The sequence below is a fragment of the Leucopleurus acutus genome (assembly GCF_964270905.1).
Source record: "Leucopleurus acutus genome assembly, chromosome: 11".
NCBI classification, from domain to species: Eukaryota; Metazoa; Chordata; class Mammalia; order Artiodactyla; family Delphinidae; genus Leucopleurus; species Leucopleurus acutus.
In genome coordinates, this window is record NC_139152.1 from 6915638 (window position 1) to 7033091 (window position 117454).

Here is a 117454-nt window from a genome sequence, read left to right on the forward strand (position 1 = left end):
AGAAGATCCCCAAGTGCAGCAACTAAGACCCAGCACAACGTAAATAAATAAATAAACAAACAAACAAATAAAATATTTAAATAAACAAATGGTGAAAGGACAGCCCACAGAATGGGAGAAAATATTTGCAAATGAAAATATTTATATCTGATACAGTACTGGTATCTAGAATATACAAAGAACCCTTCCAACTCAGTAATAAAAAAAATGAATAACCCAATTTGAAAATGGGCAAAGGGTCTAAACTGACATTTCTCAAAAGAAGACACACAAATGGCCAAAAAGCACAAGAAAAGATGCTCCACATCATTAACCGTCAAGGAAGTACAAATCAAAGCCACAATGAGACACTACTTTATAACCACTAGGATGGCTACAATCAAAGAGACAGGTAGTACCAAATGTTGATGAGGATTAAACCTTCATACACTGCTCGTGAACATGCAACATAATGCAGCCAATTTGGAAAAGAGCCTGTAGTTTTTCGAACAGTTAAACACAGAGTTACCACGTGACCCAGCAATTCCACTCCTAGGTATTTAACCAAGAGAAATGAAAATGCCCACACAGAACCTAATACACGAATGTTCATAGCAGCATCATTCAGAATCGCCAAAAAGTAGAAACAGCCCAAATGTCCACCAACTGATAAATGGATAAATATAGTGTGGAATAGCCATACAATGGAATACTATTCAGCAATAAGAGAAGTGGAGTGCTAATACTTGCTACAACGTGGGGAAATCTTGTACCTACACTAAGATGAAGAAACCAGTCACAAAGGATCCCATGTTGTATGATTCTGTTTAGATGAAATATCCAAAACAGGCAAGAATCTACAGGGACAGAAAGTGGCTTAGTGGTTGCCTAGAACTGGGAGGAAGGGGGAACTGATGGTGGCAGCTAAGGGGCAGGGGGTTCATTTTAGGGTAATGTTAAAAATGTTCTAAAGTTGATTGTGGTATTGGATGCACAACTCTGCGAATATATTAAAAGCCATTGAATTGGGTGAATTGTATGTGGATTGTATCTCAATAAAGATACCAAGAGGTTTTTTTAAATATAAGAAACATAAGTTATACCACAGTACACCATTTGGCTCAGTAGTAAACAATATTTAATAGTCCTAATAATGTAAACACTGTCTACTGATTTAAGGCAAAATGCTGATATAACTATAATGAAGAGGCGTGAGGGATAGGGGCTATAAGAAAGGAGGACATTGGGGCGTGTAAATCCAGCTTCTTAACAAAGTAACTAGTAAGGGCCACCAGCTCCCTCTTCCAAAATCACACGTGAAGAATCCATGGAAGCTATAGGGAATCATGAATCTCAAGAATCAACAAAGACAAAGGCATAAGAATACCTTGGGGAGACTGAAGGCTCTAGTTATGTGTTCGGTTGCATCCTCCAAAAGTTTTTATGTTTAAGTCCTAACACTCAGACCTCAGAATGTGACCTTATTTGGACACAGGTTCGTTGCAGATGTAATTAGTTGAGATGAGGTCATATTGTTGTAGGGTGGGCCCCTACTCCAGTATGACTGGTGTCCTTATACAATGGGAAAATTTGGAGAGACACACACACAGGGAGAACGCCTTGTTAACATCAAGGCAGAGATTGGGCTGATATGTCTATAAGCCAGGGAACACCAAAGATAGCCAGCAAACCACCAGAGGCTAGGAGAGAGGCATGGAACAAATTCTGCCTGACAGCCCTGGTGAGGCCTAGTCTCAGACTTCTAACCTTCAGAACCGTGAGTTCATACATTTCTGTTGTTTATGCTACCCAACTTACCGTACTTACGGCAGCCCCAGAAAACTAACACAGCTATCTTGAACCAGCACATGTGTTAGATTCCCAAAACAAACAACAAGTATCATACATAGATATTACACATACATGTGATGAAAATACCAAAAGGGACTTGCAAGTGTGCTAAAGTGTTTGACTTGTTATGAATACTGATAAGTTTAAGAAACCAACAGGAGTAAACAAATATGAGTGTTTCTTAAAGCATGAATCACCCTGAAGACAAAAATAGAACATTGTTTTTCTGGAGGACCTCAGGTACAGAAGGTGGAGTTAACTGCTACTCATCAATTCATGACACATGATCTCCACTTATGCATAGAAAGATTTCATTTCATTTTATAATTCCATTTTTCCTTATTCCCCTCCCCAGCCATAGAGAACACTATAAATTGTTTGATATTTATAATTTTGTGTTTTTGCAAAATGTGTAGTGTCTCCTGCACGTGTTTTTATTTTTATTTATTTACTTATTTTTAATGGATTGATTTTTAAAAATTAATTAATTAATTATTATTTTTGGCTGTGTTGGGTCTTCGTTTCTGTGCGAGGGCTTTCTCTAGTTGTGGCGAGTGGGGGCCACTCTTCATCGCGGTGCGCGGGCCTCTCACTGTCATGGCCTCTCGTGCTGCAGAGCACAGGCTCCAGATGCACAGGCTCCAGATGCGCAGGCTCAGTGGTTGTGGCTCACGGGTCCAGTTGCTCTGCGGCATGTGGGATCTTCCCAGACCAGGGCTCGAACCCATGTCCCCTGCACTGGCAGGCAGATTCTCAACTACTGCGCCACCAGGGAAGCCCCAAATGGATTGATTTTTTTTAAATTATATTTATTTGGTTGTACTCAGTCTTAGTTGCGGCAGGCGGGCTCCTTACTTGTGGCCCATGAGCTTCTTAGTTGTGGCATGCGGGCTCCTTAGTTGTGGCATGCAAACTCTTAGTTGTGGCGTGCATGTGGAACCTAGTTCCCTGAACAGGGATCAAACCCAGGCCCCCTGCATTGGGAGCACGGAGTCTTAACCACTGTACCACCAGGGAAGTCCCGCATGTATTTTTAATTTACATAAATGATATCATGTTTTAAATCTCATTGTTTTTTCACTCAGCATGAATTTTTAAAGATGAAATTCATATAATTTGTAAATGATCAGTTTGCTCTTTCCTTCCAATCCTCGCATGCATTTAATTCCTTCCCTCCTTCCTTCCTTTCTCCCTCCCTCCCTTCCTTCCTTTCCCCCTTTCTTTCCTTCTTTGTTTTTACAACACTGACTAGTACCTTCAGTACTAAGTTAAAGTGCAACAGTAATAGTGGGCATTCTTGCCTTGTTGCTGATCTTAAGGGAATATATATCCACTAAATATCTGTTGTTGATCTCTAGTATGTCACCTTTACCAAATTAAGGAAATTTCCTTCTGTTCCCAGGGTTTTATTTTTTAATTATAAATAGCTGAATTACTTAAATTCTCTTTTCTGTATCAACTAAGATCATCACAGAGGACTAAACCTTCACCCTTCATAACAGGAAGCTAATAGATGTCTCAAGCTGATAAGCCATGAAGAGCAGGAGGGCATATTATTTCCAATTACGATGACAAATACTAGAATAGTTCAAAGAAGTGAAAGTCTTTCATTCTGGGAAGCTAGTTTGGAGGGTAGACTGGGGTTAGGCAGGGGATTGCTCTTTTTGTCATATAACTTTCCCTTCTTTTTGATTAACTATATGCATGTATTACTTTGATTTTTTAAAAAATAAAGCTTAATTTAGAAATAAATCTTCAAGTCTCCCAACCCACTTTTTTAAGTGAGATAAAATTCATGCACCATATGAATCCACTCATTCAGTATATACCTAAGTGATTTTTAGTATATTCACAAGGTTGTGCAATCATTACCACTAATTCCAGAACATTTACATCAACCCCAAAAGAAACCCTGTACCTGTTAGTAGTCCTCTCCCGTCCCTCACCCCTTACCCCATCCCTCACCCCTTACCCCATCCCCTAGCAACAACTAATCTACTTTCTCTGTCTGTGAATTTGCCTATTCTGGACATTTCCTGTAAGTGGAATCATACAATACGTAGCCTTTATGACTGGTTTCTCTCCTCTGCCATAGTGTTTTCAAGGTTCATCCATGTTGTAGCAGTACCTCATTCTATTTTATGGCTGAGTAATGTTCCATTGTATGAATAGACCACACTTTGTTTATCCGTTCATCAGTTGATGGACATTTGGGTTGTTTCTTCTTTTTGGCTATTCGGAATAATGCTGCTATGAGCATTTGTGCACAAATTTTTGTGTGAATATGTTTTCAATTCTCTTGGGTATATGTATACCTAGGAGTGGAATTGCTGGGTCATATGGTAACTCTCTATGTAACTTTCTGTGGAACTGCCAAACAGTTTTCCCAAGTGTCTGCATCCTTTTACTAAAGGTTCAGTCTTAATGGTTCTCTAGAGTCGTCTTTGTGATCTGACTCTTGCCTCCATCTCCTGCCCTCTTTATCGCGCACCAACAAATACCGTTTACAGCTTTCCCATACACACCATGCTGTTTCTCACCTCTGGACCTTTGTTTCTGTTTCATCTGCCTGGAAAGCCTGCTAGCCTCCACTCTTTAAGATATCTCAGTAATGGCCTCCTCCAGAAAGCCTTCCCTGCCCCCACTCCTGCTCCCCCAGGATACGCGTCCCTCCTCTCTGAACCTACACAGTAGGTAATTAACAAGCTTTAAATGCCATGATATTTTTATAATTATGTTTCTTTTTTTTTTTTTTTTTTTTTGCGGTACGTGGGTCTCTCACTGTTGTGGCCTCCCTCGTTGCGGAGCACAGGCTCCGGATGCGCAGGCTCAGCGGCCATGGCTCACGGGCCCAGCCGCTCCGCGGCATGTGGGATCTTCCCGGACCGGGGCACGAACCCGTGTTCCCTGCATCGGCAGGCGGACTCTCAACCACTGCGCCACCAGGGAAGCCCTCTTTGCTATTTTTTTAATTGAAGTGTAGTTGATTTACAATGTTGTGTTGATTTCTGCTGTACAGCAAAGTGATTCAGTTATACACATATACACATCCTTTTTTTATATTCTTTTCCATTGTGGTTTATCCCAGGAGATTGAAAATAGTTCCCTGTGCTATACAGTAGGACCCTGTTGTTTATCCATTCTAAATGTAATAGTTTGTACCTACTAACCCCAAACTCCCAGTCCATCCCTCTCCCTCCCCCCTCCCCTTATAAGTATGCTTCTTTGTCTACCTCCTGCATTACGTGGAATTCTTTAAATGCAGGAGTTGTATCTTTTTTTCTTTGTATCCCTGGAACCTACTGGTGACCTTCAGTAAATGGCTGTTGAATGGATTACTTCTACAGATATTTACCAAGGGCCTATTAAGAGCCAGTACACAAAGAGACCAGATATTAGACTACTACAGTGAACAGACATGTGCAAGACAGTTCCTGCCCTCAATGGGAATGAGGCCTAGTCCGTGGGGAAGGTGGACAAAGAGATACATAAAACCAAGCAAGATCGAAAAGCAAAAATATGAGTTCAGAGGCCCAGACATCTCAAAGCAAATGGACCTTGGCAAGTATTCCCTTGTCTTCTTCCACTTTCCCAAAGCCGTGGTATTTGACCCCGATTTAGAATCCCTTATGGAGCTTTTAAAAATATGAATGCTTGGAACACCAGCTCAGGTTGATTTCATTGGTCTGGGTTCTAATCTTTTTTTTTCTCTCTCTTTTTTTTTTTTATGTTATGAAACCTGGATTTGGGTCCACTTACCCAATACACAGCAAAGCCAATCTACTGACACCAGGTTGTGGTGAAGGAAAGTAAAGCATTTATTGCAAGGCCAAGCAAGAAGAATGGGTAGCTTAAGCTCAAAAGGCCAGAACTCCCCGAACTCCCCAATGGCTTTTAGGGAAGGGTTTTTAAAGACGGTGTGAGGGAGTCACAGAGTGCATGATCAGCTCATATACTTCCTTCTGATTGGTTGGTGGTGAGGTAACAGGGTGATGTTTCAGGAATCTCAATCATCAACTTCTGGTTCCAGCCAGTCTGGGGTCTATGTGCCTGTGGTCAGCGTGTAGTTAACTTCTTACACCTGGTGGGGGTTTAGTATCTGCAAAACAGCTCAAGGATACGGCTCAGGATATTATTTATAACCCTCAGGGAGGAACTAAAGGTCCTTGATTTTGTTTTAAGGCTATTTATTTTGTCTTGCTTGACTGTTTCCCTTTGTTTCTGCATTTTCTCACTCCTCTGATTAAATTTGCTCTTTGGAACTTGGGGAAGGCCTAGGAGGCTAAAGATGTTCTACAAACAAGAGGCAGGGGACACAAGTGGTGGTGGGGTGTCAGTCCCCAGGAAGGCCCCACGGGGTCCCGCTGGGTTTCAAGCTCTGACAAGAATTCTAACATGTTGCCAGGATTGAACAGCACTCGTCTGCAGGGGAAAAAATAAATTTAAGCTCTTCATCCTGGCTGGCATTCAAGACTCCTAGTTATTTGGCACTAGATTTCCTATCCAAACTTATTTCCTACTATCAGAGAAAGCCTACTGTGTGTTAATGATCACTAACTAGTCCTATGGACTTGTGTAATTCCCACCTGAATTATTTGAATTATTTCATATTCTGAATTATTTCACATTCTGAATTATTTCATATCCTTCAAAGCTCCTCCCTATAGATATTACTGTCCATATTTAACAAGGATTTCCCATTTCCATCAGCTGAAATTTTCCAAGATTCAGTTCAAATGTCATCTCTTCAACAAATAACTTTTCTGATCTCCCCCCAGCCAAAAAAGAACTAATTTTCCTATGCAATTATCATATCCAAATTTATATTGTTTACATATTGTATCTCTTAAGTAGACTGAAAGCTACTGAGAGTCAGGAACCAACCCTGACTTAGTGATTTATGTCCCTCCAAATAACACTGCACATAATGGTTCAGTGTTTATTGAATAAAAATATTACACACTGTTTCACACCAAAACCAAGATTGTTCTGTCCTTGAAAACATGATCTTATAAATCTTCACAGCAGGAAGATTCAATGCTCGTTGAATTAAATGGTCATTTTCCTCTTTACCAAGAACCACACATCCTACTAAAACATGTACTCATATTCTTTGGGGCACCTTGCACTTTGCAGAATCTCAAATATTTGATTTTCTCTTCTCCAGTCCCACCAAATCATGTAAAGTATCCCAGAGCCATTCATACTTCACACCAACCTCTCCATTCTCATATCCAGCTCCTTTCCAGCCATCCCTTTAAAAATTCACTCCCTTTGAGTCCTGACACTCTCATATATACATTTACATGAGACCCAGGATCATAATGTATGGTCATGTATACCCATCAATCCACTTCTCCAAAATCTACTTTTCAGTTAATCTAACACATACTTTATTAGCTTCACTTCTATTGAGCCTTCCAAAAGATAAAGTCCCAACAAAGACACAAAATGTTACTAAGGTAGATTGCCTACAAATATGTCTGTGGACACTTCCTCACATCCCTGTAATTGCACGCACGTTCTCTGATCCAAAAATGGAGTACATTTCCACATAGCCTTGAATCTGCGCTGGCCTATGACTTACTTTGACTGGTAGAATGCAGCACAAGTGACAACATGTCACTCCTTGGCCTATGTCTATCAAACCTTGCAACTTCCATTTTTGCCCTCTGGAGTCAAGCCTCCATGTAAAGAAGTTTAGGTTAGCTAGACTACTGAATAACGAAATCACGTGGAAAAAAATCTCAGCCACTCCAATTGAGGCACCAGACATGTGAGTGAAGACATCTTGGACATTCTTGCTTCAACCAAGCTCCCAGCTGAATGCAACCACATGGTTGACCCCCGCCAACACCAAATGGAGCATAACCGCCCTGCTGAGCCCAGATAACCCAGAGAATATGAGTTCATAATTTGTTGTTTTCAGTCACTAAGTTTGGGGATGGAGTATTATGTAACAATAGATAATCGAAACGGATACTTTTAAAGGATTTGGATCAAATAAGAGACCTAATCACCCTAATTCATTTACCTTCAAATCTCAGTTTATATCTATAACTAATTCACTTTCTTTAGTTTGCAATACTTTTATTGAAAAGTTAATTTAAAAAACCTATTTCCATTCATTTCTTCAGGTTTTTCTAATTCTTGGCAACTACACACACTCCAGAGGAGTGTCATTACCATTTACATTGCCAAACTCTGTACTGTTTTACATGCATAATTTCATTTATTCTTCACATAACCCTATGAGGAAAGTATTGTATTGTTCTTAATTGACAGGCTAAAAAAACTAAGGCTCAGAAATTACCTACTTTGCCTAGGGTCAAATAGAGTGGTATAGCTTGAGTTTAAACCCAGACCTGTCTGACTCCAAAGGACATTTTTAATCAACAGTCTACACTATACTAGAGACTCATAATCAACTTAAAAAACCCTCCCAAGAAACACAAATAGCACTTTTAACCCACATAAAAGATTTCTTTAAAATCAATATGTCAAATACTTTCCTTTTGCCCCTTTCTTTCTTTTTTTTTTTTTTTGCCATGCCTTGTGGCATGCGGGATCTCAGTTCCCCAACCAGGGATCGAATCTGTGCCCCTTGCATTGGGACCGCAGAGTCTTAACCACTAGACCACCAGGGAAGCCCCTCAAATACTTTCCCTACTTCACTCTGCAAATATTTATTGAGAGCCTTACATAGGCTAGGCTCTGGAGACACTGAATTTAACTCTAATCAATACACAATTCTAAAATTGTAGCAACATTTTTCTCCTCTCAGTTGAGTAATGTCAAACTTATTTAACTTGATCTATGGCCAAGCAAATTATTAAAAGATGAAAAAGCAGACAGTGTCATTATAGCTAGACCTACCCAGCCATCTCCCAACACATTCTATATTCCCTCACCATGCACCACGGATCACTCTTCTCTTCCCCACTTGAAATGTTCTACTTCTTTCTCTGCTTACTGAAATCCAACCTCTTCTATGAAGCCTCTTCTGATTAGGCCAAACACATTCTCTTATCTAGGTTATTTATCACCCACATCAGTGGTTTCCAAACACAGCTAATTAAAATCACCTGGCTTTTAAAATTAGAACTACTTAAAATTAGAGGAGTCATACTTTGAAAAAGCAAAAGCAAAAGCCTGGAACAATCTAAATGTCTATCAAAATGGAACTGGTTAAATCATTATGGTATATAAGGTGAGGATATAAAACCATACCTACGTTACATTAAGTGAAAATGTAACTTAGTGTGCATGGAACCCTACTTTTTTTTATAAAGAAGACAGATAGATAGATAAGCTTGTACATGCACAGTATATATCCAGAAAGATTAAAAAGAATCTCATAAGAGTGGGTGCCTCAAGGAGCACAAAAAGCAAGCTGTGAGAAAACTTTTCATCTCATTACTCTTTCTTTTGGGTGCATTCAGTCTTTGTTGCCGCGCAGGCTTTCTCTAGTTATGGCAAGTGGGGGCTACTCTTTGTTGCTGTGTGCAGGCTTCTCGTTGTGGTGGCTTCTCTTGTTGCGGAGCACGGGCTCTAGGCACGCGGGCTTCAGTAGTTGTGGTCCGCGGGCTCTAAAGCGCAGGCTCAGTAGTTGTGGTGCACAGGCTTAGCTGCTCCACAGCATGTGGGATCCTCCCAGACCAGGGCTCAAACCCGTGTCCCCTGTATTGGCAGGTGGATTCTTAACCACTGTGCCACCAGGGAAGTCCCTGATTACTCTTAATTTGAAATGTCTATATATCCTATATGGATGTCCATATGTCCTATACGGATGGATACATTTTTTTTAAATTATTAAAAAAAAAAAACCCACCGACATAGACCCACAAGCCTCAGCTCAGCTCTACAGATCACAAATCTTTGGGGGCAGGGACTAGACTTTCTAAATTGTTAAACTACCCAGAGATTCTGATGATCAATCAGGCTTAGGAACCACTCAAGCAAACCACTCATATGGTACTTAATGCCTCATAATAAAGTGTACATGTGAGACTATAACTTTATACACATAACTAGAAAACCATGGGGGGAGGATATATTACATTTTGGCTTTCCTACAGTTCTCAGCTCAGAAAACGTACTCAATAAATATTTTTTGACAAGATTAGTGCAGAAGTATAATTCCATTTTTCTATTATACTTCATTTCAGTGCGGAAGGGTTTTAAAAAATACATTTAACATGATGGCACTGTGGGGCAGTTTAAAATTACCACTTTCAATACATGAAGGGCCAAACATCAACAGATGCCAACAATAATTCTTTAGTTTTTAAACACCATAGGTATGGCTAGACTGCAAAGGGCAAGCGATGAAGTCCAAACCTAAGACTATAAGACTTAGGGATGAGTTCCACTTCCTAGTCGCATGAATGAGTAAAAGTAGCATCTAGAGGAAAATAAAGATGTGGATAACAGATTTCAAAGAAGTCCCATTTTATTCCTGAGAGCATACAAATCCCTTTCCTCATAAGGAAAAGTACTTTCCCTTTCTCTTGGGTGATAGATACACCTCTTCCACAGTTCCAAGCATTCTCTTCTACCGGTACTTTCCACGTCGGTTAAAGCATTTGTAGAGATAGCTGATGCGTTTGTTCAGGTTGTGCAGGTCATCAATGAACATCCGATTTCCAACCATTCTCTTCTTTCGGATACAACGCTGCAATTCATTCCCCTTCCAGCCTCGAAGCCATATGGGGCCCTTGATCAGTTCTTTGGGGTGCTTTTCAAAGTTTCCTGTGTAATGTGAAAGAAGGTATTAGTTCCAAGAGGAGAGAACCCAGCCTCCACCAGCTAAGCCTTCAACACGGTTGCATCTCCCTAGCAGCACCTAGAGACAAAACACATTACGCTAGAGTAACAAGAGCACAGGCTCTGGAGCAAGACTGCTTGGGGTTCAAATTCTGGACCTGCTATTTACTAGCTTTGGAAAAACTACTTAACCTCCCTGTGCCTCAGATTCCTCACCTGCAAAGTGAAAAGGTTATGAGGATTAAATGTGTTAATGCATGCGGGGCACACAGAACAGTGCCGAACACAACGTAAATAGCCACGTGTTTGTTCTTACTATTGAAGGAGGTACCATTTCTACACAGGTGAAAAAAGATAATCATTACGGCATCACTGCCGCTCTGAAATTCTGCACTACCGCGTCGAGTCTTACCCAGGATCCCGATGTTGTCATATACCCCGAACATGGCCCTCTTCTCGTTCCAACGATCAACCACTTTGCGGGGCGGGAGGGTGACCCTCACATGGAACAATCTGGGAACACCTAGGGATGGGGAAGAAAAGGAATGAATCTGAGCCGCTTACTTTGAAGTAGTTCTCGGGGCGTCCTTCTGCATCAGCCACTTACCCAGAGAGAAGCTTCTGCAGGCCAGCGGCACCTGGCCCCATAGGCTCCTGCCTGCCACCCAAGAGAGGCTGCCTGCCACCCAAGAGAGGCTCCCTGCCATTGCTCTCATCTCTCCCCTACAACAGCCCACCTCACAAGCACAGGAGGGAGGGCCAGACGTGGCCTTCAAGGAGAGAACAAGAACCGTCCCCGCCTGGCTCACAAGGATACTACGCGCACGCAGCCATCCTGGGCTTTACGCAGGCAGCTCCGGGCGAGACCCAGCCTGGCCCCGCCTTCCCCAGCCACGAGCCCCGCCCTCCAGGTTCCGTTGCAGAAGGTCTTTGACGCCCCGCCCAGCCGAGGCGCTTCCGGTCTGCCCGCCGGAAGGTTTGGAGCTCCGGAAGAGCTGAGGGACTCGTCTCGTTGCCTAGGGCCCCCCCAAAGCTGAAGGTCAAACAAATTCACCCTTTCCTGTTTCCGTGGGCGTCCCTCAACTGAGGGAGAGGAAGGTCCAGAACCTGGAAGCCAGAGCTTCCTTTCTCTGTGCCCCACAGCAGTTTTGCGCTGTAGCTGTTTTTATTTCCCCTATTCGACAGGGGAGGAAATCTGAGGCTGAGGGAGTGAAGTGACCTGCTGGACGTCATAAGGCAGAGGACATGGCGGAACCTGGACTAGAGCCTAAGCCTTCTAACTGCCGGCCTGAACTTGCCTCCTGTCTTGTCTTGGGGGTGACGGAGTGGGTCACTGTCCCAGGGGCACGGCCACTGCCCAGCTACAAACGCGGCATCTCCGGCAGGCACCGCCAGAGCTTCCTCTCCACCGACCGCGAAAAAAGAAGACCCTGTGGGGAACGAGGCGGCCGCGAGACTACGGCGTGGGGGGGTGGGGGGGGGAGCAGGAATCTAGGCCCGCCCTCCTCGGGCCTTCCGGCTCCTGCGCTCTGATTGGCCGGTGTCTGCAGCGAGCGTCGCGATTGGCTCCCTTGCGGCCGTTGAGATTTGAACTGCACTTTTGTGGCTTTGCCCGCGCGGCGCCCGGCTCGGAGGCGGGGTTTTGCCTCCGCCAGGCGGGTATTGGTCGGTCTCTCTACCCACGGGGGTGCCGCGTCGCAGATTGGTGCGTCTTGTGCCCTCCTTGGTTTTTCCTTCGTTTCAGCCCTACATCCCGAGTTGGAGGAACGGCTGGCGAAGTGCTCTTGTAAGGTGCGGTGTTGAGGGGGAGCGGGGAAGAAGAGGCCGGGAAAATCGGCCACCGGGCTGTAGGACGCGGTATTGGGCTGGGAGGTCTAGTGGGTGTGTCCTTGTGGTACGACGTGGTAGAAACAGTAAGTCTCACAGATCCGCAGTGGAATTTGGGCAAATCGCTTAACCTTTCTTAGTCTCAGTTTCCTCATCTGTAAATGGAGCTATATTACCATGCACTTCATGAGATTGGCATTTGGAGACTTAGATCAGATAGGACGTTCAAATAGCCGAATAGAACCTGGCACAGAGTAAACAAATAGTTAATATTCACGTTCTCTCATTCTGGAGACAGGAAGCCCATTAGCCCATACTGGATCACCGTTCTGACCTCAGATGAGACAGTGTCTATATACTTAAGAAGTTTTGCCTATAAAAACAGAAATAACAATGCTAACTTAACGCATCGATATGCCACTTTACAGTTCTTTAAATACTTTAATACCCCTTGACTCATTTGATCCTGAGAAATTTTGTAAAGTAATTAGAGATCAGTAATCCTGCTTGACAGATGGGGCTCAGGGGGTTAAGTGACATGGCCAAGTGTCAGAGTCACAACTAGAATTAGATTCTAGTCCAGGCTTAATCTCACACGCTCTAAGATAATGTTATTAGCTTGATGTAAGACTAAAAAGTGTTATGTATTGGAGGAGGGGAATAATAGAGCCAGATTAAAAAGACGACCCTTAGATATAGACCCTGATGTGTTTGCTGTTTGGCTTCTAGCCCTGTGAGCCACTGGGGGAAAGATGTCTCCCCAACTGTATGAGTTCCATCTGCCCTTATCCCCAGAGGAGTTGTTGAAAAGTGGAGGGGTGAATCAGTATGTCGTGCAAGAGGTACTGTCCATCAGACATCTTCCATCGCACCTTAAAGGTAAGACTCCGTAGCTGCCACTGTGCCTAGCACTTCAGAACAACCACCCACATGTGATTATATTGTGTCTGTCTGTTCCACTACACCACTAAGCTCCATGGGGGCACGGAACATGTCTTTCCTATTCCTTACTGTTTTCTCCCTAGCGTTGCATTACACGAAGAGTATGTTCATTGACCACCTTCTCTAGGTTATTCAATAAACAGTCTTGGTGTGTATGGTTAGTCTTCGGGGAGAATTTTATTTTAGATCCTGACTTCTTACCATATGCCAAAATAAAGTACTGGTGGTTTTAAGAGTTGTAGGAGAAGATAGCTCCTAGAATGTCTGGGACTTGACCTGACCTGTTTCAGGTAATACTTTTTTAGAGTCTAGATCACATTTCCAAGAGTGCAATAATGGAAAAAAGCATATGTGCACAGTTGCAACACTGTACAATATATGTACAGTGCAGCTGCCCATTGAAACCTAGAGATGACCGAGAACAATTCATGCATTATCAACAAGACCCCATCCATAATGTCACTGTACTTCTTGGAAGGGTCTTGTGTCAGTTAGATTGCTTTGGAGAGTTATAGAGAGTAGAGATTAAGGCTGTGGAGCCAGGCTGCCCGGATTTGAATCCTGCCTCCACTACTCTGACCTTGGACAGTTACTGATTCTCTCTGTGCCTTGGTTTCCTCATCTGGATAGTAACCTACTTTGTTTGTTATCTCCTACAACAAGTAAGGTTCATTAATTATCAGGCACTTTGATAATATAATTTCAGCTTGTTTCTTCTTGGCCTTCCCATCATTGTTGCCAGATGACAGCTCCTTGCTCTGATGTGCAGAAGTAGAAGAAGGGATTTTTCTAACTTGTGCTTTTTCTTCTTTCTTGTTTTAAAACTACCAGAAGTCTTATAACAGACTTAGCCAGAATTGGATCAGGTGCCTATTTCCCTAACTACTGGTAGGGGAAATGGAATTATCCAGATTGACTAAATTGATCAAGATCATTACCTAGGCTTCCCTAAACCCGAACATATCACCATTTGGTAAGCAAGGAAGAGAACAGAGTGTGGAGTTGACTGATGGGTGTCCACAGAGAGACCATTCTCTCCATATTGTGCATCACCAGTGGCACAAGCTGCACACTCTAGCAAACTGCTCTTCAGCTGCTTTATGCATCACTTTGTTACATGAGTGCTCGTTCCTTTTAAGAGTCCTTTTTAGGGCTTCCCTGGTGGCGCAGTGGTTGGGAGTCCGCCTGCCGACGCAGGGGACACGCATTCGTGCCCCGGTCCGGGAAGATCCCACATGCCGCGGAGCGGCTGGGCCCGTGAGCCATGGCCGCTGAGCCTGCGCGTCCGGAGCCTGTGCTCCACAACGGGAGAGGCCACAGCAGTGAGAGGTCCACGTACCGCAAAAAAAAAAAAAAAAAAAAAAGAGTCCTTTTTATAACAATTGCATTGCTTTTGGTATTTAGAACCCTAAATACAAGTTCTACTATAAATACACAAGATCAGGTCATTTACTTTGTTCAAGTATTTACTGGTGTTATGCTATGTGCCAGGCAGTGTTCTAGGCACTGGGGATACAACAGTAAATAAAGCAGCCAAGGTGACAAAGTTCTTTCTCTCAAGGCTTTCAACAAGTAATAAATAAATATGGAGTATGTCAGATGGTTGTAAATGCCAAGGAGAAAAATAAAGCAAGATAAAAAAGATTACGGTGAGCCAGGTTATGGACTAGCATTTTATGTTGGATGATCAGAGAAGGCTTGCTGATAGATGACATATGAGCAGAGACCATACAAGTGAGGAAGTTACCTATGCAGATTCTCAAGGAAGGGCATTCTAAGCAGACAGGAAAGCCAGTGCTGAGGCCCTGAGGTGGGGAAGTGTCAATGTGGTTGGAGGGGAGAACTCTAGGAAAAGAGAGGTCAGGTGGGAAGTGGTACAGATTATTCTAGAGTCTTGCTCTTCAGAGTGGTCTTCAGACCAGGAGCGTTAATTAGTATCATGATTTAGGAGCTTATTAGAAATGCAGGAGGAAGACCTATCCTCAAACTACTGAATCAGAAATCCATTTCTTAAGAAGATCCCCAGGTAATTCGTATGTACATTTCAGTTGGAGAAGCACTGATCTAGGGTGTTGTGGGTCATGGTAAAGACTTTAGCTTCAGAGAGAGTGAGCTTGAAAGCCATTGTGTTTTGAGCACAGGAGTGACATGGTCTGACATTTAAAAAGTATATCTGCTGTGTTGAGCAGGGACTGTAAGGGGGAAGGGAAGAAGCAGGGGACTAATTAAGAGGCTAATATAATAATACCAGGCAGCTTACCTGGGGTGATAGCGGTGGAGGTGATCATAAAAGGTTAGATCCTGAGTGAATTTTGAAAGTAGAGCCAACAGGATTGTTGATGGACTGGATTGGACTTACAGGGTTCGAGAAAGAAGAATTGAGGATGATTATAAATAAGGCTTTTTGACTTGAGCAACTAGAAGAATGGAGTTGTCATTTATTGAGATGGGTAGAGTATGAGAGGAGCACGTTTAGACTGTTGGTTATATGATTGTGGAGTTCAGGGGAGAGGTTCCAGCTAACGATACACATTTGGGATTTAATATTCAGCATGTAGAGAGTGTTTAAAGCTGTGAGATTGGAGTAAGTATTGATGGAGAAGAAAAGCAGTTTCAAGACATAAGACCTAAGACAGTCCAACATTTAGAGGCTGGGAAAATGAGAGAGAACCAGTAGAAGAAACTAAGGACTAGTTGTTGAGGCAGAAAGTGAGCAAAGACGCTAAATTAAGAGAAGTTTCAAAAGGGAAAGGAGAGATCAGCTACACATTTAATTGCTGGACTTAGCAATGTGGCAATGGCTGGTAACCTTGAACACTATTTCAGAGCTGTGGGAATGAAGCCTGATTGGAATAGTTTATGAGAAAATGGGAAGAGAGAGGTTAGAGATGATGAGTTTAGATAACCCTTTCTTGTTGTTTTGCTTTAAGGAGTAGCAGAGAAATAGGGCGTAGCTGGAGGGGGAGGCAGAGTCAAGGGAGGACTTTTTTTCTTTTTAAGATGGGCAACATCACATGTGTATGTGCTGAATGGGAATAATCAGAGAGGGGGAAAGCTGACGCTACAGAGGGAGAGTCAATGAGTGTTGGGAGCAGTATCCTTTAAGGAGTCAGAGTAAGCGATCTGGTGCTGGGGGAGGAGGTGGGTTATTAGAGCATGGACACTTTATCCACAGCAGCAAAAAAAAAGGCAGAGCTTAGGGCACAGGTGCAGGTCGTGCTGATAAATACAGACCTTGGCGCAGTTGGAGTTTCTCTTCTGCCTGATTCAGTTTTCTCAGTGAGATAGGAAGTGATGCCTTTAACTGAAGGGGAGTTGGGGGAAAATGATCTTGATGTTATGAACAGAGGAAAGGTGTGAAATAATTGCCTAGAAGAAAGCAAATAGGCCTGGGAACTTGTTATAGGCTTACTAAGAAATACTAAGGGCCTACTTGAGGTCATCAAGTGAGAATAGTTGGTATGGTTTTATGTTTTTTTGAGCCACTTTTATTTGTGTAGTTACATGAATGGAGTAATCAGTCAGTGGGATATAATCCAGATTTACAAGGGGAGTAAATGTGTTAATAATTAGTGGAAAAAATTAGAAATATCATAATGTCTAATGATAGAGGAACAGTAAGTTAATTGAGGTACATTCAGTGGAATGTTATGCAGTCATTAAAGACAAAGGTTTTTTTAATATCCTTATTGTAATATTAAGTTTTAAAAAACGGAACAGAGAGTTGAATATGTGACATGACCTCAACAATAGAAATAGTATGCATAGAAAATAAACTGAAAAAAATTAGCCAGATGTTAACAGTGTTTATTTCTTTCTCATTTTCATTTTACCGTATTTTCCAGATTACAGAAGGAGGTTTGTAAGAGTGGGAGATAGCTTTCAAGTACTGAGTTACATTATGTGCTAAGTATTGTCCTGACTGTTTCATGTGGATTATCTCACTTAATCTTTACCAAAAAGTTCTGAAAAGCCCTATGAGGTATGATCTGTTATTATTCCCAGTTTACAAAAGAGGAAACTGAGACTTGGTAAGCTAAGTAGCTTAGCCTAGTAAATGTTCAAGCCACATGTAAACCTAAGCAGGGTGACTAGACTAGATCAGCAGGTGATGCTTCGGAGAAGTAAAGAGGGATGTGAATGGAGAGAATCATTGGATGTAATAAAAAATAGGTAATGGGTAATCTTTGAGAGAATAGCTGTTAGATTGGTAAATCTCAGAAACTAGGTTTCAGGGAATTGAGAAAGATTACACAAAATTTTAAAGGGATATGAGAGCAAAGTCATAAATGAAAGGCACTGATCGTTTTTGGTTTGTTTGTTTTAAAGAAGTAGGGGCCTAAGCACATTGTCAGGAAAAGAGCATTCCCTAGAGAGGATGAAGCCAGAGGTGAAAGAAAGGAGACAAGTCTTTGGGGCAGTGAGACAGCTTAGCTTCAGAACAGAAAATCTTTTCACTTGAGACTGAAGCAAAGAATGGGAAGGTGTTGGCAGAATGACTTGTTGACAGAGAGGCAGGATTACATGAGGGAGCTTTGGGTCTCATTCTTTTTGGTAAAGTAGAAAGCAGTCATCTGCTAAAAGAAGAGAGGCAAAGCATAAGAAGAGGTATAAAGAAAGGGGGAAACATGCTATGGGTATAGCGCTAGGGAGTCAGTAGGAATTGGAGAAATAAAATAGTTTGTTAAGCATCGCAGAGGACCAGGTTGTAGTTGGACAGCATAACACTGCAATATGATGAATCAGGTCAGTGAGCCAGCAGTGATAATGTAGTACAAGGTTCAAGCTTTGCTTTCTAGGCAAACCCACTTCTTACTGCAGAAAAGAAGAATTTGGTGGAATTCTTTCCCTCCACATCCACAGAAAGAACTAGATATACACCTTGGTTCAAAAGTTAACTCCTGGGATTTCCCTGGTGGCGCAGTGGTTAAGAATCCACCTGACAATGCAGGCGACACAGGTTCGAGCCCTGGTCCGGGAAGATCCCACATGCCGCGGAGCAACTAAGCCTGTGCGTCACAACTACTGAGCCTGTGCTCTAGAGGCCACACATCACAACTACTGAAGCCCCCCTGCCCTAGAGCTCACGCACCGCAACTACTGAGCCCATGCACCACAACTACTGAAGCCCACGCACTCTAGGACCCACGTACCACAACTACTGAGCCTGCATGCTGCAGTTACTGAGCCCACGTGCTACAGCTACTGAGCCCATGCTCCTAGAGCCTCTGCTCCACAACAAGAGAAGCCAACAATGAGGAGCCCGCACACCACAATGAAGAGTGGCCCCCACTCACTGCAGTTAGAAAAAGCCCGCACGCAGCAACAAAGACCCAACGCAGCCAGGAAAAAAAAAAATTAACTCCCATACTGCCTTGCTACTCTTGCATGTTGTAAGTCATAATTAGCTGCTCCTCCCTTTTTTTTTTTTTTTTTTTTTTCTTTTTGCGGTACACGGGCCTCTCACTGCTCTGGCCTCTCCTGTTGCAGAGCACAGGCTCCGGACGCACAGGCTCAGCGGCCATGGCTCACGGGCCCAGCCGCTCCGCGGCATGTGGGATCTTCCCGGACCGGGGCACGAACCCGTTTCCCCTGCATCAGCAGGCGGATTCTCAACCACTGCGCCACCAGGGAAGCTCTGCTACTCCCTTTTATACTGAAGTTTTTATATAGAAGCAGTACAGTGAAGATGAAAAGAGCACTGAGTTTGAGAGTCAAAAGATGCTGGGTTTTCAGGGAGCTCCCTGGTGGCCTAGTGGTTAGGATTTCAGGCTTTCACTGCTGTGGCCCAGGTTCAGTCCCTGGTCGGGGAACTGCAGCCCCCCCAAAAAAAAAACAAATGCTGGATTTTTTAAATGTAATAGAAATACAGATGTCCCCCAGCTTACGACGGTCCAACTTATGATTTTTCAGCTTTATGATGGTGCAAAAGCAATATGTATTCAGTAGAAACCATGTTTCGAATGTTGAATTTTTATCTCTTCCTGGGTTAGCAGCATGTAGTAGGATACTCTTCTCATGATGCTGGGCAGCAAGCGCAGCTCCCAACCCACACACTTAGAGCCATCCTGTACCCAGACAGCCATTCTGCTTTTCACTTTCAGTACAGTGTTCAATAAATTACGAGAAATATTCAACACTTTATTATAAAATAGGCTTTGTAGTAGATGATTTTGCCCAACTGTAGGCTAATGTATGCTTAAGGTAGGCTAGGCTAAGCTATGATATTCAGTGGGTTAGGTGTATTAAATTTTTGAGTTACAGTGTTTTCAACTTACAGGGGATTTTTCAAGATGTAACCCCATCATAAATCAAGGAAAATCTGTGGTAACATGAACCTAAGTGTGTTACAGATGTTTGACCTAATCGCACTAAAGGATTGCAGGAGAACATAACTAACAAGCAACCAGGAGACCCAGTATTTTGGGTCTTTTGTTTGGCTGCGCTGTGTGGCATGCGGCGTCTTGCCCGACCAGGGATCGAACCCGCGCACCCTGCGGCAGAAGTGCGGAGTCTTAACCACTGGACTGCCAGGGAAGTCCAGCATTTTGACTGTAAACTCTATATGAAAGAACTTTACACGATTAGCGTAAGGTAGTTAGTAAATTTATTTTTTAAAGGGGTGTGGGTTAGCAATTCTGAAACTGTATTATGTGTATACTAGGATCAAGCAAATATATAAGTGAATTTATGTTTTTAATATATACACAGATAAAAATATAGGGGTGTGTCCATTTATACCTACATATATGTATATCCTGCTTTTCTCTACTGACAGGGCCTAAAAGCTCTAACAGCAGTGATTTTAACTAGGGCCTAGAACTTGGTTTCTACATACCATTCTCTCATAAAAGAAACCAGGACTCCAGTGAGAATGGTTGATTCCAGGACTGAGCCAAGGAAGGTACAAGACGAGCCTGGAACATCTTGTGGTACAAGAAAGTAAGAGAACAAGAGTGAAGGGAGCATGTCAGAGACACAGGCCAAGTTGAAGGAGCTCCCAGTGGTCAAGTATGGGACAGTCTGAGCAACAAAATTAATAATAAGAAGAATGATTAAAACACAGAATAAAAGAAACGTTCATGAGCCCATTCTGTTATAAACAAATAATTGGATACATAAATGAAGGGAAAGTAACAGCTCATCTTAGCCTGGCATTCCCATTAAGTAAGCATAAAAGGAATGATAGAAACAGACAAATCACCATTTAGTAAAAGTAATAATTGTGGCAGGCAAGAATCATCCATAGATGCTTAAATAAGTGGGCAGAATGTGGTGAGAAACAGGATTTTCAAAGTATCTCCCCACAAGATACTTACTGGTTGCAAAGGGGAAAATAGTAACTTTGTAGCGGAGACACCCAGGCAAACACTACCAACTGATCAAAGTTAATATCGCTATAGTAATAAGACATTGACATCACCTCCTTCTGGGTTTGATGCATCTGGAAGGACCCATCCTCCCTTTCTCAGTGATCTAGCCAAAAGTGCATGACCTCAATCTAATCATGAGAAAATAGCAGACAAACCCAAAGTGAGGAACATTCTACAGAATAACTGGCAAATACACTTCAAGTGTCAAGATCATGAAAGACAAAGATTGGAGGAGACTAAGGAGGTATGACAAATCAATGCGTTGTGGTATCCTAGGTTGGCTCCTGGTCTGGGAAAAGGACAAAAATAGAACAGCTGGCAAAATTCAAGTAAGATCTGTAGATTAGTTAATAACATTGAATTAATGTTCATTTCTTGGTTTAGAATAGATCCTTGTACTATGGTTATATAAGATGTTACCATTATCTGGGTGAAAAATACAAGAACTCTGTACTGTTTTTGCTACTTTTGTAATTTCAAAATTGAAAAAAAAAGATCCTGAGTTTATGTTCATTACTCAGTTGGACAAGTCACATAATTTATTTTCCCATAAAATAGGCACAGTACTGTTTGCTTCATCTAGTTCAGAGATGTGGTAATAAAACTCAAGTAAGGCTTTAATTGTAAAACAGGACAAAGCGTCAGATGTTATAATACTAGATTACATTGAAATGAAGTGTCTACTTTTGTGATTCTACCAAGAAAAGCAATTAACTCCATTTTCTGCCATGAGTAGAACTTACCAAAAAGGCCTGTCCCCGGGCTTCCCTGGTGGCGCAGTGGTTGAGAGTCCGCCTGCCGATGCAGGGGACATGGGTTCGTGCCCCGGTCCGGGAGGATCCCACATGCCGTGGAGCGGCTGGGCCCGTGAGCCATGGCCGCTGGGCCTGCGCGTCCGGAGCCTGTGCTCCGCAACGGGAGAGGCCACAGCAGTGAGAGGCCCGCGTACAGCAAAAAAAAAAAAAGGCCTGTCCCTCTGTATTGATCAGTTTCTTTCATCTTTATAGCATTTCAGGCTGCCTTTCGAGCTCAGGGGCCCCTGGCTATGCTGGAGCATTTTGATACCATCTACAGCATTCTGCAGTAAGTACCCTCTGATACTTTAAAAAGAACTGGTGGCTCTTTGCCCTAACTTTGCATGTTAGTCCTGAAATTCCAATTTATAGTTCACTGATAAATGGTTCTGGGTGCTGACATTTCTACTCATGAGCATTTACCCCAGCTTGCCACCATATTTATTCAGTCGAGTAGTTCCACGTGTTTTTTTGTTTTAAGTATTAGATTCCTCAGGTTTGATCTGATCTATTAGAATGGGCTCTGCAGGTTCCTGTCTCACCCCCCGCACTTTCTTTCCCTCATAGTCACTTTCGAAGTATAGACCCTGGCCTCAAGGAAGATACTCTGGAATTCCTGATAAAAGGTGTTTATGGGATAAAAGGTGTTTATGGGTCGGGGGTGGGGGATGGAAGGTGTGTGTTGCTGTTTGTTTGTTTACTGTTTCCTGCCACATGATGATATCAAGGCTGTGGTGATTCAGTTGGTTTGGCTAAGCCCGGGGACCTCTGACCTATAGGTCTGTAATCTTGGTGGGCAATACAGAGTTATGTGTGTTCACTGTAAGGGCAGACCAACAATAAATTCTTCCCACTCTTGAACTGCCTCTCTTCAATAGAGGCAGTTCTTCCTGTTGCCAGAGAGAAATTGGGGTAACTGGAGTGAGAGAGTAGGGATAGGGCATGTTCAGGATATCAGGGTCAGGGGTCCCAGAGGACTTAGCTTGTGTTGTAGCCACTGAGAGATGAAACACAGATCTTTGGTAATCTGATGGCTGCAAGTCCTAGGGGTTTTGAAGTTGGGTTGTATGAGGAAAGTGAATGAAACTGACTCCAGATCCTGCCCCTCGCAGTGGTATCTCGCCACACCCAGGAACTTCCCGCCATCTTGGATGATGCAACTTTGAGTGGGTCCGACAGAAACGCACACCTAAATGCCCTCAAGATGAACTGCTATGCTCTGATATGCCTCTTGGAATCCTTTGAGACCATGGCCAGCCAGAAAAGCCTCATGGACCTGGCCCTTGGTGGGAAGGTAATTTGTTGTTCCTGGCTCACTTAATATGGGATCTGGGGAGATACGGGAATTGGTGGGAAAGATGGAATTCAGTGATTCTGAGAATCTTTTCCTTTCTGCCCTTGACCCATGTTTAAGGTTTATGAGGAGGTACTCAAAAGTATCACAATGTATCTTTTGCTGACAAGCAGCTCTTTTATATTTTGGAACTTGTAATACTTCCGTCTTACCTTCTACCTTGTCTCAATACTGGATAGTTTGGGCACTCAGACTAGCAGATCATGATCCTTTCAGCTTCCTTATTTTTTCTTAAGTATATCCTTTTTTAGGGTAGGAAAGCCCGGGCCAAGGCAACCCATGGCTTTGACTGGGAAGAAGAGAGGCAACCGATTCTTCAGCTTTTAACACAGCTGCTCCAGTTGGACATCCGTCACCTGTGGAGTCACTCAGTAATCGAAGAGGAGTTTGTCAGGTGGGTAGTTGATTGCTATAGATGATATTGGCTGTGAGGAATGAGGGCTCTGTTGCTAGATATGCTCTCTCTCTATATATATATATTTATGTATGTATGTATGTATGAATGAACGACTGCGTGGGGTCTTTGTTGCTGTGCGCGGGCTTTCTTCAGTTGCGGCGAGCAGGGGCTACTCTTCGTTGCAGTGCATGGGCTTCTCATTATGGTGGCTTCTCTTGCTGCGGAGCACGGGCTCTAGGCATATGGGCTTCAGTAGTTCTGGTGTGTGGGCTCTGTAGTTGTAGTGCGTGGGCTCTAGAGCGCAGGCTCAGTAGTTGTGGCACACGGGCTTAGTTGCTCCGCAGCATGTGCGATCTTCCCGGACCAGGGATCGAACCCGTGTCCCCTTCATTGGCAGGTGGATTCTTAACCACTGCACCACTGGGGAAGCCCTAGATATGCTTTTTGTTTTGTTTTGTTTTGTTGTTTTTCAATTTTTTAACTTTTTATTTTGAGATAATCTCAGATTTACAGAAAAGTTGCAAGAATAGTACAAAGAATCCTCTATACCCTTCAGACTCCTCAAATGTTAACATTTTACCACATTTGCTTTACTAGATATGCCTTTTAAATACTTCATTTCATCCCTCAGTTCTGTCTGTAATACACAGAAGTATTCCCATTACGTTGAATTGTTCAGAAGTAGATAATGAAGATTAGAAACTGCGTTGAATTTCTCATCTTTAATGCCATTTATTCATTCATGAAACAGTATTTACTGAGAATCTCCTAGGTGCATGGCTGGTGTCATTAAAGTCACTGAAAACCAGCGTTTCTGCCCTCTTAGAGTTTATATTTTAGATCAGAAGACAATTTTTTAAATAAGTAAAAATATATAGTACGTCTTATAGTTTATTACTGTGGAGAAAGATAGTGGAGGGAGTGGGAAGTTTGATGGGAAAGTGTTGTAATCTTTATCAGCTGTTCTAGCAAGACCTCTTTGAGATGGTGATATTTGAGCAAAGCCCTCGAGAAGGTAATGAGAGCCATGAGGATATTTGGAGGGAGAGCAAGGGCAAGGGCAGGAAACAGCAAGGACAGGGGAGGGAGTGTGTTGAGCACATATAAGTAATAGCGCTGAGGCCAGAGCTGGCAGCTGAGACAGGGTGAGGGGTAGGCTGTGAGGTCGGGGCAACAGGGAGCCAATTGCAGATCCTCATAGGCCGTCACGGTTTGGCATTTATCAGAGTGAGATGGGGCCCCTCGGGTTCCAAGCAGGGCAGTGAGGTGGTCTGGCTTGTCTTCAACAAGGTCATCCTGGCTGTTGTGTTGAAACAGACTCTGGAGGGAAAGGAGGAAAGCGGGAGACCAGTAAGGAGGCTGTGGCGGTCACTTGGGCAAGAGATGACAGTTGCTTAGGCCCGAGAGGGCGCTGGAGATGGGGAGAAGCGCATGCAGTCTGCACTTGTTCTTTAAGGAGAGCCTACGGGGTGAGCTGACAGATGCGTGAGGTTTGAGGGCGGGTGTGGTCGAGGGTGACTCACCCAGGGTTTTCGCCTGAGCATTTGGAAGAATGTAGCTGCCAGTAACTGAAATAATGGGGAAGGCTGTGGGAGCGTGTTTGGGGGGACAGTAGAAGTTCTGCTTTGGACATAGAAAGCTGGAGGTGCCTATTAGACATCCAAATAGTGTCAGATTTGGTTGTGGAATGTACAAAGCTGGAGGAAGACAGGAGAGCGGTCTAAGCTAGAGCACACATTTGGGAATATAATGTATTTATATAAATGGTATTTGTAGCCATGCGACTGAATGAGATCAGTAAGCATAGCTAGAAGAGGGCAGAAATCCAAGGACTGTACCTTGGGGCCCTCCAGCATCAGGAGAGTGAGATGAGGAGAAAGAACCAGCTGAAGAAACTGAGAAGGGAGTCTGGCCTCCTGGTACCAAATGAGGCATGTTTCAAGGAGAAAGAACTGATCAGTTGTGTCAGATGCAGCTGAAAGGTCAACTAAGATGAGGACTGCGTTGGCCATTTAACAATGAGAAGTCAGTGGTGACTTTGTCCTGTCTTTTATCATATATTCAGCTTCTGTAGACATTATAACTGGTTGAAAGTTGGTAATCCAGAAGGAGGAAGTACCTATCTTCCTCCTTTGGGGGTCAGCAAAGCAAAGCAACTTGGTGTGGAAGGCAATAGAATAAAGAAAACTAGAAGGCCCTGACTGGGGCAACAGAGATGGAATGAATGAGGCAAGACCAATGTAGTTGAGTCCAGACCGCTGATGTCACCATCTCTACTCTTCCTTTCTCAGTTTGGTTACTGGCTGCTGCTACCGCCTCCTGGAGAACCCCACCATTAGTCACCAGAAGAACCGCTCCACCCGGGAAGCCATAACACACCTGCTTGGTGTCGCCTTGACACGTTATAACCATATGCTGAGTAAGTTAGCCCTCTGCTTTGCCCCACCCTTTTCATCTTGCCCATGGTTTCTCACGTGTAGCACTTCCACAGGTGCCACTGTGAAGATCATCCAGATGCTGCAGCACTTTGAACACCTGGCATCTGTACTGGTGGCGGCTGTGAGTCTGTGGGCAACTGATTATGGGATGAAGAGCATAGTAGGAGAGATTGTAAGGTGACCCTTCCTTCTCTAATTTCTAATTCTCATTTCCCTCAGGGAGAGTATAAAGATTGGAAATTGCTTCTCTGTGTAACATTAGATTCCTTCAGATATTAGATGCCAACTTTACCTTCCCTTACTGGGACCTGAGTAATTAAGTTATGCTGCTATGACTGTGTTTATTCCCCTGTGTAGAGAGATTGGACAGAAGTGTCCCCAGGAGTTGAGTCGGGACCCTTCAGGGGCCAAGGGCTTTGCCGCCTTCCTGACAGAACTAGCGGAGCGTGTCCCGGCCACCCTGATGTCCAGTGTGTGCATTCTACTAGATCATCTGGATGGAGAGGTAGGCGGTCCCCTGGGGATCTCAGGGTTTTCTAGGGGTTTTAAGTGCATTGTTGAAAGGCTGTTTCTTAACAAGAAGGAAGCTTTCACTGAAGTCAAGTTGTCTAGGCTAATCACTGTGGCAGTTCCTTCCTATAGAGAAGCAGATGAAGTTTATTGAATTAAATAAAGAGCCACTTATTAATCCTATTTCAGTATCACACTGGTTTCACCCAGGTCTGGAAGGGGAGAGTCTAGTGAGAGTGACTCAGCTGTGGTTCTGGTTCCCACCCATTCCTCAGGATGAAGCCCCTTCCTGCCCACCTGGTTCTCAGATCCACCCACATCATCTGTCTTATCCCTCAGTGTTAGCCTGACTGCTTCCCAAGCTGATGCTGGCACTCCTCGGTGAATGTCAGGAACAAAGTCTGCTTGTTCATCTAATGTACTATAACTTTTTATGCAAGATCCCATTCTCAGGCTCTTGGCCTGGCAAAAACCCCAAACACTGTTCTCCATGATTCTGTAATGGACATGGTTGGCACCAGGGCTGATTTCTGTTTCCCTGTAAGTAAAATGTGGGAAGGGAAGTGTGAGAGAAAGGCGGTGTCTATTAGTAAGGATCAAAGGCTTTGAGGCCTCAGATGAAAGGTAGTAATTCATGCTTTTCAAACATGTGTTGGTGGATGGATGTGATTTCATATTCAGCTGCCACCATGGTTACCTGGGTGAGCCTTGTGGGGAAAAACTGCTCTGGGCTCTTGTTTATTTTGTCCCTACATTCTCCTGACCAGACAAGGCCCTTCTGGGATTCAGCTTTTTCTAGTGACCTCAGGAGTCAATGAATACCTGCTGGGCAGTTGACCAGAGAAAGTCAGAGCTAAGAAAAGCAAGCTTAACCTTGCCTAAAGGCCTTACCCCTTCTTTATGCCTGGATGAGCACAAGAGTTTAGGAAAACGACAGTCAGTATGGGGGTGCAGAGGCTCATACCAGCCTCATATCCCTCTCAGAATTACATGATGCGCAATGCCGTGCTGGCGGCCATGGCGGAGATGGTGCTGCAGGTTCTGAATGGGGATCAGCTGGAGGCGGCAGCCCGAGACACCCGAGACCAGTTCTTGGACACCTTGCAGGCCCACGGCCACGACGTCAGCTCCTTTGTGCGGAGCCGTGTTTTGCAACTCTTTACCCGAATCGTCCAGCAGAAGGTGAGTGTCCTTTGACGTGATAAAGATACACGGTACCCCTCTATGTACAGGCCGAAGAAAAGGAATCCAGGGTCAAAAGAAGAGTAGCTATGTCAAAGAAGAGTCTAGAATTCAGGATTCTACTACCAGTAATAAAGGTCTTCCTCTATCAAGGACAAGGATTCTGGGCTCCATTTAAGGACCATAGTATGTCTTAACCACTACAGACAGTCCTCTTGAGCTATTCACATCCCGTAGAAAAGTTTCCTTAGAATGAGTGGCTAGCTCATGTAGAGTGTACTTCACGATCATCTTGAGCAGAATGGAAGGTGTGGGGCGGGATCTGATCCTGTCTTTCTGTTCCACATAGGCTCTGCCCCTGACACGTTTCCAGGCAGTGGTGGCCTTAGCAGTGGGGCGTCTGGCAGACAAGTCGGTGCTGGTTTGTAAAAATGCCATCCAGCTCCTTGCCAGTTTTCTCGCCAATAATCCCTTTTCCTGCAAGGTAAGTAGTCTGGGCCCACCCAAAAGAGAAGGAATTAAATGGAAATAGCAGTGAAATTCCATGACTCAGTGACCCTGATGTTCATTTTTACCTTGGTAGCTTAGTGATACTGACCTTGCCGGACCGCTGCAGAAGGAAACCCAGAAATTACAAGAGATGAGGGCCCAGAGGCGAGCTGCAGCTGCTTGTGAGTAGTTGCTGCGGGGGAGGTCTCACCCCAGACATTCTTCTCCTTGCAGCCGGAAACTCAGTGCAAGAGTCTAAGTGAGACTTTCTCATTCAGCCGCAGTGCTGGACCCAGGGGAGGAGTGGGAAGCCATGCTGCCAGAGTTGAAGGCTACCCTGCAGCAGCTGCTGAAGCTTCCCCAGGAAGGAGAGGGGATGCCCGAGGAGGTTGCCGAAACAGAGACAGCAGAAGAGGTGGAAGGACGCATCCGTCGATTGCTAGCCAAAGCTAGTTACAAGTATGTGAAAGAATGGGATATTCTCTCATGACCTGTCAGGTTTAGAGTTAACTTTTGAGACACAATATTTTTTTTTAATTGAAGTATAGTTGATTTACAGTGTTGTGCTAATTTCTGCTTTACAGCAAAGTGACTGTTAATACACATATGTACATTCTTTAACAATGTTTTTTTTAAATGAACTGCACTTAGGGTATGCTGCCATCAGATGGTGGTAGGTGTTTTCATTGCAGTAATAGTCTGAACACCAGATATATGCCAAAGGCAAAGTCTACAATTAAGCATGCTTTTCTGCTTTTACAAATGTTTAAAAAAACTACTAAAACAACTAGACATAAATCGTGTTATAATTAAATATGACCAAAGTCCTGCTTCATTTGAAGAAGACGACCTATAAGTATAATCCTATTTCTATAAAGTAAGTTACTTAAACTTTCTGGGTCTCAGTTTCATTATTTATTTAAAAATAGTTGATTAGGTCATAAGATCTCTAGTGGCTTTTTAATTCCAAAATGTGTGAGCTGATAAATAATAACAAACGTGCTCAATCGTACCTTAATTTTTAAATCAACCTGGTATGAATCCTGATCTTAGAGGAAAGATTTTTGTGACTAGAACTTGAGAGCACCTTGGCAACAAAAGCGTTAGAGCTGTCCACAGGTATTCTTAAACCTCAGCCACAAGTCATTAGTTTACTTCCTACCTAACTAGGCTGCTCAGAAAGGCTGAAGAGAGGGTGGCTAGTTGGCTAATTCCCTACGTCTCTCTGGTGTCTCTCTTTGCTGAAGCGTAAAAGGCAGCCTGCTCTGCCTCCAAGCGTGCTAGTGATGAGTTAGGAAAAGGCTCCTTCTCATGTTAAAGATGCCCCTCCTCCCTCAGCAGTCCTCGGCGGCCAGTGCTGGGCGGAGTTCTTAACAGCTGAGGTTCTGGCTGCCAGTTACAAATTTAAACGTGTTAGAACGTAACTTTTTAACAGTTTAATAGCAGAGTTTGGGGGGATTTTTTTGGTTTTTTTTTAAGCAGGAAGCTACTTTTTCGTAATTAGACAATATATTCACATCGTACAGTATTTAAAATTTGAACAAGGACGTGCCATGAAAAATCCCTTCCAAACCTGCTTTCCAGCCAGTTAGTTCCCTTCCCATAGCGAGCCTCCTTCTAGAGATAATATGTAGTCACACAGTCAAACATGTCTACATTTTTCCCCCTTTTTATACAAGTGACAGAATTCTCTACCAGTAGGTCTAGGTTCTTGATGGAATCATGACACAGGCTCCCTGACACAAGGCTGCAGTGACACTCTTATGGGTGCCTGATTGGTGACAGGTGATGTTCTGTCAGGCAGGCCATCATTCTCACTCAAGAAGCCATAGGCCACTTCCAGGAATCTGAACCCTTCTGTCATATGGACCCAGAGGAGTCAGAGAAGACTGCGTTCTTGAATCTCTTAGGAACTATCTTCAAAGGTAAATTCCTTTTCCTTCTTCAGTCAGCAAACAAGACACTTCAACTGTATTTATAGACCATTTACTTTCTGTCAGACACTGGCCTGGCTGGCAACCTGGTGCTGAAAGAGGCCAGAGGGGAGTTAGTGGTGCTTCTGCTCTGGAATGGAAGCAGCCTACGGGCCTAAGATTTAGTCACAGGGTATAAAAGGTTATTTCCAAACTGTAGAGGACTTGAGGAATCTTTTTTGAGAAATGAACCAACATATTTTAGAATAAATTCTAAATTTATACTTTCCTAGTGGGAATTCCCCAGTGGTCCAGTGGTTAGGACTCTGCATTTCCATTGCAGGGGTCACAGGTTCGATCCTTGGTCAGGGAACTAAGATCCCGCAAGTAGCGCAGCACGGCAAAAAAAAAAAAAAGCTTTCCTATTGTAGAAACAAATATTCAGCGATGTTCAGAGCTGTTGGGTTACCCCGTATACCCTTGAATGAAAACCATTCTGTAATTCTTTAACTCTAGGCCCAGCAGCTCCCACACAGGAGAATAATCCCCAGGGGGCTGTGGGGAACTTGGGCCCAGGAGAGACTGGCTGCAAAGACAAGCCCAGTGTGTCAGAGCCTGAGAAATGCAGGGAAAACGATGAGCTGGTGAAGCAGGAGATGCTGGTGCAGTATCTGCAGGATGCCTACAGCTTCTCTCTGAAGATCACAGAGGCCATTGGCATCATAAGCAAGATGATGTATGAACACACAACTACAGGTACGCCGGCATCCCCTCTGCAAGGACTGGGGTCTTGGAGTTGGAAGAACCAGTCTTGTCCATATTTTATTGATGTCTGTCCGCTCTTTTGAAAGGCCCGGATTCTTTCTTCAATTTGCTTTGTGTAGCCCTGCGGAGTGTGCATATAGTATTTCACAGGGCATTTAGGGGAGTTGGCATCCTCAGGGAAAAAGGAGGAAGGCCTCCACTCGCATGTTGCTACATTAAGAAAGTTTCCGCCTTTAAGTATTGGGGGAGTTTTGCCAAGCAGATAGGTGACATTTGTGTCTGTCCTCTCAGTGGTACAGGAGGTGATTGAATTCTTTGTGATGGTATTCCAATTTGGGGTACCCCAGGCCCTGTTCGGGGTGCGCCGCATGCTGCCTCTCATCTGGTCGAAGGAGCCTGGTGTCCGGGAAGCTGTGCTGAACGCCTACCGCCAACTTTACCTCAAACCTAAGGGGGACTCTGCCAGGTAGATGGGCTGTGTTTCGCCTCCTGAAGGAGTTGGGGGGAGTGGGCACCCTTCTTCTAGAGGCGTTCTAGCTCCGGAGGCACCGGGTCTGTACTGGGCTTGGGCTGGGGCTGAACTTACAGTGAAACCCGTCCTAAGCAGTTATTTGCTTTGTTTCTGTTTTCCTTTTTATTGGAGTATAGTTGATGTGCACAATATTAAATGTTATAAGTGTGCAATATAGTAATTCACTATTTTTCAAAGTTATACTCCATTTATAATTATAAAATATTCCCCATGTACAGTATATCCTTGTAGCTTCCTTTATACATAACAGTTTGTACCTCTTAGTCTCCTGCCCCTGTATTGTCCCTCCCCCTTCCCTCTCCCCACTGTTGACCGCTAGTTTGTTCTCTATATCTATGAGTCTAAAGCAGTTATTTATTATTTGACACTGTGGTGGGATTGCCTAATAACCTGTTTGCCAGGTTCAGCTTCTTGGTCTTTTAATGACCCCTGATCTCTGCTGTTCCCACAGAGCCAAGGCCCAGACTTTGATTCACAATCTCTCTTTGCTGCTAGTGGATGCCTCAGTTGGGACCATTCAGTGTCTTGAGGAAATTGTAAGTCTCCTCACTTTGACTTACTCATTCAGCAAGTATTAGTGAGTGATTACTATGTGTTCAGCAACTTACTCAGCCCTGCAAAGAAGTATGAGATTATTCGCTTTCAAGTCTAGTTGGCAACCCAAAACACAAAACATTTCTAGAGCAATGCAGCAGATTGCTCAGTGGCCCAGGCAATGATTATAGTAGTGATAGTAATATAATAATAATAACACATTATGCCAGGTACTGTGTTTAGCACTTTGCTCATATTAATTTGCTAATCCTCACAACAGCCCTAGGAGGTTATGCTATTATCAGCATTTTACAATGAGAAAGCTGAGGCACAGAGGTCTTAAAGAAGTTGGCTAATTTCAGCTACTTAGGAGCAAAGGTTGAGATTCAAACTCGGGCATAAGAGTTCCAGAAAACATACTCTTACCTGGTATGTTATATTGACGAGTAGAGTGGGAAAGGGAGCAGTGTGAGGTGGAATACTCGAGGGAAAAGCTTCCTGAAGGTGGCAGGACTTAATTTGGGCCTTGATGAGTAGGATTTAGAGAATTAAAGAAAGGAGGGAGTTAAAGAGAAATGAAAACATTTCAGACAGAAAGCCACAAAAGAGCACTGCCTATGTTGTAGAAAGAAGACGATTGTGTTCTGGCTCAAAACTGTCATCTGGAAAAGATAGGAAGCTGGAAATGTGGGTTGGAACTAAATCGGGAAGATCCCGGGATGCCTTTCAAGAGTCTAGGACCTGAACCTTGTCAGCCAGGGACTCCAGCATTTTAGTGAGGCAGAGCTGCTTTGAAGGGTTCGGATTATGGGACAGAAGGCAGAGGTGGTGCTGCGCACCAGCGTCCACTGGGAGGAGCGTCACCGCGGGAAAGAAGAGCCTGCTGGTGGCACTTGGCCCGAGATCTTGTAGAGTGGCTGCTGGCCAGGAGCCCATGCAGCGGGCAAAGGAGAGCTATCTCTGCATGGTGAGCAGAGCTGTGGCATGATGAAACAGACGTCTGGGGAGGTCACAGCATACAGGTTGGTTGGAGCAGAGGCTAGGGACAGGGATGTCCCTGGAGGCTGCTGTAGATGTGCAGTGACAGGGGTCTAGACTTTGGGGGTGGGAGGAAAACCTGGAGAATTGCACTTTAATGGAAGATAAATTTTAAAAGGAAGAATAGGTCGGACTAAGTGACTGATAAATAAAATATTAGGTGACTGTGAAGTTTGAAGCATATGTGACTGTTGGTGTTGGTGCCGTTGACAAAATGAAAAGGCAAGAAAGGACGATGGCATCCATTTCAGACATGTTGAGCTAGTGGTTACAGCAAGAAAACCTACTAGAAATCTCCAGAATGTAGTCCAAACTGTAGATCCACAGGAACTCGAGGTCAGTTTCAGTGTGTCATCTTCATGAACGTAGATTTGAAGGCATGAAAGCAGAAAAGTAACAGAGGTGGAAGTGCCTCTCCAGACCCCACTTTACATTTCGAGCCTCCTCCTTCCTCTCCCACTCCTCAACATTGCCTTTACTTACTCAGGTTCTCGATATTCTCTTCAGAGCAGGTGGACCAAGCATCAGGGGAATTGTTATTTTTTGGCCTGAGCCCTTTTTCTTTTCTCTTCAGCTCTGTGAGTTTGTGCAGAAGGATGAATTGAAACCAGCAGTGACCCAAGTGCTGTGGGAGCGGGCAGCGAAGAAGGTGCCCTGCTCTGCTCTGGAGCGCTGTTCTTCTGTCATGCTTCTCGGGATGATGGCACGGTGAGGCTCAGATCCAGACAGGCGGTAGGACGAGAGAGGAAGGGAAGGTTCTCTTAAGACTGCTTCAGTGGGGCTTCCCTGGTAGTGCAGTGGTTGAGAATCTGCCTGCTAATGCAGGGGACATGGGTTTGAGCCCTGGTCTGGGAGGATCCCACATGCCGCGGAGCGGCTGGGCCCGTGAGCCATGGCTGCTGAGCCTGTGCGTCCGGAGCCTGTGCTCTGCAACAAGAGAGGCCGCGATAGTGAGAGGCCTGCGCACTGCGATGAAGAGTGACCCCCGCTTGCCACAACTAGAGAAAGCCCTCGCACAGAAACGAAGACCCAACACAGCAAAAACAAATAAATTAATTAATAAACTCCTACCCCCAACATCTTCTTTTAAAAAAAAAAAAAAAAGACTGCTTCAGTAATAGCAGTTAGGCCCAGCTGAGCTCTGTGCACGCATCAGCCACCTAAATGGAGAATAAAACAGTGGCCGTACCAGTCTACCCCCAGGCAGCAGAAACAGTGGGGTCAACAGAGCAAGAGGGATGCCAAGGGGCCAGCCCTATGCCAGAGCCTCTCTGTAGCGCTCCAAGGCTCTCGAAGCCCTGAGTTGGGTGCTGGTTCCTACCCCCTTGGTGTTGTCCCCCACGCAGAGGGGTCCGTGAGTGGCTTTAACTCTATGGCTTCCTTCTCCTAGAGGAAAACCAGAAATTGTAGGAAGCAACTTAGACACACTGGTGAGCATAGGGCTGGATGAGAAGCTTCCACAGGACTACAGGTTGGCCCAACAGGTGTGCCGTGCCATTGCCAACATCTCTGACAGGAGGAAGGTACGTGGGGTGGGTACGTCCAAACTAAGGAGAGTGGGCATTCTCCTGTCCACCGTCAACACACACCCGCGTTGTCTTCCCTGCTTTCGACAGCCTTCTCTGGGCAAACGTCACCCTCCCTTCCGGCTGCCTCAGGAACACTGCTTGTTTGAGCGACTGCAGGAGACGGTCACGAAAGGTGAGCTACCATGAAGGGCCTCGGGCAGAATTGGGCCTTTGTCTGCAGTGGCAACTTCTCCCTTCTGCTGCGCAGGCGTTGTCTGCCCAGACCCACTCTGGATCCCATTCAAGGAGGCGGCAGTGACCCTCATTTACCAGCTGGCAGAGGGCCCCGAGGTGATCTGTGCCCGGATGCTGCAGGGCTGTGCAAAGCAGGCCCTGGAGAAGCTGGGAGAGAAAAGCACCCCCCAGGAGGCCACGAGTAAGTAGGCAAGAGGGTCGGTGGGCCCGCGGGCAGCAGCCAGCTTCTGCTGCCATCCCTGCCGGCCGGGAGCCACTGACACTACCACTTCCTACAACCACTCCCGATCCCCTCAACCCCCGCTGTCCCTTTCTGTCACTCAGGCCGGGCCCGTCACTGCTACCACACCCTCCACCCCCAGCTCCTGCCTCTTCACTGGGGTGTAGAGCGTGTGAGCAAGGGGGCCATCAGTATGGCGGGGGCCTGTGAGACTTGATTGTCTTTTTCTCCGTGCTTTCCCGCTCCCCCTCCTGCAGAGGACACGCCTGTGCTCCCCACTTTCCTGTTGATGAACCTGCTGTCCCTGGCCGGGGATGTGGCTCTGCAGCAGCTGGTGCATCTGGAGCAGGCAGTGAGTGGAGAGCTCTGTCGGCGCCGAGTTCTTCGGGAAGAACAGGAGCATAAGACGAAAGAGCCAAAGGAGAAGGTGAGTGGCACGCCTGCGCATTTGGGTTCGGGTCCCAGGCGTTTCCCAGATTTGCTTCCGGCCCTCGGGTCCTTCACATTTCCTTCTGGGGATCTCCGCTTCTCTCCTGTTAAATGAGCTGATGGAGACTGCCTCCTTGCTGCAACTACTCTGGAAATGATTAGTGAGAACAAAGATGGATCACCCAGGAAGGAGAGTGGACCTTGGCATAAGACACAGGCTGTGCCCTAGGCAGTGTTTGTTAGTTAGCACTCTCCCAGGCCTTTCCGGCAGCCTTGGTGACTGGGCGTGGCACCTGATGGGACCCTGTGTTCTCTCCACTAGAGGCAGTGATGTCTGGCAGACAGATGATTGACAGAGCCCTGCAGCAGTGAGATAAAGTCTGCCCTTCTCTGTGACCTTGAACCATTGTCTGGCAGGCTCCGTCTGTTTACTGTGTCTAGGAAGTTATGTGCTTCTGAGGAGGGATTCAGAAGAGATGTGGGTTGCTTTGGCAACTTGAACACAAGCGGACCTAGTTCTTTTCCGGTTTAATTCAAGAGTCCTTCTTTGGATACACGTGACAAGCCTGTGACTGGTTTTGCAGAATTTGCCTTTCCCCAGATCCATTTGTGCGAAATGAAGGGTAGGCTGGAATCAAAACGGTCTGCTCACCCATGACCTGGCTGCTCTCCCATCAGAATCCAAGCTCTGAGGCCACCATGGAGGAGGAGATGGGGCTGGTTGGGGCTACAGCTGATGACACTGAGGCAGAACTCATCCGCGGCATCTGTGAGCTGGAGCTGCTAGATGGTGAGAAGAATTGCTGAGTGGCCCTCTCCCTGGCTAGGTAGGCTGTCCCAAACCTAGAGTTGTTCCTTCACCAGGCAAACAGACACTGGCTGCCTTTGTTCCACTTCTGCTTAAAGTCTGCAACAACCCTGGTCTCTATAGCAACCCAGAGCTCTCTGCAGCTGCTTCACTTGCCCTCGGCAAGTTCTGCATGATCAGGTAGGCCTTGGGGTGGGCATCACCTTCTCCAGGAGGATGGGGGATGGTATGGTTTCCCTGATGATCCTCTCTTTGCCCCTAGTGCCACTTTCTGTGACTCCCAGCTTCGTCTTCTGTTCACCATGCTAGAAAAGTCTTCACTCCCCATCGTTCGATCTAACCTCATGATTGCTACTGGGGATCTGGCCATCCGCTTCCCCAACCTGGTGGACCCCTGGACACCTCATCTGTATGCTCGGTGAGGGACACCTCACAGCACCTTCGCCGTCCCTGCCAGCCCTGGAGGCTGTGGTGAAGTCAGTGTGAGAATCCCCAAAACTGTGCCCTGGTCTTTAATGTTCCCTTGAACATCTGTGCAGGCCCTGGCTGAGTGTGGCCCCAAAGGGATTGATGCTTCTTCTCTAAAGCCTTGGTTACAGCCTTGGCCTCTTTCCCCAAACCCAGCTTTCAACTCTAAACATCCTCTAACTGCTTCTAGAATGGCACTAGGAAGAGGCCATAGAGTCCTATTGAGGGCCTGTCTGCCAGCGTCAGCTTTAGCCCATGGTCTTGGTCCTAATGACTCGGATTTCATTCTTAGTCTCCGGGACCCTGCTCAGCAAGTGCGGAAAACAGCCGGGCTGGTGATGACCCACCTGATCCTGAAGGACATGGTGAAGGTGAAGGGGCAGGTGAGCGAGATGGCCGTGCTGCTCATCGACCCTGCCCCTCAGATCGCTGCCCTGGCCAAGAACTTCTTCAACGAGCTCTCCCACAAGGTGAGAGGTGGGGGGCAGCTTAGAGCTTGCTGCCGGGGGAACATGCAGGTCACCTCATCTCTTTGATATGACTCTCTCTCTCTCACAGGGCAATGCGATCTATAACCTCCTTCCAGATATCATCAGCCGCCTGTCAGCCCCTGAGGGAGGAGTGGAGGAGGAGCCTTTCCACACCATCATGAAGTAGAGTTCCCTGGGCCTTGGGGCACGTTTTCCATTGTAGAGCAGCCTTAGGAATCAGACAAACCTGTATGTGATTTCTGGCTCTGCTACTCTTTAGCCTGTGGACTTCAGCAATAACCACCTCTCTGTGCCTGTTCCTCCTGTGTAAAATGAGGCCAGAAATAGTTCCCCTTTATTAGTTCTTGAAAAGATTCAATAAGGCAAAAGTCCTGACACTGGACAGCAGCCGCTTTTGTTATAAATTGCGTCACAGTGAAATTCCTCAGGAGGGTGGGGTGGGCCCTTCCCTGAGGCGTGAGAGAGGGCAGGAGGTACAGGCCCGGGCATGGGCTGCGGCAGAGAAGAGCCTGCTACGGAGTCAGGAGGATGACAGAAGGCTGGTGCTGGGGAGGGTACGGGGTTGGTGTTGGCAGTGGGTGGGTTCGGAGCTGCCCCCAGAGACGGCACATCCGCATCTCCCCTCCTGCAGGCAGCTCCTTTCCTACATCACCAAGGACAAGCAGACCGAGAGCCTGGTGGAGAAGCTGTGTCAGCGGTTCCGCACGGCCCAGTACGCTGCCTGCCTTGAGGGCTCTTTGTGGCGAGAGGGAAAGAGCCCTCCCACCCAGGGGCCTCCCCGGGGCTGTGGGAGGCTGATGAGGAAGGAGGCCTTTCCCTCCTGGGTCCCACTGCTCCTCACAGAGCCATCCCGCCCGCAGGACCGAGCGCCAGTACCGGGACCTGGCCTACTGCGTGTCACAGCTGCCCCTCACAGAGCGGGGTCTCCGCAAGATGCTGGAAAACTTTGACTGCTTTGGAGATAAACTGTCAGACGAGTCCATCTTCAGCGCCTTTTTGTCCGCTGTGGGCAAGTTGCGGCGTGGAGCCAAGCCCGAGGGCAAGGTGAGCAGGTGCCCGCCACATTCCAGCCGCAGTTCATTCCGCTGTTCTGAGGCTCTGGATTTCTGACTTAGCCCCAGCTGATTGCAACCAAGTAACCAGAGTGACCTGAGACCAGATCTTTCTGTCTCCAATTCCTGATTCTTTGTTTCTCTTTTTTCTTTTCTTTAGTAGACTTTACTGAGGGCAGTTTCAGGTTCAAAGCAAAATTGAGTAAAATATAGAGTTCCCCCATGTGCCCCCTGCCCCCAGGCAGGCATAGCCTCACAGCCTCCCCGGTTACCCGCATCCCCGCCAGAGGCTAGAGCAGGACATCCATGAACCTGCCTGGACACATCACCATCGCCCAGAGAGCGTGGTTTCCGGGAGGGTTCACTCTCGGTGATGTGCGCGCTGAGGGTTTAGAATGTATTGTGACCTGTGCCCACTGCTGTGCGACATTCAGAGTAGATTCCCTGCTCTGAGCATCCTCTGCTCCCCTGTTCACCCCACCTCCCCGAAGCCCTGGCAGCCACTGGTCTTTTTACTGTTGCCACAGCTTCGCCTTTCGCAGGGTGTCACATCATCGCACCCACACGGTATATGCTTTTCTCAGTTGTGTTCTTTCATCCAGTGATATGCGTTTAAGGTTCCTCCATGTCTTTTCACGGACTTGTTTCTTTTTTTTTTTTTTTGGCTGCGTTGGGTCTTCGTTGCTGTGCGTGGGCTTTCTCTAGTTGCGGCGCGCGGGGGCTGCTCTTTGTTGCAGTGCGTGGGCTTCTCATTGCGGTGGCTTCTTTTGTTGGGGAGCCTGGGCTCTAGGTGTGCGGGCTTCAGTAGTTGTGGCTCACAGGCTCTAGAGTGCAGACTCAGTAGTTGTGGCACATGGACTTAGTTGCTCTGCGGCATGTGGGATCTTCCCGGACCAGGGCTTGAACCTTGTCCCCTGCATTGGCAGGCAGATTCTTTTTTTTTTTTTTTTTTTTTTTTGCGGTACACGGGCCTCTCACTGTTGTGGCCTCTCCCGTTGCGGACGCACAGGCTCAGCGGCCATGGCTCACGGGCCCAGCCATTCCACGGCATGTGGGATCTTCCCGGACCAGGGCATGAAGCCGTGTCCCCTGCATCGGCAGGTGGACTCTCAACCACTGCGCCACCAGGGTAGCCCCCAGGCAGATTCTTAACCACTGCACCACCAGGGAAGCCCCAACTTGTTTCTTTTTAATCATAGAAATAACTATATTTCCAGGCCTGCTTTTCACCTCTTTTTGCCTCCAGGCTGTAATAGATGAATTCGAGCAGAAGCTTCGGGCCTGTCACACCAGAGGTTTGGATGCAATAGAGGAACTTGAGATTGGCCAAGCGGGTAGCCAGAGAGCCCCATCAGCCAGGAAACAGCCTGCTGGTACGTGAGGCAGCCCCTCGCGGGACAGACCAGGCGGGGCCCTCCTCTCAGATAGAGGTTCCTTTTGTCTTTCCTTTTTGGACTCATGCCTCTGCCTTTTCTAGTCTCTAGACACCGGCGTCTGGCTTCTGCAGCGTCACACAGTGACTTTGTCACACCTGAGCCCCGCCGTACTACCCGATGGCATCCAGACACCCAGCGGCAAGTTTCAAGAAAGAAACTCAGAATCGTCTTCTCAAGTGATGAGTCCAGCGAGGAAGGTACGGTGCTTCCTTCCACACCCAGCCCAGAAGAAGCACAGCTCGGGGGGGCGGGGGGGAGGCTGGCTTTGATGGGGTCCTGCTGCATAGGCCCCCTGCCCCCAAGGTCCTCTTCCTCCCTATGCAGTGTGGTCTGGGACTGTCCCATTTGTTCTCTGAGACCTATGTTTCACCATCTTTGTGACTCAGCTTTTTCTTATTCCCCCAATTCTTTGAATAGAACCGTTAGCAGAGATGACAGAAGATGAGACACCCAAGAAAACCACCCCCATCCGCCGCCGAGCATCTGCTCACAGGCACAGGTCCTAGGGGCAGCCTGCTGTGCTGGTGTCTTGTGGAGTGACCTTGAATTCCGTTCCCCTTGTAAAATACTTGTTTGCCTGTCTCCTTGTTTTTTTAATGCATAAATGATCTTTGTAACAGACGGCTTTGCTCTTAAACTAGCCTAACTGAACTGAGTTGAGCTGCTTTCCTTGGAATATACATTTGCCAGTTTCCTAGTTTTCCAATGAATAAACGTTTTTATATACTTTTAGAGGTTTTTCCTAAGCTCATCTTTGTTTCACCTTTCTTGTTAGCCCAGAGGCAGGCAGCAGATAGAGGGTTATTGATCCAGAAGATGATGAGCCCAGGAGTCTGGGGCCCGTCCAGCATCTGCTGAGTTTCACACCCCCTCAGTGCCTCATCTTGCCCTCTCGACCTCCCCATCCTGCACGCGTGGCAGGATTGCTCCGCTGTGCAGAATTAGGCAGCGTCTAGACTCCAGATCCGCACTTCTCAATCTGGGGGCAATTTTGCCCTGCAGGGGACAGTTGGCAACATCTAGAGACTATTTTTGTGGTCACAACCCAGCGGGGAGGGGTGCTACCAGCAGCTAGGGGGCTGAGGCCAGGGATGTTGCTAAATATCCTACAATGCACAGGACAGATCCCACCACAGAAAATGCTCCGGCCCAAAATGTCAGTGAAGCTGAAGTTGAGAAACCCTCCTCTCCAGCAAGGGCTGGCTTCTGTCCTGCCCTCACCCCGACTCGTGCCCCTGACCCCATCTCTAAAGACAGGTGACTGACCTGGCCAGGCTGATGGGAGATCAGGTCATGATTCCCCGTCAGCTCTAGACAGTGTCTCTGGGGACTGTCTCCCAGGGATTCCTCACCACGTTACAGGGTCTGCAGCAAGTCAGCCCCTCAGATGCAGGCCCCGTCCACCCCCTCCTACTCCCCAGTTCCTCTCTGCTGAATCACCTGAACTGGAGGCAGTGAGGCTGCTGTCATGGCTACAGTGGTGTCTTTGCTGTCATGACAACAGCACACTGCATCAGTCAGTCGTGCTCTCGGAGCACTGAGCTCCCTTTTCAGCAAAGGACAGTAATGAGAAATGACAAGCACGCGGCAAAGGGGGACGTGCTTTGGGTAGCACAGGAGGGTGGAGGGGCTCCTAAGGCCCTTGTCAGGGAAGGCGCTGCTGTCCTGGTGGAGCCTGAGGAGGTGGCGTCTCCCCTCCACTTACCCAGCAGACCCCTCAGTGCGGCGCTTCCCGCCTCCCCCACCATTAGCTGCCCCGTGGCCCTGCTCTTCCTGCTCCTGCAGAAGTCTGGCCATGGGCCATGCAGATGGCTGCCAGCCACAGCCAGCCTTGGGTCTGGGGCCCCAAGAGGGAGGGCAGTCCCAGAAAGGCAAGGGACGGGCTGGAGTCGGGTGCAGGGCAGTGCTCTCTGCCTTTTAAGCAAAGGTTGTCACCCGTGCGGGGCTAAACTTAGCCACAGGCTTTTCAGCTGGAAAAGGGGGCTGGTCTCAGGTTACGCTGGGCCAGCAAAGAGGCCCCAATTCTGTCCCCCAGCACCTGCTGATGGGCAATGTCCATCCCACCCCACCCCCCTCTAAATCCTCAACCCTTCAAGTCCTCAGAACCAGCCCTTCCTCCATCCTCAGCCTACAAACCCAGCACAGTGCCAGCTTCTGACTGACGGGTCTTGGAGAGGAATGGATCCCTTCCTCCACATCACGTGTGGGAAGGGGCTGGGGGCCTGTTCCCACCATATGCCCAAGACCTCCCAATATTTTCCCTCTTCTGGACTCCTCACCCTGCCCCCAACATCCCCTGGACGCAGCCAGTGAAGGGGAGGCCCTGGCTGCAGGGCTGGCCTGCACGTCCCAGGATGGGGAGGGACTTCCGCCCTAGCGTCCTGCTCTCGGCCCAGGGCTGGACGGGCTGGACAGGGTGAAAGAGGCATTGTCTCCCAGCCCGGGCAGCACAGCCCTCAGGCTTCCCAGGAGTGAATTTGTGGGAGGCCTCCTGCCCTCTACCGGGCCAGCCCCCAGCAGCGATGCTATCCCGCCCCGGGGCCCCAGCCCGGGCCTAGGGGAGAGCAGCTGGTGCGCACAGGGCCTGGTTTGTCTGCCTCGATTCTCAGGTCTCCAGGCTGCCTGCGCCGCAGGACATCGTGACCTTCAGTGCAGACCCCTCCCCCTCATGCCTCCTCCGGAGCCTCCTTCCTCTCCAGGCCCCCACAGCCCAGGGCCCAGCCCCGGCCCCCGGCCCAGAATCCGGGCCGTTGGAGGGGGGGAGGGGGAGGGGGAAGGAGGACTGGGCAGGGTCCTGCGGGAGGTCCCTCCCGAGCCTTTTCCTCTGCTGTTCCAGTGTCACTACCGAAGAGCCTCGAGAAGTTCCTCAGCCTTCCCGCCTCTCAGCCTTTGAAAGTAGGGGAGCGGGGGCGGGAAGGAGGAGGAAGGGGGACCCTGCAGCCGCGAGCCGTCCCTGGCTCCGGGTCCAATTCCCTATCTAACCGGCTCCCCAAGTTCTCCCGTTACATCCGTGCAGCATCCCTCAGTTCTCACCAGGGCCCACGGCCCCGAGTCCACAGAATCCCGCAGTAACCCCCCGCCCCCAATCCCCGCCAAGCACCATCACCGGTCCCCTCCTCCTTTGGGCCAGTCTCGGTCCCCTCCCCCTCTCCCTCAGCCCACACGCACGGTGCCTGCACATTTGAAGAACCAGGCTGGTCCAAAAGAAGCGGGGGGCCGACTACTCGCGACTTTACGGGCGCACGTAGCTCATGCCTCCGCACCCGGGGGCTGGGACTGGGCTAGGCGGGCCTGCGTCACCACGCCCCCGCCCCTCCCCCTGCCCTATAAATTCCGGCTGCAGCCTTCCTCTGCGCTCTCTGCTCCTACCCGTTCGACAGGCAGCCGTGTGTTGTGTGCAGTGCCAGGTAAAGCCTGGCGGAGAGGATCCACAAAGGGCTCGGGGATGGCCCCGAAAGGGACAAGGGGTGTGCGCGGGCCGGGGGTGCGGCTGAGGAGGCCGGGGTCCGGGTCGCGGGGCCCCCGCATTGCAGGGGCGGGAGGAAGGACGTGCGGAAGCGCAGGTCCGGGATGGAGGCCTGGGGGAGGGGCGGGGAGGGCAGCGCCGGACTCCAACCGCTTCGCCGCGCGTTCTAATGCTCACCTCCCTCTGTCTGCAGCTGCGTCCTGGAGACAAGATGGTGAAGGTCGGAGTGAACGGGTGAGTTGCGGGGTGGCGCGGGGTGGGACAGTAAGTCCTGCGCTCCCCACCGAATTGCGTCTGTGGGTCTTGCCCTACCGGGTCTCTGCCAGCGCGTGGGGGACCTGGATGGGGGTGGTCGTACCGCCCCCCAAGGAGAGCTCAAGGTCGGTGCTCAGACCTGGAGGAGGCCCTCGCAAGGCCTCGTGTCCCCCATCCCCGGCTGTTGCGCCTCCTGTTAACTCCGCCTCTGCGGAGCCTTCCACTCCGCCTGCGGCAGATACACGGGAGTCTCCGATTCTTGATGTGGACCCATCCTCTAATCTTCCAGTTCGGGCCCTTTCTTTCATTTCGCGCCCTTGGCGGTCACGTGCTGGGGAGGAGCCGGTCCCCCACCTGCAGCCCGTGCCCCCGGCCGGGCGCAGCCCCGGGATGCAGGAGGCACAGCTGCGCGCAGAACCAGCTGGGGGCGGGGGGGGGGGGGCTGTTGGTCATCTGCGGTAACCAGCCGCCATGTTGCAACTAGGAAGGAAATGAATGAACCGCCCGTTAGGAAACCTTCCTTAGCCCTTCAGCCTTCCTCCTTCCTTGCCTATAACTGACCCTCCTACCCCTGTCTCGTGGGGTGGAGTCGCCTTTATCCCTTAAGCCAGGTGAGGCCAGGCTTTCCCGTTCTTGTTCAACTAGACCTCAACTCTGACCATCCCTTAACCCGCTAGCCACATTTCCCCCCAGGGATGATAGGACGCTTTTCCTAGATGGTTATCTGATGAATCAAAAACGTGAGTTTATGGGGGTGGTCTTGTGTTGTGTTGGGGTTTTTTTCCTTTCCTTTTTCCGTAGAGGTGTGGTAGCCGTGGCTTGGCGCCATGCTGTGGGAGCTGAGTCATGGGTACTTAGAAATTTTCCACCACAAAATGGCTCCCGGAGCTGCAGCCCCTGTCTTCACAGCGGCTCTCCTCGAAGCTTATTTCTTCCATCCATGCGTAGAGGTGACCCAACCCTAAGGGCCAGGCTGTAAAGGTCACCAGGAGGGATTAGGTGTCTGTGAGCCTCAGGCATCCTGCCCTTCTCCCCATCCCGTCTTCCAGAAACCAGATCCCCACTCCACCCTAAGCTGGGGTTAAATATAGCTGCCTGACCTTTCTGCAGCTGGGGTCCTGGGCTTCTGCTCTTTTCCACCTCCTCCCCCTGCCCTCCCCACACCCAAACGTCTGTTGCTCCCACTCCTGGTTTTTGGGAAAGAGCTAGGAAGGACAGGTACTAAGCAAATCAGAGTGCTGGGATTAGGGGTTGAGAAACCATTCCTTTTCCCTCTTTCCCTTTTGTAGGAGGGCCTTGGGGAAGGGGTGGGTTTCCCCTGGCCAGTTCACTTCTGACCTTTGCTCTTGCCCTTTGAGCTTGGTGATGCTGAGTGTACAGGTCTTTGCTCTCTAGAGGGTGTAGCCCGAAGCTGGGCCAGGCAGGAACAAGCATTTACAGTCAGATGAGTGCCATGTGCCTGTCACGTGCCCAGACTGTAGGGGGCAGCAGCAGCGCACCACCCTACCCTGTCGCTCCTCAACAGATTTCAGATGGGTGGGCAAGTCTTTGAGCCTAATCACCTCTTGGGCAGGATGTGAACCTTCACTTTGTGGCCGTGCTGGGAAGCCAGGCTGGCCTGGCAGAGTTGCTTAGGAAGGTGAAGTGAGCTCTCCTGGGACTTTTCTGGTGGTAGCAAAGTGGCATCCTCTTCCCTCTGAAAGAGGGTGAGTGGGCCTGGGGCTGCTTGCATACCCAGGAGGACTCTCTCCTCCCTTCTCATGCCTTCTCACCTGTTGTCCCCCTCAGATTTGGCCGTATTGGGCGCCTGGTCACCAGGGCTGCTTTTAACTCTGGCAAAGTGGACATTGTCGCCATCAATGACCCCTTCATTGACCTTCACTACATGGTGAGTGCCACCCGTGCCGGTGGCGGGGAGCAGAGCCCGGCTGAGGCGCGGCCCCCTGATGCCCTCCCTCGTCCCCCCAGGTCTACATGTTCCAGTATGATTCCACCCACGGCAAGTTCCATGGCACAGTCAAGGCTGAGAACGGGAAGCTTGTCGTCAATGGAAAGGCCATCACCATCTTCCAGGAGTAAGTGTGGGAGACGGAACAGGAAGAAGTTTGCCTTGGAGGAGGTACTGGAATGGGGTGACCTCCTTGGGTCCGTGGCAGCCCACGGCCCTGAGCTTTGTCCTGTCTTCCCTTGTAGGCGAGATCCCGCCAACATCAAATGGGGTGATGCTGGCGCTGAGTATGTGGTGGAGTCCACCGGCGTCTTCACCACCATGGAGAAGGCCGGGGTGAGCCACAGGGAGGCGGGAGAGGAGGGGACCCCGGGCTTTGGTGTGCCAGGAAGATTGGGTGGGGCGGACCTAGGCCGGGAAGGGGGAGCCTGGGTTTGTAAGTGCTCCTCTGCTGCAGGCTCACTTGAAGGGTGGAGCCAAGAGGGTCATCATCTCTGCCCCTTCCGCCGATGCCCCCATGTTCGTCATGGGCGTGAACCATGAGAAGTATGACAACCACCTCAAGATCGTCAGGTGAGCATGCGGAGAAGTGGGCAGATCGCGCTGCGTGTTACGCGATGGGCGTGCCCCTGACCTGCCTCCCTCTTTCCAGCAATGCCTCCTGCACCACCAACTGCTTGGCCCCCCTGGCCAAGGTCATCCATGACCACTTCGGCATCGTGGAGGGACTCATGGTATGAGTGATGCGGGGCGTGCCAGGACACATTCAGTCCACACCCAGGGTGGGACCCTTCTCCCTCCCAGAGCATGGCCCTGGGCTGTGGGGCTGAGGGGCATCCGGGGTTCCAAGGGATCTGCTCAGGTCACTTACTTCTTCCCCGGGGAGGGGGGAGGGGGGAGGGGTGGCATGGTGAGCACTAGGCAGGGCCTTCACGCCCCCTCCTGTCTCCAGACGACGGTCCACGCCATCACTGCCACCCAGAAGACCGTGGATGGCCCCTCTGGGAAGCTGTGGCGTGATGGCCGAGGCGCTGCCCAGAACATCATCCCTGCTTCCACTGGCGCGGCCAAGGCTGTGGGCAAGGTCATCCCTGAGCTGAACGGGTGAGACTCGCTGCTGCTTTTCTGCCCTGGGGACCTGGGGACCCGGGGACCCGGGACGCCTGGTGCCGACTCTGCTTCCTTGTGTCTACAGGAAGCTCACCGGCATGGCTTTCCGCGTCCCCACCCCCAACGTGTCTGTCGTGGATCTGACCTGCCGCCTGGAGAAACCTGTAAGTTCCGGCTGGAGCAGCCTTGGTGGGCTGGGGCTTGCAAGACTGGAGCTTGAATGACCGCCTGTGTTTACGTCCTCAGGCCAAATACGAGGACATCAAGAAGGTGGTGAAGCAAGCCTCCGAAGGGCCCCTCAAGGGCATCCTGGGCTACACTGAGGACCAGGTACCGACGGGTCAGGGAACTTGGTGTCCACGTGGCCCCAGTGAGCAAGACTGGGTTCTATTCTTGGCCCTCTCCCTCCCTAGGTTGTCTCCTGTGACTTCAACAGTGACACCCACTCTTCTACCTTCGATGCTGGGGCTGGCATCGCCCTCAACGACCACTTTGTCAAGCTCATTTCCTGGTGTGTGGCTGGGGTGGTGTGGGAGTTGGTGCGCCAGAGTGGGACTGAGTCTGCTGCCCCCTGGTGGCCGACTCGGGGAAAACAACTCCCTCTTCTTCCAGGTACGACAATGAATTTGGCTACAGCAACAGGGTGGTGGACCTCATGGTCCACATGGCCTCCAAGGAGTAAGAGTCCCTGGACCACCAGCCCCAGCAGGAACACAAGAGGAAGAGAGAGGTCCTCCGCTGCTGGGGAGTCCTTGCCCCAACTCCGTCCTCCAACACACTTGAGAATCTCCCGACCTCCATGCGGTTTCCATCCCAGACCCCCTGAGGAAGGGGAGGAGGGGCTTAGGGAGCCCTACCTTGTCATGTACCATCAATAAAGTACACTGCACCCAGGCTACTGTTCTGTCTTGCTCCAGGGTCTAGGATAAAGGGGACGGGAGCTGGGCTGGGGCCAAGGAGAACTACATCTTGCTGAGACCACCCAACCAGGCAGGAGCCCCGCCCCAGGGCAGACACTGCTCCCCTGAAGAGCCACATGTCCTCAGGTCACCTTGATTCCTCTCTGGGGCCTTTGGGTGCCACGGGGACTCGCTTTGCTCCAGGTGGCTGTGGCTGGGCCCAGGAATGGCCTGGCTCCACGTATCCAGATGCCATTCTGTCTGCAGCTCCCAGAGGGTGACACTGGCACAGGAAGTCAGGGCAGAGTGTGCCTGGCCTCTGGCCAGTTGGCTGACCTCTGCAGCAGCATGGAGCACGGCCAGCCTGCCGGGTGCAGACCCCAGCTCTGCCCAGTGGCTGCAAGTCTCAGTGCCCTGGTGATCACCAGCACTGCAGCTGGGTGGGTGCCCTAGTGTCACCGGAGGGGTTACAGTAGGCTGGTCCATGGGAAGGGTGGGGATGGCTGTGCTCCCATGTCATCTGTCACCTGTGGATGCACGTGGCTTTAGCGGTAGAAGCACAGAGCTGGTGCCAGGAACCAGGGCTGAGGCCGTGGCCATGCCACTTGAGGCCCCCTTACTTTGGGCAGGTTACTTACAATCTCTGCACCTGCCTTGCACCTGCATGTTTTTAAAGTGGTCACTAGCGCACTCCGCGCAGAGGACTGTATAACCACCACCAGACCAGAAAGTGCTGGAAACAGTGACACAGACGTGTTCAATAAACAGTCGCCAGTTTCATTGTCATTAGATTCCACACAAACATCGGCTCAGCCCAGCCCGCCTCAGGCGGCGACGACAAGGGACCTTCGGTCTCGTAGCCCCAGTTCACCAAGCTTTTCCGAGTCCAGGACATCTCACTCAGCCGGTTGGTCTCAGGGTGTGACAGACACGGAGGAGGCACACCTGCAGCTGATGCTTGAAGAAACTGGGACCCTGAGGGCACATGCGCCCATACATGCTCGTGTGCACACACACGCCCCCCCCCCCCCCACACACACACAGCTTCACCTTTCTCTCACCGGGCGGTGACTGGGAAACAAGCAGGGGCTTCTGTCTCCCTCCACGACACTGACGCCGCACCCAGTCAGACCCAGAAGCTGCTGGCACCGGACGCACTAGGGCCCCTGTGACGCGCGGCACCTCCACCAGGGAAGGCTCACAGCCACGTCACTGCTGTCGGCCGGCACGGCCGTGAGCACTCGGACAACAGGGAGGACAGAGCGCCCTGCCCAGGCCCGCTCCCTCCGCTTGTGACACGGAGGGAAGCCCTCTCTGGTGCACGAGCCACAGAACGCCCAGCCTAATCCCCCTCATACCAGTGCCCACGCCAGTTAGCACCAGTACAGAATCAAGACGGCCAGCTGGCTCGAGGCCACAGGGACGGCAGGAAGGACGATCCATCACGTTCCTTACTCGGTGGGGAGGTGAGGGGCCACGAGCGCTCTGGCAGCGTGTTAAAGATGGGAAGTAGCATTCACCCACGCATGAAGGCAGGAGAGCCGCTGTGCAGGGGGTCGGGCCAAGCCTCGCTCCAGACACCCCAGACCCCTAGAGAGGCCAAGGACCAAGCGGGGAGGCTGGGGAGGAGCGCCCCGTGGCTGGGGCCAGGCTCCGTGCTGCAGGACAAACGCGTTCCCTTCTGGGAACCACCCAGCCCCCTGCCTCGGTGAGTCCCAGCGGGCCGAGGAGGCCCCTATCTCACGGCGCCGTCGGATGAGACATCGCGATCGGAGTCCTCAGCCTCGCTTGGTGGCGGCGGGGGCGGCAGGTCGCTGAGCGGGGCCGCAGTGAAAGCAGGAGACTTTCTAGAAAAGAGCGTCAGCTGTAACCTCGGGGCGGGTCAGCTGTAACCTCGGGGCGGGAGGAGTCCTGACAAGGCCGGCACGCCCGCCACCCCTGGCCTGATCCCCTGGCAGGCAGCATCTCAGGCAGGGCAGGAGGACCACAGGGCAAGGGCGGATGCAGGGCAAGGGAGGGGGGAAGGGGGTAAGAAACAGTCCCCACTTTAACTTGGGGACCCGGAGAGGCTGAGTTCAGAAGTATCTGAGGTCACAGTATGAGACGCCGCCAGAGCTGGAGGGCACCGGCTCTGTGGCCCCAGCTTCACGTCTATGAAGTAGTTTTGCGATTTTTAAAAACTTACGCAGGGTCAAAGGCACAAATTGTGGCGCTGACTTTAGATAAAAGTCTGCCCCTTGTGCTCCCTGTCAGTCTTTAGCTGCCTTTCTAACCAGGGGAACCGCATCGGGAGGTTTCGGCAGTCCAACCACGGATGGACAACTGCCGAGGGGGAGGGAGCTGCCGGGCTGGGGCGAGCAGACCAGGCGACCTCCAACGGGCAGCCCCATGGCAAGACGGGCCTGAGTCACTGCCGGAGGGTCTCAGGGCTCCCCAGTGAGGGGCGCCGGGTACTGTCCCCTCCCGCCTGTGCCCAGGGGGCCCTTACCGGTCCCCGGACTGGGTGATGAGCCGGCGGCAGGTCTCCATCTGCACGTCCAGGCCCCGCTTCATGCTGCACATCTCCATGTACTCGTGCAGGTGCCGGTTCATGTCATTCTTGGCCGTGGCCAGCTCCAGCTGTGGCGGGGGCAGGGCAGGGCCGCCGGGTCAGCAGGGCCTGTCCCCCGCCCCCGGGAGGCTAACTGCCAAGCACCCCGGGCGGGGCACAGGCAGCCGTAGTGGAAGTGAAAGACTCAGATTTTAAACTAAACCAGCTCAAGGCAGAAGGTGCCCGATACCCCATCACTCCTTCTAGTTTCCCCGGGAGTCTCTCCCACAGAGGCTTTCACTAAGGGATCTGCTCTGGGCCTGCACTCTCGGAACAGACTCCCAACGAGAGCCGTGAGGAAGGGATGTTCCTAAGTGCGCGGGCGGCACGTGGGGATGACCCTGCCCCTTCCCGGGGCCCCCCCGGGGCCTGCTCCAGTCCTCACTCCCCACACAGCGCTGTCCCCCCAGCCTGTCCCCCTCTGCAAGCTGGGAGCTCCTGGCAGGGCTGGCCACGGGGCCTACTCATCCCTGCGTGCACACCCCACACCTCGACGGCAGAGTCATTAGTTAACTTCAAGCAGCGTCCACGAGACTCATGGCCCAGAGGCCGGCTGGGCCCTATTGAAAGGCACTCTGCTCTCTTACCACCTACTTCCTCTCATTGCTTTCCTCACTTGTAAGTCCTTTTCAGAGATGAATGGAAGGAGTGCCTGCCTCGCTGAATGTCTGACGGGCTCTGAGATGTAGCCCGACTCAAGATACGTCATGCGTGACATGACGTGTGGCCCAGAGTCGAGGGCACGCAGTCTCCCTCCCAGACCCCGCCTCTGCGCCACAGGCTCAGAGGTAGAGCTGAGAGCCAGGCGCAGAGGCGGTGAAAGATCTGGCCACAGACTGTGCTGCCTCCCTCTGTTCTGGGCACAAGGGGAGGCAGAGAAACTGCTCGGAGGTGACGTGCTTGACTGCTTCAGAGCAAAGAGAAAGGGCGGGAAGCCACCTGTGAACGGTCTGAACTGGGCAGAGAGGATGGGAAACTCGGAGAGAAAAGAAAATAGTCACAGAGCCAGACACAGAGACGGCAGCCCAGGTGGATCAGAAGCCCTAGTGAGCACGGCTCAAACTACAGCCTTGGTTCCAGAGCTGGGATCCCAGCCGGGGCCCAGCAGCAAGAGCATGTGCAGGGGCAGGACGCACTGACTGTTCAGTCCAGGAGCGAAATACGGTGCCGCCAGCTCTTGTCCAGACTGGCTGCCACCTACACCCCAATCCCTGCACCTCAGGAGAGCCCCCCGGTATTAAAGAGGAGGGGTGGGCTCTGGAGCCCATCGCTCAGCGGGGCAGGGAACAAGGGAACGAACCAAACATATTCCAGCAGAATACGAGGCTAGGATGGCCACCAGTCTCTACACATTCAGAGCAGGGCTGCAGGAAGGAGACGACCCCAAAAGCCACACTGCAAACCCCGTGCACGCTGGCAGCGGGGCAGGGCGGAGGGGTGAGGCTGGGAGCAGATGGAGGGGAAGGGGTGGGGGAAAGAATTCCCGCCCACCCTCCACCTGGGCCTTGGTCTCACCATCCAGTGGTGGAAATGGTCCTTGCCTCCATCCCAGGGCCCCTGAGAGATCAAAGGTCACTGAGTTGAAGGGACCTCAGGTGTCCCATTTGGATGTCCAGGAGCAACACTGCAGCCACCACCACCGTGTCCGCCCCGCTGACACCTCCCATCATGCCATTCTAGGCGTAGGGAGGAGGAGGACAATGGGATGGTGTAAACGGGAGAGCGGAGTGCAGTTCCCCCTCCCAGCTCCTCAGCTCGTGGCGCACAGCTGGCTGTGCCTTTCTTTTCTTTTTTTTTTGGCCACATGGCATGCGGGACTTGGGGGGGGATCGAACTGGGGGCGAACCCACGCCCCCTGCAGTGGAAGTGTGGAGTCTTAACCATGTGACTGCCAAGGAAGTCCCCAGCAGTGCCTTTAAAAGTGAGCACCTGTCTGCCCGGGCAAAAAAAATGAAAGCAGGTTTTGCTGAAAGGAGCAGGGCCGGCTAATGTGCGCTGGGGGAACGAGGATGTAGGAAAATAATTCCTCAACTTCCACTGCCGCTGTGAGGGCAGTGGGCTCGGAGAGAGGCCCCCAGCCTCATCCCCAAGTCAGAGTGCATGGCAAGGACCCTCTCACGCTCGCTCGGGCAGGAGGGCTCACGAGAATCGCACGCGCACGCAAGCCTCGTCTCACAGGCCCTCCTCCCAGGTGCCACAAATCCTTCCCGCCGCCCCTAGAGGCCTAGAGTTTAAGTTGAAGCACCAGTTCCACTCGCATCTCTAGAAGGTTCCTCAAGGCTAGGGAATAAGAATGGAGATTTCCCCATTGGCTCAAAGGTTGAGCCGCGACAGCAGCAAAGTTCAAGTCCATCCGAGTGGACTTCACCACAGCACTAACAATAATAACAGCAATGATGATAAAGCAACGACCATATGCTGTGCTGACGACGAGACAGACGCTGCCCCACGCTCTGCCTGGGCCTTACTTCACTTGACCTTCAAACAACCCTGAGGGAGGTATTAGTAAGAACCCCACTTTATAAATAAAGAAGCATGCTCAGAGAAAAGAGGCCTGTTAACAGTTAGAGTGGAAGTAAGTGACAGAGCTGAGGTTTGAACCCACATCTGTCGGCCTCCCTCCCCAGCCTGAGGTCTTAAGGACCCACCGGAGGTGCTACAGTGGGGAGATCACTCCACCCCCGTCAGGAAGAAATGGGGAGGCCCTGGTGTCTGGGGTCCCGCAGGGGTGAGGCCATTGCACCTGCGACCCACCGGGAGCCTGGGCCCCTCGGCTTCAGCGCACGGCCTTACCTCTATCTGGTCAATGGTTTCCTGATATTCTTTCTCCCGGGTTTTGAACAGGGACTCAGTATCTTTAATCACCTTCTCCAAACTGTCTTCCGGCTGCTGGAGAGGAAAGGGAAGCAGGGGGAGGCCAGATGGGAGGGGTGGGACGGGGCACCACAGGGCAAGGCGAGGGAGAGAGTGAGTCAGGTTAAAGGAAGCCGGAGAGAGAGGGGACGAGGACAAAGGACCAGGGAGAAGCAGGTGACGGAGGGTGGCCACAAAGGGAAGACAGAGCACGGCGTGGACGGTGGGCGGGGAGGAGACGGCCTGGCGCCCGGAGAGGAGGAGCCGGGACCCTGCGGCCGGGAGGGCGGTTACCTCTCCCGGGGCCTCCGCAGCAGCCAAGGCATAGCCCGAGAAGTCCTCCCAGAGCAGCAGGGTCTCCTCGGTCTCCTCCCAAGTCAGGCTGTCACAGTCGTCCTCAAAATCATACTCCCTCCTAGAGACAGGGAGCCCCGGCGTCAGGGCGGGCGGCAGGGAGGGGCTGCTGGGCGGGGCTCCGGCCTCGGGGGCGGGGCGGCGAGGGGCCTGCGGGACTCACAGCTGGTTCAGCATGCGCTGCATCTCCTCGTTGATGCTGAGGGCCGTGCTCTCCTCCTCGTCCCCGTCGGGGTGGCAGGGCCCGTCACTCTCTGACAGGGAGGTGTCCTCCTCGACGGCAGCCTTGCGCTCCCGCTTCCGCCCCCCCATGGACGGGACCTTAATGGGAGACAAGTGCAGAGACTACAGAGACGAGGCCGGGTGCATGAGGAGAAGGGCGTGGGCGCCGGCAGGGGAGGGAAGCATGGACCAGCGGGAAGGGGGGGCAGACAGAGAGAAGACACAGTTACAAGACGGAACAGAAACACCAGCGTCACCGAGACAGGCAGACAGACACAGATGGGGACGGGGCTGCAGACTAGGAGGAAGACAGACAAGAAACAGAGAAAACAGAGCAGTAAGATAAGGGGGAAATGGCTGGCCTCGACCACAGTAAGATGTGCATAATGGCCCAGAGGATTTCTTATCTAAAAAAAGTCTTCTAGTGAAATGACTGAACTGAGAGGAAACTTTCAGGCTGCAAGGAGGAGGGAGACACGGAGTTGACAAAGCAGAACCTGAGTCACACATCCAGATCTGGAAGCCAGAGGGCAAAGGGAGAGAGAGAACTGGAGGCAGAAGAATGAGAGAGGGGGAGAGAACAGGTGGGGGGGGGGGAGAGAACAGGTGGGGGGGGGAGAGAACAGGTGGGGGGGAGAGAGAACAGGTGGGGGGGAGAGAGAGCAGGTGGGGGGAGGGAGAGAACAGGTGGGGGGAGAGAACAGGTGGGGGGAGAGAGAACAGGTGGAGGGCGAGAGAACAGGTGGGGGGAGAACAGGTGGGGGGGAGAACGGGGGGGAGAAGTGGGGGGGAGAGAGAAGGGGAGAGGAATAGAAGGGGAGAGGGAGAGAGAAGGGGGGAGAGGGATAGAAGGGGAAGAGGGATAGAAGGGGGGAGAGGGAGAGAGAAGGGGGAGAGAGGGAGAGAGAAGGGGGAGAGGGAGAGAGAAGGGGGAGAGGGAGAGAGAAGGGGAGGAGAGGGACAGAAGGGGGGAGAGGGCGAGAGAAGGGCAGAGAGGGCGAGAGAAGGGCGGAGAGGGAGAGAGAAGGGGGAGAGGGATAGAAGGGGGAGAGGGAGAGAGAAGGGGGAGAGGGAGAGAGAAGGGGGGAGAGGGAGAGAGAAGGGGGAGAGGGAGAGAGAAGGGGGAGAGGGAGAGAGAAGTGGGGAGAGGGAGAGAGAAGTGGGGAGAGGGATAGAAGGGGGAGAGGGAGAGAGAAGGGGGGAGAGGAAGAGAGAATGGGGAGAGGGATAGAAGGGGGTAGAGGGAGGGAGAAGCGGGGAGAGGGAAGGAGGGGTGGGAGATTAAGAAGGGAGCAGAGCAGCCGGATAGAGGGGAGGGGTCTGCGCTGAGAGCCCTGCGGGTCAGGAGGCCTGGGGAGCTGAGAAATGGGCCAGGGACGCAGGAAGCTTGCGTGAGAGCAGAACTAACCAGCTTCTTCTGTGGAGGAAGCAAGAGAAGATGAAAGGCAGAGAGGCGAGGAGGCAGACGGGAGAGAGAGGGGAGGGGAGAGACGGCGTTAGAGACCGCTCCAAATTCCTCTCCAGAGGTTGTCCCTCACCCCCAGCCTCGTCCCGCCAGGGCCCGGCTGCCGCGCTAAGCTCTCCGAGAAGGGGCCGGGCCCAGCTCCCGCGGAGGACCGGGCTCTCGCGGCCCCGCGCCCCCCTACAGAGCTCGGGCGCGGACACCAGGCGGTGGGACGGGGCGGGGGCCGGACCCAGGCGCCCCTCGCCCTCACCTGGAACATCTTGATCATGTCCTCGCAGTTGCGCTGCTGGGCCAAGTCACAGAGCTTGGCGGTGATGTCGATGCGGCGGCAGATGTCCATGTCCACCTTCATGGCCTTCTCCTGGATCTTCGTGTCCAGGTCGGACAGGTTCTGTGCGGGGAGCACGGAGGGCGGTGAGGGGGTCCTCAGGGCCCGGCAATGTCCCCTCATCCTCCCAGACACACGGCCCCTCCCAGCAGAAGGCACCTCTTTTCCTGGGTGCCCCTCCAGCACTCTGCCCAGGACAGCTGGCTCCCCGGCCAGACGGGGCGCCCGAAGGGCACGGCCCAGTGGCTGGGACATGCAGGGGGCTCCCTCCTGGAACTCAGGCTACAAGAGACACCGACTGGCTGACCACCAGGGGCTACGAGAGTGGAGAAGTATCGCAATGGTGACATCAGCTGACACTGAACTAGCACCGCTGTCCTAACTCAGTGCATCACAACCTTCGAACCAGACTGCAAAGTGCGTGCTTTACGATCCCACTCCACAGACCCAGATACGAAGGCAGAGAGGGTCAGGACTTCACCCAGGGCCACACTGTGAGCAAACCACCCTGAGGAACAATGGAGGCCACGGGGACTTCCGCTGTCTCTTCTTCTCCGGAGTTAGGGGTGGGCAAGCGGAAAAGAAATGGAAGCACATATGCTGGGGGGAGGGTCAGTGAATTGGGTGCAACTAAAAAGGCCGGCTCCCTGGCCTCAGGCAGCCTCGCCCCGGCGGGTAGGGACGAGGGGTGACGCGGCGGCACTCACGTTGCTCATGAGCCCCTTGAAGACCACCAGCTCGGCCTTCAGCTGCTCCACCTTCAGGGCCAGCTCCTCCTGGCAGGCGTCAGCCTCCTGGGCCTCCTACGGTCGGGAGAAACCCGGCGTGAGCCGCACTGCCTGCGGGCAGCGGGCAGGGGAAGGTGGGACGAGGCGGGGCAGGGCAGCCCTCACCTCCTGGAGCTCGTTCACGCGCTCCTGCAGCTGCAGCCTCACCACGTACTCCTCTTCCCACCTGCAGACAGCGAAGGGCCAGCGCCTGGGTGCGGGGTCCTCCCGCCTCCGCTCTCCGCCCCCCGCCCGTCTGGCTCAGGCTCAGGCCCCGGCCCCGGGTCTGCTTCCCCAGACGGGAGGAGCCGGGCAGAAACGTGTGGCTCCAGGCTCCCCGCCAGCTCCCAGCTCACCAGCTGCCTTCCCGGAACCTCCGGCCTCGCACCATTTAAGAGCAACTGCGGCTGCTCTGGTCCCTCGCAGGGCCCAGCCCGACCAGCTGTCCGGCTGGCCTCGTCCCCCTCCTTCTGCCCACACCACCCGGCCCGGTCTCCCACCTCCAGTCCTCAGATCCGGGCTCCCGCCTGCTGCCTGCACCAGAACAGAGCTCGTCTAGCCCGCTGCCCTGCCTCCTGTGGTACCATTAATCCTGTAAAAGCAGCTGCAGGACACATACGGCATCAGCAAAGGTGGTCAGGAGCCTGCTAGGAGATGCTTGAAGTCCATCCCCACAAGCTCCAGAAACTGCCCACCCAGAGGCCCCGGGTGAGCCGCAGAGAGGGGCCAGGGTGCGGGCAGGAGCCTGGGATCACTGAGCACCCACACCCTGAGGGAGAGGGAAACCGTGGTGGGTAAGAACTAGCGGCAGGACCTCCTGGGCCCCCGCATGCAGAGCCTAAGACCACGAGGAGGCTAGAAGGCGCTCCTGGCCAAGGCTGGGAGCTGGCCGGCGCGTCCCCCTCCTCCTCACACAGGCAGGAGGGCAGCGGCGGGGGCAACACCCCTGCTTAGGATTGATTTCAGGGCCCCGCAAGGTTGGCTGGAACAGCGGGACTCCTCAGACCCCACTGACATAGCCCAGCACTTCTCCCCCATCCTGGAAAGGCTTCCTCCAGGCTGAGAAAGGAGGGCAACTGCACCAGGGGAGAAACCTCAACGCCAGGAAGGTGGTTAGGAAGCAGCACGGAGAACACACTCCGCAGGCCCAGGATTTGGTCTTCCCCTCCCCTCCCCTCCATCTCTGTTCCCAGGTGCCTCTCAGCTCTCTTCCCCGGGCTCCTCCTCCAGGCCCATCTCTCCTAGCCCTCCCGTTCCTCCGCACTGCAGTGTTCCTAATAATAACTCCTCGACCTCACCGTGGCCGCCCCTCCTGGCGGCTGGGCTGGGCCGGGAGAAAGCAGCCCAGCTCCCCTCCCGTCTTCCTGGCTCCCCACCCAGCCCCTCCCCTCGCTCTGGCATTCTCATTCAGACAGTTGGGGCCAGCGAGGTGCCCCAGCAGTGTCAGGTTATGTATTTTCTTAAAGAAGACATTTATCTTTCTGGGCCTTGGTTTCTTCGTCTACAGCGTGAGGGCAGGGGATGCAGTGCCCTGATGCCCCTGGGGTCCATGCATCCCTGGAGGAAGCAAGCGAGACAGACAAGGGGACCAAAACCCTGGGGAAGATGCATCAGGGAGGGCAGGACAGTGAACTCAACTGTTCCAGGTAGAAACTTAAGGAAGTTAGGTATGGCTTAAGATTAATAAAATCTCAAACAAACAAACAAAAAATCTGAAAATAAACCATCTGGAAGCTCACTAGAATTCTATTTGTACTCCAGCCAGACATTCCCACGAATGGGTTCGTTTTGACCTCTATTTAAATCTGGTCTCCCTCGCAAGGTTCTTTAAACATGGGTAGACGTCGAGCAATTTCCATGTATTCTACATTGAGCAAACATCTTTCTTCCAAATAAACGGTCTCCCTGAGTGAAGTGAGGAAGCAGGGGCCACTCCTATGTCGGAAAAACTGAGACCAGGAAAAAGAGAGCCACCCAAGGTCGCACAAGGCAGGGGAGCTGAACCCAGAACCAGGAGGCCTCAGCTCCTTCCCAGTTTAGTGCTCATACTATGCCCACGTCTTCCAGGCTACAGACGGGAGCTAGCTTTGCTATAAAGAGAAGAGACCAAGGGCAGGGGATCTGGGGTGGAAGAATGAGTTGACTACCAGTATCACGTACCACCCACGTCTGGCTGTGAGGCCCTCTGCACAGCGGAGTGCTGCAGAGCTATGAGCTCATCAGCCCCCGAGGAATAACCCTTTGCTGCCCTGGACAGCTGGACCAAGGACAAATACTCTTCCGGTTAGAAACAGAACACCCCCACGACAGCAGTTGTTCCTGTGGTTATGGATGTATTCCAGAACTGTCCATGTTCCACTGCTGATGGCGTTAATTAACTCCTGCAGTGGCTGGGGCAGGATGGTTCTGGGTGGCATCTGAATGATGGTTTTAGGATAACTGAGACTCCCAAAGACACTTCAGTCATGGACTACAACCAAGGAAGGAAGCCAGCCAGCATGAGGACAGGACTCCACCTCAGCAAGCCTGCTGATCTGTGATCTGCTAGACTCTGGCGGGTTACAGATCCCTGAAGTTCGCCCCCGACCCCCAACCCGACCCAGCAGGCATTTGCCTGAGCATTCAGCCAATCCCCACCAGACACAAATCTCTGCTCCACTGGGCTGCAAGGGTAATTCCCAGGCCTGCCCACAAGGGGTCAGAGTAGCTCATTAAGAGGTTAAACCTGAAGGCTAAGCCTCTTTCCGACCTGTCACCTCCTCCGTCTTCAACCATGGCGTCCCAGGCACAGTGTACGAAGTGCTGGCTGTGCTCAGGCTGCTGTCCTAACAGCATGGTTATCAGCCGTCTAGGGGATCCACCTGGATGCAGCCAGCACTCCTGCGTCGCATCCCCTCCCCTGGCGCCTTGTGCTACCCCGCAGAGCTCCCTGCAGTAAACCAACTCCTCATCTTCAGAGCCAGCCGGCCTGCCCCAGCTGCCTTGTGTCAAAGGTGTGGTGTGTCCATGTTCCCAGCCTTCTCCTACTCGGGTCCTTGCTGCCCTCTTCACACTTCCTCCGCCTTCAGCTCTGCACTTTCAGATCCCCCAGCTTCCGAGGCTAGCCCTGGGCCAACTACATAGGCCCTTCCCCTTTCCCTAGGGAATTCCCTTTACTCCTTCTTCCCGCCTCCCTCCTTTTCTGACCCACTCCCAGAAATGCCCTAAGGTCCCCACAGCATTCTGGTTTGGATGGAACCAGAGCAGCCGTGCTGCTCCCTCGGACGCCGTTTTGGGAAACGCTGGGCAGAGGCAGGATGACCTACTGCAAGGTGCAGCCCCTCTCCAACCCCCTTCTCATTTCCCTTCGACTCCCAAATTAAAACTACAACCTTTGCCTCTAACTTTTGATCAGTAATGTGGAGCCTATATCACAAAGTCGCTCCGAGGGCTGAGACTGGGGGATTAAGCAGTAGCCCGGATGTGGCCTCTCCGACCCATGTCCCTTTTACACATCACAAAACCCCCAGTTAACACAGTCCTCCAAACACTGCAGCCTAGATGAAAAACAAGTGTTCCCCGCAGTATTCGGCTCCTAGACGCCTCCTTCCGGTCACGAGTCTCGACTTCTGCATTCTCTAGGGACTCTAGTCTCCGGTATCCAATTCCTTCTGTGGACTTCCAAGCTCCTCCTTACACAGCAGGAACTTTACTCATACTGACTCCTCCCTGATTCTTGGGCCCCAGCTGCTCTCGGCTCCTGTACGCACACCTAGCCCCGGCCCCAGTGTGGCGTGAGCTGAGCCCCCTCCCCACCTTCCCGATCCCTACCTCCGCTTGTACTCGTCCCGCTCGCGCTTCACTTTAGCCAGCACGTTGTAGAGAGCGCGGATCTCGGGGGTGATGGTGTCGATCTGGACGCCCACCCCGTCGGGGTGCACCCACGACAGGCCAGGCCCTTGCACCAAAGTGGGCTCCAGTCCCGGCCCGAGCCGGCGGGCGTGAGAGAAGGACCAGATGGTGCCGGGCATGAAGCGGGCCGACGAGGAGGAGGCAGAGGAGGCGGAGGTGGAGGTGGAGGGAGCCGGGTGGCAGGCCGCGGAGGGCGCGAGGGGGCCTGCCGGCGAGCGCGCGGGCGAGCCCAGCACCCGCGCCGACGGGGTGCAGACGGCAGCCGGCCGGGCGCCCAGGGGCAGCCCCAGGGGTCTGACGGGGCTGACGAAGCCGGTCTGCACGGCCTGGTCTCGGCGAGCCAGGCCCCGCCGGCCCTGCTTACCCTCCTCCAGAGCCTGCTGCAGCTGCTTCTCCAGCAGCCGGTTGCGGCGCTCCAACTCGTGCACCTTGGCCAGGAAGCAGCGGAAGCGGAGGTTCAGGGTCTTGAGCACGTTGATGTTGGAGCCCAGGTCGTTGCGGAGCGCCATGGCGGCGGGGGGCGCCGGGCCCGGCCCGGGCGGCGAGTAGGAAGCCGAGCCGGCCCGGGCGAGCGGCGCCGGGGGCACGTCCCCGCCGCCGGCCAAGTGGTCGCTTCCCACGGGGTCCCCCAGCGGCCCGGCCAGGCCTTGCTGCTCCTGCTGGAGGAGGAAGAGGTTGGGGCCGAATAACGGATTCATGGCTGCGCCTTCTGCCGGGAGATGGAGACCCGTGCAGGAGCAGGGCTGGAGGGCGAGGGAGGAGAGCCAATGAGGCGCCAGGGGGACGAGGGGCAGCCAATCAGACGGCTCGGCGGAAGGGGCAGAGGTCAGCGGGGCGGAGGAGGCCAGGGAGGAGGCCAATGAAAGGCTCATTCGGAAGCTGGCACCTGGACCGACCTTTCCGGGTCTGAGGTTGAGCCCTGAGCCGACCGGACCCCGACCCATGCCCAGAATCCAGCCAGCGTGGCAGGACATAAAACCCAGGTCCTCCAGTACTCCATGGTTCTGGTGGCACGAAATTCACCTTCCCTACACCCCAATTGCCCTCCTCTCCCCTGAATCCAAACACCCAGGCTCTGACTCCATGACTCTCCTTCCCTGGGTCCCTGGGAACTGACCTTATTTCTCAGTATACCACACTGTCCGCTCTCTTCAGGGGTTCCCCGTCCCACCTTCCCACCTCTACCCTTCAAGCAGCAAAGCCAGTACCTAGTCCCCTCAAAAAAACACACAGCAGCCAGAGATTGTAAAATGTGTATTAAATTTCACATCCCCAGTGGGGAAGCCATCCTCACAGAGGTAAGAGTTCCAACCCAGTAACAATGGCAATGAGCCACCCCAGTATAGTTCAACCATCCATCGGAGACAGCAGGGGCTGGCGGCCGCCTCTGGACAGAGATTTTCTCCTCTTTGCTGGTGGGGGCCGGCTGTGACCCCCCCGGTGGGGGGACATGACTGGAGTCTTAGGTCCCTTGGGGGTACCATTCTGTTTCTGGAAGGCAGCTTTCTTGAGAGGCTGCTCTGGCACCCGCTGTTTAACCTCCTCAGCCCCTGTGGTGTTCCCCAGGGGCTGACCACGGTCCTCAGGCTTGAGAGTGGCCTGCGTCTTGGAGAGGGACGGCACAGCAGGTGTTTCCGTGCAGGTGCCCTTAGGAGGAGCGTGCCGCTTCCGGAAGGCAGCTTTCTTGGAGGACTGCAGTTCGGGTGACTGCTGCTGTAGCTTCCCGGCTACCTTTGGTTCCCTGACCCCTGCTGCTTTTTCAGCTGGCTGACTGCTACCCTGCAGCTTAGAGGAAGCTTGGGCCTTTGTGACAGAACACACAGTGGACACTTCTGAGTCTGTCCCTCTGGAGACACCATTCTGCTTCTGGAAGGAAGCCTTCTTGGGATGTTTCCGTTTCTGCAGCCGCTGCTTTGCTTGACCAGCCACTCTGGCCTTCTTGGCAGGCTGCCTGCTGCTCTCAGGCTGGGGGGTCACCTGCCCTTTCAGGTGGGGCAAGTCTAGGTTTGTAAGGGTGGATATCACAGAATTTCCTGAGGTTAAAATTAAACAGATGGTTTGAGAAAACAGGCCTCATCACTGGGTCTTGATCATTAGTGGAGGAGGTAGGTAGAGGTATTAAAATAAGGAAACTGCCGGGGTACTATCTCTTGGCCAAGTGTTCCACACAATTGGGACGGTGCCTAAGAGCAGATTACCTGGCTTCATATTACTTAATATCACCTGGTCTTTACGCAAGTCATATTTGAACCCTGTATTAAAGAGAAGGCATCACTACCCATCCCCATCCTTGGGCCTAAAGGTTTTCAGAGGAAGCTGTGCCCCCTTGAGGCCAGCAGGTAACAAGACACTCTAAGGAGGAGGCGAACCCTGAAAAAACCTGAAGCACTGGGCTTTTCTTTTAATCAGAAAAGATATTTTTTTCATGCAGAGTTTGACGAGAGGCAGGAAAATAAGAATGCACACAGAGCAACTAGAAAAAGCTAGTCTTCATTAGCGAAGACATATTAAATATGTATCCACAGTTACAGCAAAGAAAACGCAAGAAATTTTGCTACTCCTTAAAGAGGTTTTTGTTCTGTTAACATTCAGATGTGACTTTTGTTAAGAGGCATTGTTTATGAAGAGGAAAAAAAATCAACTCAATAAGTCATGTTGTTTGTGTCCAGAGAAGCCCGCCTCTCCCTCTTCCAACTCAGCTCAGGGTGGCATCCCAGCAGGCAGAGCCCTCAGGCTTGTTTCAGAAAACCCCACCCTTCCCCTTGAGATCAAGGCCAGACTCCTCAAGATGGCTGAGGAAACGATCTGCAATTAGTGTGATGGGCTCAGAGAACGGACAGTTCTGAGGAGTCGCGTGCCAACCCAATGCTGACAAGGCTGGACTGGCAGAGGTCTATTACCAGTAAGGCAACCCTCGGCCAAGAAACCACACTCGCACTGGGAATGCGTTTAGTGCCGACCAACTGCAGCCATTTGGCAGGATCAAGGGAAAGACCCCACCCACGTGAACCCCGTAACGCACCGAATGGGGCCCAGGCTTGGGAACAACTAACTAGCTGGGATGAAAGGGGTCTCTCACCCAAGCGTGCAAAGGCCAGGAGAGGGAGGCCGAGATCCGCCCTTCCCCGCAGTCACACCAGAAAGCCTCCTGAAGCTATGGTAGAAAGAGCAAAGGTGGAGAGGAGAGGTACGAAGAGCACACTGCTTACCTGTTTGGGACTGGGGGATAGAATTGGAGAATTTCTTGAACTTGGCAATAAAGAAACCGTCCACGTTGTGGGTGTGAGGGTAGAAGCGGCGGGTGGAGCGCAGGGTAGGGTGGAAGCGCCTTTCCCGGAAGCGGGTGAAGCCCTCCTGGCCGAAGTCCAGGCCCGTGGGCACCAGCCGCACGTTCCTTTTTCTCAGGGCGTAGTCTACCACCCACTCGTTCTCTTCCACCTGACGTGTGGGGGAGACAGAGACGGAAGGGAAAGCGGAGCTGGAGCCGAGGGGGTGCTGGGGGGCGCCGGCGCCAGCCCTGCCCCCTCTCGCCCCACGACAGGCCTCACCATGATGGAGCAGGTGCAGTAGACGAGGTAGCCCCCCGTCTTGGAGGTGGCGCTGACAGAGTCGATAGCGCTCAGGAGCAGCTCCTTCTGAAGGTGAGCGCAGCGCAAGATGTCCTTCTCATCCTGTCCCAGGACGGAGAGACCCACAGCGCTGGACTTTCTAAAGGTAGCCTCAGGAGACGTGAGCTGCTGACTGCCCACCTCCCACTCCGCTTCGCCAGGCCCCCTTCCCCGAGACTTTTCAGCGGGTCCCCCAACCCCTGCACCTTGTTCGTCTTCACTGCTGGGTCCTTGGAGATGATACCGGTGCCACTGCAGGGGGCATCCAGCAGGACTCGGTCAAAGCCCCCCACCACCTGGGGAAAAAGGTAGGCTAAGTGGATGTTTTCGGCAACCTGAACCATACCGATTATTTCCTAAGGGCAGGTCTCAATATCCTGAGGTCGGGAAGGGAGCAGGTGAGACGCCCCAGGAGAGACACACAGCGGGGAGCCCCACCTTGGGAAACTGGCGCCCGTCATAGTGGCTGATGACGGTGTTGGTGACTCCCAGCCGGTGCAGGTTGCCCACGACGCTCCTGAGCCGCTCGGCGTTGGCGTCATTGGCGAGGATCACACCTGTGTTCTTCATGAGCTGGGCTGAAGGGAGGAGGGCACAGTGCTCACCGGCAGCTCCTGTGCCTCCACACCTGCCGGCCACCCTCTAGCCCAAGACTCTGCCTGTGAAGTCTCACCCCTTCCCCAAATAAGCTGCAACCCCACCGGCTACCCGGTCCGCACCGGCCCTGTGATGAGCGAGCCCGCCAGGATGACTTTTCTGTTACTGAACGCCCTTCTGATCCTTCAGACTAAGTTACTTCTTCCAAGGGATAACAGTTTAATAAAATGGTTACGACTAATTGTACGTAGCGGTTACTGTGCCAGGGACTTGCATATGCGCACCTCAACCCTCAGGACCCACGCATAACGTAACAGCCAACACGAGCACCATCACCTCGCCGTTCCACAGGTGCCCAAGGTCACGTGGGCAGTAAGAGGCCCTCGTGGGGCTGGAGCTGGGCCGCCCCCAGAACCTGTGCTGCTGCCCACTCTGCTGACGGCCTGTGCAACCCCACCTCCTTTCATAAGCAGAGAGCCAGCCGAAGCCTAGCCCCGCCGGCCCTTCTCATACCTATGTAGCTGGTCTTTCCTCCAGGGGCACAACACATGTCCAGGATCCGCTCATGTTCCTGGGGTGCCAAGGCCATGACGGGCAACATGCTGGAGGCCCCCTGCAGCATGTAGTGCCCAGCCAGGTACTCGGGAGTGGCACCTGTGGATGAGGACCCGCCTGTGACATGCTGGGACGAGGGCAGGGGCGGAAGGGCTCCGGGGCGGGGAACACTTACCAATGGGCACCGAAGAATCATATACCACCAGTCCAGTCTTCGACCACTTGCCCAGGGGATCCAGGTTAACCCCACGATTGATCAGCGCCTGAAAATAAGATGGATGAAAGTGTTAAAACCGCGGAAGCTACTACACCCAGTAGGGGACTGGAAACGTGACACCCTGGTCCTGGCAGGAGGCCCGTGGCACCACGACCCCTGGAGCTTAGTCAGGACACAATCATCACAGGCGCACGGAACAGTCTGTCCCATCCCGTCCCGTGGTCTCCTCTTCCTTAGCCTCAGGTTCTAACTCAAGGTCTGAATTCCATCCCAATGGAGCACGCTGCCAGCTCCTGTTCTTTCATCTCCTGGAAATGGACCCCGACTTTCCAAGAGCCTCAGCCCCCTTGCCATCCTAAAACTTAGCGTTATTGGTTATAGCAACGTTAAAGATAACTATCGAGTTACCTTCCAGGAGAGATAACAGAAGACAGACACCAGGAGACAGACAACACACAAGGCCACACCACTGCCTCTGGCACCAGGGTTTTAACCTGGGGCCCCTGAACCCCTGGAAACCAGGAGCTTAAAACACTGCTTGTGTGTGTGTGTCACGTCTTTTCCTGGGGATAGGGATCACAGCCTCACCAGCTTCTCAATCATCTACGAGGCAGACAACCCCCTCCCACTTCTCTGTGAGGCGGCACTTTCATCGTGATGCGGATGTCTCAGCCCTGTCACAGGGAGCAGAGGCTGAAGGGACGAGCTCCCCAATCGACAGAGGTCCTCAGCCCTGCCAGACAGACCCAGCGTGACACCAGGCCTAGGTCTGCCTCCTGGGACCATGCCTGTACCAAGAAATGCCTAGGTACTAAGACCCCCCACGCCCAGTGGGGTGGGACGGGGGTGGGGGGCGGGTGTCTCTGGGATTCAGTGCCTCCCTGAGACAAGCAAACCTCAGGGCCCACCCCTCACCTGAGCGAGGTCCCGGCGCCGGGTCTTCAAGGTATTGGTCCTGAGGGTGATGGGCCGAGGCACCTCATTGGCTTCCAAAAACTCCACCAGCTGGGACAGAGCATGGCAGGGAGCAGGTCAGGCTGGCCTAGGAGCGCAGCCAGAAAAGCAGAGAGCAAGGGGGCTGGCTGCCTTCTTACACAGTGTAAGAGAAGAGAGAGTGAGGAAAGAAAAGCATGAAGGGCATCAGAATGGCAAGTCGGTACCTCAGACAGAGGGAAGAGGTCCATAAGCTTGCCAAGGAGGAAGTCTCCATAGGAGTAGTAAGTGGCCAGATCCTTCCGAAGCCGCTGCAGGTATTCAGAACGAGACCGACCTTCCTCCCGCTGAGTCCCAAAATCGCGCAGCACTCCCACTATGTCTTGGATGCGCTTGTGAACTCGCTGTAAGTCTGGAACCTGGGCATGTGGACCTGTTAAGGAACTGGTTTCCTGGGGCCTGGAAATGCCTTCTCCCCAGCATCCCCCTCCGGCTCCCCCTGCCCCAGAAGGATATCCTGCTCCATCTCCCCAGCAGGGGGCAGCACAAAAGTCTCCTCCTCGTTCGCGTTGATCTGCAGGTCCCCTTCCATCTCATCATCCTCTTTGGGGTCTGACTCAGGGGACACTTTCTCCTCTTCCTCCTCTTCGTAGGTCTCCTCCTCACTCCAGTGGCCCCTATAAACAGGTCCAAGAACAGAGTGGTTCACAGATCAAAGCAGACACCGCCTCCTTCGTCACATTTTCCTTCATCCCAGCCACTGCCTACTCTCCACCCTGTTTCCAAAACTCACCCAGCAACAGCCTCCTGGGCCTTCTGCTTCCGAGCAGCCCTTTCAATGGGCAGCAACTGAATAAAGAGACAAGAGGCTGGTGATGCAAAGCTTGCCCTTCCACCAGCCCACGAAATACTTCCTACCTCTGTTTTTTTCCTAAATACAAACATAACTCTTGCTCCCAGAAAGAAATTTAGACCCTGAAGAAGTGAATATAAGATTGGCAAAATATCTACCGTTACTGAAGTGAAATGATGGATTGAAAGAGCGGGACGGACGGACGGACACACACACACACACACACACACACACACACACTTTTTCACACAGTTAAAATCATGATTCATTTTCGAGTCTGTTTCTCGCCTTTTCTCATTCACAGATCACAAGCATTTTCACAGACGTAATGGCCAAACGTTAATTTAGCATACGAATGAACCACAGTTCACTTAAGCCTATTAGGCATTTTGGAAGTTTCCAGAGTTTGGGCATTATGGTCCACATGGTGCCTGGAAATCGCAAAACAGTAGCTCTGCAGAGAGAAGGGGAGTTGGGGGAGAGGGGCGAAAGAGGGAACTTCCTTTTTATTCCATACGACTCGATTATGCTTGAATTTTCCTAGTAACACACTCACATACTTAAACTGTATAATACATGATAACTTCTTATACTTCGGCAAGTAAACCTCTGTCTACATTCTGGATCACCTTCCTAAGGTGGAATTACTAAGTGAAAAGGAAAAACCTTTTTAAGGTTCTCAGATACCAAATGCTTTAAAAAAAAAAAAAAAAAAAAAGTGTGCATTTCAAGTCCCAGCAGTGGGGCCATACAAGTGTCCGCCTTACCACGTCCTCACCAGCACTGAGCATCGTTATATTTTAAAGTGCTCTATCCTGCGGCTCTTTTAAACTTGCACATGCGCTGAGAGGAGGTAAGGTGCTACGAAAAGTGATGGAACACTAAAATCCCTTTTCTCCACTCAGGCTTATCCTTGTCACCGAGAGATAGTCTCAAGGATCTGGAAAGACTCTAAAAGGCAAGGACAGCTTTCTGAAGACCCAGAGAGATAAAGCTCACCTCTGCACCGTCATCCTCATCTTCGTCCTCTGAGCTGGAGTCAGCTCCATAGTCATCTACCATATCAGCGTCACTGTCCTCGGAGCCCCAGAGGTCCCCCTGGTTCGCCACACCACCCTCTTCAGAGTCTTCCTCCTCTTCTTCCTCGTTACTGCTGTGGGTTGGTGCTGGGCGCTTCTTGCCTCGAGCACTGTTAAATAAGGACGGGGCTCCCTTCTTACTGGGTGCCTGGACAGCTCCTGCAGAGATCCCAGAGGGTTTGAAGAATCCTGGACTGATGGCAGCCACACACTGATGGAGCCTCTGTACTTTCTACCCCCAAGAACGTCCTCTGGCTGTTCCTTTCACTTCAGAAATACTCAACAAGCCCCTCCCTACCCAGGACCCAGAGGACTCCTCATGTGGCACCCAGCTCCTATGTCCACTGACCTGATAGCTTTCCAGGCAATGGTTTGGCCCCAGGGGACTTATTCATCTCAGGGGCTTCAGCAGAGCCCAACCTCCTCCTGGCTGCCCTGAAAACATAAAAGGAGTGAGGAAATGGAACACGCCTCTAGGCTCTGCCACTTCCCAGTGCAGGGAAACCTGACAGTCCCCAACAGCTCTTTCCATCAGCATGATCACATGGGAGCAGTGCCTAAAGATGAGTGGGACCAGTTTAACCTGGGTAACGTAAGTCTAGACATGCACACTCACCTCTTTCGGGCACGACTGGACAACCTCTTGAAATTTTCATCACCACCTGTTTAAAAAAAATTTTTTTTTAAACAGGCAGAACAGGAGGTTACAGGGGAAATGAAAAAGCAACGGGAAAGGAAATAAAAGGGGAGAGAATTAGAACACTACTTAGAGGCAGTAGATGATAACTCACTCCACTGTGCTCTACCGGGAGCTGGATAAGAGATGTAGAGGAGATGATTTCCACCTGGCTGTTCACCAGCCAAATCCAAACAGGGCCTCCCTCCAGACTGATTTCAACTAACAGCATCATCATCATTCTGGTAACACAGATTCAAAACTTTCTTCTCCCCTTTCTTTTACTCTCAACTCATCAGTTACCAACCACGATAGATATTACCTTTACAACTGCTGCTGTTCGTATATTCTCCAAGAAACAGAAAATTTAAATCTCAGCTCTGTCATTTAATAACTATTTACAGGTTAACCTTTCAGCACCCATTTCCTTAGCAGGGTCTCTCTCACAGGACACTGAGAATGAGAGGATACAATGTGTCCAAAGGCTTCGGTATAGTGTTTAGCATTTGCCAACACCTCAGTAAACTGCATCTTTTATATGATGTTCAACACAAACTGCTTGCCCACTCTTCCCTCCCACCCAGTCTTCCATGCAGTAGACTACTAACCATGCAGGAACCAGATCTGTGCTTTCCCATCTCCATGCCCTCAACAATGCAGTTCACAGTGACTGGACTATCCCCTTCCAACTTCCACTTGCTAAAATGTCACCCATTTTTCAAAACCCAACTGCTTCACAAAATCTTTTCAAACAAAATCTTCTCAAACTCTCTAACTCCGTGGGATCCCCCTTCCTCTGAACTCCCGCAGTGTTAAACCACACCTCTCCTTGCATGAGTACTTGTGTCCCAGTCGCATCTTCCCTAAGTTCTAAACGCTAATGAGAGTACTTCATTCCTACTTATTTCCTAGTAACTCACTAAAAGAAAATTCCGCTTGAACAGAAAACGAACACACAAAATGACTAAAAAAACGGAAGGGTTGCGCTACAGATAAAAGAATAGCGCAAAAGCTGGAGAATCGGGAGAGGGAGCACGCCAGACCCCTACCTGCAGGCAAGAATTTGGCAAGTTCGGTCTCGGCACCTTTCTGTTTCCGGGCCTTTCGGCCCGGCCCGCGCTTCTCCTTCTTCGTAGGGTCCAATTTACGCCCCATGGTACTGGGGAAAACAAAACGGGAGACAGTAGAAGAGCGCGTATTGTAAAGGAAAGGCAGAACGCAGACGAAGCGAAATGGAGCGGGAGAGGGTATCGCCTCCACCAGAACCTCGACTCAACAGCCCCTCGAGGCCTGGCCAAACCTCCACTCCACGCTGAGCCCCGGGCCCTGGGTCCCACGCCCTAGGTACCGCGTACCCCCACCCTCCCCACGCCCCAGTCCAGGCCAGCGCCTCACCCTTCCTTCCCCAAATTCCTCCAGACGCGCCCGAAGCCTCGGCTCACCTGGAAGCCAATCCAGCCCCGAGACGGGATTCGGAAGCAGGCGCGGAGCTCCACGTGCGGCCCAGGACAAGCGCTCCGACGCCGCACCACGAAAACGTCTTACGCAGGCGCCCTGCGTGCCTGCCGAGGCCCCGCCTCTTCCGGTCTTCCGGTCCGCCGCGGAAGCCGGAACGTTTGCTTACCCGGCCCGCGCGGGGCTGGGGGGTCGTGCGGCCGGGCACGATTCTCGGGCGGACCGCTCTGCTTTCCCCCCGGCCGGAGAAGGTGGTGCACCCAAGGCGTTTTCGGCTTCCCCGCCCTCCCCTCCGGGCATGGGCCTTTCGCCTCACTGCAGATTTGTCGGAAATACTGTACCCGAAAGCAGCCCCTTCCCCTCGAACGGAGGCGCCAGAGCCGGGCCCTCCTCCGCCCGACGTCGCCTCAAGATCGGGGGACCCCACGCCTGCGACGCGGAAACCCTCTTCCTTGACCCCAGACCCCGCGCTCCCCCTCAGATAACGGTCCTCTCTGCCCAGGTTCCCGTCTTGGAGGTCGGGAGGAAGGCATCTCGCGTCCTGACTTCATTCACGCAAGTTAACAGAAAAACCGACTTCAGCCTTTCTTCAAATAGACAGCAAGGTGGTGCTTAGCTGTTAAAACTCTTCCAGCCCTTCGTTGGTTTTGTTTTCCCAACTCTGCGAGGAAGACCCCTTCATTTTATACGCGCGACGTCCACAGCCCGGAGAAGTCTGCTTCCGCACCCTCGCGGATCCAGGAGGCCGCGGTGTGGGCTGTGAACCCGGCGGCTCCGGTGGCCCCGCTGTGCACAGGTGGGCTTGTCAGCACACAGCACGTGCACAGTGGGAACTCGGCTCTTTCGTGAAATCTCAGGCCACAAGGAAACCCTTCGTCTCCAAACACACGTCCCAAAGCTCCCATACAGAAACATTCATCCACCTGCACCTACACCCACACTGAACGAGAGCACTAAAATACAAGGAAAATTTTATTTTCAATTTTCGTCAAGAAATTTGCTGTGGTTTTTTATGCTTTTGGTTCTTTTTTTTTTTTTTTTTTTCCACTTTATTTAATTCTAGCCACTCAGGGGCTGGAGCCGCTGGGTTCCTGGTATTAAAAAGATGCCAACAGAGGTAGCTGTGTCTCACCCAGGGGCCCGGCCCACTGTGAATACCCCCCAAAAAAGGAGAAAAAACACAAAATAAACCAACAAAATAAAACCAAAAGGAGGAAGAAATTCTGATCATTTTCTTCAAGCCTGTTGGGAACCCGCAACAGTTTGTGTGTAACAGACGTTACAGTGGGGAGAAGCCAGGGCCCGGAAGGCCAGCCCGCCAGCTCCCCGCAGATGGCGCCGGCGCTACTGCTGCATGTCTCTCCAGCAGGAAGGGCACCACTGCCCCTCACTCCCTCCCCTCCCCCAGTGCTCAGCGGGGCTGTTCCTCTACAACTTGGAAGATGGGGCAGAAGGAAGGAGAGGGTCTCTCAGGCCCCCAGGGGAGAAGCTGGGCAAGGGAAAGTGAGGAAGGTCACTGCTCAGCGGTGGAGGTGGTATCATCAATCTGGATCTTCACTGCTGCTGGGCTACCTATAGGAAGAGAAAGCCAAGGGAGTCAGAATTCCAGACTCCAGGAACCCACCTGATCCCAAGGGAACTCACTGGTAAGCCAGCCCCACCTGCCCAGTATGTAAAGCTAGGGACAGACAGCAGAGTTAAAGTTCTAGAATGGCTCTGTTGGAAGAGCTGGCCAGACGAAAATGGTCCTATACCTGCTGTGGAGGTGGTTCAGGTGCCCGGTTTGCCAGGCGACTGAGAATATTACGCTCTGACATCTGTAGCCTCACAGCAACTGGGGGAATTCGGGCAATAGTAGCTGGGAGTCGAGTCACATCGGCTTTCATGTCACTCAGCAGTTCTTCTAGCTGTTTCAGAACTGCAGGGGCAAGAAAAAGAGGCGGTGAGCCATGGTAGTCAAGACCGAGGTCCATCTTTCCCATTAAGTGGACCCCCCACACACACCCATTACTTCTCAATGACCAAGTGACTGATGTGCCGGAGTACTGTCTTTTGTCACTGAGTCACCTGACCTGGCTCCACCACACTCAAATTCCTGTCCCTCATATTCCAGTTCCAATTGTCCATGATTCTGTGCTTTCTAAAGCCAACTGTCCCTTGATCCCTATTGTCTCTATTTCCTCCACTTCTTCAATAGCTATTCCTATTGTTTCCTCTTCTCACTATCTTTCCTCTGCACCTTTGGAGCTGTCTCCCTCTTCCTTTATAACAGCTTTCTTTTCCTCATTTCACCCTCCATCCCCCTTACAATGTCTTAACTTTAATTAAAAACAGAATGTTGAAAGCAGTCTAGAATTTGACAAGATCTTAAATCACCTTGTTACCTCTAAACTATCCCAGATCACACTATATTATTCTGCTTTGCTTTCCACCTCCAAGAACTGGAATACATTCAAGAGTTAAAAAGCAAAGAACTACTGTCCTTGACCGTCTCTAAGATGTTAGCTTCCTAAGAAGGAACGCAAGGATCCCCAGCACACCCTAAGCTCCCAGACAAAGAAAGGGGCTCCAAAAAAGGCTCAGACCTGAGAAGTAGGTGTGTGTCGGGGAGGGGCAGAGGAGGAAGGAGGCCAAGTCCACAGGAGGCAGGGGAGCCACTGGCTACCTTTGTGCAGGACCGCATTTGCTGGCTTGTTTCCCGCCATCGACTCCTTGGACAGGTGCTGATGACTCTCTGCCAAACACTCCACCTCAGCAAAGCGGGTGTTCAGGGCCATGGAAGGGTGAGAGGGGTCCTCTGACATGTTCAGGTAAGCCGCCCGACGCAGCTGCTCCTCAATCACCAGGGCTTGTTCTAAGAGCTGGACAAGAGAGCAACAGGAGATGACAGCTGGACTGACCCTCACTCTGCTCATTTCTCGTGGGCCTCTCAGAACCCACACCTGGCCAGTTCAACATTCCATTGCCTTTTTCACCCCACTTTGAAGGTCTGTGTTTTTAAAGCTCTTTACCCTTTATTGATTCACTCTTATACAAAAATGATAAATCCTCAATTTAGAAAATACAGAATGTATAAAGAATTAAAATCACAATTGCACCTCCGAGAGCTACTGTTAACATTTTGAGGTTTTCTGTTACGTTTTTTACAAAATTAAGATTCTATATACGTATTTATATTGTATCAACTCAGAGTTACATAGTAAGGCTCTTCCCTTGTTATTAGCTGCTCTTTATAAAAGATGACTTTTTTTCCCCCATTCTTTTTCAAATTCTTTTCCCGTTTAGGTTATTACAGAATACAGATGACTTAATGGTTGCATGGCAGTCCATCTACCCTATCAAGTTGTTTTACTCTCTAAAATTATTCCTGTTGTTTCTTTTCTTTCATCTCTATATCTCACTCCCATTCCTTTCCTTCCTCAATAGGCAACCCTTCTAATATACCTACTGTGTGTCTTTTTGTGGGTTTTCTTGAAGACAGTATTGTTTCATGTGCACATTTCTCATTTACAGAATGTTTTTCTGTACATTATAAAATGCTTTTTCATTTCCCCACTACATACCTTTTTTAAAGGTCCATTTATGTTACAAAACGTGTATTTTGTTGCTGCCAACTGTTTCTTAATGCTCGGTGATGTGAATCCACATTTTACCTACCCACACTCCAATGTCAAACATCTAGGTTGCCTCCAGGCTCCACCACCAAAAATCATAATGCAACGAACACTTGCACATGTCACCTGATGGAGCTGTGTAAAACGGCCTTTGAAATACATTTCAAGGGACAGAATGTTGATTCATGACTTACGAGACTTATTTTACTCAAGTATCCACTGGTTCTTAAAAAGAATGAATCCACTAGGGGTCAGGAAAAAGGACAGTATGAGAATGGACTGTTGTTTCTTCCAGAAGACCTGGCTCCATTCAGGCCTAACTTATCCCCAAACAGACCAAGCACCTCCTTTCAATCTGTATACCACCCTGTCTCCTTCACCAACTCCCCTCCCTCTTGCCCCAAACTATGAGCTTTCTCCAGGATCAGCATTCTCCCAAGCGCTCTCTCCCCTCCTGGCATCAGCCAGTACCTCTATGCAAATGAGTTGGTGCTTTTCAAACATGCATCTCAAGCACTGATTGTTCTGATCCCACTCGTGCGTGGTTGATCACTTTGATCCCACTTGTTTAACGGTGGTGGGAGTACTGGGAGGATATTTACTTGTGAAAAACACCAAATGACTTGTCTAAAATTGAACTTAACTTTTTTCTACAAACTGCTCCCTCTCCTCACTTCCCTGATCTGCCAATAGTAATTTAACTTTCTCAGTGACTCAGACTCAAAACTTCAGTTATTTTTGGAGTCTCACTCCTTTGTATCTCAAATTCAATAAAGTAACTCAGGGGTCAGCAAACTATGGCCTGTGGGCCGAATCTGGGCCACTGCCTGTTTTTGGATGGCCCAAGAGCTAAGAATGGGTTCTTCATTTTTAAATTGTTGAAAAAAAATCAAAATAATAGTTTATAAAGCTTCATAAAAATTATAGGAAGTTCAAAGTTTAGTGTCGATAAATAAAGTTTTACTGGAACATATTCATACTTATCACCTATGGCTGCTTGCCCACTATGACAGAGCTGAGTGTCAGTGTCTCACAAAGCTTGAATTACTCTGGCCCCTTAATAGAAAAAGTTTGCTGACCCCTACAGTAAATCAGTAAATCCTGTAAATTCCTTGGTGTTTCATTCCCTTTATCTTTTTTTTAAAATTTTTTTAGTATTTATTTGGCTGCACCGGGTCTTAGTTGCAGCACGCTGGATCTTAGTTGTGGCACGGGGGATCTAGTTCCCTGACCAGGGATCAAACCCGGGCCCCCTGCACTGGGAGTGCAGTCTTAACCACTGGACCGCCAGGGAGGTCCCTCGTTCCCTTTATCTTATCCTTCTCATTTTCCACAACCAGCATCACAGACGAGCCCTTACTACCTCATGACTATATGATAGTTCTGTAATCTCATGAATGTTCTGTTTCAGTTTCCCTTGGTTGTATCAAAACCCTTCACAAACCCTCCATGGCTGCCCATGAACTATAAGGTAAAGTCCAAACTCTCTTATCTGGTGCCAAAAACCTACCTACCGACCTCCAGCCTTACTTCTCTCTCCAACGTACCTCCCACCATCACCAACCCAAGTGTCTTCTACACCCCACCTGGACTATTTGCTGTTTCCAAACACCATAAGCTCTACAGGCTCTGTCTTTGCCTAACCTAATTCTTTGGATCAAAGGGCCTTCCGTTTCCATCCGGCAATCTCTATTACATTCACCAAAACTTCATTCCAATGCCATCTTCTCCCTGGAGCATTTGTGAGCTCTCCCCACTCCCCACATTCCCTCTGGAGAACTTAAGATCTTAAGGATTTAGCAGTCTCCCTCGCAACACACAGAATGACATTCATTTGACCACACATCTGCCTCTACGTTAAACTGAGAGCTCCTTGAGAACAGGCACCAGGCCTGTCCCTGGCCCACCCATTCCCTAGCACATGATATTGGAAGGTTTATTAGTGTACATTTCTTATTCCCCCAATTATACTCAGCGTTAAGATCCACGTGTCTCATCTCCATGGTATCCCATTATGATGGTCTGCACACAAGGTGCCCTTAATATGCATTTGCTGAATTCCTGAGGAAAACTCCCCTTCAGTCCTGGGCGTATCAGCCCTAGTGATTCTGAAAATGGAGCTCTACACCTTTGCGTCTACCCCACCCTTCATCCACACAGACCCAGAAAAAAGTACCACCAGCCCACTGGCAGCCCTGCCTCCTCAGAGATCCAATTCAGTCCCACCTCTGTATCTTTCCTGAACACTCCAGCCTACCGTGTTCCCCCAGCACACCCACTGCACTGGTCTGTGTCATGCATCAGGCACAGTCATCTTCAGCCCTTAACCAACTGGTTAACCTTCAGGTCTGTATGTGTTGATCTCTAATATTGAAGATACTTGGGAGCAAAGCCTTTCACAGAATACAAAGCGAAGTGCACAGGAGAACACAATAATCAACGTGGCTGAATGAGCAGACTCCCTCCTTTAGTCCCTTCTGCACTTTAAAGGCTGCCACGTCAACGCTGTATTCCTCCTCGTCCTGCTCACCTTGAACCTTCGGGCTAGAAACTTATTCTTGATCTCTAAGAAATTGCCACGGTTCATTTCACCCTTGAAAGGCTCATTGAGGATAGCATAGCGTGGGTCATTCTGGATGTCCTGCCACCGGGCATAGCCATGGCTATTGGAAAATTAATTGCTCAGGAAAAACGAAACAAGGAAATTAAGAACTTCAAACTGTGGACCCTCAGAAACCTTCACTAAGGAGCTCAGCCCCAACTCAGGCAAAGGATACTTTATGATGCCAGCCAGGAGCCAGTAGTCATGCCGTCGGTGCCAGATCTCATAAGTCTTCTTGGTGACTGTGGCTGCCCGCTCCTCATTCTGCCAGAGGGAGTGCAACTCTGAAGAGGAATTTAGGGAAGGTTGGGGAGAAAAAGAAAGGCGAACATCTGTGAGAATCCAAAAAGCTATTTATTCCTGATTCCCAGATACCAACTTAATATGCCTCTGGCTTTCTAACATGGACCCCAGAGGAGTGTGCAGTCAGCCTGGCATTCTCTCTAGGAGAGGTAAAGTCTCTGTACCCTGGTTTCTGACAAGAACCCTGGTTTCACCTCGAATCCATCTAACCCCAGTGGGCCCCTCTTTTTCATACCAGTAAAACCGCCATCTGCAATGTTGAACATGAAACGCTGTTTAATATTTTTCTTCTGCTTCTCATCATTCAGGTCCTTGGGGGTCTCTCCATTCTGAAGCATCACCTCTTTTTTCTCTTCTTCTTCTTTCTTCTCCTCTACAGGACATGCAGAAGAAAAATGTCAGCTCCAGACAGAAGCCAGCACCATAGCCCTTACCCGTACATAGCACCATACGCTACAAGATACCCATCCACCTCCACCCTTTCTCCACAGAAGTGTTCTTAAACCCAGGAACAGGTGCCACTGGCCCACTGACAGCCACATGTGGGGAGAGGTGGAGTCTTTTAGCTTGGGATAAAATGATTATATGGGTATGGATGGGGGAACCTGGGGGTGGAGGGGTGTCCAAGAGATAAAGTCCTTCCTTTCAGCTTTAGAGTCCTTTTAAAAGCACAGTCAGCTTCTCCAAACACCCACCTTTGTCCTCCACCACAATGGGAATCAGATCGACTGCTGACTTCTCCTCCACCTTCTCCACATCAGCAATACCTGGGAGAACAGATGGCACTGAGAGCCTGTCTAAGGAAGTGTATTCTCTGTTCTACACTATATCCTGAACCTAAATCGTGATGAAAGTCATAAACGATGTCTTGAGAGAGAAAAAGCCCACAGTTTAAAATCAAGGGTACAAGATTCTTCAGTGTGTCACTTCCTCTGGACTTCCCTCCAGCCGGGCTGCAAGCCCAAGGGCAACTGTGGTTCACAGGGATCTGTAGTGTGTGAAAATGTACATACCTTTGGGATCTGTCTCCATTGGTTCCTCTGTTCTCTCCTTGACCTCTGCCTTTTCCACTTTCTCCTCTCCCTCGGGAGGCTCAACAAGGACTTTTTCATCCTCTGAGGCAGGGGCAGGGGGCTGTGTACACTTCAAAGGAAAGAAGAAAGAAGCTGAAGCAGACAGGCCAGCACCCAAGAGGAAGAACAGGCTTATCCACCTGCCTTTGGTGTGGCATCCAGTCACCCCCATCTCTTACCTCAACAGTGGCTTCAGGGGCTGCAGATTTCACTTCCTTTTCTCCTTCTGCACTGTCTTCTTCTTTGAGGCTATTTTCCTCTATTTTTATCCCATCCTCTGCACACCAATAATAGACATTCATTAGGAAGAAGGTCCCAGATCAGAGAGAAGGTCACACCTTCTCAGTTTGTCTCATCTTAACTGTCCTCTCGTGCCTTTAAGAGCCAGCCCTATTCTTAGGACAGCCCTCCTAAACTGAGAGGGAGTTTGCTGTGTGTCCTGCCAGATTCCCCTGTTAGAACTGAGTACAGGGAAACAGAAAAAGCAAAGGCCAGGACGAGAAGAAAAGGATAGAAAACAACAGTCCAGGCAGACTTACCAGCAGGTGGGGCAGGTGCAGGAGTATTGGGTTGTGTGTCCCCTGGAGTGGAGGGTGTGGGAGTCTTTGGGGAAGGTGACCCTGGCTGTGACATTTTCTTGTTTTCCTCTACTTCCGCAAGTTCCGGCATGCTCCAGCGCCCATTAACATGTTCAAACTCCTGAACCTGCAGCAATGGGACAAGATGCTGAAGACCCAATTCCATCTAGGTTCCTTTCCTGCTGGCTCTCCAGTTTCCCCTAGAAACCCCTGAACGATGGAGGGAGGTTCAGGGCTCACCTTCTTGCGAATCAAGGACATGACACCAATCCTAGTAAGGACGTGCTGGCGAGACAGGCCTTCTCGGGGTACACCATCAGCAAATGTCTCGGCCCCGTCTGCTCCCGGCTCACATAAATGCCGCATAAAAAGAGAGACGTAAGCCCTGTAGCAAACAAATAGAGAGATGGGTCAAACAGCAATCATGCCAACTCCTAGATCAGATTCTTTCCCACCCGCAGCCAGGCATCAACTATGGCTCCATCTGAGGTAAAGCCCACCATCGTGCTGAAAGCTGGTCTCCAGACCCCACACCATGTCCCAGGTCCTCTTCCAGGGAAGCGAGGAGTACAAGGAACCCTATTACTAACAGCTTCCCTTGCCAACGTCAGCAGAGGAGACAGCCGATGTCCTGCACAGCCTGCACTAGCACTGTGGAGTGACCAGAGACTAAGAGCCCTTGCTCTACATCAGTCATCCCCAGCCCTCAACTCACTTGAACTCCTTCTCTGACTTGCCTCGCAGGTCTCTCACAAGCCACTGGGTGGTGAAAGCGTCCTGAGGCGGCATCCCGTACCGCATGATCGCATTCAGAAAGGCTTTGCGCTGACGGGCATTAAAGCCAAGAACCTGGGGGCAGAAGGAACCTAGGTGAGAAGAGGAGTAGACCTTACTCCACCAAAGACCCGACAGCAGCACTCACCCAGCCTTCCCTAGAACGGAACGGTACTTACTTCAATATTCCCACCAACACGGGCCAACAGAGGAGGCAATGGCTTATCTTTATCATTCCGCAGGCCCTTGCGACTGGGCCTGCGGGGAGCTGCGAGAAGAAAAGGATGCGTGAGCGACACCGATAGGGATGTTAGACAAGGCAGTATTTTAAAAATCCAGCAGAAAGGCATAGCCCTCACCTTCTGAACGTTCATCAAAGTCTTCATCACCTTCCTCTGAGGCCACTGAATAATCGGACTGGTTGTCGGACTGGTCGTCCTGCCAATCTGGAGGGAGAGAGGGCAGATGAGCGGGGCCCACTGCTCTAGTGGAACGGCCCATGGGTTGGGGGCGGGGCCGGCCACACACACCTCGGTCCTCCTGGGAGCCATCATTGTAGTTGACCTGTTTACGGATTCTTTTTCCTTTGCCCAGATTGCGGGCCAGATCTTCTTGCTGCTGCTCATAATGGTGCCGCAGCAATTTCTCCCAGTAGTCAGGATCCACACTTTCTTCCTGTTTTATGATTTCCCGTTCTACCTCCTCTTCCTCCTGGGACAGAGGGAGGGCCAGGACTCAGGGGTGCTGAAGTCGGCACCACCAGCTACCCCTGGTCCTCATAGTCCCCTTTCTGCTATAGCTCCTTCTTATGACTGGACTCTGAAATACTTGGTGAGCCTGCTTGGACCTAAGAGCTTAAAAGAAATTTAATTGACAAGACATGGTTGGTTCCTCGTGGTTATGTTTAGATTAGCAGTCAAAATAACTAAAGAAAAATATAGGATGGAGTTGTTATCACAAGAGAAGAATGAAGAGACAGTATGTTTTCTTTTAACTCCTTTTACTGATGCATATACAGTTGCGAGACAGTAAAATGAAGAAAAGTGAGGTTACAGCCTTAGCAAGGTAGAATGGAGAAGCTTCTGAAATACTGCAGAAGATTTTCCCAGGAGATGAAGTAGAAGGGCCATAAGCCCTTTCTGTTCTGCATAAACTTCATAAAAGTTTACCAACTGTGAAAAAAAATTATATATATCCTCTTATATCCCAATAATGTTTATGCTCCTTTGAAAGTCTTACCTTTTTTTCAGATCGTTCAGGACGACGAATTCCAAATCCCTTACATTAGAATTAAGCTGCTGCTAACAGCATAATACTAGAAACAACCTAAACATCCATCATTATGGAACTTGAATAAATTATGGGGGGTGAAAAGGGTGAAGAGAGTCAAAAGGTATAAACTTCCAGTTATAAAATAAATAAGTCATGGTGACTTTATGTTTAGCATAGTAACTATAGTTAATACCATACTGCATATTTGAAAGTTGCTAAAAGAGCAGCCCTCAAAAGTTCTCATAGGAAAAAAAAATGTATATGTATGGTGACAGATATTAACTAAACTTATCGAGGTGACCATTTCACAAAATATACAAATATCAAATCATTATGTTGTACACCTGAAACTAATATAATGGCATATGTCAATTATATCTCAATTTTTTAAAGTAAATAAATTATGGTACTTCCAAACAAGGACATATTATGCAGCGAATAAAGGGGTGGGGAGGGGGGAAAGCTCTTTGGGTACTGATTTGGACGAAATCTTCCAAGATTTATTAGGTGGATAAAAATAAGGTACAGAATGTCATGTATAAGAAACTACTTTCCTTATGCAGCAACATGGATGCAAGTAGAGATTATCATACTAAGTGAAGTAAGAAAGAGAAAGACAAATATTATATGATATCACTTATATGTGGAATCTAAAATAGGACACAAATGAATCTATGTAACAGAAACAGAATCACGGACAGAGAGAGAAACAGAATCACGGACGTAGAGAACAGACTGGTGGTTGCCAAGGGGGAGGGGGTTGGGGGAGGGATGGAGTGGGAGGCTGGGGTTAGCAGATGTAAGCTTTTATATAGAGAATGGATAAACAACAGGTCCTACTGTATAGCACAGGGAACTGCCATAGTGGAAAAGAGTATATATAAAATAAGAGAATATATATATATGTATAACTGAGTCACTTTGCTGTACAGCAGAAATTAACACAACATTGTAAATCAAATATACTTCAATTAAAAAAAACAACAACTACTTTCCTTAAAAGGAAAAGGAAAAAAGGCGTTCGTGTGTATATACATGTGTATGTATATATACATATATATGTAATTTGTGTGCACATAAAATAATTTATAAAATAAATATCACTTATCCCCAGGGAGGGAGCTAGGTAGCCAAAGGACTGGAGTGGGAAAGAGATACTTCTGTAGCTTTTGAATTTTGAACTAGGTGAATTACAGTTGACCCTTGAACAACACAGGTTTGAACTGCATGAATCCATTTATATGCAGATATTTCTCAATAGTAAATACTACGGTATTACATGGTCCATGGTCAGTTGAATCTGCAGATGTGGAGGAACCACAGATATGGAGGGCTACACCATCTATTCAAAAAATAAAGTTTAACGGGACCTAATGAAACTTAAAAGCTTTTGCAAAGCAAAGGAAACTACAAACAAGATGAAAAGACAGCCCTCAGAATGGGAGAAAATATTTGCAAACGAATCAATCGACAAAGGATTAATTTCCAAAACATATAAACAGCTCATGCAGCTCAATATTAAAAAACCAACAACCCAATCCAAAAATGGGCAGAAGACCTAAATAGACATTTCTCCAAAGAAGACATACAGATGGCCAAGGGGCACATGAAAAGCTGCTCAACATCACTGATTATTAGAGAAATGCAAATCAAAACTACAGTGAGGTATCACCTCACACCAGTTAGAATGGGCATCATCAGAAAATCTACGAACAACAAATAAATGCTGGAGAGGGTGTGGAGAAAAGGGAACCCTCCTGCACTGTTGGTGGGTATGTAAATTGATACAGCCGCTATGGAGAACAGTATGGAGATTCCTTAGAAAACTAAAAATAGAATTACCATATGACCCAGCAATCCCAGTACTGGGCATATACCCAGAGAAAACCATAATTCAAAAAGACACATGCACCCCAATGTTCACTGCAGCACTATTTACAATAACCAGGACATGGAAGCAACCTAAATGCCCATTGACAGAGGAATGGATAAAGAAGATGTGGTACATACATACAATGGACTATTACTCAGCCACAAAAAGGAACGAAACTGGATCTTTTGTAGAGACGTGGATAGATCTAGAGACTGTCATACAGAGTGAAGTAAGTCAGAAAGAGAAAAACAAATATTGTATATTAACGCATATATGTGGAACCTAGAAAAATGGTACAGATGAACCAGTTTGCAGGGCAGAAATAGAGACACAGATGTAGAGAACAAACGTATGGACACCAAGCGGGGAAAGCGGTGGGGGGTGGGGGCAGTGGGGGAATGAATACGGCGATGGGACTAACATGTATACACTGATGTGTATAAAATAGATAACTATTAAGAACCTGCTGTATAAAAGTTAAATAAAATAAAATTCAAAAAAAATAAAATAAAATAACATTTAAAATTATTATAAAGTAGGGGCTTCCCAGGTGGCGCAGTGGTTGAGAGTCCGCCTGCCGATGCAGGGGACACGGGTTCGTGCCCCGGTCCGGGAAGATCCCACATGCCGCGGAGCGGCTGGGCCCGTGAGCCATGGCCGCTGAGCCTGCGCGTCCGGAGTCTGTGCTCCGCAACGGGAGAGGCCACGACAGTGAGAGGCCCGCGTACCGCAAAAAAAAAAAATTATAAAGTAAATAGCAGCCTCAGCCACTAATGAGAGGGCTGTCTGTATACCTGTGTAGTCATCAGGAGAGGTCATCAGTGGGAGGGAGAGTACCACCCCTCCCTTACAACCACTCAGCACGTTCTGCCCCAGTCAGTCACTCCCATATGCGGTCACCACCCTGACAGAAGGGCAGTTCTGGCTGAATACTACTGGTCTGTAGACCTGTCAGACTTTTCAGCCACAGTTACACCCAACTGAAGTTAGCAGAATCACTTTCAAGAACAAAGATAATATGTGTCAGAAAAATAAAAAAAAGGAAAAGAAAAATACAACAAGGGGGATGGTTCTGAATTGGAAGGATGAGAAAAGATGGCAAGGACCAGCAGAAACTGATGCCAATTCGAAGAACCCTGACCTGGGCGGCTAAGAGAGGACCAGAAGCGAAAGCGATTGTTTTTTCATTTTATACCCTAGATATCATTAGGAGGAAAAACTTCATTACAGAGGCCAAGCATTTAAAACTGAGTATGTTTTGTTTTCTACTAAAAAAAAGACCAAGAGTACACAAGAAAACAAAAAGGGAAAACAATTCTAAAGTTTTAAAAAGCACAGGGGATATGCTAAGTATGTATCGTATCTCCTACCTTTTCTCCGGAGAGACTTGAGATAGCAATCCAAAATTTATTTATAGGGCTAATAAAATACATAAGAGAAAATAAGATGAGATTCTGATAAAGAAGAGCTAATACAGGGCTTCCCTGGTGGCGCAGTGGTTAAGAATCCACCTGCCAATGCAGGGGACACGGGTTCAAGCCCTGGTCTGGGAAGATCCCACATGCTGCGGAGCAACTAAGCCCGTGCGCCACAACTACTGAGCCTGCGCTCTAGAGCCCGCGAGCCACAACTGCTGAAGCCCGCACGCCTAGAGCCCATGCTCCGCAACAAGAGAAGCCACCGCAATGAGATGCCCGTGCACCGCAACGAAGAATAGCCCCTGCTGGCTGCAACTAGAGAAAGCCGGCACGCAGCAAGACCCAACGCAGCCAAAAATAAAAATAAAAGTTATTAGAAAAAAAAAAAGAAGAGCTAATACAAGTGTTCTGAGTGTGAAAAGTGGCCGGACAGCCACGTCAAAGATGAGAATGTGATTTGCTCATATGTTACAGAATTTTTCTTCAAAGGAAGAGGTGTATCAATTCAGCAATGTACTAATTTGCCTACAGATGGTTTCCTCTCATCTCAGATACCATCGTGGTCTCAACTCCAATTTCTGGACCAATCACCAAGCACAGCATTGCTTCGGACTCATACTCACCCCCATTTCCTCTTCTCGCACCACATACTGGGCCACTTTGAATGAGCTCAAATATTCATTCATGCCCTGCAATTCCGTATCTTCTGTCTCATCCTGGTTCCGGTCCAGCAGTCGTTCAATGGCCTTATCATCATAGTGGATAACACTGCTGTCTTCTCCCTCTTTGTTGTCTCCTCCTATAAAGAATCAGGGGTCCATACCCCCAGTTAACTTCAGCAGCTGCAGTGGAAAAAGCAAGTCCCAGAGGACCCTAGGTCTGAGTCTCAGGACCCTAGGTATCAAAGATACTCTTTAGAGAAGCCAAGCCCCACACCAAAACAAGCTCCTGCCTAGCTCACCTCCATCTGTGGCTTCGTCCTTGAATAGCTCCTCAGTGCCAAACTTGAGGATGTCATCAAGCTCCTGTTTGGACATGGATCCAGTCTTGGAGCCCAGCCCAGGCCGAACAACTAGATGCGTCAGCATCATCTTCTTCTTTGCCACCTGCGTGATGCGCTCTTCTACTGACGCACGGGTCACAAACCGATAGATCATCACCTTCTTATTCTGCCCAATACGGTGAGCTCTGCTAAAGGCCTGGAGTTGTGCACAAAACGGAGGCAAAAACTGAAGTAATCATATTTCCTTACTTCTACTCTTGCCCTGACTTCCACATAATAAGTTAAATCCAGCATAAGGCAGGAGCTGCAGCTTGCCCTCACACAAAACTTCCCTTTGCACCCCTACCCCAAGATACCACCCTCTATCATGTTACCCAAAATAGGACCATAGCTAACCCAAACTCTCAGGCTTACAATAAGGTAAAAGACATTTGAAAACAATCTATTGTTTCCCCCTGAAACAACTAATCCCAGATGGTGGAGCCCTCACAGAGAACACTATGCATTTCCAAAAAGTCACTGTAGACCAAGGCTGCTACCTCTGCTCACCTGGATGTCATTATGGGGGTTCCAGTCAGAGTCATAGATAATAACTGTGTCAGCAGTGGCCAGATTGATTCCAAGGCCCCCAGCTCGAGTGGAAAGCAAGAAGCAGAACTGCTGAGCACCTGGTGCTAAGAGAGGAACCAAAAACACCATTAGAGGTGTCTCTGGAATTCCAGTTAATAAATGTTTAAGGAATATCAGAACTATTAAACCTCATTAGGAGATGCAAACTATTGTATATAGAATGGATGAACAACAAGGTCCTACTGCATAGCACAGGGAGCTGTATTCAGTATCCTGTGATAAACCATAATGGAAAAGAACATGAAAAAGAATGTATATTTTAAAAAGAACGTATATATATGCATAACTGAATCACTTTGCTGTACAGCAGAAATTAACACAACATTGTAAACCGACTATATTTGAATTAAAACACCCACCTCATTAGGCAAACACAAAACTAATAATATTAATAAGTAATACTCATAAGCAAGGTCCACCAATGGATACTGAAATCAGTGTGAAGGTTTAAGGAGAAACAGGATGTCACCACAGTCTAAAGTATCTCCCTCAAGATATTTATTAATCACAATGAAAAAAAAAAAGAGTAACTTTACATGGGAGGAATTCAACAGACACCACCTTAACCAAGTGATCAAGGTTAACACCAGCAATGGAACATTATCAACATCATGTCCTCCCTGGGAATGATGCACTGAAAAGGACACAGCATCGCTTCTCTGGGATTCCTGTCCAAAATGTCTAGTGTCAATCTCAGCATGAGAAAATATCAAAGCAGAGACGTTCTAGGGCTTCCCTGGTGGCACAGTGGTTGGGAGTCCGCCTGCCGATGCAGGGGACACGGGTTCGTGCCCCGGTCCGGGAAGATCCCACATGCCGCGGAGCGGCTGGGCCCGTGAGCCATGGCCACTGAGCCTGCGCGTCCGGAGCCTGTGCTCTGCAACGGGAGAGGCCCCAACAGTGAGAGGCCCGCGTACCGCCAAAAAAAAAAAAAACAAAAAACAGAGACGTTCTACAAAAGAGCTAACCAGTCGTCATCAAAGGTATCAACGTCGTGAAAGGAAAGGAAAGAATGAAGAACTGGAAGAGAAACAACAACTACACTCAACGTGGGATCTGGGACTGGATCCTGACACAGGAACAGTGGTGACATTCAATTCAAGTCTACAGCTTAGGTAGTAGTATGACACCAGTGTTAATTCCCTGGGTTTGATCATTGTACTGAGGTTATATAAGTCATTATTAAGAAAAGCTGGGTGAAAAAAAAAAAAAAAAAAGAAAAGCTGGGTGAAGTGTATACACCAACTCTCTGTATTATTTTTTGAACTTTAAGTTCACAGTTATTTCGAATTAAAAAGTAAAAAAAAAGAAGAGGAGGTGGTAGTGGCTACTGAGACAAGCCTGCCACTAACTTGCTATCTGGGTTTGGTAAGTCCTGGTCCCTCCTGGGCCTCAAGATGCAATGCGGAGGGTTAAATAAAGTGTCCTTCTTTTTAGCAGAAAGAACAAAGACTCCAAAGGGAATAAACAATCTCCTAGCAATAATCCAAACATCCTTCCAATCAAGACATTCAACAGTACTCTTCCACGTCAATTGACAAAAGACCCTAAACCTCTACACAGAAAAGCAGATGCTCAAGAAGAACAAGTGATCGGTCCAGAGCCGTGAGTGAGGATGCCAGGACCGAAGCCACTCCTTCCCTCTCACCATTGAAGCGGTCAATGGCCTCCTGACGCATGTTCCCAGTGATTCCACCATCAATACGTTCATATTTATAACCTTCGTGTTCCAAGAAATCCTCTAGCAGGTCCAGCATCTTGGTCATCTGGAAAATGAGCATACTTTAATTATGGGATTAATCAGATGACAATTCCTCCCCTACGTCACTGAGCTGTCCACTGCTACCCACAAAAGCTCCCACACAATACCTGGGAGAAGATGAGTACACGGTGCCCACCCTCCTTAAGGTTCTTGAGCATCTTCTGAAGCAGCAATAACTTCCCAGATGCTCTGATTAGGGCACTGCCATCATACATGCCATTAGGCATCTTAGGGGCTTCCTGAGGAAATAAGCAAAAAAGAAAAAAATATGGAAAGAAACCCCAAATGGAGCAGTTCCCGCCCAGGGAGGGACAAGAGGTGGCACAACGTACCATGGCAGCCACGGGGAAAAGATACGGGTGGTTGCAGCACTTTTTAAGATCCATCACGACGTTTAGCAAAGAGACCTGGTTGCCGCCACCTCGAGCATTGAGCGCTTCAAAGTTTCGAGTGAGGATGTACTTGTAGTATTTCCTATGTGGGCAAGACAGCAAGGTAAGCCATGCTCAAGAGCCTTTGTGTGACTCATAATGCAGTCCCAGGGTCTGGGATCTTCTTTCCAACATATCTCCCTTTGGGACCGAGGAAACCTAAGAAGCGCCGCCACCATCATTTTAAACAAGGTAAGGGTTAACTCAGTAAGAGCTCGGCCGCAACACTGTAAAGCAGTTACACTCCAGTAAAGGTGTTAAAAAAAGAAAACAAAGAACTCTGGGCCCCAGCAACCTGGCAACAGGTTTCTTTAGCCCTCGCTGCCTCCTGTCACCACACGCCTTGCGGCAGAGTATGGAGAAGGAAACACTGTGCAGACTGGCAGGTGTCTAAGTGTGTCTGCAAAACGGAGCCAGTGCTTCTGTCCCTTCAGACTCACTTCTGCATAGGGCTCAACTCCACACGCACAATCAGTTCTGTCTTGGAAGGCATGTTCTTGAACACGTCAGCTTTGAGCCGCCGCAACATGTGAGGCCCCAGCATGTCGTGCAGCTTTTTAATCTGGTCCTCCTTGGCAATGTCAGCAAACTCCTCCAAGAAGCCTTCCAAGTTGCTTCAGAAAGAGAAAGGAAAAGGTTGTTGGAGGGGGGGAAGGAAGAAAGGAGAGTGACATAGGAAACGGGCAAAAGGAAGAACTGGAAGAACGCGGAGCCGACTGTGGATAAGCACACACTCACTGGAACCTCTCAGGGGTGAGGAAGTTGAGCAGGTGAAACAACTCTTCCAGGTTGTTCTGTAATGGAGTTCCTGTCAGCAACAGCTTGTGCTGGAGCGAGTAACCGTTTAAGACCCGGAAGAACTGGTGAGGCAGGAGAGAAGTGGAATTCAGTAAGAAGAGGGCTCCAGCACATGTCCACAGACTTCTGCTTTGCCGCCCAGCAGTTACGCCCCCATCCCCACCTTTTTTTTTTTTCCTTTATCTTCTTTCCCGTTACTAACTCTTTTTTCTTTATTTTTGGCCGCACCGTGCGGCATGCGGGATCCCAGTTCCCTGACCAGGGACTGAACCCGTGCCCCTTGTAATGGAAGCGTGGACTCTTAACCACTGGACCGCCAGGGAAGCCCTCCATCTTACTTTCAAGGCCTGGCCTCCAAGGGTCATCTATCACGAGTGAGGAAGGAAGGCAGAGAGCCCTTCTACCTTTCCTGTCCTCCTAGGTCTCCCCTTAATGAGTAGGCAGTACTAGAACACTAAAACTGGAGGCCATACCTCCCACCCCCCCTCACCTTAGACTGATTGTTCTTGAGCCGATGGGCTTCATCCACGATGAGGCAGGCCCAGTCAATAGAGCCCAAGATGGCCATGTCAATGGTGATCAACTCATAGGACGTCAGCAGCACGTGGAACTTCACAGATGCCTCTTTCTGCACAAGAAGGCAACCTGGTCACTCCTGTCCAACTCTGCCGGTACAGGCCAAGCCAAGGGACTCCGGGGGGTTTCCCTCCTCCCGGCTATTATCCTTTCGCCTCACCCCGGGGACCAGGGCACGAGGGGCCCAGAGCGAGAACTCCCCTCTCTGAGGGTGGGTCTCCCTCCCGCTGAGGTACCTTCATGCGGGAAGCCTTCTTGCCGCCACGAATGGCATTGTCCTCAAAGGAGAACTCATTCTCTCGGATGATGGCACGGCTGTCTTTGTCACCCACGTAGGTCACCACATACATATCTGGAGCCCACATTTCAAACTCCCGCTCCCAGTTGATGATGGTAGAAAGAGGGGCGCTCACTAGGAAGGGGCCTTTGGAATGACCCTTTGAGGAAGAAGAGGAGACGGAGAGTAAGGACTGAGGGTCCCACACGCAACCTGGGCGCCCACCCTGCCCCTGCCCCTGCCCCGGAGTGGGCGGAGGACGGGCGTGTGCACGGCCGCTCCTCTCCCTCCCTTCTCCATGTACCAACACGCCTGCCTGCCCTGCAGGGAGCTTACACCGCACCCCTGCCGCTCGATGTCTCTCCACACTACTTCTACCCACAGTTCTGCTTGTCTCAGCGCATATCCGTCCCCCAGGACCGAGGCTCCAGGCACCCACCACTAATCCCACCCACAGCTCCATTCCCTCCAGTCTGTCTCTGTGTACTTGCATCTATCTTACTGTCACTCAGCACTGTTCTCCAGGGCCAGAGACCAATTTTTTTTCTTCCTTTTTCTGTCTCCTCAGAGTGTAAGAGAAGACCACGAGCACAAAATACCCACACAAAAAACTAACAGCCCCAGCTCTCCTACCTCTTTGTAGAGGGAGTAGAGGAAGACTGCGGTCTGAACGGTCTTCCCAAGGCCCATCTCGTCAGCCAGGATGGTGTCGGTGCCTTGAGCCCAGGAGAAGCGCAACCAGTTCAAACCCTCCATCTGATAGGGGTGCAAGGTTCCACCTGTAGCGTCCAGGTACTCTGGCTGTCGCTCATATTTCACTGTTGGCTGAAGGATGAAATAAAGAAGTCAAGAGCTGGCCAGGAATTCCCTTCCTTCCGTAAGACAGCAGCTGCCCCCTCCTGACACACTCTCACTAGACCCTACTTGAGGGGCCACAAAAACTGGTGGGAAAAAGGTGCTTAATGGTTACTGTAACTTTGTGTTTTATTTAGGATCCTCCAGGAAGCAAGGCAAGACGCAGATCTTGGTCCTACAGACATCCAAGAAAGACACATCATAGTCTCCTTGGCAGTACAGTAAATTCTACTGGTCAGGAACCACGAGGTAAATGATCCTATGCCCCCTCTAGATTTATCTGTTTAACCTTAACCAGACTCACCTTATATTACACAAAACCCCGGAAGAACTGAGCCATGAATTAAGGGTCAGAAGACCCAGGTTCCAAAATAAGTTTCACAAAAGCTCGGTTATGTGACCCCTCCATACATAACACCTCCTCAGTCATATAAACACTAACATCTATGTTTTTATTTTTCTGATGAGGAAGAGAGAAAATAAAGTAATCCTAGTATTTTTCCCCTGATTTACAGAGATGTGGAGAACTAGGGAAGCAGTCTGTGTGAAGCAACTCAGCTACAGTGATCACTTGAGATCATGCCTTCAGACTGGAGCACACAACATACGTCGTCCTACCCGACAAACCGCCCTCCCTCCTGATGACTCACGTCAACCGTTGGGGTTTCAGGGGGCCTTTCCAACTTCCTCAGCTTCACCTTCTTGAGCTTTTTGCCTGGTCGTCCTTCCTCACCCCTCATCAACTCCCTAAGGAAGACAGATACGTCACACAGCTGCCTGGAGTCCTTCTCAATGAGCAGCAGCTCTACTCATCAAAGTCCCTCACCTGTGATTCCAATAGCTCTGCTTGAACAGGTCGTAGTCCTGTATCTCCACATCCTCACTCTCCCAGGAGGCCTGATCATAGGGCAAGTCCCGCCACTTGATCAGGTAGTGGACGTGGCCCTTCTTGTCCACGCTACAAAGTCAAGGAGAGAAAACCCTCAGAGCCAGAAGGCCACCCTGCTCTGCTCCCCTCAAAAACCAGACCTCTAAGGAGGCCAGACACCGCACGTATTCAGAAACAAATACATCTGGTCTACCAGTCTTTGCACCAAAAATGATCTCTTATCTACAGTCTATAGCTCAAATACCAGGGTTCAGTCAGTGCATAACATACTGAGTGTCTCATCCAACTGTAACTTGCTGGTGACATCCACTTTCTTAATTAAGCCCCCGCGGATACGCTGCCCACCTCCAGGATGCCCACGACCATCGCCGTCCGGCCCAGCCCCCCCACCCCCCCCCGCGGATACGCTGCCCACCTCCAGGATGCCCACGACACGCCGCCCGGCCCAGCTCCCCGGTACCTGTGGTTGAGAATCCGGTGGATCATCATCCACTCGGGTTTGATCCCATAGCGATAGAAGCGTTCCTCCATCTCTGCAAACTTGGGGTCCTTGTTCTTCCGCTTTCGGCTCTTCTCTTCATCACCACCGAAGTCCCCGGAGGGCGGCTCATCCATGTCATTCTTCCGCTGATAGTTCCGGAACATCACCTGACAGTGCAGCTCCAACTGCAAGAGCGGAGAGAGAAGGAAGTCCCCAAGGAGCTATGTCCACTCCTACCCACAAGGCTGCTTTCTCTCACTACCCTCTTCATCGCAGCCCCACATCTACTCTATCCCAGGTTTACCTGCAGTTCAGACACCCAGGAGCAGTGCCAGTACGACATGCCTTGCCATTTCACAAAGAACTGCCGCTCCGGCCGCCCCTCCAAGGGCTTGGGGGACGGAGTATTGGGATCAGCATCTGGGGGCCGAGGCACTGGTGTGGGAGATGGTGGCTGACCCCACTTCCAGATTAGGATCTTCTGAACTTTGCCCTTAAGAGCTGGACACTAAGAGGAAAAGAGATGATCCAACACCGAATCATTACCACGGCATAGCCCACAGGCAGCTTCAACCTCATCAGAGCATTATTAAAACCTCGTTTCAAGTAAGACCTAATCCCAGGACCCTAAATCCCAGGAGAGAAGAACAGAATTCCCTCTCTGTTTCTGGACTTGGTCCAGGATTTGTGAGACATTATCACTCCTATCTGCCTAACAGAGCCAGTAGCTAGACTTCAACAATAACCCAGAACAAGTAGGCACAGAAAAGTCACAGACCTGGGGCTCAGAATTCCTCTCTTAAGCAATCTAACAGCATTCAGTGGCCCTATTATATCACCAAGCCACCAAGACCTCGAGGCTGGGTGTCAAGACAGGAAAGGATATTCTGGGCTAAAAGAACACGGCTCCATCCCACTTCGGAGAGCTGGCAAAGCATCAACTCTGTTCAAAGTTAGTCCTACGGTTTCCCAGAACAAAGGTATCCCGTGACTCTACGAGGAAGGAAAATCCATGCCTCAGGGCTAAAAGGCCTAGAGCCCTCCAGCGACCTCTCCTGCACCTCAGCCTCACGACACCTACACGTAAGAGGGGTAAACCCTGCTGCTGCACCACCGGCCGGGGCCAGGCACCCACCGTACAGCGGGGACAGAGCCACTCTCCGTTGGGGATCTCTGGAAGGGGCGGGTTCAGGCAGTGGATGTGGTAGGAGGAAGGACAGGCATCGCAGCACAGCAGCTCCCCCCCATCCTTGCAGACCCGACAGAACTCCATGTGGTGGTCATCCTCCTCTTCAGGGTCTCCCCCCACCTCTTCCAGGATCTCCTCACCCTCCGAATTGTCCTCTTTAGCCTCCCACTGGATGCCTTCCTTCTCCTGCAGTCAAGGACCACAGAGTCAGATTACTACCACCCCCACCCCACCCCCACCCAACCCCCCGTCTGAACCGCGCCCATCATTCCTTTGAAAGCTTCCCAAAGCCCATAGCCAGCAACGCCACCACTTCTACCCCCACCCAGGCCCCAAAGAGTTTCCTCATCCCACCCTTCCGCTCAAGGGTCCCGAAGGGCCACGACGGCCCGGCACTCACGCAGTGTGGGCAGCTCCACTTGCCCTCGGGAGCCTTCTCCATATCCGGATCCAGGCAGACCATGTGGTAAGCTCGGGGACAGGTGTCGCACAGGATGATCTCCCCGCCTTGCTGGCACACCTCACAGTAGTCCTGGTGGTCTGTCTCATAACCATCCACAGCAGTCACCTCCTCCTCGCCTAGGCAAGGAAGAGGGAAAGCCCAGTTATTAGAAAAAACCTACCTCCCCCCACCCCGCTAAACCCAGCCCCTATCTCCTTAGGGACATGCTTCCCCAATCATTCCCCCCTCATTCCATTACATACTGATACAGAAGAGAAACACACCTTTCTTTTTCTTTTTCGTGGTCCGGAGTTTCTTGCGGCTGCGGCTACTGCGGCTGGTAGAACCATCAGAAACAGAGTAGCTATTGATACTGGCATCATCGAAGTCAGACTCCACATCTAAGTCGTCATCCTCACTCTGGCAGGATGAGAAGGTTAGAGGTTCAGGCCAAGGGGAAGGAGAGAGTGATGGAGAAGGGATCACCCTTTTACTAGGGGTGCTGGAATCCCAGCAAGGAAGCCTAACCACCTCTTCTATGGCCAACTCCCCACATGCTCATGCACCTACTGAACCCTGAATCCTGACCTAAGACCACATCCTCCCCGTTAGCTAAGGCACCCTCGCCAGGGGACAGGCTGGGCTCTCACCGAGGATCTCTTACGCTTAGAACCGAAACCTCCCAGCTTGATTTTCAGGGGAGCTACTTTCTTGGGCTTAGGCTTCTTGGCGTCAGGGACACGAGGGCTGCCCTTGGGCTTCCTCCGAGCATTGGGACCTAAATCAGGAGAAAGCAGGTAAGATCATACAATCCAAATACACACCACAGAGCAGAACATGGGAAAGATATTAGGTTGGCCAAAAAGTTCCCTCGGTTTTTAAGTAAACATAAAAGACACATTTTTCATTTTCACCAAGAACTTTATTGAACAGTGTATTCACCGTTTTGTTCCACTACCCTCTGCCACTTTTCAGGCAACTTCATAATTCCATCTTCCCAAAACTTTTTATCTTTTTGAGCAAAGAACTGTTCCAGGTGCCTTTCACAGTCTTCCAGGGAATCGAAATTTTTTCCATTAAAAGAATTTTGTAAAGACCGAAACAGATGGAAATCCGAAGGTGCAACATCTGGTGAATATGGCGGAGGAATCAGAACCTCCCAGCCAAGCTGTAACAGTGTTTGCCTGGTCATCAAAGAAACATGCAGTCTTGCAATAGCCTGATGGAAGATGATGCATTTTCTGTTGACTAATTCCGGACGCTTTTCGTCGAGTGCTGCTTTCAGCTGGTCTAACTGGGAGCAGTAGTTGTTGGAATTAATCAATTTGTTTTCTAGAAAGAGCTCATAATAGGGGACTCCCTTCCAATCCCACCATATACACAGCATCACCTTCTTTGGATGGAGACCAGCCCTTGGCATAGTTGGTGGTGGTTCACTTCGTTTGCCCCACCATCTCTTCCGTTCCACATTATTGTACAGCATCCACTTTTCACCACCTGTCACAATTTGTCTTAAAAATGCAACATTTTCCTTACATTTAAGTAGAGAGCGGCATGCGGAAATACGGTCGAGAAGATTTTTTTCACTCAACTTATGTGGAACCCAAACATCAAAGCGATTAACGTAACCAAGCTGGTGCAAATGACTTTGAGCGCTTGATTTGGAGATTTTGAGTATGTCGGCTATCTCTCGCGTGGTATAATGTTGACTGTTCTCAGTTAAGGTCTCGATTTGATCACTATCAACTCTAACTGGTCTACCCGACCGTGGAGCGTCGTCCAGCAAGAAGTCTCCGGCACGGAACTCCGCAAACCACTTTTGACAGGTTCGATCAGTCACAGCACCTTCTCCACACACTGCACAAATCTTTTTTTGCGTTCCAGTTGCCTTTTTACCTTTCTTGAAATAATAAAGCATAATACGTCGAAAACGTTGCTTTTTTTCTTCCATCTTCAATATTAAAATGGCTACACAAAAATTCACCAATTTTGATTAAGTTTTTTTTTTAAATGCACACTGATATGACAGCTGTCACAATACAACCTAACGAAATTGTTTCAAATGAAGTTAAAGACAACTACTAAGTGCTACTAGAGCCATCTTATGGAAAAAACAGAATGAACTTTTTGGCCAACCCAATAAAATATTCCCCACCTAAAATATTTCTACGTGGCCAGCTTCCCCAGTTTCCCTCCTAATCCACGGTTCATTCCCACCTCCTAGCTTCCATCTTTGGGCTGACAGAATAGCGCGTCCGCGCTTCCTCCAACTTCGACATCCCAAGCCCGCACTAGTCCCCACTCCCACTGAGCCCCATGTCACCTTTGCCCTCCTTGGTCTTGGCCTTGCGGATAGGCACCTCCACAGGGGGCGGAGGAGGTGCAACTTCAGTGGCCGTCACCATGCTCTCCACCACGGCCACTGCCGCAGCTGCCGCTGCTGCCACAGAAGCCCCAGAACTGCCTTTGAAGGGGTTGTTGGTGCTGAACTCCCGCCACTTCGCACCCAAAACCATCATCATCTTGGAGACAGCGATCTTGGGGTTTTTGGCAGCAATGAGGGGTCTGGGGGAAAAATGGCAGGAACAGAAAAGAGAAAAAGTTTAAAAATAAAGGAGGCGAGGGAGGTGAGAAGAGATTACAGAAGCGCTCTCCATCTCCTGCCCCCAAGACCCTCCTGTTTACCGGACAAACTGGCTGAAGGCCTTATAGTTGGTGAGAGTGCGATAATCCTCCTCTGAGAACACGTGGTCAATGTCTTCCATGCCCCAGTCTTCCAGGAGCTGAGCAGATGATTTAGGCTCCTGCAGAGAGAGCAAAGTCAAAGCCTGACTCCTAGTGCCCACCCTCGCTAAGGGAGTTTGAGTTGCCACTAAGGCTGGCAAGTCCAGGGTAAGAGGGCTAAGAAGAAATCATCAGAAACAGGTGGAGAGAAAACATTCTAAGGGGCAGCAGAGTGTCTGGAATACAAAGGACAGAAGTACAGAGAAGAGGATGGAGGTCCAGGCACCTTTGAATCATCGTCTTCGTCATCCTCCTCCTCTTCCTCTTTCCGCTTGGACTTACTCTTCTTTTCTTTCTTAGGTCCGAGCTTCTTCTTCTTCTTCTTGCCAGGGGTATAGTCGCTGCCCTCACTGTCTGAGCGCAGAGCCACCTCTTCGTCCTCCTCCACAAACTCCGGCCCCTCCCCAGAGCTGTCCCCCAGCTGCCGGCATAAGAGCATACGCTGGAGCAGGGAAGGGGGAGAGGGAGACACACACACACATGCTACACACATGCTGACCTCAGGACGGCCCTGAGGCTCACGCCCAGGACCTGGCCCACCGCCCCAGGGCAAGAAACGCAGGCCCCAGCCCTCCACAGAGCACCTCCCGCTCCCTCCTGCCGCCCATAGCATCCAGTCGCCCACTCACCTCCTTTTTTGGGCGCTTGCTCTTCGGGATTTTAGGGTCCCGAGGTTTCTTAGGCTTTTTCTTTTTCTTGAGCTTTGGAGTCTCTGCTTCTGACAAATCCTCTTCCGGGTCCTCTTCGTTTTCTACATATGTTTTGGCAAAGAAAGGTAGGCAGGGAAAAGATCAATAGCAAAAGGTTAGAGCCCAATCCAGAGGCTTCAGACTTTATTCCCCCACCTTCTGTCCCAGATTCCACTGAAGAGAACTGCTATACACGCCACAGAAGGAAGCTGATACTCAGGACAAAAACAGACAAAGAGAGAGCTGTATATGCCTGAAATAGGCCTGCCGGGCCAGACCAGGCCCACCTCGGGCAGCTGTCCAGACCCCTGCCTCCTCTCCCTCATCCCTAACACGAGTCCTCTATGTGTTCACCAGCGCAGCTGAGTCAAGCTGCGTACAGTTAACCAAGTAAGAGAAACGTGCCTAGTCCTCCTATAACCAGCCACCAAGCATTCCACAAGCCGGGAAATGAGAATGAGCGGTCCTACGCAGAAGGTAAAAACTAAAGAATATACCCTCAGCACATTCCCAGAACAGTACCTGCTCGAGGGTCCCAGAAACCACACCCTTCACTAACCCCTTTGGCTCATCACTGCGCAAAACCACCAGAACCTCCAAGCCCCAGGCTCGGGTGCCAGCCCAGGATCACGCCCACTCCCAAAGCTGATTTCCTTTCCCCATCTCCAGCGCCACTGCTCCTCCCCAGCTTCTCCTGGGTCAGTAGCCTCTTCTCCCCAGGGGCCCAAATCAGCCCAGCTGTCACCATCCCCCCCCTTCCTCCCCCCATCTGGCTCCACCTCCTCCCCGGCTGGGAGCACACACAAAGCCTGGGGTAATACTGAGAGCTCCTGGGCAGGCCTAGGTGGGAAGGGGCACAGAGGGGGAGGAGAAGGCCAGGAGGCAGCTTCCTTTGTAACAGACGTTCACACCAGCGCACCGGCTCCCTCCTCCTCCCCCTCCTGCTTCCCAAGCCACCCCCCCCTCAAGGTGGGAGGAGTGGAGAAGGGAGTGGAGAGAAGGAGGGAATGCCTCACCCACTGAGGAGAGGGAAAATGGCTCCTGACCACAGAAGCCAACCCAGGGCACCCAGCTGCCAACAGAGGACAGACAGGAAGTGGCAGGGGAGGGAGTGCGGTTGAGAGAGGTAGCCGGGGAAAGACTACCCTCTCACAGAAGACTTCCCAAATTACTACCTGGCCCCAGGTCCAAATGCCACCTCTTCAAACACCTACTGTGGGATGACACTGTTCTCAAGAGGCCATTCTAATAATGTCTTAGGCAAGGAAACCCAAGACACCTTGAAGGGTTACCCCATGTGAGGGGCTGACTTACTCCCTCGTTATGCCTTCAATCATCGGAGCTTAGATTTAACAAGAGTTCAGTGGAGCTGTGGGCAGAGCACACAACCTTCCTTCTGACACCCAAAAGATTTACCTTGAGGAATGGGGGCCCACAAGACGCCTCTGAAACTCAGTTTCCTCATCACCTCTACCAGAGTGCAGGCCACAGATCCTAAACCACCACTAACAGGTTAGAGGTAGCCACCTATCCAAGAGAAAAAGGAGCAGCACCTAGAGAGTGGTGGACAACAGAATGCTTCCTTTTCTCCTACACATGCTCTCTGCTCCTGACCCCCAGAACTGGCCCGAAAATGCCTCTGACTCCGCCCTTCCTGTGCGAGGCAGATACTAGGGAACAGGCGGCACCGGGCTGGACAAAGCACCATCAGCCTCCCCCTTTCCCTCTCAGCCCAGGATCAGGCCAGGCACAAGACAGCCCCTCCCGTTCCCTTGGGAATGGGACACCAGCCTGGATCTCACCAGAAAGAATCATTTTCTTAAGGGCTTCTCCCCAGCAATCCCTGTGGTGCCCCCCTTCCCAATCAGCCACGCCTCCATAAAAGCTGGAAGTAGAGACAAGGACAAACTCGCGGAGGCAAAAGGGACACCCTTCCATCCACCTAAGACCCTCAAACTTCTCAGGCAGATGTGCTGACACAGCAAGCGGCAAACTGGCTGAGACACAGAGAACGATTTGGGACAGGGGCAGGCATGGGGCGGGGCAAGCGGAAAAACTGGGCCGCGCTGCAGCTTGGGGCAGGGTTCACCCTGGGCGCCCACAGGCTCCCAGTCAGCACAGGGGCAGCCCCAGACCAAGGGGCCCACAGGAAGCCAAGATGTGGGACCAACACTGGCTGGGTGGCACTGCTGCTTCTCATGCCCCGCACAGAAAGGATGGGACTGCCTCACCACTAGCACCACCCGACCCCCACCTTGGGCAATAGCACAGAAATCTACCACCTTGCCCTACACGGTGACGAGGCTCAAGCCTGAGATTCTCATCCCAACAGCTGAAGGTTCAGTAAGAAGACTGACCCTCTCCTAAGTGGCCTCAGGTTGAAGTGAGGCTTCCAACTTAGGAAGTGCCAAATGTGGGAACACCTCTCCCAGACCACCTCAGCGTGCAGCTGGAGCTAAGCAAAGAGAAGGCAAGAGTGAAAGATGCTTGATGGGAAACAAAAACAGGACCAGCAGGCTCCAGAATTAAAATAAAAATACAAACAAGGAAGATGAAGAAATGGCACGCTAAAAACTAAGCTAAACTAAGAAAAGATCAAGGAAACAAGCAGGCGACTTAGCTAAGTGCTCTGAAGAACGAAGGACAGAGGAGAGAGACATCCACTTAGAAACATGACATCCATCATCAGTTGAGAATAGACAAGAGCCATGCCAATCACACAGGCTGGTTATAACCACTGGGGTTCGGCCAGTCCAAGGAGCCACCCCAGAACACAGACAGCACAACCCCCAACACACCGACACAAACACTTCACACCACCAGCCCAAACCCCAGGCTACCTGCACAGGGCAGAAGCCTCCTGGGAAAAAAGCCAGGATTAAGTCCACTTGCCAGGGGAAGAGGGGTGCCCAGGGTGTCACCTTCCTTCTTTTTGCTCCTCCTAGTATATCCTGCAGGCTATGACATCCTACCCCTAGCCTCACTCAACATTCCAGCAATCTGCCTGACTAAAAGCGCTCTAGATCCCAGCTGAGGAGCGCAATTCAAACTTCACACGGTTGAAACTGCACAGAAAGCCGGTAACTGATCAGAAGCTAAAAATAATCAGAGAGTAACCCGCACTCCCTCTTTCCTTTCCACAGCAGCAGCTACAGGATCCTACTAGCAGAGATGCCCGGCTGGTCTCCTCCAACCGCAATCCTCAACCCCGCCGCCGCCGCCGCCGCCGCGCAGCCTCCAGGGGTCCCAGCTACCTGCATTCCTCCTAGGACCCACGCCAGGCAAAGCCTGCCAGCCCGGAGAGCTCCCTCAACCGGGATCTGCACAGCATTCCCGAAGACCGTGCAGCAAGCTTGCATCGCGGTCCGCGGAGCCCAGAAGGCACATGGCTTCCAGCCCCCTCGCAAAACAGCTCCGCAGAAGGGAACCACTCCCTTCGGATGCCCTCCACCTCCGACTGCACAGAGAAAGCCCAGAAACTCAACCCTGCCGCACCAGAGTCGCCAGGGAGGGCCCAGATGGCTCCTTCCTGCCGGGGGCCCTTGGGGAAGCTGTTACCTGGGTGGGGAGGGGGCAAGCTGTTGTTCAAAAGTGCATCCATATCCTCCTCCTCGCTGCCCGCTGAGCAGGGGGACGGGGAGCCCAGGCCCGACGCCATCCCCTTCCGCTCCCGGCCAGGGAATTGGCCCAGCTGCTCCTGCCTGCGGCCTGGGGCCCTCGACACTGGCCCGAGTCACTGTGCGGGGGAGGGGGGAGAGAAAGAGAACAGTGACGCGCACGGCCCCCTCCCCCACCCCGCCGCGCTTTCCGCCCACCCCCGGCCGCCCCACAGCCACCCGAGCAGGGCACCCGAACCACTCAGGCTGAACTTTAGTTCCACGCTCCCGGGGGCAGCCCGGAAGCCGGCTCCCCGGCTGGAGCCCCCCAGACGAGAGGGAGCGGCGCCCCCGAGGGCAGGCCGGTGCCGGCGTTGGGGAGGGGAGAAGCCGCTGGACGGAGCCGGGCGTGACGGGGGAAGGGGTCCGAGTGGCCGCGGCGCGGGGGGGCCGGGGGAGGCGGCCGGCGGCGAGGCGCTCAGGGACACAAGGTCACTGGGGGGTGGGGGGGCGCCTCCCTGCGCCTGGGGAGGGGCCAGTCCCCAGACAGGGTAGCTCTCCAAAGGCTGTCCTCTGGGACAACTCGGGTTCTCCGGAGGAGCCGCGGGGACGAGGGGGCGTGGAGGCTCGGCGCTCCAGGGGGCTGGAGGCAGGGGCGTGGGGGGCCGGAGCTCCCACCGGGCAGGGGGCCGGGCCACGTGTCCCGGGGGGCAAGTGAGCAAAGGGCGAGGGGGGCGCCGGGCATTGTGGGAGGCCAAGCCCGAGGTGGGGAGTCGCGGGGAGCGAGACTCGGGCCGAACGAGGGCGGGGGCTGGGCACCCTGCAGGAAAGGGAGAGGCAGGGTCGGCTCCCCGGGCAGAGGGCGGTCCGCTGGTCCGGGGACGCCCGAGGGGCGGCTGGATGGAGGGAGGACCCTCGGGGCTGGTCGGGCTGAGAGGGGTTGTCTCTCTGGGAACCCCGCGTTCTCCTCACCCCAGAGCCGCCGCAGGTCGCGCTGGGTCCGGCCCGGTGTCACTCCCGCTCCGGCTCCTCCTCGCCGCGGCCGAAGGGGGGAAAATGGCTCCGGCTCCAGCTTCGCCTCTTAAAGGGCCCGAAACACCGGCCGGGAAATCCCACCGCACAGGCCCCGCCCCCCCACGGACAGCCCATAATAACCTCAACCAACTCCAACCCCCCCCTCCACTACCGCCACCCTCCTCCCTAGGTCTCCCGGGCAACCCCCGCCCCCTCGTCGCTCCGGCAACCATTGACCACGCCCCCTCGAGCGCGCGCGCGCGTGTCACCCGGGCAACCACCCACCCCCTGGCCATCCCATAATACACACGGACACCACCACCACCACCCCCACCACCACCACCCCCACCACCACCACCCCCACCACCACCACCACCCCCCCCACGCACACACACTCCATACACATATATGCCAGGGCTGTTGACATCTCATGGTATTGCCGACCTTTTGCAACTAACCCTTTACACCCCCAGACATCCCATAATAGCCATCCTTTGCCAACTTCTTCACTCTTGGCCCTAATGCTAACATCCCATAATAATTCGTCACCTCTCCCTCCCCATGGCCATCCCATAATAAGCACCCCTCCCAGCCATTCAGCCTCACATCCCATAATACTCAATCCCCATCCCCCACAGACATCCCATAATAACCACTCTTCATCCACCCCCAGTTTGATATCCCATAATAGGCAGAAACTCACCCCCCCCACACAACGGACACTTCGGCCTCCTCCCACACACATCCCGTAATAATCAGTCTCCCACCTTCTATACTGACATCCCATAATAACTAACCCCCTGGCGCTGCCCTCGGCCCCTGCAAGGCTAGATCCTCACAACATGACCCCCAAGCTTCACACACTCATTCTAAGTTCACAGCCGGTAATAACCACTCCTCCCCTATCAAAGAGATAGCCCATAATGATCAAGAGCCCTACTGTCACCCCACAGAGGGACAACTAATCTCCTTTCCTCTAACACTGGAAAGATATCCCATAATTTTACTCCCCCACCCACATCCTGACATCCCATAATAATTGCAAAGAACCCGTGGTCAACCAGACATACCATAATACTCCCAGCACAACCCAGAGTCACATCCCATAATGCTTCATCTCCACTCCACCACCCCTCTACCTTTCCAGCCAGGCATCCCATAATATTCATACTCGTATCTCCCCTGTCTCCAAGGCTGTCAGTCTATTCTAACACCCACACCAGCGAGGATGAAACAGGCTACCCACATTGCCCTCTCCCCCACCCCAACTTGTACACACCTTCATCCCTTAATGAGCCAAAGCAGTGTCCTGGCACAAAGCCTCTTGATGTCTAAGAGGGACCCTAGCTTCCCTCATCCATCATTTCCAGACATGCAGGAACTGAGAGTCAACCTAGGGCCCCACCCAATCCCACCAAAATCCAGGTGTTCTCCAGACACTACCTCCAGTTGAGTTCTGAGTAAGACCAACCAAATACCATACTGGCCAGATGAGCCATTTACATAAAGTTTAGTTCACCCCAAAGCATCCCATAATAATTACAAACTCCCACCTAAAGATTATTTCTCAACATTCCAGCAGTCCTCTTCCCACACCGCCTCCCCAGGTCAAGCGGTCTATTCTTACCCCTAGGCCATTCCTATGGATGGACATCCCACCATGGTGTGAACTGAGGATCCCGCTATATACACACAAAGATCCAAGAACTGCTCTCCCTCTGCTCACTGCTACTCATGCTTATGCAACAGATGTTGACGGAGTACCTAGCAAGGCACAAAGCTGGGCACCGTGGGGAGTGCCTCCCTTCAAGAAGCATAAACAACCAAACTCCAAGACGAGATAGAATGTCTGGTGTCAACGGAAAACTGAGTGCTATTTCCTAATTTTCTTTTACAGAGAATAAAACAAATCCCAACTGACCTCAGGAGAGATCAGATCCCAGTAGAAGTTCTCAGCGGTCCTTCTAGAGCCCCGAATGTATTTCAAAAGGATTTACAATATAGATGGATGGTCAAGATAATCTCCTATCTGCTCCCTACATACTAAGGGATTTTGATTGGAAAGCAATGTTCATCCATCCAGCGTTTCTAATACGAAATCCTATAATATCATCATGTGCTTTCTTCTTGAGAGACTCACCAACATGCCAGAATTGTCATCCTCATGCTTGAACACCAAGTTCTGCTTACCCTCAACGCCCCATGTTTCTTATTTATATCCTTTCTCATTTTGTATCCTGAAATCTCATAATACTTCCAACTGCCCCCATCCTCATCTTGTTGAGGTCCCATACTCCACCCAAAAAACACCCCTGATCTTTGTATAACGTTCACCATCTTCCCCTCCTGTGTACAAGTCAACATCCCAGAATGCCTTCTTCATTTATTATGCCACAAGGTAGCCTCCCAACACATACCACCCCCTTCCCTAACTGCACCTACCCTGCAGCCACACTGGGGACCCAGCCCAAGAAAGTCAGAGAGCCCAATCTTAGAATTTTTTGGCCCTAAGAGAACCTAAGTCTACAGCCTGTCACTTTTCCCTCTTCCTGATCCCCAGAGAACCAGGACCTGGGTGAAAACCAATATCCCAACGCCACTTCCTTGCTGCCACCGCTCCAGACCCCAAAGTCAGATAATATCTTCCTCTGCTTTTCACACAAGTCCAAGACCCTTGGTGGTAGGACAGGTTGAAGAGAAACCGGAACTTCCTCCTAAGAGAGGCCCTTCCTGACCAGAAGTGAGTGGGATGAACCTCACATCATCTCTGCATTGCCCTTCTAATCTCACTTCCCTAGAGAAAGGGCCTGGCCAGATGACTCTCCCTCCTCTGAGAACCTCAGGACTGGAGAACTGGTGAGGAGAGATGAATTCAGGAGAGGCAAGAGCTTGCTTTGGGAAATCACTATCCCTGTGCCCCCAAGCAGGCCACCAGTGATGCTGGTAAGGCTTTCCCCCAGCTCCTACCTGACTTAACTCCCTGGACCACCCTTTCGGCATATCCATTGTGGCACGCAGGCTGTTTCCCCCATTGTGTAAGGCTGCCTAGTCTTCTCATTAAATTCTCTTGACATCAAGATTGGACCCCATTCATTTGTGCACCCCCTCCCCCATGCTTATTCTGAGTACTAAGAGGAAAACTTTTACTCCTTACTTGGGGGAGAGGAGACAGCTCTTTCATTAAGATACCATAATGTGGGTAGACCTCCTTTCAAGAAGTTTCTCATTCGTGTATGAACTGCCAGGTATTTAGTATGCCCTCCTCCTTCCCCATTTCTCTAAGGGATCCAGCCTGCCTCCGGGGCTCAAATTCCCTTCTGTAACGTCTCCATCTGCCCCATACCCTCTTCTTCGCATGTATATACCACGTTACTACAGTGACTCATAATATAAACCAGGAAGAGAGTTTTGTAACTGGGTAGTCACAGCCTCTTGCCTGGGATTACAAACATGGTCCCTTTTGTCCACCACAGCCCCTCTGCCCCACCCCTGCAGGTTGTACCCACTTATCCCCCGGCTCCCCTTACTTCCCACCTCTCCATGATACCACCACAAGGAGAAGGTTAAAGTCCCTTCCTCTCTTCTTGAGTTCCAGAGGGCTAGGATGTGTGTGTTTGTGTTTTGCTTTTGTGGTCCTTCTGTGCTTCGCCTCCATACCCTAGCCCCATGCTACGCTCCCAGATAAATTATAAATAAACCACCAGCATGATTGGCCCACAGAGACTAAGGGTGGGATAATCTCCTGATTAATGCACCCAGGGGGACAGCCTCTCTAGCTGGTCACCTTAGAGTTCTGCTTCCATCCCATGGTACAGAAGAACCTGGAATAACAGAGTGGGCTGTCCATGGAGTTTTCAGCACATGCTCTATAGCTCTTCTCTCTACATCTCTGTTCTGTGAGTCCCAGAAACTCTGCTCATAAGACATCTAAGGGACTAGGGTTCCCCTGCTCTGCCAGAAAAGGGGGTTTGGGAAGGCGACATAGGACAGAAAAGCCACAGTGACAGTGCACTCTGATAGCTAGACAGGATGCAGGTGGTGCAGGACTGGGGGGCACCACCCAGGCATGTGTCCTGCAGGAGCCAACACAGTCCCAGCTCCTTGGGTGTGACTGCAAGGTGGCAGAGCTCCCCTGGCCTGACCCCTACCTGAGCTACAGTCCCAAGGCTCAAACCCAGGAAGGCAGGGAGCGAGGGGAGTGCTTGGTGCTGTGGTCACCCAGGAGCACTACTACCTCGTGCGTTACACAGCCAGAACCCAGGCCTCCTCACTGCATGCCTGGACTCAGCGACCCCGTAGCTCACAAGCTGTTTAGGGACCCAGGTGTCCAGGGCTCAGATCTGGCTAGCTCTAGCCTGCCCCCAGGGGCCTCTTCAAACAGCTGTCACTGAAGAACCTCTCCAGCCAGTCACTCTTGCCAGGCCTCAGGTCTGGCTCCAGGGCTCACCCCACCCTCCCCAGCTTCTTCCCTCCCTCTTCCTTCCTTTCCTTCCCCATCCCCCTTCCCCAGAGCTTCACCTACCCAGGACAGCCCCACCCAGCTGCGCTGGGCACATCCCATAATAATCCTTCTCCTTGCGAGCCCCCACCCCCCCCAAAAGAGAGGCGGCCATCCCATAATAGCCACCCACAAGAGACATTCCGCGGTGACCGCCCCCTCCCTGCAGAGCTGCCGGGAGCAGCCATCCCATAATAACTGGCCGCCTGTTTTACTGGTTACGGCTGTGGAGGGAGCTGGAGAGGAAATGGAGGGGAGGGGGAAGGGGAGGAGGATCGAGGGCCCCCACTTTGGGGAAGGGGACGGAGAGTGACCCACGGGGATGGGGAGCCAAGGGGACGCCGCACAGGTGGGAGGTGTGGTCCACTGGCCACCACATCCCCGCTTTGGGACCTTCTCCCCATCCCCAAGGGCTCCCTTTCCCCCTCAGCACCCGCGAGGTGGCTGCTAATTAGGCGGGATGCCTAGGATGGGTTGAGGTGTCCACAGAGCGAGAGGGGGGGTGGTAGATTTCAGGTGTTCTCCTTGGGCCATTTGCGAAAGAAGGCAGACCTTAGAGAGGATGGCAAGAGAGTAAGGGGTGTGGGGGGGGCGGTGGGAGAAGAGCGCCTCAGGCCCTCCCCATTCTGCACCACCATCCCATAATAATCCCCCAGCCCCTCTCCCCCTCCCACACACGACATCCCATAATATCTTCTGGAGAAGCAGTCCCCGCAGTAGGTACAAAGAGCTATCCCATAATATGCTCCCCCACCCCCACTCGCCACCCCCCCAACTTGGCCCCCCCCTCGGTCACATGCAGCCGGTGCCATCCCCCGCTGCTCCCCCCTCTGGCCACCGAAGGCCTTGCCAGCCCATAATACTCTTGCCTCTGGTCGCAGGAGGCCTCCAGCCCATAATATTCCCTTCCACCACCACCCCCCCTTCCCGCCCCGCACCCCTTCCTCCCGCCTCCAGTTGGAGCCGGGCCTCACCAGCCCATAATATTCCCCTGTCTCCTAAGGCTGTTCCAACCCATAATACTCTCCCTGTCTCCTAAGGCCTCTCCATCCCATAATACTGCCAGACGCCTGACCTGTGGGCCAAACCCCAGCCCGTTCCACACATCGAGGCTGTGTCAGCGCCGCCGGTCTCCCAGCCTGTCCCTCCCTCCTCCCTCCCCAGCGCTCTCCCTCCCAGGCTGTCTCCCGCCCTCCGGCCCTGGGCCCCTCTCCCGGCCCCACCCTGTGCCTGCCTGGGCCCTCACTTCCCCTCCAGCCTCCTCTTTTGCCCTTTCTCCCTTGATTGGTTCTTCATCCCATGGCCCCTCTCCTCTCCCTTTCAGGCACTTTCCCACCCACTCTTCTGTCTGTGGGGTGGACAGCAAGGCCGGTGGGGAGAGAGTGCCCCCAGAGGGCGACAGGCCAGTCACTGCCCCTGCCTCCTTGACCAAGCACCATGGCAGCTGGCCCAGCCTGCCTCGCTCACCCATCCCTGGCCCTGGTTCTGATTGCCCGCAGAGCTCTGTCTGGGTGAGGATTCACCTGGAACCCCTGCTGTCTTCCAGAAACACTCCCGCTGAGCATCACAAGCAGACTTTACTAACAGCATCTTCTCCCCACACCCTGGTTGGAAAGAGAGATCCACCTTATGGGATGGCTCTCAGGTGCCTTTCAAAGGTGACCTCATTGACCCTCACTACAACCCAATAAGTAGATATTATGATCCCCATTTCACAGAAGAGAAAACGGAGGCTCAGAGAGGTTAAATAGCTTCTAAGGTCACATTGCCAAGAAGCGACAGAGCTGAAATTAGTACCCAGGTTTGTTTGATTGCGAAGTTCTGCGAGCCTTCGGGATTCCCCAAGCCCCTGGGAGAAACTTCACTTTTCAGTGTTTCCAGGGCTCCTCTGGAAAAGATAGCATGGTGACAGCTCCCCAGCCTCCCTTGTCTCCAGGGTCTCCTGAAAGAAGGGAGAAGGAAGCCTCCATGTGAGATTAACCTCCCCCTCCCCATTTCTTCCAGGGGACCCCCAGTGGCAACCCCACAGGGACTTCCCTCAGGACGGTCCAGGGCTAACAAGCATCTCTTCCCTTTTAGGATCCCTTACCTTTCCCTTGGTTCTCCTGAATTTTTTGTTTTATCTCAAGACCAATGATTGTTAATCTTCCCCCACCTACTCTCAGTGCATGGAGGGACCATTCTACGGAGGAGACAGACTTTGAGGAGAACCAAGGGGAAGTGTCCTCTTCAGTTTAGCTGGTGGACAATCAGGAATTCGCCGTCTTGGAGATGTTGGGTACATCCCAGCTGGGGGAGGGGAGTCATGGCCAAGTGCCTGAAGGCTGAGCCATCCTGCCTTGGGTGCCACCCATGAGCCACGCCCTTCTGAGCCCTCGATGCGGTGTGTTTTAGGACCCACCACCATTGGAACGATGAATGAGCCCAGTTCTCAGCACTCACACAGCCATACCAGGAAGGGGCAGGTATGCTGTAGGGTGCGTGGGTTAGGAGCGGGGAGGAAAAGCTGCACAAGGTGGCCAGAGATGACACAGTAGACTCAAGGTGAGAGAGTGGTGGCCTACATGAGGAGAGAAGGAGAGGAAAGGAAACCAGGGAGCGGTGGGCGTAAGGGAACCAGGGATGAGAAGGTGGGCAATAAAGGAAGGGGAGATACTGTAGGGTGTCCTGCAAAGAGTAGGAGTTCCAGAGTCTAACAGATACTGTGCCATTTCCTGCTTGTGTGACCTTAGACCTCAGCTTCTCCGGGGTGTTTCATCTGTAAAATGGAGATAATCATCATTCCTAACTCAGAAGGTTATTATAATAATAAAATAAAATAATTCATTTTAAGCACTAAATTGAGGTCTTGGCATAGCAAGTATTTTTACAACTTGTTAACGCTCTTCTTCCAGCATCTAAGATTTTATCCTTTTCCTCCTTTCGATTTTCCTAAGCCTCAAAGTGGCAAGTAACTCCAGGGCACGGGGTGAGGGCTCTGGATTTCCCACATCTCACCCCCGTCATACTGGCCACCCAGTAGTTGGGGGATCTTGTGAAAATGGCAGGCAGTGGCTACAGGCTTCCTTAAACTTCCTGTTAGCGTTAGCTTCTGTTCATTCCTCCTCTGCCTGCAACATCTCCTGATTCTATTCTTTTTTTTTAATACTTATTTATTTGGTTGCATGGGGTCTTAGTTGTGGCAGGCAGTCTCCATAGTTGCAGCCTGTGGGCTCCTTAGTTGCAGCACATGGGCTCCTCAGTTGCGGCACGTGAACTCTTAGTTGCGGCATGCATGTGGGATCTAGTTCTCTGAGCAGGGATCGAACTCGGGCTCCCAGCATTGGGAGCGCAGTCTTATCCACTGTGCCACCTGGGAAGTCCCATCCTGAATCTATTCTTGCCTCTCTGTCTTCAGGATGGAAACCCTTCGGATATACTGAATGTGGGGAAACAGTCCACCAGAGCTTAAACAGAGGAGATTCCACACTGGAGAAAACTCATTTCCATCTGCCTCCACAGGCCGCGAGCACACTTCTCCTAGACCAGCTCCCTCACCAGTCTTTCCTTCCCCTTAGACTCTCCCCACCTCGTTTCCCTACAGCTTATCCCACCCAGTGTGTCAGGGTGGGCAAAATCTCACTGAAGAACTTCCAGAGGGGCTTCCCTGGTGGCGCAGTCGTTAAGAATCCGCCTGCCAATGCAGGGGACACGGGTTTGAGCCCTGGTCCGGGAAGATCTCACATGCCGCGGAGCAACTAAGCCCCTGTGCCACAACTACTGAGCCCGCGTGCCACAACTACTGAAGCCCGCGCACCTAGAGCCCGTGCTCCTCAATGAGAGAAGCCACCGCAATGAGAAGCCCGCGCACCGCAATGAAGAGTAGCCCCCGTTCGCCGCAACTAGAGAAAGCATGCACGCAGCAATGAAGACCCAATGCAGCCAAAAATAATAAATAAAATAAATATATTTTTTTAAAAACTTAAAAAAGAAAAGAACCTCCAGAGACGGCCCACTGCCTACCAAATTAACGGCCAGAGCCTTACTTTGCATTCTTTCATCTTTCATCTTGAATGATAATTATTGTTGACTTGTTCTGTGGTCCCCACTAGATAGTAAACTACTTCACAGAGAGATTCAACTGTTCTTTACAGCAGTAATTAACACAACATTGTAATTCAACTATACTTCAATAAAAAATAAATTTAAAAAAAGATTCAACTGTTCATCATTCAACAAATATTTATTAAGTACTTCTTTTACGCCAGGCGCTCTTCTAGATGCTGAGGATACATCAGGAAACGGACCAAGCAAAAATCCCTGCCCCCAGGGAGCTTACATTCTACTTCGGGGGTGGGGTGGGGGACAGAAAATAAACTATAGAAGTTATAATAAATAAATAAGTAAATTATATCCTATGTTGGAAGAAACTTGCTATGTGAGTTTTAATTACTTTGGAATTCATTCACATTATCTTCATATAAAAATACTCAAGTAGGGCTTCCCTGGTGGCGCAATGGTTGAGAGTCCGCCTGCCAGATGCAGGGAACATGGGTTCGTGCCCCGGTCCGGGAAGATCCCACATGCCGCGGAGCGGCTGGGCCCATGAGCCATGGCCGCTGAGCCTGCGCGTCCGGAGCCTGTGCTCCGCAACGGAAGAGGCCACAACAGTGAGAGGCCCACGAACCGCAAAAAAAAAAAAAAACTCAAGTAATTTTTAAAAATTGTATTCTGTTCAGTTTGGATAGGGCAAAGTCCTGAGACTTTGGACGGTGATGAAGTTTGGTGCCCCCAGGGCTCGAAGGGCATGGGTCCTGAACCCTAAGGATGGAGCAAGACGGAGCAGGTGCTAACCATCAAGCCCTCTCTAGAGCAGCAGGAGGTGAGGGCTCTAACCCGCCAGATGGAGGAAAGCCCGACTTCACGGCTATCACTGAGGAATCTGGGTCAGTTCTCCGGTTTGGCCACCAGGGGTCATTTTACCCTTGTAAATCACCATCTGGAGCGATCACGTAAAGACACACAAAAGTCTTAGTCCGAACTAAACACACAGAGACACAGCCAGGAAAACTCTGACACTGTCACAACCACACACACGCACATACACAGAAACATACATCATTGAGAGACATAGGGACAGAAACGCATGCAGGACGTGTGCATGGCATCAACTCCCTCACGAATCTCACGAATGTCAGGGTCTCAAGATGTCACAGTGCCAACTCCGCCATTCCTCCCAGCCCCGACTCCGCTAAAGAGGGAAGACAGTAGGTGGCCTGTAAACCAGACTTCCATTTCCTTACCTCCAGCTTGCCAAGAGCAGTCAGCTTACTCCCGTCCTCCCGTCCATCACACTCTTACTTTCCCATAAACTTCTTGTCTGGCTCTGGCACAGCTCCCTTTTCCCTGCCCAGAGAAGCCCTCCACCTCCTCCTGAGTATCTGTGCAACTAGTTCCAGCCCCACCTCCCACTGCAGCTCCAGGAAGCCCCAGGTGGTGTTCACTGGGTGTGCAACTCCTCCCCCTCCCGCCCCGAAAACCCCAAGCCTTACGGACTACAATTAGCAATTGATTTGCTGAGCATTGCCCTCTCCTTGCAGCGATAAAAACAATGTACATAATGGCCTGGGAAGACTTTACACATGACTCTAATACTCCAGTACAGGTATGGCTCTCCAAGTGTGATCTGAGGATGGATTCTTTGAGGAAGTCCACGAGAACAAAACCGTTTTCATGATACTACTACTAAGATGTCTTTTGTCCTTTTCACTCATTGTCTCACGAGTAGACGGTGGAGTTTTCCAGAGGCTTCATGAAGTGTGATGACACTTGCTCTCATAGCTATTGGAATGTGTGCTTGGGTATTCCTGTTTTAGAAAACTTACTATTTTTGATTTCTAATATGGTCATGTATCAAAAGGACAAAGTATAAGCAAACTCTCTTTGGAATTCTCCATTTTTAAGAGTGTAAAAGGGTCTGAGACCCCAAAATTGGAGAACTACTACTTTAGTACAGAGAATGTTCTCCTTATTCTAGACGAAGCAGCAGAGACACACACACACGGTGGTGGTGGTGGGGATTTAGGATCTAGAATGGAGGAGCTTTTGAAAGGGTGGATGAGGTGGAAGGGGAAGGCAGGACCTAGAAAGGGGAACAGTGACCAGGAACTCGGAGGAAAACCCCCTCTGCCCCCACCCACCCACGCTGGGCGTCAGATCTAAATTGTTAAAAGTCACTAGACAAGAAGGAAACCAATTCAGCCGGTATCCAATACGCTTTTACATTACGCCTCAGTGCTGGGCAGGCAGAGCCCAGGTGGAAAGGGGAGTGGGTGGCGTCCATGGCCCAAAGACCTCTGTGGTCGGTCTAAACGCAGGACACCCATCTTCTGCTCCAGCTACCAGCTACGGGCCGGGCCGTGTTTCATGCCCCGCCAAGGGCATTTCATCCAGTCTCCCGCCTCTGCACGGGCAGGCTCACGGCAGCACTTCCTAGGTACTAAGGAAGAGGTCCTTCTGCGCTCGCCATCACCACCTAGTTAAAGACGTTTGCAGCCGCGCTCTTCCCTCCCCGGGCCCCTGCCCCCCACACTTTGTTCCCTTCTGCATCTGTGAGCTGGAGCTGCCGCTCAGAAGTCCAAGTGCCCAACCCACCGCCCTGCTGTGCACACACCCTGCGTGTCTGCGAGTGCGAGAGACGTGGGGGTGGGGTGAGGGGACCGCGCTCTGGCACGACGTGCGTTCAGAGGGACGAGTCCTCGGAGCACCGGGTGAAGGAGTCCCGGGGGTCGGAGGGCCGGAGCAGCCCCTGGCTGACGGCGGCCGGCACGGTGGCGTGGGAGGTCTCAGCGGTTAGTTCGGCGAGTGCCCCCCGAGCCCCGTTGGTGGCCGAGGTCCTGGCCCGGAGCGGAGAGCTCAGGCTGCGCAGGGTGTTGCGGAAACCCTCGGCGCTGAAGTAGTACACCAGCGGGTCGAGCACGCAGTTGGCGCCGGCCAGCAGCACCATGACCATCAGCACCCCGCGCACCTGGTTGCGCGCCGCCGGGCTGGCCAGCACCACGTGGCCGCGCAGCAGCCCGTACACGGCCAGCGTGGCGTTGTAGGGCACGAAGCACAGCAGGAAGATGACCAGGCTGGCCAGCAGGAGGCGCACCGTCTTCTGCCGCCGCTGGCTCCGCGTGGCGTCGGGCCGCGCCAGGGTGCAGAAGACACGGACCGAAGAGTAGACCACGGCTACCAGGGGCAGCAGGAATCCCAGCGCCTCGGCTAGCAGCAGGAGCGGCAGCAGCCTGCCCTTCCACAGCTCGTCGCTGAAGTTCTCGAAGCACAAGTGCACCCAGCGGCCGTCGCGGGCGCAGGGTGAGGGCCGGTGCACCAGGACGGTGGGCACGGCGAACAGCAGGATAAGCGCCCACACGCCCAGGCAGAGCAGCCGCGCCACGCGGGGCCGCCGCAGGTGGCGCAGCCGCAGCGGGTGCACGATAGCGACGTAGCGGTCCACGTTGATGAGGGTCAGGAAGATGCAGCTGCCGTACATGTTCATCTGGAAGACGGCGCCCGCCAGCTGGCACAGGAGGTCCGAGAAGGGCCAGTAGTGCTGCGCATAGTAGGAGAGGCGCAAGGGCAGCGACAGGGTGAAGAGGAGGTCGCTGGCCGCCAGGTTGCACATGTACACGCTCACTACCGAGTGCACGCGCAGCGCGTGCAGGAAGACCCAGAGGGCCAGCGCGTTGAGGGGGAGCCCTGCCACCAGCACCAGGCTGTAGACCACCAAGTGCAGGTGGTGGATGGGCTGGTGGTCCGGGCACCTGAGATCAGAGTCGTTGGCCGAGAAGTTGGCCAGCATCGTGCCAAAGGGCGAGGAGGAGCTAGGCCGGGGGCATCAGGGGGCGCACCCGCGTGCTGGCTTCGCGTTCATCTCCAGTCTCCACGGCGGGGGGCCTGGAGGCTGCACAGAGTCCCAGAGCAAGCTGGGGCCGGGCATAGACTTGTGGCTGTGGCTGCAGGGCCGACAGCTGCGGAGGATCAGATGCCCTTGGTCAGAGCTTCATCGGCCTCAGTGGAGACCTGGCATAGGAGGGAAGGCAGAAGTCAAGACTGTGCAAGGAAGGGCTGAAGACACAAATGTCATATAGCTGAACCTGCCAGCCTCTTGGGCCTTTTCTCAGCCTCACATCTTTCCTCCACCGTCCTTCTGGCCAGAACAGCTTTCTGCAGCCCGCTCTTTGGCACAGTGCTAAATGCCCAGGCTCTAGAGTCAGGCCTGCCTAGGTTTAAATCTGGGCTTTTGTCCTCAGAAAAGTGACTTAATCTCTCTGCCCCTCATTTTCCTTACCTGGAAAAAAAAAAAAAAAAAAAGGAGAGGGGCCCCTACTTCACGAGGTCGTTAGATTCAACGAGATGATATATTTAAAGTGCTTTGCTTACTGTTATTATCTACTAATATCTCTCCCTTGCTTCCTTTCTTTCTTCTACAAATGCTTACCAGGATTTTATTTTTTTAATTATTATCATTATTATCATTTTGGCCTCGCGGCATGCAGGATGTGGAATCTTAGTTCCCCGACCAGGGATCTAGCCTGTGCACCCTGGAGTGGAAGCCCGGAGTCTTAAGCACTGGACCACCAGGGAAGTCCATACAAATGCTTACTGAGACTTTAGAAGGTTCCAGGCATGTTCACAGCAGTGGACAAAACAAAGGCCTTGCCCCCACCTATGTTCCCTTCCATTGAAGGGAGACAGATAATAAAGTCCATGTAAAGAGGTATTATGTTAGGTGGTGAGAAGTACTGTGGAGCCCCTCCCCTGGCACCAGCCCGTTCCACTGACTCCCCATTATCTAAAGAATAAAGTTCAAACTCCCAGGTACAGGACAAAATCCCAGGCTCATCTCCACGACTGCTCCTGTGTGGGCTGGGTTTGTGGTCAGAGCGACCTGGTTCAGCTGGATTGTTTGACCTCCCTAAGTTTCCTCATCTGTAAAATGGGGACAGTAATATAATGGGGGTCCCTTAGGCCAGGGGTCACCAACCCCCGGGCCACACAGCAGGAGGTGAGCGAGCGAAACTTCATCTGTATTTACAGCCGCTCCCCATTGCTCACATTACCACCTGAGCTCTGCCTCCTGTCTGCATTTTGGTGGGTTGTATAATTATTTCATTACATATTACAATGTAATAATAATAGAAATAAAGTGCACAATAAATGTAATGCTCTTGAATCATCCCGAAACCATCCCCCCACCCCGTCCCTGGAAAAATCATCTTCCACGAAACCGGTCCCTGGTGCCAAAAAGGTTGGGGACCGCTGCCGTAGGCTGATCGCACACACCAGCACAGTCCTTCCAGGCAGGGGACGGCCCCGTGGGTTGAACTTTTCCAGGTGCTCCCCTGGAGAGTCTGACTCGGGTGCTTCCTAGTTGGGATTCCGTGATGGGGGCAGATAATGGTTTCGTCCTAAGGGCTCGAAGGGGGCCCAGAGAGGGTGGCAGTGAGACAGGGAAGTACCGTGCGTGCTGATGAGGCTACTGGAGAGAGCAGACCACAGCCGCTGCCATCCCCAGGCAAAAGCTGCCAGAGGAAGGATGTGGTCAGAGGCGGAGGAGTTAGAAGACAGGACTTGGTCTTAGGATTCCACCTTCCTTAATGCCATAAGGCCACAGCAGCCACCCCTGCATTGCGACCCCCAGGTGCCATCGTGTTGTAAAATATACATAACTTAAAAATTACCATTTTAACCATCTTTAAGGGTACAATTCAGTGACATTAAGTACAATCGCAATGTTGTGTTACCATCGCCACTATTTCCAGAACTTTTTCATCATCCCAAACAACAACTCTATACCCATTACCCAATAACTGCCCATCCCCTCTCCCTCCAGCCCCTGGCAACCTCTATTCTACTTTGTGTCTCTCTGAATTTACCTATTCTAGACACCTCATCTGAGCGGACTCATATATCTGTCCTTTTGTGTCTGGCTTATTTCACTTAGCTTAAAGTTTTCAAGGTCCATCCATGAGGTAGTTTGTATCAGAATTACAGTCTTTTTATGGCTGAATAATACATTCCTATATATATACACCACATTTTGTTCTCCCATTCATCTGCTGATGGTTACTTGGGTTTTTCCATCTTTTGACTATTGTGAATAATGTTAATGATCATGGGCTTCCATGGGCCATCTTAGGGAGAGAAGTTATCCGAAGACCCTGAGCGATTATCCCAAGATACGGAACATACTCCCTTCAAAAGGAACCACTTAAATCTTTACATGGAACCAAGTTATAAACATGAGTATAACAAGTTTTCTAGGGTTTTTTTGTTCGTTTGTCTGTTCTCCCTCCAACCATGACTCTGACTCCAGCAGTTTAAGACTTGTAAGAAGCATAGTACAACAGTTGAAGGAAATAAGGAAACACTTTGTCTGCAAAATACCAATTTCATCAATGAAAATAATGCTAGATGGGTCTTAAACGTGCTGAAAAGCAAGTAACGCCAGGCTCTCTTCCTGAAACGTGCCCACCTCCCATGCTCCTTTGCTCCAGTCACGCCAAACTAGTGATAATTCTGCACATACCTTACATCTTCAGGGCTCTGTCTGTGCACGTGCTGTTTCTGCAACTGGGAATGCCCTTTCTCCCATCCTCCAACTGGCAAACTCAATCATTTCTCAGGACCCCATGATGCCTTTCCTGACTCCCTCCCTTCCCACCAGGCGAGTCCCCTCACTGGAGCTTTCCCAGCACTTTGGCCACAGGTCAGCTGTTCCCACCTGTGCTATAATCGGCTGTTCTTGGTCTGCCTCTCCCGCCCGCCTGGGAGCTCCTTGAGGGAGGGCCTGGGGGCTGTGACTTACTCATCTCTGTAGTCCCAGCCCTCCCTCCATAAATGTTGGGTCAAAAATAATGGCTACCATTTACTGATCCCTCACCATCTCGCAGGGTGTTTTACACGCACGAGCTCTAATCCTTCCAACAGCCCTTTGAGGTAGGAGTTTCTCCTGATTTTTCCTTAAGAGCTCAGTCAGTGAGGAGTGAAGTCAGGCCTCAAATCCAGGACATCCGGGCTCCAAAGTCCAAAAAGCTGCTTCCAATAAGAGTGGGTGGGTGGGTATGCGGCTGGATGCCGCACAGAGCACCTAACTTTTACAGCTGCTTATATCAAATCTGTGCCCATAGGTGAATCGTTTTACTTCCTCTTTTGTCCAGTTGAAACATATACTTTTTAATAACCCACTTCCTTCTTTCTCCCACTTCAAACACTGGCAACACAGACTCATCTCTCTTTCACACACACACAAATACGCCCTGATGATTTCCCCTTACCTACAGAAACAGTTTGCTGCTTTGAACTCCTTAGGTCATGACGTGTGTTTTTGTCCCATTTCCCCAGCCAGACAGTAGGGTCCTGGGGTGCAGACCACACCTTCCACAGCTTTCTTCCCAGGCTCACTCACACTTCAGTCTCTCTACCTAGCAGGCCCTTGTGATATTCATTGGCTGCCTTTCAGGAAATCTGCCCCCTCCCCCCATGTCCGCCCAGCCTGTAATCCTGTTATAATATTTCTTGCATCAGTCCAACCACTTCTTATCACATTCCTGACTATCTTGTCCGCATGTATAACTCAGAGAAAGGCATGTCCCTTTTGAAAAGCTCGTTTGGAAACAGCTTGCATTAAAACTTCAATAACAGTTTACAGCTACAATCACAGTAACATTTTATCATTCTTTTTTTTTTTTTTTTTGCGGTACGCGGGCCTCTCACTGCTGTGGCCTCTCCCGTTGCAGAGCATAGGCTTCGGACGTGCAGGCTCAGCGGCCATGGCTCAGGGGCCCAGCCGCTCCGCGGCATGTGGGATCTTCCCGGACCGGGGCACGAACCTGTGTCCCCTGCCTCGGCAGGCGGACTCCCAACCACTGCGCCACCAGGGAAGCCCACGTTTGATCATTCTTAAGCAGTACTTGGAGCACCCATAGCTCCCTACGACTAGGAGGCACATCCTAGACACTGAGTGAATGGAAAATTATTTTCCAAGAATCCCAAGTCTTTCGTCAACAAAGTTGCAAGGTTAAAGAGGCCAAAATGTATTAGGTGAGCTGCTGCTAAAAGGTAGAGAGTTAGGAATCCTTCAGGAAAGCAGATGGCGATGCTCTCGCCTTACTCCATTCCAAAGCGGAGAAGCCCTTGAGTTCAGTTGTCAAAAAGCCACCCCTTTCCCACAGACTCACACAGAATGGCCCAAGCTGTTGAGAGCTGCCAGGCCCCTGCCCTGGTCCCCACCCGATCCGCTTGCTTCCCGAGGGCTCCCCATCAGTGGAGCTGAATGGGCACAGTGCCAGGCCAGATGGCAAAGATGGGAAAAACTGCCAAAAAGGAGGCAAACAAGAAGTGGAAAGAGGGCTCTAGATGTGGGGGAGGAGTGGCACGGCACTCTCCTCAATCCTGCCTTGAGCAAGAGGTCAGGTTGGGGGTGCGGGAGACGGAAAGCAAAGAGGCAGCAGGTGCCCCAGAAAAGCAGAGACACTGGGATTTCATTTCACCAGGGAGAAGGGTGGAGGCCCACGCTGGCTCCGTAACCTCAGC

The 117454-nt window shown here is 51.0% G+C and overlaps 7 protein-coding genes across 16 annotated transcripts; 2 read left to right on the forward strand and 5 right to left on the reverse strand.

Moving 5' to 3' along the window:
* Positions 1-10275: 10275 nt before the first annotated feature.
* On the reverse strand, positions 10276-11447 carry MRPL51 (mitochondrial ribosomal protein L51). Its single transcript, XM_082850324.1, has 3 exons — positions 11204-11447; positions 11009-11119; positions 10276-10581 (listed from the first exon to the last, which is right to left on the reverse strand). Exons 1-3 carry the CDS (start codon positions 11310-11312, stop codon positions 10385-10387), a joined length of 417 nt encoding a protein of 138 aa, XP_082706450.1. The 5' UTR covers positions 11313-11447; the 3' UTR covers positions 10276-10384.
* A 1641-nt stretch (positions 11448-13088) lies between these two features.
* NCAPD2 (non-SMC condensin I complex subunit D2) lies at positions 13089-40035 on the forward strand. The gene is made up of 31 exons (XM_082851054.1): positions 13089-13302; positions 21746-21821; positions 22100-22158; positions 22645-22826; positions 23138-23280; positions 25575-25702; positions 25775-25898; positions 26079-26226; positions 27216-27413; positions 27763-27897; positions 27997-28084; positions 28181-28361; positions 29703-29827; positions 30332-30571; positions 30872-31046; positions 31564-31648; positions 33259-33392; positions 34075-34207; positions 34301-34385; positions 34461-34628; positions 34925-35094; positions 35775-35886; positions 35961-36084; positions 36167-36322; positions 36665-36842; positions 36931-37025; positions 37495-37575; positions 37724-37907; positions 39162-39288; positions 39393-39548; positions 39769-40035. The coding sequence occupies exons 1-31, from the start codon at positions 13176-13178 to the stop codon at positions 39855-39857; spliced, it is 4206 nt and encodes a 1401-aa protein (XP_082707180.1). The 5' UTR covers positions 13089-13175; the 3' UTR covers positions 39858-40035.
* Positions 40036-42718: 2683 nt separating this feature from the next.
* On the forward strand, positions 42719-47019 carry GAPDH (glyceraldehyde-3-phosphate dehydrogenase). The gene is made up of 12 exons (XM_082851201.1): positions 42719-42758; positions 43011-43051; positions 44861-44960; positions 45041-45147; positions 45266-45356; positions 45478-45593; positions 45673-45754; positions 45973-46124; positions 46216-46294; positions 46377-46460; positions 46544-46641; positions 46743-47019. The coding sequence occupies exons 2-12, from the start codon at positions 43029-43031 to the stop codon at positions 46810-46812; spliced, it is 1002 nt and encodes a 333-aa protein (XP_082707327.1). The 5' UTR covers positions 42719-42758; positions 43011-43028; the 3' UTR covers positions 46813-47019.
* A 1648-nt stretch (positions 47020-48667) lies between these two features.
* On the reverse strand, positions 48668-60212 carry IFFO1 (intermediate filament family orphan 1; the record flags this gene model as incomplete). 2 transcript variants are annotated; one of them, XM_082849325.1, is made up of 9 exons in its annotated part: positions 48668-48876; positions 49518-49648; positions 52413-52508; positions 52767-52887; positions 52990-53147; positions 54764-54904; positions 55549-55644; positions 55735-55795; positions 59419-60212. In XM_082849325.1, the coding sequence occupies 9 exons, from the start codon at positions 60195-60197 to the stop codon at positions 48765-48767; spliced, it is 1695 nt and encodes a 564-aa protein (XP_082705451.1). In that variant the 3' UTR covers positions 48668-48764. The 2 variants fall into 2 exon arrangements, with proteins under 2 accessions (XP_082705451.1, XP_082705450.1); XM_082849324.1 differs by having other exon boundaries at positions 52413-52505; positions 59419-60197.
* Positions 60213-60742: 530 nt separating this feature from the next.
* NOP2 (NOP2 nucleolar protein) lies at positions 60743-69543 on the reverse strand. The gene is made up of 16 exons (XM_082849361.1): positions 69460-69543; positions 69067-69176; positions 67958-68003; positions 67691-67776; positions 67262-67530; positions 66203-66258; positions 65926-66086; positions 65637-65842; positions 65392-65481; positions 64435-64522; positions 64218-64358; positions 63546-63685; positions 63314-63403; positions 63048-63170; positions 62709-62937; positions 60743-61532 (listed from the first exon to the last, which is right to left on the reverse strand). The coding sequence occupies exons 2-16, from the start codon at positions 69170-69172 to the stop codon at positions 60847-60849; spliced, it is 2517 nt and encodes an 838-aa protein (XP_082705487.1). The 5' UTR covers positions 69173-69176; positions 69460-69543; the 3' UTR covers positions 60743-60846.
* Positions 69544-70431: 888 nt separating this feature from the next.
* CHD4 (chromodomain helicase DNA binding protein 4) lies at positions 70432-100448 on the reverse strand. Of its 9 annotated transcripts, none has more exons than XM_082849299.1 (40): positions 100354-100448; positions 99344-99521; positions 95726-95847; positions 95323-95517; positions 94998-95116; positions 94636-94877; positions 92963-93090; positions 92597-92732; positions 92271-92410; positions 91817-92056; positions 90986-91189; positions 90661-90866; positions 90138-90269; positions 89962-90058; positions 89090-89281; positions 88416-88616; positions 88094-88231; positions 87544-87665; positions 87246-87419; positions 86707-86848; positions 86482-86613; positions 86261-86378; positions 84532-84656; positions 83941-84178; positions 83603-83778; positions 78947-79127; positions 78776-78862; positions 78596-78684; positions 78358-78491; positions 77883-78027; positions 77604-77769; positions 77244-77341; positions 77005-77134; positions 76687-76758; positions 76227-76364; positions 75864-75972; positions 75617-75749; positions 72138-72333; positions 71227-71390; positions 70432-71044 (listed from the first exon to the last, which is right to left on the reverse strand). In XM_082849299.1, exons 2-40 carry the CDS (start codon positions 99441-99443, stop codon positions 71027-71029), a joined length of 5679 nt encoding a protein of 1892 aa, XP_082705425.1. In that variant the 5' UTR covers positions 99444-99521; positions 100354-100448; the 3' UTR covers positions 70432-71026. The 9 variants fall into 9 exon arrangements, with proteins under 9 accessions (XP_082705425.1, XP_082705422.1, XP_082705421.1 ...); XM_082849296.1 differs by having other exon boundaries at positions 78947-79124; positions 92271-92449; XM_082849295.1 differs by having other exon boundaries at positions 92271-92449.
* Positions 100449-111614: 11166 nt separating this feature from the next.
* Positions 111615-112718, reverse strand: LPAR5 (lysophosphatidic acid receptor 5; the record flags this gene model as incomplete). The annotated part of the gene is made up of 1 exon (XM_082849334.1): positions 111615-112718. The coding sequence occupies one exon, from the start codon at positions 112716-112718 to the stop codon at positions 111615-111617; it is 1104 nt and encodes a 367-aa protein (XP_082705460.1).
* Between the last annotated feature and the right edge of the window lie 4736 nt (positions 112719-117454).

Bases quoted from the DNA above. Each gene is read 5' to 3' on its own strand.
- GAPDH (XM_082851201.1), top strand. From the start codon at position 43,029: ATGGTGAAGGTCGGAGTGAACGG. The intron at 45,357-45,477 runs GTGAGCCACAGG...CCTCTGCTGCAG, and splicing joins CCACCATGGAGAAGGCCGGG to GCTCACTTGAAGGGTGGAGC. The intron at 46,461-46,543 runs GTACCGACGGGT...CTCCCTCCCTAG, and splicing joins TGGGCTACACTGAGGACCAG to GTTGTCTCCTGTGACTTCAA.
- MRPL51 (XM_082850324.1), bottom strand. From the start codon at position 11,312: ATGAGAGCAATGGCAGGGAGCCTCTCTTGGGTGGCAGGCAGCCTCTCT. The intron at 11,120-11,203 runs GTAAGTGGCTGA...CCCCATCCCTAG, and splicing joins CTGCAGAAGCTTCTCTCTGG to GTGTTCCCAGATTGTTCCAT. The intron at 10,582-11,008 runs GTAAGACTCGAC...CACATTACACAG, and splicing joins TGACAACATCGGGATCCTGG to GAAACTTTGAAAAGCACCCC.
- NCAPD2 (XM_082851054.1), top strand. From the start codon at position 13,176: ATGTCTCCCCAACTGTATGAGTTCCATCTGCCCTTATCCCCAGAGGAG. The intron at 22,827-23,137 runs GTAATTTGTTGT...ATCCTTTTTTAG, and splicing joins ACCTGGCCCTTGGTGGGAAG to GGTAGGAAAGCCCGGGCCAA. The intron at 27,414-27,762 runs GTGAGTGTCCTT...TGTTCCACATAG, and splicing joins CCCGAATCGTCCAGCAGAAG to GCTCTGCCCCTGACACGTTT.
- CHD4 (XM_082849291.1), bottom strand. From the start codon at position 99,443: ATGGCGTCGGGCCTGGGCTCCCCGTCCCCCTGCTCAGCGGGCAGCGAG. The intron at 88,617-89,089 runs GTAGGAGAGCTG...TCTTCCTCAAAG, and splicing joins TCTACTCCCTCTACAAAGAG to GGTCATTCCAAAGGCCCCTT. The intron at 75,750-75,863 runs GTATCCTTTGCC...ATTTTCCAATAG, and splicing joins CTCCTGGCTGGCATCATAAA to CCATGGCTATGCCCGGTGGC.
- NOP2 (XM_082849361.1), bottom strand. From the start codon at position 69,172: ATGGGGCGTAAATTGGACCCTACGAAGAAGGAGAAGCGCGGGCCGGGC. The intron at 68,004-69,066 runs GTAGGGGTCTGG...TTTTTTAAACAG, and splicing joins TGCCAAATTCTTGCCTGCAG to GTGGTGATGAAAATTTCAAG. The intron at 66,087-66,202 runs GTGAGTTTTGGA...ACCTGTTTATAG, and splicing joins GCCCAGGAGGCTGTTGCTGG to GGGCCACTGGAGTGAGGAGG.